General features: G+C 37.9%; 8 protein-coding genes and 4 non-coding genes across 14 annotated transcripts; 1 reads left to right on the top strand and 11 right to left on the bottom strand.

Annotated features, from left to right (window-relative positions):
• Positions 1–2,422: 2,422 nt before the first annotated feature.
• Positions 2,423–3,874, top strand: LOC132784950 (protein amalgam). The gene has a single exon (XM_060790880.1). It carries the CDS (start codon positions 2,529–2,531, stop codon positions 3,519–3,521), a length of 993 nt encoding a protein of 330 aa, XP_060646863.1. The 5' UTR covers positions 2,423–2,528; the 3' UTR covers positions 3,522–3,874.
• Positions 3,875–26,999: 23,125 nt separating this feature from the next.
• LOC132784948 (homeotic protein deformed) lies at positions 27,000–41,052 on the bottom strand. The gene is made up of 5 exons (XM_060790878.1): positions 39,863–41,052; positions 38,821–38,912; positions 38,582–38,753; positions 29,000–29,391; positions 27,000–28,171 (listed from the first exon to the last, which is right to left on the bottom strand). The coding sequence occupies exons 1-5, from the start codon at positions 40,641–40,643 to the stop codon at positions 27,824–27,826; spliced, it is 1,785 nt and encodes a 594-aa protein (XP_060646861.1). The 5' UTR covers positions 40,644–41,052; the 3' UTR covers positions 27,000–27,823.
• Positions 41,053–65,490: 24,438 nt separating this feature from the next.
• Positions 65,491–65,563, bottom strand: Trnak-uuu (transfer RNA lysine (anticodon UUU)). The gene has a single exon. It is a non-coding gene; the product is annotated as a tRNA-Lys (tRNA).
• Positions 65,564–66,817: 1,254 nt separating this feature from the next.
• On the bottom strand, positions 66,818–69,284 carry LOC132787272 (probable G-protein coupled receptor Mth-like 11). Of its 3 annotated transcripts, XM_060794209.1 has the most exons (8): positions 68,690–68,742; positions 68,313–68,622; positions 68,120–68,258; positions 67,853–68,056; positions 67,550–67,792; positions 67,321–67,489; positions 67,089–67,259; positions 66,818–67,029 (listed from the first exon to the last, which is right to left on the bottom strand). In XM_060794209.1, coding segments are annotated over exons 1-8 (1,305 nt in total). In that variant the 5' UTR covers positions 68,692–68,742; the 3' UTR covers positions 66,818–66,962. The 3 variants fall into 3 exon arrangements, with proteins under 3 accessions (XP_060650192.1, XP_060650191.1, XP_060650193.1); XM_060794208.1 differs by having other exon boundaries at positions 68,313–69,284; XM_060794210.1 differs by lacking the exons at positions 66,818–67,029; positions 67,089–67,259 and having other exon boundaries at positions 67,406–67,489; positions 67,550–67,633; positions 67,704–67,792; positions 68,313–69,284.
• Positions 69,285–69,628: 344 nt separating this feature from the next.
• Trnak-uuu (transfer RNA lysine (anticodon UUU)) lies at positions 69,629–69,701 on the bottom strand. Its single transcript has one exon. It is a non-coding gene; the product is annotated as a tRNA-Lys (tRNA).
• Positions 69,702–70,088: 387 nt separating this feature from the next.
• LOC132787273 (probable G-protein coupled receptor Mth-like 11) lies at positions 70,089–72,026 on the bottom strand. Its single transcript, XM_060794211.1, has 7 exons — positions 71,524–72,026; positions 71,329–71,464; positions 71,064–71,264; positions 70,761–71,003; positions 70,571–70,703; positions 70,301–70,504; positions 70,089–70,236 (listed from the first exon to the last, which is right to left on the bottom strand). Exons 1-7 carry the CDS (start codon positions 71,968–71,970, stop codon positions 70,158–70,160), a joined length of 1,443 nt encoding a protein of 480 aa, XP_060650194.1. The 5' UTR covers positions 71,971–72,026; the 3' UTR covers positions 70,089–70,157.
• Positions 72,027–74,298: 2,272 nt separating this feature from the next.
• Positions 74,299–76,451, bottom strand: LOC132787277 (probable G-protein coupled receptor Mth-like 11). Its single transcript, XM_060794215.1, has 7 exons — positions 76,060–76,451; positions 75,864–75,999; positions 75,596–75,802; positions 75,301–75,543; positions 75,075–75,243; positions 74,819–75,010; positions 74,299–74,459 (listed from the first exon to the last, which is right to left on the bottom strand). Exons 1-7 carry the CDS (start codon positions 76,222–76,224, stop codon positions 74,384–74,386), a joined length of 1,188 nt encoding a protein of 395 aa, XP_060650198.1. The 5' UTR covers positions 76,225–76,451; the 3' UTR covers positions 74,299–74,383.
• A 2,069-nt stretch (positions 76,452–78,520) lies between these two features.
• On the bottom strand, positions 78,521–80,371 carry LOC132787281 (probable G-protein coupled receptor Mth-like 11). The gene is made up of 7 exons (XM_060794222.1): positions 79,893–80,371; positions 79,692–79,830; positions 79,425–79,628; positions 79,121–79,364; positions 78,888–79,056; positions 78,655–78,826; positions 78,521–78,595 (listed from the first exon to the last, which is right to left on the bottom strand). The coding sequence occupies exons 1-4, from the start codon at positions 80,349–80,351 to the stop codon at positions 79,171–79,173; spliced, it is 996 nt and encodes a 331-aa protein (XP_060650205.1). The 5' UTR covers positions 80,352–80,371; the 3' UTR covers positions 78,521–78,595; positions 78,655–78,826; positions 78,888–79,056; positions 79,121–79,170.
• Positions 80,372–80,937: 566 nt separating this feature from the next.
• LOC132787280 (probable G-protein coupled receptor Mth-like 11) lies at positions 80,938–82,546 on the bottom strand. The gene is made up of 6 exons (XM_060794221.1): positions 82,278–82,546; positions 82,023–82,217; positions 81,721–81,963; positions 81,493–81,661; positions 81,267–81,431; positions 80,938–81,209 (listed from the first exon to the last, which is right to left on the bottom strand). The coding sequence occupies exons 1-6, from the start codon at positions 82,516–82,518 to the stop codon at positions 81,158–81,160; spliced, it is 1,065 nt and encodes a 354-aa protein (XP_060650204.1). The 5' UTR covers positions 82,519–82,546; the 3' UTR covers positions 80,938–81,157.
• An 856-nt stretch (positions 82,547–83,402) lies between these two features.
• Trnak-uuu (transfer RNA lysine (anticodon UUU)) lies at positions 83,403–83,475 on the bottom strand. Its single transcript has one exon. It is a non-coding gene; the product is annotated as a tRNA-Lys (tRNA).
• A 195-nt stretch (positions 83,476–83,670) lies between these two features.
• On the bottom strand, positions 83,671–114,949 carry LOC132787276 (homeotic protein Sex combs reduced). Its single transcript, XM_060794214.1, is given in 5 exon segments — positions 83,671–86,252; positions 105,212–105,618; positions 105,620–106,036; positions 106,038–106,201; positions 114,104–114,949. Coding segments are annotated over 4 exon segments (1,281 nt in total). The 5' UTR covers positions 106,187–106,201; positions 114,104–114,949; the 3' UTR covers positions 83,671–85,944.
• On the bottom strand, positions 95,857–95,928 carry Trnam-cau (transfer RNA methionine (anticodon CAU)). The gene has a single exon. It is a non-coding gene; the product is annotated as a tRNA-Met (tRNA).
• Positions 114,950–121,636: the final 6,687 nt, after the last annotated feature.

Here is a 121,636-nt window from a genome sequence, read left to right as displayed (position 1 = left end):
TTCTGTTTCAGATCCGCTTGAGCTCTCGTGAACGTGAACGGGAACGTGAACACAGTCTCAGCTCGCAGCTATTGGAAGGATATGGATGCATGCATGAATATATACACATATATAACTGGTATATATGCATGTGTGTGTGTGTGTGTGCAAAAGACCCGCATCCGAAAGGAGCATCGATGATGAGCCAAATGCTGAACTGCAACTGCAACTGCTGCTGGGATAAAAGCCACGAATACGACCACAAACTCTGACTGCATTTGGACTGTCTGCATCTGTTGTAGCCAAAGGATTCAAGAGGGGAACAGCGGGGCACACAGAAAGAGACAGTAGAGAGTGAGATAGAGAGAGAGAGAGAGAGCGAGCGAGGCAGGAATGCTAGAATAGAAGCGCCCTATGCGGTCCACAGATAGTTAACTTGAAATTTATTATTTTACACAATTTACAATTATCTGATTCAAATGTGCACTCCTCGTTCGCTCTTCTCTCCTTTACTCTGCTCTATAAAGGATGCACTTTCATCTGCTGACTGCCACAGCCTCCGACTGTGTCTCTTTCCCAGCTCCGACTCCTACTTCGACTCCCTCTTTGTTCCTCCCTCCGACTCCGACTCCGTGTTCATGTCCGATTCCGCCTTCGCATTTGGACAGAAGTCACAGTCACGTTTTAAGGTCTGATTTAATTTTCTGACTGTGGCATTAGACTCGCTTTTTGTTCTTGTAAAATATCTCACATCACCCATCGTTATTTCTATTTGAGTGCGTCGAGCAGGAAAAACCATTGGAAAGCCACAAGAAACCGAAGATTCTATCACTTAAAAGGTGGAAATTAAAAGAAGAATTGTTGTTAGCATATTTTTAGGTAAACACTTTTATTTAGTGTAGATTAGAACACAAATGCACAGTACAAATAACATCAGACGTGCGGAAATTAGAATTTGAATTCTAGTTTCTGAAAAAAGCAATTTTCTAGCAAATAAAAATACGTAAATGAAACTAAAAAATACACTGCAATGCATGACTATATGTTACAAGTCATTATGACTTAGTTCAAAAACTTAAATTCTTCTGGATTAAACGTATTTCAATTTATAAGCTTCTATTGCATTAGCAAGTGAATTTTCCTTTTTAATTACAAAATATAGAAAATAACAATTATGCCAATTTTGAAGAAGTCAATGGCTATATAAATAACATATATACTTTTATTATGTTATTTGTTGTTTTTAAATATTTCGATACTAATACTATAAATAATTAATTATTACATATCTGAAATTATTTTCAAATTAAATTATATCTTGATCGAGTTTGTATACTTTCTGAATATATTTTCCATTAAAATTATTGTGTTACTAATAATTCTAGATTTCTTTTCAGTTAATTAATTTAATCATTTAATTTAAATTAATTGCAGAAAGCAAAAATTCTTCAATTATTATAATTTAAAATGATCTGCAGTTAAATTTTTAAATTTAAATTACAGATTTATTTTCAAAACATTAAAGTTGCACCAAAGTTGCAAGTCCAAAGCACTGAGTAAGTGAAGTTTTCAACAGTTGCGAGATTTTCCACCCCCCGTTTTCTGGTTTCACGCACGCGCCTCTGCTTAATAACGATGGTTGCTGTCGCTGTGCGAAAGAGATGGCATAGAGCATACACACACACACATACTCATATTATGGTGGCCGTGCAGGATCGCGACCTGGCATTGGCATTTCCACAGGCGAAAGGTCTTTCCAGCAGACGGCATCATTATTGTTGTTGTCGTTGTAGTCGCGTCCTTTGTTCCCTGCGCCATGTCATAAATCATCTTGTATACGTGTGTATTCGCTTATGTATGCGTAAGCGTGTGTGTGTGTACGTGAGAGTGTATGCGTGCATTACCTTTCCACGAACTTCTAAACGTTTCAGGGGCAAATGGCGTCACAAATTTAAATTGTGGCGTCAGTTTTGTGCAGTTGCTCGCGAGTCGCGACTCTTCTTCGAGGCGTTTTGCCCGCGTTTTCTGTTTTTGTAACGGCCATTCGCCTTAGTCGCAGTTGCCGTCGACGTCGCAGTCGACGTATGTATGTGGGGGAAGTCGTCGAGCAAAACAAATCAATTGAAGGCGAAGAGTGCAGTCATTGATAAGTGAGCCGCGAGACAAGAACAACAATAACAACAACAACGACAACAAGGAGAACAAATCAACTAAGAAGAGCGACAAATACAAAGGAGAGATATGATCGAGAGCTCGCTATGTTTTCGGTGTTTGTCTGTCGCAGCAGATAAGCAAAGCAGAAAGCAGAAAACAAAAAACCGATCGGTCAAAGTCAACGTCGCAGCCGACGCAGTTGCCGATGCCGAATTCGTTGCCGAAGACGACGCGAAATGTCTTCGTTTTGAGCGCAGCTCAGAGTTCGCAGAGCCGATGCTCATCTCAGTCGTGTGGCGAACGTGAAACGCACACAAGCAAATTTTGTAGGCGCATTGAACTCGAACTCGAACTCGTGTTACTCGCAAAGTGAAAAAAAGTTATCAGCAGCAAGCATGACAAAGTGTCAGCATTATCTATTGTGGCTATTGTGGATCTCAATTCAAGTTGCAGCTACAACGGCCACTGCGCCCGTTATCAGTCACATCAGCCAGGATGTGGTGGCCAGCGTGGGCGACAGTGTTGAGTTCAACTGCACCGTGGAGCACGTGGGACAACTCAGTGTTAGTTGGGTGAAAACCGAACCCAGCTCCGTGACTTTAACCATGCGCAATATTCTCAGTCTACGCGATCAGCGCTATAATGTCAGCGTGCAGGAGAATACCGAAAAGGACAGTGGAGTCTACGGGTTTCGCATTGCCAAGATCGAGGCCAGCGACATGGGCACCTATGAATGCCAGGTGATTGTTTCTGCCTCTGGAACGGTGAAGAAGAGTCTCAAGCTGCTGATCAAGACACCGCCATCGATCGCCGGCTCAACGCCACAAACGCAACTGGTGACCGAGGGTCAGACGCTGGAGGTGAGCTGTCACGCGGATGGTTTTCCCACACCCACCATCTCCTGGGCACGTGTAGACAATGCCATAATGCCGGCGGGTGGACATCTGTTGAATGAGCCGACGTTGCGCATCAAGACTGTGCATCGTCTGGATCGCGGTGGCTACTATTGCATTGCCCAGAATGGCGAGGGACAGCCCGATAAGCGTCTGGTGCGTGTGGAGGTCGAGTTCCGTCCCCAGATTGCCGTCAGTCGTCCCAAGGTGGCGCAGATGTTGTCGCACACTGCGGATCTGGAGTGCACCGTTCAAGGATTCCCGGCACCAACTGTTGTGTGGTTCAGGAATGGAGTGCAGTTGGAGTCGAATCGTCGGCACAGCATTTTGAACACGGCTTCGCCGCTGGAGGTGACGACGTCGGTATTGCGCATCGATAGCGTCTCGGAGGAGGACTTTGGTGACTACTATTGCAATGCGACCAACAAGTTGGGACACGCCGACGCACGGCTGCATCTCTTCCAGCCCGTCATCCCGGTGCCCTCGTCGTCGTAGTCGGACCTCAGATGTTCCCACACTTACACACACACAAAAACACACAAAGTAAACTAAAAAAGCAAAAGACTTGAATACTTTAATTTTTTCGGCAATTGTCTGGCCGGGGATTGTGTCCACTTTGGCTGCGGTCTCGGTCTGTAGTTCTTCTTATTATTAATGATTCATTCAATTCAATTAACCCACGATTCACGAGTTTATATCAATCTCCCTATCCCTCTTCCACTCCCATTCCCGCAATTCTTGTGCCTTAAGAACTCGCTATCCAACTGCCTTGCATGTATAGCAGTCGTGTTTCCTGCCCCCCTTCCCAACCATCCATCTATACATGAATAAACATACTATATACACAAGTCTTATACAGTCTTATAATTTGTCTTATATATCTGATAAGTTGCGAGTGTTGTCGGTGGTTTCTTCCAGAATATTTACACGGGAGATAAGGAAGAGCCCGAAAAAAAAGGGAAAAGGTAAGATAAGCCCTTCAATGCAGTTCAATGAATTCTTATGTTCTTAGATTGCTGTATATCTATAGTCAATATTTACTTTCAAATTATTTTGATATTTTTTAACAAACATAGTTTAGAGAAGAATTGAATTATTTGATCTATTTTGAAATGATTATAACAGATATTAATATTTGTTTAAAAATGGCTTTGATTTGAAACAATATTTTATAGAGAGGTCTAAAGTCCTAGAATACACTTTAACATATTAAAGTGACCATTGACTATTATATTTTAAAATCAATATGCAATATCAATATTAGTATCTTTATGAAGATATGAGAATTTGTACTTAACTCAAATTGTGTTTACAGAAACACTTTTAACGGATTTCATTTAAAGAGTCAAGAGTATATCGATTGTATTTATTTAATATCTACTCTAATATTTTTAGAATTTAACAGAATTAGTAAATATTTTTTAAATTTAACATTTTTAAATCGGTAAATTTTCGGTTAAAGTCTTTCCTCTTTTGATTTGATTCCTTAACTTATATTCATAAAATTGTTTATAAGTATCTCGATAGTTTGCAACTATTTATTGTAATTAAATACGTTTATATTTCTTTGCTAGTGCGCATAAATTGTCCAAACTTTAAGCCTCATAGTTTAATAGAACCCTCAACAACATTTAATATTCTAAAGTTTTCCCCTCAATTGCCCGCGTGTCAGCCACAGAGTGAGGCATGAACATATGAGTAGGTCGGGCAGTAGATTATTTAAGTGTCATTTATGTTAAGCTGAGTGAAGCTTCTAAAACTGCCACAACATTTAACTCTTCAATCATGGTTAAAAATGGACTACAGTTCACCTCTTGACACACACACACACACATACAGTCTCGCACACACATATAGAGATCAAGAGGCTGGCAAAACTAAGTTGTTCAATGTAATTGAGAAAAATGCGAGGCATTTGTAAAGGCAACCCAGCAAAGGAGAGTCTGTTGCTGGCAGTTTTGTAGGGTTCTTCTTAGTATATACTAAGTGTAGGCCCGAATGCGAGCAGTATATACTAAATGTGGCGAGTATATACCGCATTTATATAGTGTGTGTGTGTGTGTGTGTTGTGGGTGCCATGTGGCAAGCAGTTAACCGCATGAGCGATGTCTGCTGCTTTTGTCCCCATGCGTATGCCGAGTCCATTATGTCCTGCCACATTAGTTCCTGCCTTTCTCTCCCACACACTCACACACTCATGCACACACACACGCTTGGCAGTCATGACTATCAACACTTGCTAATGACTTAATTGTTTCCATTAGAAACTCGTTGCTAAATACATTTCGACAATTTTTCATAGTCAATTTTTTTGCTAGCTTTGGTTGCGTTTATCTCTTTCTCTCTCTCTATCTCTTGCGATGTCTCCTTCTGTATTTCTGTGGCAGGACATTGAGCACATCCTTGGGGTCTGGGTGCGAGTGCGAGTAAATGCAATCCAGCTCTAAATGTCTGTCTATATTGTAATTGGTGTTGTTGCCGCTAAGCGCACACACGCACCACACATTGTCCAAGCAGCTTCTGGAGTTCTGGAGTGAGTGAGCAATGGAGCTGTGGGAGATTGGGACGCGGACAGGGACGCGGACAGGGAGAGGGACAGGACAACACGTGCGCCCTTACGATGCGTTGACGTCGGCATCATCATTTCATTGTCTGCCTTCAACATGGACGTCGGCGTTATTGATTTTATTTTTGGGTTGCTCCATGGCAACAACCACCCGACGGAAAAGTCGATTGGAACTCTCTTCTGCTCTCTGTTCTCCAGTCGTAAGCTTAAGGGTGGATGCTGCTTTCAACCCTGTTAAAGAAAATGGCAAAAGGTGATTGCTGAATACACTACAGCGTAAAACTTCTTTGGCAACAAATTCTTTTGCAAAGCACAGAGTTGCTTGTGTAGCTCAACAGCCTGACATCCTAGCATCCTGGCATCTCCTGTTTGCCCTTTTCCAGTCTGTGAACGAGCGCATGCGCTTCTCACATCGTTGTTTACCTTTTTGCCGTTTACGGTTGCATTCACTGTGTGGATGCTGTCTGTGGTCCTCTCCGAGTGGCTTCCATTGGAAGCACTTCCAGGCGGCCAGAGCAACGTGTGTCTGCTGCTGTCCTTTGGTCCTGCTGCTTTTCGAACGCCTCCACATGCAGACACGCGCCTCGCTGGCGCTCATTCGACTTTTGGATGTGGCGGCGTTGATGCAGCTGGCTGCTGGCTGCTGCTTCACACAACTTCTGCTGCGTGTTTTGTTTTTATTGTGCTCTCGACGTTTACGATGTGCCTGCTGCTTGCCTCTTGGATAATGGCCACTCGCTGCCACTGTTGTCCATCGTTCTGCCTCCTGCCTCCTGGCTGCTCGCCTTCTCGCACATTTTCTAGTTGTAAACAAAAAAGGCTTGGCTCGCAGTTTTACGATCCTTGCTGGCTGCCGGATTCATTCAGATGTCATCACAATAAAGCCCGAAAGCAACGATAACGCAGCATCATCGTCAACTCAGTGACGCAGTTTGATTAGGTGAGTGGCTCTTTTAAGGATATCCTAATATATATTCCCCGCCAGTTGAGTGCAATGAAACCGAGTGAAAAAAAATATATATTCAAGTTAAGGATCATAGACACTAACCTGATTTTATTAAAGTGTTTCAACGACAACGAACTGTTTATTTGAATCCTTTTTTAATGAAGGTATTTTTTCAAATTAATTGTTTTATGTATAAAACAATTTGATTATAACAAAATTATCAGTCAAAAAAGTTGGAATTGCTGTGGCGGAATATCAGTCAAGATCATTTGCGCCCTTTTTTAAACATTCTTTTCATTGATTTATTTTCATTTAACTTGTAATTAAGATTAAGTTAAATTGTATGTTCAAGATTATTTTCTTATTACTCTTCATGAAACTGAAGTTTAAATTAGTATTCATATTACAATAATATCATTTCTGAAATGCATTATTTAGTTCATAACAAGTTTCTCAAAAAGTTTGAATAATTACAAGTTTAGTAGAAGGTTTATAAGATATTGCAATTATTACAAACAATCTTGTACATTATAAAATACTAAGTAAGACGTTAAAAATAGTTGAACAAATATTAACAATAATAAATTTGATGATACAAATAATTGTTCATCAAAAACAACATAATATAATATGAACTATTATAATAACGAATTATTAATAGAAATTAAAGTTTGTAAAGTAAATTTCGATCTTGAAATTTCGATAAACACCATAATAAGTTTATAAATTACATTTTAACATTTTAAATATAAAAATGTATATATCCATTATCAAAACATATTATTAATTTACACAACATATTCTTTTCTCGCTTCTTAAATTATTTCGTAGAGTGTTTTATTTGTAGATAGTCGTTAAGTCAGCTGTCTGCTATCAGCTTGTTAATAGCTCTTTGGCTCTTATGATTTGCTCTGATAAGTAACACATGTGAACGTTAATTGCCACGCCTACCTCCCCCTATCCAAACAAACACACACACACACATATATAGGCGCACACACATGGACAGAGATCCATAAAGTGGGCAAGCTAATTATGGCCATATACTATACATAAAGGCAATGGGTGTATAAGTAATTGCATTGTAATTAATGCAGGCTTTCCCTCTCTCTCTCACTCTCTATATACATACATATATATACTTTATGTACATATGTATGTGTGTGCTGGTTAAGATAAATTAGTAATGAATTATCGATGGGACTAGTGGAACATTAATTGAAGTCTTGCCATTGATTTATGATGCGCAATTTATAGTCAAATGCAATCAAAAGGCAAAAAGCAAAAGATCCAACCAACAAAAAAAAGAAAATGAAAACGTATTAACAGCAACAAAAACAACAATGCAATTTGCCTGCTGCCAATAAATAATAATTTAAAAATGGTGTTTAATACGCCAGGCATAAAAACGAATAAGCCTCGTGCGTATGCTTTAAACCAAATATTTGCCAGACACAAGGCGGGAGGCGGTTGACAAGAGAGAGAGAGAGAGGGGAAGGGAGGGAGCTTGTGGCAGGGGCAATGACAATTTTCATGCATGCCCCGGCAAGTTTGGGACTGTCTCGGGGGGGGGTCGCTTGGCTGCTGTTGTTGCTGCTTGTCATTAATCCCTTCGCGAGGAGACAAATGGAAACTGCTTTGCCGCTGACACATTGCTTCTGGTTTGAGTTTGAGTTTGAGTTTCAGTTTCAGTTTCGGGTTCTGTTTCGGCTTTGGCCAAACAGATTTGCCATCCTCTTCATCGTGGTCGTCGTCGCAGTCGCAGTCGCTTCTGATGCTGATGCGGTTGCGGTGCGTGCTCAAATAATAAATTTAACTAATTGCCCTGGCGATTGGCAAACAAAAGGCAACCACAGCTACATCCGCAACAGCAGCACCAAAACTGATTTGCATTCAAATCCTGTCTGTGTCTCTCCTCTATTCCCTCATATTCTTCTTTTCACCCGAAAACTTTATCCAGCACAAAAGTGCTTAAGCATCTTAAAGGGGCGTTGCAATGCCACTTGCAGCTTGCCGCAAGCATTCTTTTTTTTCTTTTGGCACTCCACCAAAAAAATGTATGCAACGAATTTGGCTTATGAAACCATTCTATTGTCTCATTTTTAAATTATGCAGAGCAGGCTTACGAAAACTGTTTAATTATTCTGCGTAAAACTGAATTTGTAAAGGGTAACATTAAGATTTTTTATCTTTTAAATAACCATTTAATTTTAATGCCAGGTTAAAGCAACATTAAAGTCTACATTTATCTTTAATCATCCAATTTTAACTACTTATCTTATTAATTTCCCCATTAAAATTTTGGTTTGTATCATATGAAATTTAGCTGCAAAAAACAAGCAATTTATTTATTAAAATTGTAATATAATTTTAAAAAAACTGTAATATAATTTTACCATTTAACTTTAGTCAGTTCAACTTAATGCCTTAGAATTTCGTTAATATTTTATTCCTTAATTAAAATTGAATTTAAAGTTTCATTTTCATATTACTTTTATTGGTTACCAAAACTTATTGAAATCATTTTTAAAATAAGATAAGCACATCTTAATATTTTAGTTTTAATAATATCAAGTGTCGGCAACCTTTAGATATCCATAAATAAATAATGAAAATTAATTATTGTATAATTTCAAGATTTATCTTTGCCAGATCTGCTTTCATTTATATTTAATTTTTAATTTAGGATGTCATTTATAGTTTTAGCTTTCATATTCCTTTTAATGGTTAACAAATATTATAAAAATCATATTTAATATTAGTTAAGCTAATTCAGTTTGAATAATATCAAGTGACAGTTACCTTTTGATATCCATAAATAAATAATGTTAGTATTATGCCAACTACACATAGTTAAGATTATATGAATACTCAGCTTGAATGGAAATAGTTCAGCTGAATTATAAATTTTCTTTGAAAGTGAGCATAGAAAATAAAGATTCATTAAGAAACTTTTTCACTAAAATAATTAGTAAAGTTATTCTGTTCTACAGGGTATCGCTTAGTCGACTCTTTTGCCAACTTAAGCGCCCTTTTCATAGCAGATATAAATGTATTTTTTGGGCTCTGTCGCAGCTGGTGCGAACAACTTGGCTAAAGCCATAGAGCTATAGCCAAAAAAGCCACAGCAATTTCCCATTACAGATTGTGGCCGAGTGTTCAACAAAAAAAAAAAAAGAAAAAAGAAGAAGCATCATGCATCGTACGAGTATCGTTTTAATATTTTAACCAATTTAGATAACTGTTTCCATTTGCAATTAAAATGCAGATGCATGCAGCGTTGTTGCACACAAATGGGAATGGGAAAAGGGGGAAGGGGGAAGGGGGAAGGGAGAGTCGTAAAAATTGTGCACGAACTGAAATTAAAACTTTTCCTTGGCGGCCAAATGGGCGTGGCTATCTGCACAACTGGGCGCACTTATCTGCAGTGCATGCCTCAATATCACGTTCTCTTCTCTTTTTTTTTTTTTTTTGGAGGGAGAGATTTTTTTGTGCCAAATTAAAAAAGAAATAAAAATTTGTTGCGGGCGTCGCATGAAGTTTTTTTTTGTACTTTTTTTTGGGAGGGGGAGAACGCATTTGCATGTTAAGAGTTTCGCACTGTGCGCATTTTATTTTCCACATCCTTCCCCCGCAAACTGACACCTCCTCCCCGACTTTGCTTCTCCCCGCAGCAACGACACGCCTTTTGTTGACGTGCAACGGAAGTTGCTTCGGTTTGAGTTTCAGTCCTGCGGTGTTGCCCATTTCTTTATTATTTTTATTTTCATCTTCTTCTACGGCTTCTTCTTCTTCTTGTTGTTGTTGTGGCGGAAGTTTTGTGTGCAACCGCCACCATTTTTGTGCACAGTGTAATGCGTTCTGCCAAAGGACCAAAAGGATGCCTGGCATGCTGTGCGGCAAAAGGAATTCCAAGCGATAGAGCCAAGAAAATGGAGCGCAAGTGACACAACTGCAATTCTCACCAAACATTTAACAAATAAACACAAATATGAATGAGGTCCTTGCAGCACAAATGTGTCGAGCGCAATTTAACAACGACTTTGTCACTTCAGAGTCCTTGTCACACACACAGGGCAAACAGTATTCTCGAAATGAGCTTCTAATGAGCTGTGATTGCTCTTCAAATGCTGTGAAAGATAAGTTTTACATTTGTGTTGTGATTTCAGTTTTGTAACATACTTAGTTTATTTAAGGCTTTTTATTTTGTTTATACATTATTTAAAAGATAGCTTACATTTATGCGGTGATTTCAGTTTTGTAATATTCATAGTTTATTTAAGGCTCTTTTATTTTGTGTGTGAATTATTTGAAATATATTTTTGGCTTTTTCTTGTTGTTATTTAAGACTTCAAATGTACTTTGATTTAGGTAATTAAAGCTTTAATGTCAGTAACATATTTTATTATAAGAAATCAAATTACAAAGAAAGCTTTGGAAAGAGTACTTCACAACTAAATTGTTTGATACCAGCAGATATTTAGATTCAACTTTAAATATGAATTATATCACATAAATATGTTTTAAATGCTTCAAACTTGTTTTGCTTTTTCAACTTTATTTAAGAGACTCTTTTTTTTTTATATTTATTTAGAATTTATGTGGTTTGAAATGTACGATTCGAATTTATTTAATATTTATGTGCCTTTTAATTGTAACACAAATTGTATTATATGTGTTTTGTGCAATCCATTTCATGCGCAAATATTTCATCATTTAGTTCATGAAATATTGGCTTTAAATCGGCCTTCGGGCTAAACTTAAATCAGTTTTGCACTTAGGAAAATTAATTTTCTTTATGGTGGACAAATTTCGGTTGAGCAACATAAATCAAAAATAATTTCCATTATGGACCAAAAGACGCTGTCGGAGTTTGGGTCTTAAGCATAGATTGTGTGTGATGTGGCGCCGCGTGGCAGAAAATGAAAAAAGATTGAAGCCAAAAAGGCGAAGCTGTCGACGGCGACGACGAAGGCGATGGTGATGGTGAATGGTGAATCCGATGCCAAATGATATGCAATTTATCTAGCGAAAATCTAAGAAAATCTGCTGTGTAATGAATGCCCCTGATATCCTTGTACTTGTACTTGTATTAGAAGCGCGCATGTAGCAAAGGACTTGATAGTGAATGAGAGCAACTCAGCTCAGTTGGGTCCAAGTTTGTATAAGTGTGTGTGAGTGTGTGTGTGTGTGTACGATTACGTTGGGGACATTATTCGCTTTAGGAGTTTCATTATAACATGCATCGCACGCTTTGCTTTATCGCCGAGCACATCCTGGCTGGCTGTTGTAGCAGCAGTATCTATCAACATCAAAATGCGATGTTCTTGTGTCCTTGTGTCCGCTGAACGCGGACGCAACGCTGCCAGGACTGCCCGCATCATGCCGTGAGATTCATGACCGTGTGCTGGGCTACATTAAAATGTTGCCATTGCTGTCAGATAGTTGCGTGCTAAGCAAGGATGCGGGGGCGCGCACACTGGCGAGTCAATCCCAAAACCCAATCCCAACACACACACAGAGAGAGTACACACGACTGTACACCGTATATAAATAAACTGGCGCAATCGCCGGCATCATCGTCGTCGTCGCATCTGCAATTGCGTATTTCTGCTCAGTAGAAGGAGGAGGAATAAGAGTGAATGTGGCAGCATTATGTGAGTAAGAGGCGTACCAACCGGAGTATAGTAGGTGGAGCTGTGTCTGTGTCTGTTTTTATGTTTGTGTATTTATGTTTGTGTCTGATGCTAATGCCAATGTGGCTGCCTTTTGCTTTTGCCTTGGAGAAGAGGAGGGAGAAACTGCCACTTGGACATGGGGTTAGAGGTGTGTCTGGACTTTCCATTTTTGCTTCTTGTCGTCCTAGTCGTCCTCGTCGTCCTCGTCGTCCTCGTCGTTCGACTAACCCCGCCACAAGCTCTATAGCATACAATTTGCATATTTATTCCAACATTCCCCCATTCCTTCATCTTTGCTCTTCTTTATGCGTTTTGCTCTAGCATTTACGATGGGCGTGGCAGCGCCTACCAGCAGCCAGCAGTTTATTGATAGCTCAATATCCAGCGCAGACTTGCAACGGTTATTTAAGTCCGCACAAGTCGTTGTCGGTTTAACGCCCCCAATTATGTTATTGCCTCAAGATAGGATATTGGGACAGTTGTATTCCAACAACTTGTGCTTCATATAAGTTATTTATAATATGATTACCACATAAAGTAGTTGAGAGTGTTGTTAAAACTATTTTTATTAACGATAGCTTGAAAAACTGTAGTATACCTGAAAGTATGCAACACTTTTTGTTCTGTTTGGCATAGTCAATGGATTACCTGAAAGTATGCAACACTTTTTGTTCAATTTGATATGGGCAACAACTTGCTTAACTATCTTTTATCTGTTCAGTTTCAACGGCAAATTTTAGCATTATTATATAAATTTCAAAATGTTCTTTGAATGTTGAATGCCTTCGTAAAACTCGTTGTTAAACAACACAAGTATTCCAAACTAAATATTATAAATATGCCTTAAAGTATGTTTCGAAGCGAACTCTTTATATATTTTTTAATCGTTTCATATCAGCCTCTTCTTAACAGCATACCAATTTTTAAAGCCACTTTTTGTGGCATTTCGAAATTTATTCTGAAGCACTGATAAAATGCATATAAAACTGAATTTCCTATGAATGAATTAAAGCGCACCAAAAACAACGCATACAAAAGAGGTAAATGAGATACATATACATATAACATAGCATATATTTTGTATCTGTAATTTGTAGTACGCACTTTGGAGACTCGACAGCAGCTGCATTAAGTACACGAACTAATTAAATCTTTAATGCACTTCGAATGTGCCGCTTTGCATTAATGTTCGCCACGGAAATACACAAACATATATATGCACTTGTACTATGTTATATGGTAGAGTATAGTACTCGCAATGGCCATTTGCATAAATGCAGCGAATAGCGCTGACCATGGTCGGGGAGTACTTAAATAGAGATATGGCTAATGGGTCGTGGCCATGGCAATTTGGGGGAAATTGAACGAGGATTCGCGTTGTTGTTTGCCTGTTAGATGGAGATTTTAATTACTCTTTGAATGAATGCTAATTCATAATTGAGTATGTGAGTGTAACTGACGCAGCTGCATCTGCAGCTGTATCTGTATCTCTGTCGCTGTTCATTTGTATCCGTATCTGTTTCGGTTTCTGTTCTGTTCTGCAGTCTCAAACAGCGATGCAATTATGCTTGTTTAATTTAAACCAAATTTATGTGCAGAGTTTGCTCGACAACAGCTACAACGACAACTACAACTACAACGACAGCGACAGCGGAAAAAGTATATAGTTTTGGCCATGGCCGCTCTGAATTTATGTTGAAGTTAACACACTGTGAGCGACGAGTGTGTGGGAGCAAGAGTGAGTTGGACTTCTGTACAACACATAAAAATGGCTGCAAAATTGTGTTGCACAGTGAGCAGCTAGCTGGCAGCTGAAAATTACTTGTGCATCCGGTGGTGCATCCTCGAGCATTTGAATCGCTCCGCGTGGTCCTCTTAGAAACCTCAAGGCGTGAGTTTTACAGTCGTCTTCCGCATCCCGATGAAGCCATTTCGCTCGACGTTGGCTAAGTGAAAATACGAGCAGGCGGAAGCCAACTAGATGCCCCAGATTCCTCCCACCCCATCACACAGTTCCATTCTTGCATTTACTGCGAATGAGTTGTGGGCGTGGCAGTGGCAAACATCAAATGCGCTGCGCACAAATTGAAAACAAATGACGCGCAGGCCTTTTTCTTTTCCTCGGTGTTTTTTTCCTCCTTGCTTTTTGGCCAAAAAAACGAGAATAATTTTAACAATTTTTGCTCGTTGGCTTTTCATTTAGATTTTTGGCGTTGGTCCGACTTCGCTGGCCATGCCACATGCCAGGCTTTTTATGCAGCCCATTAGAGTACGTGGCAGCAACAGTAACAGTAACAGCAGCAGTAGCAAATGGGTAGAGGATGTGCAAGTGGAAGTGGAAGTGGCAGTGCCTTTTGGCCCATAACTCACAGCGAATGACCTTCTGGCGCAGCGAGCAGAAAAACTGTGCTGGCGCTGCTGGCCAGACCTTTTAATTCCTTCATAAGGCAGCAACAAGGCCAGGACATGGAGAGCACACGGCCAGCAGCCAACAGCCAACAGCCAGGAGCCACGATGCCAGGAGGATGCCAGGCAGAGAACATGCCTTTTAAGCATTTCTCCAATTCCCCCAAAAAGCATTTTTGCGACTGTGCTCGGCGTTTTTAAGCGATTGCCAAGCCATGATAAATTGTTGGACTAATTTAATTAAAGTTTACGGGGCAGACTCGCTGCATTCCTGCAACTGCAACGGCAACAGCAACTGCTGCTCTGTCTCTTCCATTTTCCATTTTCTTATCCTTGTCCACATGACTTGCCCAATTTATGTGTGTGCAAGTCAACTCGTATTGCAGTTGGCCAAAAAGCGACAGCGAATGCTCCCGTTGGCTACTGTCAAATGACAGTCACAAGCTGCACAGATAAAAGTTCCAATTAAGTTTGCACAAATTATTAACAGGTGCAAAAAGGTTGAATGATAAAGCAACATGAGTTGAAGTTAAGATACAAGTTATGATTTTCCATTTAAAGTTGACTTGCTTTCAAATAAACAACTAACAAAGCTAGAGTTTAGAATGCTGGACTGTGAGATACTCGTTTCCCATGTTGAATAAAAGTTAAGCAGTGCGTTGTTATTCTCAAAATATGCCAAATTAATATACCCCAAAAAGTCAAAGTATGCCAATATCTATTTTTGGTAAATTGAATATAGTATTACAATTAAAGTATATCATAGAGCACAACATATACCAGATATACCAAAGCAACAAAGACCCGTAGTAAGTAGGTTTTTTTCCCATACAAAACTATCTCTTAAGTAACTTCTACCATTTTTATCTTACAGTAATCAAAAATTCTGTAATTGTACTAAAAATCGGTCTAGTTTTAAATTTAAGCTTGCTATCAAATTTTTTTATGATTTTGGGCCCATCCAAGTATTCTATAAATATTTAATAGTTTATATTTTCAGATTATTAATTTCATAAAGCATTCGGTCTTCCAAGTATTCAAATAGTATTTAATAATTACTATTGTGAGTTTAGTAATTTTATGAGGCATTTATTTAACTCTTAATGTATTTACAAATTTAGCTAAATTTGTTTAAACCAACATCAATTATTAATTTAAATGGTTGTAAAAGTGTAAAGCGTAAGGTATATGAAAAATAAACCAAACTAGTATTGCACCGTTTACAATAGTAATTAAAATAGATTTCATAAATCAAAAATATCTGTGCTATGCAAAACTGTCCACAATAATAAATAATGGAATTATCTCTGCTGCAATTTTCGCATAAGCATTTAAATGTGACGTTCAAATTTGTCAGTTAGTTAAATATGTGTTTAAATTAAATTTAATATTTTGAATGCTGAAAACTTTTACAAATTAAACACAATGGCAAATATGTTAATTTGTAATGAGGACAAGGCTTGAAGTTTGAGTTCTGGGCCATTCACAATGTGGTTTTGCCTTTTTGTTGTTGTTGTTGTTGTTAGTGGAGAGCAAAATCTCATTACGCACATTTTGCGAGTGCCATAAATAAACAGAATTTTGTGCTGTAATTTACAGATTATAATGCAAAACTAAAATGCATCTCTGGTCACAGCTGCATGTGGCAAGGACACACACACACACACGGATGCGGATGTGAATGCATATGCGGATACGGATGTGGATGCCGATCCCAAAGCTGTTGCCGTTGTCGTTGCAGATGCGGATGCGGATAGATGTGTGGCAAGTAGATGCCAATAGCTTGGCCGTGGCATGGAGAGCCGACAATAAATAACAAGTTCATTCTCGTTTAATTGCACATTTGTGAATGCAATTTGTTTGCCTCTCACGAGCATGCTACAGTAGAGTTTAATACTATATAGTGTATATATATATATATTATATTGTGTGTGGATTATGTATTTTCCAATTATGATTTCAGTTTATAAACCTTCACTGAGCGGCAGCAGAGTTGAGCAACCATTTCCTGAACTCAGTTAAGAATGCATACAATTTTAATATTAAATGCGCACTCGACGGACACCAGAGCAAAAGGTGTGGAGGAGAGGAGGACGAGGAGGAGAAGGAGCTGGAAAAAAGGGAAAAGGATGTGGCACAGCAGGACATCTGCTAGCTTGTCGCAATTTCGCCCACGACAATGGACAAAGTTTTGTGCCAAGTATTCGATGCGTTTTTGTTTTCAAAACCTGCTACCCACAGCGTCAACCACACTCTCCCTCCCACTTTCCCCCCCTCCGCTTACCCATCGCTTCATTGAAAGTTTGCCTTGTTTTTCAAATTGTTATTTTACTTTCGAAATTTCTAGCGCTTCAGGCAGATACTGCTTACTGGATACTGCAAGCAAAAAAAGAAAAAAAACGAACTCAAACTTTACTGCATATTTATGGGAGTTGTTATTGTTGTGCCGGTTGTCTTGTTTTTTGCTGTTGCTACGGCTGCTGCCCCCCGCAAGGTGCGTGGCATTTATCTACTTACCAAAATTCAGAAGCAGCCACAAAAAAGCAGACACAAAGCGAAACCGAAATCGGAATCCGCAGCCAAAACCGAATCGAACCAGTTTGAGGTAATAATTTCAGCTGAGACATTTGCCAGATAAATTTGTTTTATGTGAAGCAGAGAAGTGAAGTGAAGTGCATATCAGAAACGCTCCCGTGACCTACCCTGTAGTTCCGGGCTTTTGTTTAAGTGCAGCTCAAATGCCATTGTCAATTATCAGAAGCTCGTCTCTACAGGTATCTCACAGGGTAGAAAGAAACAACAATTAATAATAACAAAAATATATTTAAATTTCGCTTAGAAATCTAAAATTTAAATTTAAAGTTGTCGAGACAGCGTTAAAGCTTGGCAACGTTACGTATACGTAATTTATTGGTCACTTGAATTTATGACTATCCTCTTTAAATAAACACAGCTTAAATTTCAGTCGAACGAAAGCTGCGTTGGAGTGAAAAATATGTTTTCATCCAAACTTGTCGCAGGTGACTTACCAACTACTTAGCACATAAAACATCAACTCAACTATGATGCAGACGCCACGACGAAGTAAGCAAGCAATAAGGACAAAGAAGGAGGAGAGAAGAAGAAGAGTGAGAGAGAAGAGAACAATGAAGATGGTGTCCAGGCGCCAACAATTGGCGGTGCCTTTTAACGTGTATTAATAATTCAGGCTCACGTAAAAGTTGGCGTCACTTAACGTACATCGTTGGCAGGCGAGCTGAAGTGCAAGAAAAGAGCAACAACAACAACAACGAGGAGGGGGATGGCAACGAAAGAAAAACAAACAACAATAGCTTAGGGGAAATCTGGAGAAAATCACAACAGGCAACAGCAAAAGCGACAACAGCACAGCACAGCAGTGAGAAGCTACTCGGCATCTAGAGCTCACATAAAGTGTGCGAATCCCGGGGAAAAGAAGCCAATGGCTGTTGCCGTTGCCGTTGCCTGCAGACGCGAAACAAACTACGAAGGAACACAGCTGAAGCTGAAGCTGAAGCAGCGAGCGATGGAAAGATGGTTCATATCCTGTGCTGAGCTGCAAAAACCTGGCCTGGCACGTTTCCATATATAAATAACGATTTGGAAGGCCGTTTGGCTGTTTGTGCCAGGCCTGTTATGATGACGTTTATGTTAGTGTGTGTATGTGTGTGTGTGTCCCTCCCTCCATTTTCTCTCTTTCCACTGTTCGTTGTATTTGTGCCTGACATTAAGTATACGCCGCATGCTGCAGCACTGCGAGGTTTTTATGCCAACTTGTGTCTGCACACCGTTAGCAAGCACAGAGAAAGAGAGAAAGAAAATAAAATAACTCAAATTTTCTGATTTCTGAGATATGCCAGATATTTGGTATTGGCATTTATCTCCACTCAATGCATTAATATTCAACACATTCAACACCCGCTGCTGGCCAAACCACATTATTATCCATTCCGTTTGCCACGTTTGGGAATACTTTTGAGGTTGCTTTGATTTTTGTCCGAGTATGCTAATCTCTAATAATAAAACACACACAAATCTCAATAGAGTATCTAGCGTGGGTTGCACATAAAAAAATACATATATATATTTAAAATAATAAAGCATATACAGCTGCAGCGGGGTTTATAAAAGTTTTCTATTCTACCAAATTGTTTTCCCAAACTAAATAAAGAAAGTTTTTGTTTAGAGTGCAAAATATATTTAAAGTTTTTAATAAAGTTAAATTAATTTATTTTAATATCTATCAAATGAAATATTGAATAAAATATTTATTTATATGCAACTTTTAGCATTTTAATATCACAAATAGTATTTGGAATAATGGATCTGCATCGATTTGTTGGTATTGCAAAGTGTAAATTGAGTTTGAGCTGCTGTCGATTTGACTTGAGTTGAGTTGACTTGACTTGACTTGATTTAAGTTACGTGAAGTCCTTTAGACTGTGCCGAGTATAAAAAAATTGGCGCACGTTTTATCAACGATGCTGAACTAAAGTTTTTATGGCAGCTGTCGTCCTTGGGGCATAAAAGTGGCAGGGTAAATGGTGCGGTGAGGAGGAGAGGGGGAGAAGGAAGAGGGGGTTGCTCTGCTAAAATGAAGGAATGCGATTTATTTTCGCATTGACAATCGTTTGATTTTGGTCGTGCGCGTTTTTCAACTGCTGATTTAACGTTTGGGGCACCAGGGTGGTGGAGCTCAATGGCTCAATGGCACTGAGCTGCAATAAGAGGATGAAGAATGTGGCAAAGAGAGGTGGATGTGTATACATATATATATTACTTTTTTTTGTTCTGAGGGGGTCTTTGGTTCTTGTCGCTTTCATTGAGTTGGCAATTTCTTTGCCATTTGAATTGTTGTTGCCATGTCGTCGCTTGTTTGGCTGTTGACTGGCTGCTGCTGCAATGGCCATGGCCTTTGTTTTTACTTCCATTCGCAGCATTTTCTATTCTCTCGTTGTTGCTCCTTTTTTTATTTGGCAGATTTCAGCACATGAATGGGAGGATTCTCCCTTTTTGGAAAAAGGATGCCAACCTAGCAGTAGAAACAGCAGCAGCGCAGTTCCTGTTGTCTGTTTTCTTTTTCAGCTCGCTCGTAAAATGATTCGCACATATAATTGCTTTTGTTGTACGTTGGCACGCCCCCTCCACCCACCTCTCACCACCCACTCCCACTCCTTGGGCCGCGCGTTGAAATCATTCGTCAGGATTTATGCGAATGAGCGACAGTTTTTGCCATTTGTTTGCAACGACGCCGCCAACAAGGACAGCAAGGACAGAACAGCGAGAAGGAGGTGGCACCCAAGAAGCAATAGAAACTGTGCTGTGCAACAAACAGGACGAACGGATGTGGTAAAACATAAGCGATGAATGATGGTGTATCCGTATCTTGCCACTAAAGTATCTTTGTATCTGCAGCAGCAGCAGCAGAAGCAGAAGCAGCAGCAACAATCGCTGAATATATTTTACGCGTTTAGTTGCGCCACTCTCTTCACTCCACTCCTTCAAACTTGCTGCTGCTCCACATCCTTTCGTTGCCAGAGTCCTTGTAGTTCCCTCCTCCACCGCCTCCAGTACATTTTATTAATTCGTTTTATTTTACTTCGCGTGACAAGTTGACATAAATGGACAAATTGAGCTTTTAAATTTGTTGCACGCTGCCGTGGCAGCAGCATGCCAGCCATCCAACCAGGCAGCCAGAGCAACCAGCAACCAGCAGCCAGCAGAGTAGAGAGAAGGACCTTCAAACTGGACTCATTCCACTGTCAATACGATAACGATATCCAGCAACAACAAATACAAATTGTTTTCCAAACAAAATTGATTGCCAACTGCGCAGCAGCCGAATAATATTTATTGGATTAACATAAACTGAATGCCATTTTTATTGCCTGATGCCCCCATTGGACTCTGTCTCTGCTTCTTGCCCGTCGTCCGTTGACCGACGTCCGTCGTTGACTGATCCCCTTTGACTTTGCTAATTAGTCGAGGTCAGTTTCAGCTGCCCCTTAGGGCAAAAATTGGTCAGAAATCAAAATGAAATAACTCAATCATTTTTTTGTGTAACAAATTGAATTTTTGCCATTGAATGAATGCATTTAATGAATGATGCGGAATGTAGAAAACTGAGTGGGTAATATGCAATTAAAAGCAATTTATCACATTAATAATTTATCAGTTTTATTTGTGGGTTTATATATGAACAAATCAATTATTTTCTTATTTATTTTTATACAATGATTTTAAAAATTCTTATAACATTAAAAACATAGCACAAATTTATTTTGGTAATAAATGAGTTTCCATAACCAAAATACTTTCGATATTAATAAAATTATATTAATAAAATTATAGAAATATTACTAATATTGAGATGTTAAGTATTCAAATATAATTGTTTACAAAAAAACTATGTTGTTAAATTAAATGCAAAGAAGCCGTGTGCTATTGAACGGCTTGATTCAAATCTCACGCGATAAATTCAAAATTTGTAAATACCGATAAATTTAGTAGGGACACAAACCAGCTGGTGAATTTCACAGCTGTTGACTACTATCGTTGTCCCGCTTTATCAGACAGAGAGAGCGAATGCTCATATTCACAACCCAAACTTGGAACGTGTGGAAGCAGAGTTTAATTCACTACTTAGCGATAGATGGCGCTCGTGCAGTATAATGTGGAACTTGTTCGTACTAACTGTGGATTTAAAGTCAAGTAATGGTTTTACATATTTGTATGTATATATTTTATTGTGAATTGGAAAAATAATTCCTTAAAGGATTGCTTTATTTACCGGGTTTAACAAAAATGATTTTATACTTACACCAATAAAAGATTTAATTCTTACGTCATATTGAATACTTGAAAAGTATTCTTAATAATGAAATAGTATATACATAAACGCATTAAACATGCATTACCGAAAATATTGATATTGATATATAGTATAATATTTGGAAAAATGTGAATGATTTTAACGATGATATAAAAGAGAAAGAAAAAAAAATCAAAAAATATTTTCATCACAATTCAAACAAAGTACAAATAAATAAGATGCAAGAAAATACGCTATTTTATACTTCATATGGAATTGTTTAACTATATTACAGGTATGTATTTCCTACTTTCTAGATTCTTGTACTTGATGCTTAGTAAAAAATTTAAGGCGAATTTAACATGAACCCACATTTGCTCTACACTTCTTTCTTTCCTTTTCAATGTGAGCGAATGCTTGTTTCTTTTATTTTCGTTCGTTCTTTTTTTTGAGGCACGTCAACGAAATAATCAAGAAAAGGACATGGCATAAAAAACGAAGGACTAAGCGAGCGGCAGAGATGACATTGACGGGTATGTGAACAGAATAAAATTTCATCAAAATGCGACTGTCAAAGACAGAGATACACACCAACGCAAACACACACGCACGCACACACGCACTCTGTTTCCACGAAGCGAATGAAACTTGGGGTAAAAATTGCAAATGGACGAAATTGCTACTTTCATCTTGGTCCTTTGCACGCATGGAGAACTTTCACTGCTGTTGACTAGTCAGCCAGCGGATGAGGGAGAATGGAAAGGCAAAGGGAGCGGGAGAGGCAGAGAGGAAAAGTGGCATGGCTGTCAGGGGAGGGTGTGCAGAAAAAAAAACGCTCACATCATATATATGAGGATTTGTGGACTCTTCAGACCGAGGGGGGACTGTCGAGCTGTCAGCCAAAAGAACAAAAGCACTCAGTAGCGCCGGGCGGCCATGATGGTGGCCTTAGATGTAACACACATATAAAATGCTGGCAGCCAGGAGCCATGAGCCAAGAGCTCCTGAAGGGTGCTTCCAAGTGGCAGCAGTTGAAACTAACTGCGGCACTCTCACCTTGCCACAACACGAAGGTGTTGAAGGCCGTTTCACTTGCCTCGCAATTGTGAATTTGTAAACTGCCGGACAGCATTTGGCTTGGAATCAGTGTGCTATATCGTGTATATATTCGGGACGCAGCGGGCAATTCTTTGCCAAAATCGGAGATGAACAGCCAGAACAACAACTTCAACTGAGAGAACCAGCACGAATACAAAACTAAATAAAATTCGAAACGAAATGTCTGCATTGTGCACTTTGATTAATGATCGAATGTCAATTACCGCATATACTGCTCTGTACGCCACATACCAACACACACACATACTTATACATATATACACACATACACTGACAATTCCCGCAGTGAACTCGAAGCAAATGTGGATGCGACTGAGAAAGATTGAAAATTCTTCAATAGTGTCGCCGAATATGAACTGCAATTGCAATTTGGACTTGTCAATGGATTCGCAAGTGAACAATCTGAGCTTATAAAATTGTAAATTTATTTAGGAATTTATCGAGCGATTCTCAATCTCACAACTGCAGACAATGCGTGACTAAAACATTTCCTGCATTCTTTTCGTTACAATTGCAATATGTTCAATTTTGCTGTCGCTGAGATAAAGGTGCAATATATATTTTGAATATTCTGTCTTATGAAATTGTGTAAATAAAAGCAAAATATTTGTCAAATATTGATAAACGTGACATTTAAATATTTTATATATTTTGGGGTCTTGCTAGTTTCTCTTTTAGCCATTCATTTTTCATGCTTTTAGCCTTTAATTTATGTGTATAATATTTTCTTTAATTTTGCTATCACGATTTTTAGTTTAAATTCTTTCTTTTCATTTATTTTTATGTATAGAAATTTATCAGATTTAAAAGAAAAGTGAAGTAAAAAAGTAAAAAGATAGAAGTACTTAGATATTGTATTACAAAAAACAAAAACAGCTCAAGATTGATTTATAAATTAAATTTGGTAAACCACACTTATTTTGAACATTTTGAAAAATATTTATTCGTTTTTCATTTGAAATCAAAGTTGTGACTGGATCCAAATGGCCTGCGACTTTTCACACCTCCGGCAGTTTTGGGGTTCTTTTGTAGCACAAAAGGAATCAAGAGCACAAATGGTTTGTCCATTATTTTAAATGGTTTTTAATAGACAAAAATCACCGCAGACATTCATCTATCTATCCAGTCAAGCAACCATTTCAACCAGCCAAAAGCAGCCAACGAAGCATCTATCCATCGAGCCTTCGAGGCAAACATAAAACGAGTCTCCTTGGCTCTCGTAACATGGGTAAACAGCATGCATTCGCTTGGCCAAACATAATACGTTGGTTAATGGTTACAAATTAGGCTGATCGGCCGCACGCATGCACAACAAATACGCAGAGAGACAGAGAGAGAGATAGAGACGGAGAGAGAGAGGGAGCAGGAGCTGGAGTAAGCCAAGTGCATAAATGGCCAACCGCAGTCGAGTTTCTCCATCTCCATCTACATCTCGTTCTCGTTCTCCTTCTCTCTGACGCCAAGACTAAACTGCCAATTTAATAAATGGACACACATTAATTAAAGCAATACACACACACACGTGCACATACACTAATATAAAGCGAGTCTAAGGGCTTGTTGATGCTTTTCGAGTGGCTGCGTGTGATGTGAGTGATGAGCCTTGATTGATTCCTGAGGCCACCACTCGAGAGCTGCCCATTGTTGCCACAATTGTTTGTAAGTGGGCAAATGCAACGTCAGTTGTGGCCTTGGCATCGGTGCAACTTTGATTTATGCCGGACGCCGAGATATTTGTTTCCAATTCAAGCCTAATGAGAATTGATGTTTATTTTGACAAAAAGTCTCATGTCTTCTCGTCGTTTACCTCTCAAAAATATCACCTAACTAATTGGCAGGTATGCGCACTTCTCAGAATACCAGAATCCTGGCCAATCCCTTTGGAAAAACGGTAGCCAATGGCAAAAATGCCGAAATTGCCCGACAATAGCATCAAAAGGACACGCATTAGCAGAAGTCAACCGTTAGAATGCCGTCGATGGCGTGCGGCGCTCAGCTGGATTCTCTGCACAAAAATATCCTTGCTCATGTGCTGCTCATGTAAATCGGTCTGTCGCGTGGGCGTGCGAGGGGGCGTACCGCTGTGTCTGTGTCCACAGACTGTATGCAAAATGCCGCCGCCGCATGCAACCTGAAGATCCTATGAAATTAGCAACAGTAGACGGGTTAATTGTTTTTCTTCTTAGTCGCAAAAAGGGTTGACTTTTCCTTTGACTTTGACTTCGACTCTGACTGCGACTCGGCTGGAGTGGGCTGTGCCATGTCCGGTGACTTCTGTGGGGATTAGCAGGGATGAAAGAGGATGAGACGGGATTAAAGCATGCCGAACAACTAGCGACATCTTCAAAGCAGCGTCGAACAGAATCTATATACGCACTTGACTAAGAACACTAAAGTCAAAAGTCAATTCAGTAATTTTTGTTGAAAAGACAAAGAGTTGGAAAAACACACGAGAACTGAATTACCATGAAATCAAAATATTTATGTGGAAGTTTTTATACCCAGTCACCATTTGTAATAATAGTAAAACCTAGCGGTATTATTCTTAAAATATACTGAATTTATATATTGCAATAATTAAAAAATATACTGAAGTCTATATTTGGTATATTGATATAGTACTACATTCAAAATATACCATAGCATAATAAGCATACCAGACTGTCAGCTAAAACAGCTAAAAACCCGATTGCATTAGGAGTTTTTTTGCTATACTAAAGTATTTCGTAAATAACTTCTAAAATTTTGATCAAATTTGCAGGATTCATAAAAACTGTAGTTATTATTATATGAACCGAATTGCGATTCTAGCTTTTAATGTTGTTAAAATTATATAGTCTAAGAATATGTCAACAAGTATTAAAGAAGATGTATAAAAAGTAATTTTAAACTGTAGTAAACGCATTAACAAAATATTTTATAATAGAGAAATATGATTAAAGTTATTCATAGAAAACGTTTCGGTATTTAAGTTTTCTGCACATTATTTTCTCAATGACGTCCGCTAATTTACATGATGAATTCCAATCTAATCAAAATGCATATCTAATACAAATTATAGTAGTAACATACTCAACACTTTTGCGGTAGGTCCTCAAAGAAACGAAAGCCACTGACAAGCGAAGGCTACCGTTGCTGGTAATTAGGGTCAGGGGATGTTGTCCCCGTTGTCGCATTCTCAATGGCATAACACGTGCTCCTTGGTCTCCCGGCTCCTGGCTGTAATCATTTCGAGCTGCCAATTTCGAGCCCTTGCGGCACTCTTCGTTCCGCTGCACGACGCTTCGGGTTCGATTGCAGCTCTTAATCCTTTTTATCGCATTGCGCGAGTGCGCGTAATTTCCAGTTGCTCGAGCAGGAATGGACTGAAGACGGAGACGGAGTTGGATGGAGTTGAAGTTGGAGTTGGTGCTGGAGCTGGCCAGGGTCTTGAGCTGAAGGCGCGTAGATCATTTCGCAATGATAAATTAAGCGCTAAGAGTGTTTTCGTGTTCCTGCAAGACAATCCACTGTCAAGTCCGAGTAGATTGATTGTGCCCAGCTTGTGGCAGCTCCCTCCTATTCTTCCCCTCCTTGCTGCTCTTGTCACACATGTGCTGTTTACCTTTGGCTTTATGGCCACACTGTCAACGCAATGTCCGCCTGAATAAGCAACGACAATTTGCAATAGGACTTCGGTTTTTTTTTTTTTTGCATTTTCAGGGAAGTTTGTCTGACGCAAACAATTCAAGTCTTGGCTAAGACCAGTTTATGACACTCTCTCACTTACTTCGCTCTTCACTCCTCGTTCTCCTTCTCTCTAGCACTCTCTTGACTGGAAATCGAGTAGGTAGGCTGCCAATTTGAAAGATGATGCCTTGTTTAACATATTTCCAGAAGCCAACAGGTGCCAATGGGCTGTGATCAATCATTGCGAATCGATGTTTAATTAAGAACTCTTGTTAGCATTTGCCAACTATCGCTGCCTGTTCATCTCTCGCCTCATTTTCATTCCGAACTCCAACTTCAGCTACAGCTCCTGCTCCCCAGACCCAGCTACCCTTTTTTTTATTTGCGGCTCCCCGCCATTCCACATCAGCAACGCTGATTGCCAACAAAGGCTTGTTGAGTTCTGAATTCTTTTGAGCCCACTCACAGGATGAAACGCAGACTCGGACTCAATGCACAGCAGCTCGCTTTCATGATGTTTAAATTTGTCCTAATTAGATGACTATGAACGATGAATCAGCGTAAATTGCAAACATTCAGGCTTATGGGAGAAACACAGTTCGATTGGTATACACGATTCTGATATCGTTATAGAACGAAAATCTATAATAATTTTCTTAACAAAAATAATTGAAATTTATTTTAAATCTGGCAAAAAAATAAAATTTATATACAGAGAATTTTTCATTTTAATAAAATAAAGATAGCCACATTAATTCCAAGTAAAATTGTTCTGTTTATTTGGTTTTTATATTGTCTAGGTATATTTATATACTTATATACGCATGTTTGTTTGTTGTTTAGTTTTGTTTTTTTTCCATTTGTTGTTGTTCCATAAAATATACGTTTGAACTTACATAAATATCTACGCACAACAGATGCAACTATTCAGATACAATAATAATAGTAATAATAATTATAATTATAATAACTCATAGATTAATACACTATATACTTCCACTTAGGACTATGACAAATTGGGGTTTGTGTTTACATTTAATTTGCTATGCTTTATACAAAGACTTATGTACCACTAATTAAGTACTGCTAATTTACAAGATTTTCGTTATATAAATTTTATTTTGTTTTATTTTTGGATGGGGCTGAAACATTGCATATAAGCCTGTGAACGAGACTGCAAATCATAAAGTTTCAGTTAATTTTTAATATAACAAACTCTTAAAATCAAATTCATTTTTTAACTAAAAGTTTCTATAAAAGAAAAGAATAGAAGAGTTTAGATATTCTTCAGATTTGCAGCCTTGTTGCTTATTATAAATTCAGCCCGTGGTCGAGGATTTCTTTCTTGTTTTTGGTGCTTAACTAACTACAAGTAAGTTTTTGTTCACTGTATATTCCGAATTGCCCGAGTCAACTGAATCGCTGTTCATCGGGTGTATAAAAAGTGGTGTCATTATGATTACAATAAAGTATGTTACAATACATGCTGACTAAAGAGTGTGTGTATACCAGAAAGTATTGCGGTGCTAACTAAAGGATTCAATGTACAAGGCTCAACGAGGACAACAACAGTTTGCTGTTGCCCTAAAGTGCTGTTAGATCGTAGTCCTGCTTAATATGCTGCTGCAGATTGGTCATGAGATCGGATTGCTGTTGCTGCTGCTGCTGTTGATGATGATGCAGACCCGTATGCATTTGATTGTTATTGTTGTTGAGGTTGCTACTGTTGTTGTTGTTGTTATTATTGTTGTTATTATTATTGTTATTGCTGTGGTGCACTTGATGCTGTTGAGATCCTGGATATCCATTGCCATTATTGCCGTTGCCACAGCCCGTTAAGTTGGGCGCCTCCGAAACCGCAGGAATATACGGTGGATTGCCCAACGATGAGCTAACATCGCCAATGCTCTCCAGACTATCAGAACGTATGCACTGAAAGGGGGAAAATATTATATAATTTGTTAATAAAAGTCATAAACTTACATATGAAGTTCCGCTAAATCTAAGATGTGTAATTATATGGACTTTGTAAGAGTCAATTTACTAACTTTTGTCACCTTAACTCTTATAGTTTCTGAGTTCTAGGAATTTTAACTAGCGGACAGACAGCCAGACGAAAATAGCAAAAGTGAGGGGAACTTATATAATCTTATAAGTTTTTATGATAACCTTAACAACAAACTTAAGGCAACCTTAATGTTATCCTTCTATTTTCTACGTCTAGGTATTTAATATATACCAACGGACAGACAGACAGATCATAGAAATCGTTGCATTTACTTTATAAAAGTGTTGTCATTAAATTTGGTAACCTTAGCTGGAATTGTTCCCGAGTTTTATGTGGATTCACCAACGGACAGACAGACACACGGACAAAGTAAAGCTACAAGTTACACTTCAATTTTTTTTTCACCTCTTAAATGGAGCTTTGGTAACCTTTACTGCAATTGTTCCTCACCTCTAGTTGGGTTTACCAATGGACAGACAGACAGACGGACTAAGTAAAGCTACACGTTACACATCATCTCTTTTTCATCTTTTAAATGGAGCTTAAAGCGCATTTGGCAGATAGATAATTTCTCTCAAGCGAATTGAATGAGTCATAAAACGCTTTTTTGCTCAGCCCGGCTGTCAAAGTAATACGCTTTTATGGCTCAGCTTTTCTATCGTCGTAATCTCGTGTGCAAGTGCCACTTTCAGCTAATGTCATTGGTGCTCTAAGTGCTTCGCCGCTGTTGACTTTCAGCGCATGCAACCTACCTCATTCATCACCGGTGTCTGTTGCTGCTGTTGTTGCTGTTGTTGTTGCTGCTGCTGTTGCTGTTGTTGTTGCTGGGCCTGCTTCTTGGCACTGGCACGCTTAGTGGGCTTCTTGGCTACCGGTGTTGGATTGCCATTGGCATCGACGGTTTTCTTGCGCACATTCTTCGTGTTGGGCAGCTTGTTGTCCTTCTTCCACTTCATGCGCCGATTCTGGAACCAGATCTTGATCTGGCGCTCCGACAGCACCAGCGTATGGGCAATTTCGATGCGACGGCGTCGGGTCAGGTAGCGATTGTAGTGGAACTCCTTCTCCAGTTCGAGTATCTGGTGGCGTGTGTAGGCGGTGCGTTGGCGTTTCGGCTCCATGCCCGGTTGATAGGAGCCATTCGCTGCAAGAAAGAAGAGAGTGTGTGTGTTAAACAAGATGCATAATTAATGATTGGCAATATTTGCGAAAGGGTTGGGAGACTGAATGGGGAGAAGCGACGCGGCGATTAAGTCGCATCGCGGCACAATTAATACACTTCAAATGGAGTTTCATAATAAGCAGGAGGCGCAATAAATCTCCCATGATAAGTTGACAACCCCAAAAAGCGCGCCAAAAACTTTTCGACAAGCACCTTGAACCTCCCCCCAAAACAGCATTGCAGCCATCGAAGGGTAGCGAATATGATGAAGAACAAGCAACTATAAGAAGCTAAAGAAGAAGAAGAAGAAGTAAAAGGACGACGGGCGGATAGATGAAAGAGCTGCACTTACACAGCGCCAGTCCGCGGCAGTTGGACAGGATAATTAATCAAAATCAAATAATACAACTGCCTGTCTGTTTGCCTATCGGACGCGGAACGTTGACGCAGACTACTTGGAAAAAAGAGCACAACAACAACAACAGCATTTCACGTTTGTATTTAGTTTTTCCTTGAAATTAAACATTTCCCGCCTGCAGCTACCCTCAGAAAAAAAAGCCAACGCTTTACAGCCGCTGTATCCTTTTCCTGTTCCGTTTTTTATGCGCCACACCTGCTGCCCCGATTCAGGGCATTATCGTAACCCCGTTGCCTGCGGGTCCATCAAATGGAACAGACAGACGGCGGACAGACAGCCCATAAAATTTATATTCGCACCATCAATTTCAATTTTTTGGGGCCAGCTTCCAATGGCATCGAGATGGGATTGGGATTGCGACTGGAGTTGATATTTCTATTTTCGCCAGTGCTCTCTCCGTGCTTGACCAATCATATCCGGCGCACATCAAATTGTAATTTATAAAAATTTCATTGCACTGTGACAGACAGCTTTCGATTTGATATAAATATTTCAATCCCGGCTGCGTTTGCCGTTTGCCCAGACACCACGCAGATTAATGATGTTGTCCACTAGCCGCTGACAGCCAAGTGGGAACACACAAGGGGCACGGGGGAGGAGGCAGCAAGGGTAAGCTTTCTCCCTTTGGACTGTGCTTAAATGTTTCAAATCAATTGACGTAGGCCTTAAAGAGTTGTTGACAAGTTACAATGAAGAAGCAAGATGTATATAAAGTTCAACTTGACATTTTCTCTATATCAAAATATCAACATATTATGTTGAACTAGCTTTTTGGAATGAGGAAAGTACATACTCAGCATTTCTTCTGCAAATATTTTTAAAAAGTTGTTCTAATTCAATAAAAAATTTAATTTAATTTATCCACAATTCATTTAATTTAGGCAGATCTCATACATACTATACTACAATAATATATAATATTATCTCATTGTTGTTCTACGTATTGATAACAACAATAAGCACATTCAAATTTAATGCGATTTCAATTCTAAAATCAACAAAAGACGTTCTCAAGTTCAATTTGTGCACGCAAGGATATTCAATATAACTTTTTCTCTACAAATAAAAACATTGAAATGTATTTCTCAGAAATTCCTTGAAGAACAACTCATCGCATCAATTCGTCACGCTTTTTGTACGCAAATTCTTCAATGAGTTATTGATTTGATAACACAAAAAAAGAAAAACAAAACAAAAATAAAACATGGCCACAATGAAGTAAAAAAAAAAATGTGTAAAAAAAAACAAATCAAATAAACAATATCAATTACAAAGCCCCAGAGGCACAAGCAACACGAGCGAAGCACAAGGAACCAGAACAATGAAAATGAAACCATTCAAGGGTCCAACAAACCAACGATAACAACAACTACAACAACAACACCAGCTGCTGCGTCGGTGTCTTCAGAGTTCGACGCGAGTTGGCAGCGCTGGCGTTGGCGTTGGCAGCATGCTGCGTTAATTCGTTTTTAATAAGTGCGTATCATTTCATTTCAACATTTCAACGAAACGAAATGAAACGAGAAGGCGGAGAGGTGCCATGTCCATGTCCAGGAAGAGGCCTTCAAGTTGCCCAGTGTGGACTTGAGTCCAAGTCAAAGTCTCTGGTCCAAAGTGCAGCGTCATTGTTGCGGAGCGCGAAGCCAAAAGAGTGCCAATTGCAATTGCTTGGCAGCCAATTTATGAAACTGCCGAATCATACAAGGCCAAGGAAATCAAGATTGCACAAGCACAACAGAGGGGCAAACATAGCGTGAAACTGCTAAAGAGCGAGCTGCATGTTTTCTTTTCTTTTTTTTCTTTTTTTTTGGGAAAATTGGCGCTCTCTGGGGAATTGGCGGCGATTCTTAAACATATTAGTGCGTAGGACGATGACTTCCCCTCTCTCTTGCATGCTCTCTCTCTCTCTTTTTCCCTGTTTCTGTCGCTTGTTGTATGTATATGATGTGTCGAGTTATTATAATTGGCCCTGCCTCATGCACGGCTGTCGGCATGTTTGTCCCATCATATGATTTATCATGCATTTGTGACTCTACAGTTTCATTCATAGCCCGAGAGCGGGGGGAAACGAGTCAGTTTCAAAAAACAAAAAGAACGTTGAAAAACAAACTATGTCAGACGTTACTTAATAAGCATAATCTTTTTGTGTCGGCGGCTCAATTCAATTGTGGGTTAACTTCACTGCCAGAACAATATCTGACTCGATATCTCTTTAATCCACAAAACTGATCGTTAGCCCATTTAACTTGGGGTATTGTCTGAGGTGTGGTCCAACTTCCGGGCTTTACATTACGCTGCGATCGATTCATTCATTCGCAATCGCCGTGCAATTGAGTATTAACTGGGCAACTGGGCCACTTGATTAATTGACGCGATAGTGCGAGAGTGTGTAAATATTTTTGTGTAACGTCGCCAGGGCACGACCTGTGTTCGAAAGATATTTGACTCGTGCCAAGTTGAAAATATTGTACGTCTGTCAACTTTGATTTACCTGCTCATTCATCAAAATTCCCAACCCAAAACCAAAACCAAAATCCAGAGACCCAGACCTAAGACCTAAGACCAAACCCGTTTACGAAACTCTCTATGAAAAATGCTGGCGCTTGAAAACGTAAAAACAATGCGGCAAAAAGCGCAGTTTTTCGTGTGCAGCATTCAACATTAAATTAAACAAATGACAACAAATTAATTTCCAAGCAAAACACAACAACTCAAGTCAAGTCTCTCGCTTTGGCCCTAATGAATCTGGCGGTGCAAGGCGCGCATATTGCGCATACGCCGCATCGGCCAGTGTCAGCTTCACTTGAGTTCTAAATTGAATTCCATTTCAGGTTTCGCTAGGTTTTGTTACGTTTTTTCTTAACTTAATGTTTAGTATTGATGTTGCCAACTGTGAATTGTCGGCAACAATGTGTGGGTAAGGTTTAATGTGTGTGTGTATGTGTGTGTGTGTGTGTGTGTGCGCTCGTTTCATGAGCTCATGGAAAAAGGCAAGTCAACATCAGCATTTCAACAACAGCGGGAGCTGCATCAGCAGCTTGTCAAGTGACTTGCAATTTGTGGCAGGCAAATAAAAATAAACATGAGCTCATGCTACTTACAAGCACACACACATAACATATGCTATAGTACCACAAATCTCGTGTACTTAGAAACAATTGTCTTTATACATGTATATATCCCCGACTTATTTATTTAGCTACAAACTGAAGCTAAAGCTCAAGCACCCGCAGCAATTGAAGCTCAAAAAGTGCACACAACTCAAATTCTAAATTCGCCAAACAACACTTTAATAATAACTTTTACTGCATAAGGGAAAGACAGAGACGGAGACAAAAGACACAAAAGGCAAGACTGCAAAAAACACATGTTAATTTTAAGTTAATAAATAAAAAAAAAAATGGCACAATAAACGTGCCAAGTACTCGATCAATTTTTCAACAAAAATTTTAGCAAACGTCGTTTTGTTTTGCCGCACAAAAAATGTCTGAGAAGACATCAGAATGATTGATGTCACCTCACGTAGAATTTGTTCATTAATAAAACAATGATATGATTATAAAGCTTTTATATAATTTAGTGAATTATGTGCAAGTTTTTGGTTGATGAATCCGTTGTTCCTTATATGGAATTTGAAATTCGAAATAACAAACACTTTAATTTTATAATTTTAGCATTTAAAATTCGTAATGATTTTTTATATGCATATAATTTTATGATGATAGCAGAATTTACAACCGATTTTATAGTTTAAGTTTAAAATAAATTTGATAATATGCGAATCACAGCTATGATGACCAACTCTTGAGCTCAATGCTCAATAATGATGCAAATCTCAATTGCTATAATTAAAATATAAACGTAAGATAATAATGAAAACATATTTTAAAGATATTTTTGTAATTTGCATTTTAAAATGATTTCAGAAAGTATGTTGAAACCAGTTTTAAGCTGCAATACAGCATATAAATGCAATATATACCATTGATTGATTGAATGTGTAATTGGTTTTGAGGTAATAAAGCGTAGCAAAGTTCAAAAAACTTTTGTCAACAACTCTAAATTGATCATTTACAAACTATATTTAGAAAACTGAAGCTTCTGTTATATATTCTAATCAAAAAAAATCAGTATTCTACTTAACTCAACAACTTTACTATAGAAGTCTTTAAAAAGTCACTTTTAGTTTCTTTAATAATGATCTCATAGCAAAATATATAAACCCGCATAATTGTGTTTGCAGTTTTCTATAGTGTCTATATCGCCATTCATTCCTTAAGCCATAGTAGCAACAATGCTGACAATACCCCAAACATTTTCACTTTCCACAACGAACCTAATGACCAAAACTTGTTGTTGCTTGGCGAAACTGAAACTGCCACTTGTCCTAAAGCCGATACTGAAGCCATTTTCAAAAAGTTAGCTCTCAGCTGTGTATAGATTGTAAATAGTCTAAAAAATACAACAAAAAAAAAGAGTGTTATGACCAAAAGCAGAAAGACAAACAGCATCAAGTTAAGAAGCTCACGACTTTTTAAAGTCCGCAGCAACAATAGACGCGACCTTGAAGATTCGTTTCGTTTGGTTTCGTTTCGCTACGTTTCGAGACTTGCCACAAAAAGCACTCAAAGTTTTGTTGTTTGAGTGCTTGTTCGCTCGTCTTGGTGGTATTATTATGATACGCTGGAATTATTCTCGGACCAATAAAAGCGTCGCCAATTAATGCCAATTTCAATAATTCGCACAAGTTGAGAGGGCTTCCAGAACTTTATTGGCGCAAATTGGGCGAACTCGCAGCGCAGACTTTGAAGCGTCTCTTTTTCTGAATTCTGAGCTCCATTCACACTCGCACTCACAGTCACACTCACATTCACATGCATGTGATTTTTATATTCCATTGGGACGCTAATTACGCTTTGTTCGCCATAAGATACTCGAGTTGTATTTACAAATACAGCTACAGCTACAGCTACAGAGTTCCAGATGGCGGGGCGCATTCACAGTCACATTCACAGTCACATTCACAATCGCAGCCACAGCCAGAGTCACAGTCTCTCAGCTGTTCGTGCCTCATCTGTCATAAAAGGCGAACTTCTTAATTTTTACTGCGTCATTTTCATCATTGTCATGCCCTGGGCTTGGGCCAGTGCTGAGGTCTGGTCTCTGAGCTCAGTCTCTCGACAGCGTTTTTGCAAAAAGGCAATAGGAGATAACCTGAGTTGGGCTTACGTTTTACAGCATCTCGGTCGCATCTGGGTCTCGGTCTGGGTCTGGGTCTGAGTCTGAGTCTGAGTTTCAGTCTCAGTCTGGGTATGGGCTTGCACATTTTGTATTTGCCGCTTGCTGATGAGGTTTTTCGCAAGTCATCGGGTAACTGTGAGCCTGGCCTCTGTGGCACACTGGAAACTTAATCGTGGACTTGCCATTGAAATTCAGTTACAAGGCTGGCCACGTTTTTCAGTGACTATGACTATGACTATGACTACGAGTATGACTATCAATATATGAGGCTAAAACATGAATACAACAACAACAACAACAACTACAATGAGAATGTGCGAATCCAGTTGTTGTTATTGAATGTTATGTGGAACGCGTTCTCGCCGATCATCTGCATAAATTCTTGAATAAACTGAGGCTATCGTGCATGAAATCAATATTCTGCCTTAATTCGCATGCATCCATTTGAGTGTGTTATGACTATACAAGTATTATTCATGGCGGTATTTTGGATTGAGGTTGCAAGTATTTCTTGAGGTATTTTGATATTATTGCCAATAAAAATGTATGTTAATATAGCAGAAATCTATTACTATTATTATTATCTTATTAAAATAACAAATACAACTCCTTATTGAAATGAGACGAGCTGGAGAGAATATGTAAGTAAGTTTAAAAGTACAAACTTTTTAATAGATCAACTATCAAAATACATATGATTGAAAATAAAACGAGAACACATTTTACAGCTTTTAAACTAAAAGATTATTCAAAAATAATTTCGAATTGCAACTAAACAAATAATTTGTATTAAACTTATTTAAAGTGGGAATCTGCAAAATGGTTTCGCTTAACAAAAAGTGCAATGCAATCGAATGACGTATTATTATTTCCCGACTTCCCATATATATTTCAAATTGATGAATATATCTAGTACTCATGTTCCGCAATCAATAATGCTTTGTTTTGTCCTCAACTGAATTAAACTAAATTTTAATTTGGTTGTGCCGTCAGTTAAGAGCGTTGTCAACACCTTAAATTATTTGCACGAAAGCCAAATTGTTCTCTAAATACTCACACTTTGGCAAATTATAGCTGTGACTGTCGTTATTTGTCGTTGTCGTTGTCGTTGTTATTGTGCTCGCCCGAAGGCGAATTATACAAATTGGTTGGGCCAGTTGAGACCACACGCCACCTGATACGCACGCCAAGTCTGATTTGGAGCCTAGGTAAGCGCTTGCTAACCGAGTGTAAGTCATTTGTAACAAAAACAAAAAAAAAAGAGCTGAGAACGACAACGAGCAGGCAAACAGATGCACAGGCTGAGAAAGTCGGGAGCCGGGAGTCTGGAGAGTCTGGGAGGTGGGGAACTCTGAGAAACTGGGAAGAGCCGCATTCCGTATAACGAGAGAGATGATGCACTGGCGATAATCAAGTTTCGTCTTGTTTTCGTAGTCGTGCGCTCATGATAAATGTCACAACATTAACATCAAATGACACGGACCATCCGTCACTCAGTCGGAGTTTTGTTTTGCCCCTGAGCGATCTCTGCTCTCTGTCTGTCTCTGTCCATCTGTCTGTGCGTCTCTGCGCTGTGTGTTCGACCATCGAACTACTTCGATTTGATGCTCATCAGCATAGCTAATCCCCCCAGTGTCAGTGTCGCACGTCGAGATTGTGTCTATGTCTTTGCAACTGTATCTGAATCTGAATCTGTATCTTTGTCTCTGCGACTGAAACTGAAATTGAAGACTGAACGCGTGGCGAAACCTAATGATATAATTGGCCATTCGGGTCAAGGTTATGCTTAATTGGAGTGCATCAATGGGAGTTGCATAGTCGCATCAACTAAGCAAGTAGCTCGCTAATTAAAAAGCCATTTATCAGTCGAGCCTAGAACCTCCCTCGCCTCCCTTTCGTAATGCACTCGCCAACACCTGAACCTGTCGACCCATTGTCAGCTGTCATTGCCTGGAGCCAGTCCAGTTGTGTGTGGTGTGTGGTGTGTGGTGTGCGGTGTGTGTTGTGACCATGCGCGGTAGCCAATTTTGAGTAGAATTAAAACAATAAGCGCTGACAAACGTCGCTTTTTGATAATGGAACTCAACACATGGCTGCTCAATGAATTTGGTTTTAGGCCAGTTAATGTTCCGCCGCGCCGCGACAATTAATGGTAATTATCTATCGAAGCTGACATTCAAATGCGTGTATAACCACATACTCATACTCCGAGTCGCTGAGCCACCTGGGTATTGGGCATATTCAGAATTGAGCATTTGTGGCATTTGGGTATTCGCTTTGCTGTCCACCAAGTTCATTCGCTCATCGAGTCGCTCTCGAGTCATAGTGAATGGAAACCTGTTTCAGCAGCCCACATTCAAAATGTTCGGTGTGAAAATTTAATAAAAAGATAACAGACACATTGTCGGAAACTTAAAATTGATGCTAAATTAAATGTGGTCTTAGTAAAATAATAAAGTTGTATAAATTTGAGAGAAGCTAGATTTTAAATTGAGGAATTGCGCTGTTTTCAATTAACTGACTTCCATATTCGAAAAGATATAAATCTTGTTGAACACAACAATAAATGAGCTAACGAATATTTTTTGTTAAAACAAAAAAAAAACATTTCAATTCACAATGTTATTTAATGCATTTAATACGAATTTGTTTTTTATTTAATGAAAAATGTTATGCAAAAAAATGTTTGTTTTAGATTGATGATATCAATAAAGGCCGATAAGAATATTATCAAACTTTCAATCGACATTTACGATCAAAAATGTTTAAAATAAATGTCATTTTTAAATTCTATTGTTTTCAAATATATAAATATTTAAAATCAAGACACATATTTTAATATAAATGAGGGAAGTTTAATACAATAAATAATTGTATATAAAATTAATTTATAATCCTTTTGAACAATTAGTAAACCAAAACATTACAGATTAAACGCTTCTTTGTTTTTATGTTTTTAATAAATTGTCATAATTGAAATCAATAAATGAATCGCTTTTCTTTTGATTTTCAATAATTGGGTTACTCGACTATTTTTGTATAGACAAAATGTATTTTAAGAAACAGAATGAGCTATAGAATGACTATAGAATGACAAGCGAATCCACTTGAAGGAAGTCGCAAGTGTTGAAAGAGCACGCAGAGCCATTTGTATAGTCGAGTGGCAGTTGCATAAAGATACAAATAATGTATGTAGCATATAGGGAGATGTGTGTAATGCTCATATATGAATATGTCACTCGCCAAACTCTGCCCTCAGCAGAAGGCGTGCCATTCTTGATTTTGATTAATGAGCGCGAAGCGTAGTTTTTTCTCTTTTTTTTCGTTGGTCTTTTAGTAATTTTTTCTTCTGCCTGCGTTTCTTTTTTTTGCCAAAGTCGAGCATTACAAAGTCTGTCAGTGGATCACGTGGGTGTTGGCAGCTAAGTAATTTAATTAGCATACCAAAATGGGGCACAGTCTGTTTTGTGGGTGCATCAACAAGATATGAAAGTGAGAGACGTGTCTACTTACCAACACCCGCTACATGAATCTTCTTCATCCAAGGGTAAATGATGCGCTCCCCGTCTGTTGTCTCTGCCATCAGATCGTCATCACTATCGGAGTCCAGATCATCGTCGTTGTCATTGGACGCCAACTCGTCTGGCGAACGATCGAGCATGAGACGATCCTCTTCAGACATATCCTACATAAGAATCAACAATATTCATGAGCTTTCTTGAGAATAATTGAACTAATTGAAATGTTTTTACATTTTCAGATCCCATATCATCACAGTGTAGAACTTCTTGCAATTGTTGACCAGTTGGCGCGGCTTCTTCAAGACGCTTCTCCAATTTTAAGCCTATTGTGTAAAAGTAAAAGTTAATTGTTTTCAAATATTAATACTACAACATGTTTAATTACAAATAAGTTAATGAATATCAATTGAATTAATTAAAAGTTTCATGTAATGTTTGAGGACTAAAGGGATGTGTATACTAATTATTTAAACTGTATAATATATAGTATACATGTATTTAGATTAAAGTACATACCAAAGTACCTTAAATCGAATTATTATCATAAAACTTATTAAACGTTGGCATTTTTCAACATTTATTTCTAATAATGAACTGAATTTATGAATCTTAAATATTGTTTTATTTAAATTCATAAATGGCAATATAACATTTTTGTATGATAACATATGTTTGTATTTTATACTTTTCAAATTTAAATATATATATTTAAAATGAACAAAGGAAGAACATACTTTAAATTCTTTGTACTCAATCAAATTTAGCTACACATGTTAGTAGTTATCTTGAATTAAAAGTTGCTTTTTATACGAAATCTTAAATAGAAATACTAAATAAAACCTACATGAATGTTGATGCTACAAAATGTGTTGAAAATTTAATTATTTAATCTAGACATATTAAGGTTAATTTTATTAAATAAATGAACATTTTTTTTAGTTCATTTTAACATTTTGCATAGTTGACTGCATTCAAATGTTGAAAGGAATGTTATGAATTTAATGGATTATTATTACGGTTAATTTTATTAAATAAATTATTATTTTTTTTTAGTTCATATTAACATTTTGCATAGTTGACTGCATTCAAATGTTGAAAATAATGTTATGCATTTAATGACCTAATCCATATATAAAATATATACTTTTTGAAAGTAATTCTTATTTTAAAGTTCCTATTAATATTTAAGCATATTTGATTCCCCATTCGAGTTATTAAAACTATGTTTTACTTGGTTTTAAGTATCTTATTTTGTTTTCTATATGTCACCCACCTAATTCCTGCAGACCCAGTGAGGTGTTCGTTGGCGGTTCGGTTGATGAGCACTGCAGTGGCAGGTCCATCATCTGAGAGGAGAGTGGCGAATGGCCCTGAGAGTGCGAACTGCCCACGCTGCCGTTGGTGGTGCCGTAGTAGCCACCATAGTATCCATTGGAGGCATTGGAGGTGTTGCTGTTTGGCACATTCACCGACGGCGGCGGCCCATAGCCACCCTCGGAGTGCACCACGCCGGCGGAGATGTACTCGGGGGCATGGTGCACGGCAGCAGCGGCTGCGGCCGCCGCATGATGGCCATAGTAGCCAAGGCTCTGGTGCGGATGCGTGTGCGGATGATGGGAGGGCGGCGTGGTCACATAGTTCGATGTGTAGCCGGCATTCTGGTGATGGTGGCCCGAGAGTGCGCTGTTGCTGTGATGATGCGAGTGCGGGAGCTGTTGGTTGTGGTGATGCGCTGCGGCGGCCATATAATCATTGACCATTTCCGCCGGATGTGTGGCGTGCGGGTGGCCCGACATGCCAGGGCCGCCGCTGCCAGCCAGTGCACCGCCCCCGCCGCCACCACCGCCGACCCCAACGCCAACGCCAACACCGACACCAACACCGACGCCAACGCCACCCATGTGACCCGTCGAGGCGGTCATGGAGTAGTGACCATTGTAGTGATGATAGTCATCGGCAACCGGCGGGAACTTTGGATCCAGGCCATTGCCCATGGACATGGGGCTCTGGACGTGATGCGGTGCATGTGGATAACCCATGAGGAATGAGCTCATTGTGTTTAATTAATTTCTTGGGTGCTATGCTAAAACTTTCGCTAGGCTCTTGCTTTTCGTCGATTCCAACGCGATGAGCACATATTTTATTTGAATCTTCACTTATTGGCACTCACTTTCTGCTCTCTCTGCACATTCAATATGATCACTTTATTTGCAGTGTGGCAGCATTGATATTGTAATATATATATTTATTAATATTATATTGAGCACTACGCGGCGAATGTCGCACAACCGGCGCGTTCAAAATGTTGCAAACAAGCGGCGTAAACAACACAAAATAATGCCAAACAATTCAGATGAAACATTCAAAAAACACCAAAAAATCGACGCGTCTGATCACGAATCACGAGTGCGAGTGCGAATGCGAACCGTTCAATTCGAGCCGTTCTTTTGTTATGAATACGAGTGAACGCTCAGAGCGCAAGCGAACCTGTTTTTCTTACTTCTGTTGCCCTCCTTCTACTGTTCATATTGCTGCTGCCGTCGCTGTTGCTGTTGCTGTTGCTGCTGTCCTCTCACTCTCTCGCTCTCGCTCTCTCTCTGCGCTCCGAAACGCACCGTGCAAATCGCCATTGCCATTGACAGCCAGCGATGACGTCGACCGTTGAGTTTCGAAACTCGATTTACTGGTTTTGTTTTTGTTTTGCTCAAAGCACAACAACAACAACACTACTCAAAGGCCAGCCCACACGCAGTGAGAACTCTGTGGCCATGGCAGCACGCCATTTTCAACCACCAAACTGCCAGCAAGTTGGCAGAGTGCCGCATGCTGTTGTGTGAGCGAGATAACATGACGTTTGGTCACACCCCTTCAAAGTTGTTGCTCAGCTCAATGTGGAGACAGTCGAGGCCAAAATAATGGGCAGAGCTGAGTAGTTTGAAAGAGCCTTTAATACGGTGAAGTAATTGATAATGAAAATAAATATAATAAAATTAACAATAAATTAACAATATTTAATAAAAAACTAACTTTAAATGAATTTATTATTAAAAAATACTACTAATGAACATAACCAATACCAAAGGTACGCCTTTACTAGAGTATGTAGAATTTTATATTTTTAATATTGTTTTATTTATTTATTGTTTATTATTTTTATTTATTACTATAATAGTTATTCAAAATTATAGCCGTTGTAATAAGAATAAAAATTTATTATTATTTAGCGTATGTTTAATTTCATTATATATTATTTTTAAGTATATTTGATACTGTAAATAATAAAAAAAATTAAAGCGAATATGCTAAAATTGTAAATTAAACTATAATATTTATTTGGCTATTGTGCGTTAAAAACACTGTCAGCACTAACATGTCATAGAAGCTACTGTAAGTCAAGGCACACACCTTTTCGTGGCTGTGACTGTATCTTTCGATGGGCACCACAACTGCTGCTAGCTGAGTGAGAGTTGCCTTATGTGTGTGTGTGTGCGTGTGTGTTTGAGCGAGAGTATGAGTGTTGCTTTTGTAGTCTTCGGCCATGGCGCACGCTCAAAATTCGAGACGAAAAAAGAATAAAAACTGCCCTCATCGACTCGCATCGCGTCGTGCGTGGCCAACAAGCACCGCCCACTTTTCACTATGCCTTTCATCGATCCCACAAGCGAATATGGCAGACCCAGACCATTTATTTTCCAGAACTTAAAAACGGATGCAGTCTCAGTGACTACTGCCAACTACAGTCATATTCGCATTCGTATCGATCGCTGTTGAGACTGTGCAAAGTGTTGATATGAATTGCTCTGCTCAGTCTCTATGACTACCGAGTTGAGAGTCTCTACATACATACATACCATACATATATGTAGGTTGTATGTATATAGCGCAAAAAGCAGCGACTGACTTGCAATAATTTCCCATTGCCATTGAATGTTGAATGAATATCACCGCACTTGGCGCAATGTTTCATTTTTATTGTGGTTTCACGATGGTGTGAAGAGAGACAAAGTGAAAGGGTCAGGTGGAGATGCTGCTGTTGTTTACTTTTTTGTTGTTATTTCTGTTGCTGTTGGCGTGGTTGTTGTTATCATTACTACCGTGATTTGTATTGTTGCTGAAATGTTGATGAAATGATGAGCATGACTGGGCAAATATTCAAATGAGTCAGACACACATGGAAAATCGATAGAATGATTGTTGTATAATGCACATAAAGAAGGTCGCACATTAAACGCTTTAATATTTTTACACAACAATATTTAGACTCTTTTTTTTCTCCCCAGCACAGCATCAATATTGCTACTGCTCTACTCTAAATGAAATTCTCCTTTCAAATTTCACGACTGCGTCATGCCGTCGATGGTGGACAATGAGTGGATGGCTGGGAAGGTGGGCTGCATGGGGCGAGTGTTTGCGACTGTCTAATTGCCGAATAATTGAACTCACTCCACAAAAGAACACACGTGCTATACTCGACTAAATATGTAGACAGTCCACTCTGCGTATACTCGATGTTAGTATTTGAGTGTGTATGTGAGTGAGAGACTACTAATTAATCGACTTCCAACTGATTCGATTTTGATGGGGACTATCAAAAGTTCATTAAGTCCATTAAGTGTATAAAACTTAAATTTATTTGCCTGCCTGACTGTTGTTGTGCTCGACAACTGTCCAGTCCAGAGTAGTTAACAGTTAACTTATTTGACTTGTAAATGTAAATGAATAATTCAATAAATAAGTTCAAAAACCTGTGCATAGTGCACATTATTCATGTTCATACCAGCACTATAAGTGACATGTTCATTTGAATTCAAATATAATTGTTCAAATCGGTTCAAATTTGACAATTGATGTTGATATATCTATTTACTACTTTTTAATTTGAAATTTAACCTTTTATATAATATAAAGCAGAATATAAATTTAATAAATTAGACTCCTTAATATTCAAATATACTGAAATAGACGTTTTAAAAATCGCTTTACTCAATTTATAAAGTGTTCAACTTAATAATATTACAATTATGTAGGAAAAAGACTATTATACTTTTTATTTGCGCATAGCACCTCTATCAACATTTTCGATATATAATTTATTAAACTTTTCTAGTCAAAATAATAATTTGATACCTTAAGATTCATAATTCATTCAAATATTAAAACTCCTTTAAATTTTCATTTTACAGATTCAAAAAAAAGTAATTAAAATTGTAAGATCTGCATTTAGTAAGACATTAAAGTAAATTAAAGATGCAATATTTAAGAGTCTTGGCTTTTCAAGTTTCTCCTCATAAGGATCCCTTGAATTTATTCTGCTCGCATTCTGAGCTCAGCTAAACCTCCAGTCATAGAGTGTTGAGAGACAGACGGGTGGTTTTGGGTGAGAGCTTCTCTTGTCTCTGAGATGTTTGCTGAGATGTTTGGTTAGGGTGACTGTTTGTGCAGCATTTGAGTTTCAAATCCCAATTCAGAGCCAGCAATCAGTTGCGACTGTCAGGCGGCAAAGGAAGTTCACTTGCTGCACAAGGCAAATGTGATTAATGGTTTCATATGCGAGCCACATTACGAGTATGTGTGTGTGTGTGTGTGTGCCCTGTCGTGAGGCACTGTTGGGTCTTCTTGTTCCTCTATTCGTATTCGTGTGGCTATTCTTTGTTCTTACTCCCTCTCTATCTCGCTCTCGCTCTCTCTCTCTCTCTCTCTCTGTCTCACGATGTGTAGCTATCTCTTTTGCTCCGTCCAAGCATCAAATATGAGTTTGATATAAAATTAAGAAACCTGAGAACTTTTATGCGTAATTTATGCGTATGGGTGTTAACCAAATATCTAATTACCTGCCTAATAAACACGATTTTCAAAATATTAAATTCTATAAGTATTAATCAAACACCCAAACTAGTTATTATCTTTCGGAGAAAGTGTTATGATTTATTATGAAACTGTATAATAATATTTGTAGTGGTATTTTCCATCAAGTTTCGCTATCTTCAGTTTTATATTAAGGAATTAAATTATATATTTATTGCTTGATTAGTTTCATGGCTTAAAGCTATGGAATTTTGCTAAAAGTTCTATAGCTATGAGTTAACTGAAGACCCGTTCAATGTGGATTTTAAGTTCAATATAAAAATGCCCATTTCTTGCGAAAATATTTGTTTATATGTAAACATAAAACTTTGTAAATATTTCGCAAAGCATTCTTTAATCCAATAAACAGCTTCGCATTCCCCTAAGAGATCAACTTGGTATGCAAATTGTGCTAACGACATGTTGACATGAGAAATTGAGTGTGGGAACAGAATGCTGATTAGCAGGTTCATTCTTATCGCCATCATTTCCAATTTTAAAAGCGAAACTCGAGAAGTAGCTGCTAGGAGTTTGCGACAGGACAATAAAAGGAGGCTGTTAAATGATTGATTGAATGATTAATGATTGACTGCGCGGTTGCGTCAATCACTTGCGCCGATGTAATTAAAGCTGCAAACATTCTCAACTTGTGACTTTTATTGACATTAAATTCAAATTTTCTTTTGTAGGAATAGGGAAAGTCCTCGGTTAACAGGTCGTATACTTAACCATAGTTGGTTGATTCGAAGAAGCGCAGAGCAATTAAATGTGGTTCATTTGGTTGCCATTGGGAGAAACGTTTTCTGTCAATTTATCAATTGACTCAACTGTTAGCTGTCATATTATACCCAAATCGGCGACCCAGAGTTGTCCGACATGTGGACGAGCAGTTTGTAAGCCCAGTTTGGGAGCGAGACGAGTGTTTAACCACAAAAAATTTACACTGCGGCTGTTTAAAATAATTACACGAATGTCTTAAATGAGCCAAGCCGAACGCTCGAGGGGGAAAACGATGCGAAGCTGTCCAGCTAAGCTGCGACTGAAACAGAGACAGAGACAGAGATTGGGACAAGACAAGGCACAGGTACCCATTATCCATGACAGATTATCTCTGATTGATTTCATTTTACCCCATGCACAACAACCATAACATAATGAAGGCTGTGCGGCTGCATATGGACCAACAAACAGCTTCGGGCCAAAATGCTTTGATTTTGAGTTGAACTTCGGTCGCCTTTTGCCGCCAATTGGTTAAGTGTTCAATTTTGAAAGATGGCTCCGTAATTGCCTCACATTAGCTGAAATTTGAGAAAACTGTTAAAATTATGCTTAATGATCGGACATATGTAGCTTACCTTTTTCCTTCCACAAGAACTTTACGAAATTCGCATGATATTTTCGTTGAAATTTTGTTATTTTTGCACTTTGACCTGACGTCAGCAATATTTGCGTAGAGTTTAACATTAAGGCGGTACTAAAAATACTTTAAAAATTTAACACATTGTGATTATTATCATTAATAATAGACTATGCTCTACAAAAGAAGACTAAAAATATATTTTTTCGGCAGCAAAATCGCTTTTTTAAATTATAAATAATATATTCACCAACTTCATTTGATGTAGAATTAAGTACATGTTAAATATAAATGTTAAAGTGAATTGTCTGCCATTTCTTTTGTCCTAAACTTTATGATAGATAAGACACCAATAATCTTAGGTATGCAATGAAATTTTGAATACCTTGTAATATAATATTTGCGCCTAAGATATGCGTATCTGGATAGGAATTTAAAGCATCTGCTTATTCAGCGCTAAATGTGCTGCCGATTTACAAAACTTTCTATAAAATTTTCACACCATTGTCGGACCCCCATCAGCTCCTGATGTTGGGACTTATGAAAATGGTTTTGGTTTTGGGAACCGCACGCCTCTTGCGCTTATCCATCAAAGAAAGTTGGGTAAGGTATTTAAGCTAACCCTTTAATTTAGTGAAACTTTTGAAGACTGCCGATGCCGCTGTCGATGTGGATGTCGATGTTGCTGGTAGTTTGCTGCTGGCTGCGTCAATGTTTTGATGGCAATCGGCCCAAAGCTCTGCTCAAATTTCCAATTACGTCTATGTCAATCATAATTAGTAACAACGTCGATTTTTCATTGAAGGGCCTCTAAAAAATATTGAACCTAAACGTAACATAAACGACAAACAACAACAAGAACAACAACAATAAAAACAACTGCAGAGAGCACAGCATCCAAGTGCCCACAGAACCAACTTTCTCACACATGTGCGTGGCTCGGGAGCCTCACTTGGAGCTACAACAAACAACAAGCAACAACAAGGTTTTCTTTCGAAACTATACTAAAAAAAAAGAAGAGAAATATAGAAGAGCAATAGTCTAAATTTGAATACTCTAACCAAGCAAAAGTTGTTACAGCAATGCGGGATCAGAATAATGAAAATAAAATTCAACGTTTAAACTTACTTTCAATTCACTTTTCTGATCTCAAAGAATCTAATTAAAATTTTGTAATTAAACTGCAATTTCTTCTTACAATAAAGAAAAGACTTTCAACAAAGAATAATGGATTAAGAATGTAAATTGTTTGGAAAAATCTCTATAATTTCCAAATTTGTAACTAGTTCACAATGTCCAGCTCAATATAAGAGTATATGGCTTAGAGTCTTGTAACAAGCTAGATTTAGAGCTGAAGCCACAGTTAAGATAGCCAAGCGTAAGAGCGAGCGAAAGAAAGAGATGCTACACATGGAGCTGAAGAAGAAGGAGGAGCATGGCCAAGAGCGAGGCACAGTTTGTTGTAACATGTAATTTGGGATGGCATCGGATGCGCTGCGTTCCCTTCAGCTCCCTCCATCCCGCGCTCCCTCGCTCCCAATGGCAACCAGCACCGAGCAGATGAAGCACCCATGTAGCTTGCTGGCGGTCTGTTATGAATGTGACTAATTAAATTTAAAGATATCCAAGAGATTATCAATCTTTGAAGCGCATCGCCATCGCAATCGCCAGCAGAGTTTCAGCTTGCGAAGAGGCGTTGAGGGTGACCAGGGGAGAGAGAGAGAGAGAGAGAGAGAGAGAGAGAGGGAGGGAGGCGGGGCAAGAGTATCGATACGCTTCGACACAACATTTCACAAGACACAGAAAAACACAAAACAAAGCCAGAGAACGAACAGCAAGCAGCAAGCAGCAACAACAAGCATCAGCACCAAGAGCACATTTGTTTCATGATCATGATTGAAATAATGATTAATGAACGCAGCGCCAAAATTCAATTCGAATTTACTACGAGTCTCCGTACGTATGTATGTAAGGAGGGACTCGGGAGTGGAACTGGGATTGGGATTGGGATTGGGACTCGGTCTCTCTGGCAGACTGGCCGCCGACTGAGTTCCATGCGTGAAATCAACAACAGAACCTAAAAGAGATACAGCAACAGAGTTGCATGTGGGCTCCATGCTGTCCAGCAAGCTGCACTCTCTCTCTCTTTCTCAAGTTTGTGTGTGTGAGTATCTGTATGTGTGTGTCCTGGTACTACCATCAATTATAGCTTTACTCAACTGAACTGAACTGAGCCTAGACACCTTTCGAGCACGAGAACGCAAACGAAAAACGTTTCCATTTTGGCCAAATGGCTTTGTTAACAGCTTTGTGCAGTGGCTCGGTTAATAAATGTTCTTTTAATTGACTGCATGTGCTGCCCACCATACACACACACACATTCAAACACTCACAGTTACACTCACATTGAATGGGTACTCGAACCTAGCACCAAGTTCAGACTTTCTGCAGTTTGCGTAAGCCGCTTAGTTTAGCACCACTTCCCTGTAATTATCATTAAGCTGTTTGCTATTTTCCTCGCCAATTGAGCAATTAGTTTGCTCTGTGCTTTCGCTCTTTTGTCATAATGATAAGTTCGTCGTGTAGATCGCCGCGAATCCCGCAAACTTGCGACTTGCCACTTAATTAATGAATACATTTTGCCCGCTGCATAGTACAAAATAAAAACCTAATCGCTTTAAGCCCAAGTTGCACATTTTGCGCTTCCACAAGTCACGAACTTGAGCAGTTTTCATGATTTTCAGTTTTTGCAACGCGTTTTGAGTCATCAGTTGAATCAATTAAATCAATTCAAGTGCCGCCAAAACGAAATACAAATAGAAGTCGACAAGTAATCGACATTTTATGTAATCCAAACAACGACAAAACAAAAAAAAAGAAAACATTTAAATCACAAAAGAATCTAACTAATGATGTTTGCTAATTGCCGGACTACAACAGCAATATATTGTTCTTCTCTTGAAGTGATCAGCAATTTGTCTGAAATAGTATTGTGGAATTTTAGAAAAATATTTATAGTAAATTATCTTTAAAATCATTATTTTAATTTAAACCCCCTTTTGATGTCAAATTTATTAGGAAACATGATGTCGAAAATAAATATTGTCATTTATCTACGAGAACTGTAAATAATAATGTTTTTGCTTGATAATAAAAAAAAAAGTGTTTTATGTTTTTTGCAGTACTATTTTTATTACTAAAAAATTTACAATTCAATAAAGTATTATGGTAATAATAATACATTTTTTACATTACATCTTTAAGTAATTCTTATCATTACTGTATTGTATATCCTTTAACAATATAAATAGTACTATAAATATATATATTTTGATATCGAATCAATTTTTGAAAACATCAAAAACAATATTATTATAAAAGAGATTGTTTTGTCATAGTACTTTACAACTTTCAATCGCCAGTCCAGTCTGAATAAAGTCATCTTCGGTGGCTGCAACAACTCAATTACCAAAGATCGTTACAATTACAAGACAAAGTCGTAATGGCAAATCGAATTGTTGCTCTTCTCGTAATGGGAGGTGTTGAACATGTCGCCAGCATATGAAATCAGGGTACTGAACTGGACTGCAGCGTGGAAAACAAATGATCAATTCGAGGGAATCGAAAACGAAAAGAAAGAAATGAGGGAAATGAGACTAGCGGGCATTTCTTTCACTTTTCAAGAAATCCACAGGAAGAGCAAAAAATACTATACGAGAAAAAAAAGAGAAAAACTTTTCAATACAAACTGTCAGATAAATCGGTTCGCCCTCGGTTTCGGTTCAACTTTCTTGGCCTGGACAGACGAGACGAGACGAGTCGAGACGAGACGATACCAGGCCAGGCTGTTTTGGGCTGTCTTCTCGTCTTGCGCATAATTAATGATCTGCTCCATATTCACGCATTGGTGTAGGTCTTCGTTTCTGTCGCAGTTGTCTCTCACTCTCTGTCTTCCTCTCTCTCTGATTGTGAGTCCGGCAGCAGTTGCAATGTTCCTACGCCTGCATGTCTGCATATCCGTGGGCTGCCAGAGTTTAGATTTCAGATTTACCATTTCTTATGTTCCGGCAACTGTCACTTTTCTATCTCTTCGGCCACGTGATGTGCGTGCAACGCAACTGAATGATAGAAAGCAAGCGTCAAAGAATGCAGCAAATAAAGAAAGACTTTTTCAACAGAGTTGCTTTTACGGATATGTGAGATGTGAGCTGTGAGCTGTGAGTTCAGGAAAAACAGTTGCATCTGCCTTTGGCCTTGCTGCATCTGGTTAGCTGCTTAGCTGCTTAGCTGGAATAACGTGGCACGACAAACTCCATAACTCATCCCTTGCCCCACTCATCTGGCGCATCTTGGGCACCACCTTAAGCCACCAAGTTGACAGACAGCAAGTTGACAGCCCACGTTTTGCCCCCAGCTTCCATCTTGCTCGCCATCAGCCAGCGACATAATACCATTTCTTATCGACCGCCCGCGCTGTCACTGCTGCGTGTGGCGTTGTCCGCTGAGATGCTGCGGCTGCGGCTTGGGGCATGTTGGCAAATGGGAGTGGAAATAGGCTGGAAACAGATAGACTGAGGCTGGTTGCTCTCTCCCCCATCGCACTCAGCTAATCAACACGGCCTCAAAATGTAAATAGGCGCATCCTTCAGCAAATATTGTCGCCATTTTCTACTTGCCACACGTTCTCATCCCCGTGCCACACACTTCATCCCCCTCCCATCCTGCCTGCGTATCTGTCGCGTTGTCTGTCAAACTCATGCAAAAAGCAGGAGAAAATAAAAGATACTTTTCTTTCTTTTCTTCGCTGGCATTTTATTTTATTCTACTTTTTTTTGTTTCTTTTTGTTTTTCTGTTGCTTTTCGCTTTCTTCGCGTTTGCGAGTGAACTGAAAGTGTGAGTGCGAATGCGAGTTGCGAGCGTGTTTTCGTTTTCCCCACGTTCTTTTTTTTTTTCTTTCTGTTGTTTTTCTCGGGGTTTTTCTTTTTTGACACATAAAAGGACACGCACCGCGTCACATCATGAAAGGATTGATTAATGATTCGTTGATTTTCGCCCTTATTCTCTTTAGTTACACTTGGGCACATAATCCGCCTCGTCTCCAAATGCTCTTCCATTCTCTTCTCTTCTCCTGCCCTGCTCTGTCATCTTCCCCATAGACCCAACAACGACTTTGCCTCATTCGAATTTTTGCGTAAAGTTAACCAAGTTTTCAAGTGACAGAACAATGCCACACCGTTTCATGGAAAGTTTTGACCAAAAAATTGTTTCTTTCCTTCTTTTTTGATGTGCACATTCCATTAAGTAATTCGTAAGATTTCCCTAAGCCCCAAGACTTTCTAGAATACAAAGTATATATTATATATTAGGAGGTATCAGCATAATAATCTGTGAGTAAAAGTTTTATCGATTTATATAAAGTGCGCAAATTTGACAAATATCAAAAGATACGTTAACTTTTATTTCAGTAATCGCTATAGAAGTCTGAATATAATTATTATTAATACCATTATTAGTATAAACTGCACAAAAAATTGATAAAAATTTTACTAACAATTTTCTTTTTTCAATTAAGTTTTATAAGAATTTCAGTCTTATAAATTTACAATGAGTGAACTTAAAATCTTTTCAATATAATAATTCTATATACCAGTGAAAGAAGTGCAGTGAGATTAGCGATCAAACTATTTTTAACATAAAATTGTGTTCATATATTAAGAACATTTTTTTCACAGATGTCAAAATATCCTTAACTCGTTCTTTTTATGTTATTAATTTATGAAAACATTAAAATTCAAAGACAAATTTCATCACATAAAACATTTAACTATATAAGCATATTAAGTTAAGTGTGTTTTATATAAATAGAAACTAATTAATATGTATGAAATTCATTGTATGTCTTCCAAGAAAAGCCCTGGATAATTAGAAGAGCTATGTTTAATATGAGACTACTTGAACAAATGCACTTTGACTTATCAAACGGAATCCATTAAACGCAAACAAATGCTTAGTGAAGAGTACAACTCATGAATAAAAGAACAGCATAAAAGTAATTATCATTGACCATTTCACACGAGGCATTCATTGAGCCCATAGCTCAGCACACCTCTCTGCCTCCCCCACAAATCTCCCCTCCTCTCCCCCACATGTCCTGGGCCATGACAATTAAAAGAAGAATGTGAACGAAGTGGGCGCGACACGCACTGGGACGGCAAACAAAGAGGTTTTCCCCTTACTACGGACACCTTGATGAAACGAGCACTTTGACAAAGTGTTGATGTTGCGAAGTAATTAAACTGGATACAGAACTGACTAATTTCGACACAAGTTGAGTTTTGACCAATGTCCATTCGTTATTAGCGCTTAAGCAGTTGCTGAGAGCACGCAAACCCCAAAAGCATTTTCTACGGCGGGGGGACTTAAGACGTGACATGTGTTTGTCAACAGTGGAGCTGGGCACTGGACAAAGCGCAAATCACATTCGCATTCCACAAGCCAGAAGTGACCAGTACCCCACTCATAGTCTCCCTCTCTCTCTCTCACTCTCTCTCAGGCTCATCAAACTCACACCACAGGATACACACGATGAGGGTGGAACCTGGTGTTTAAAGTGTCGAGTTTTGCGTCTTAGAACTAGAAAAATGATTGCGCTCTATCAACTCTACCTACTGCCGCGTTTCGCTGGTTGCCCATTTTAAAATGCGTTTAAGCCCGTGAAACGTAGGATGGCCCGAAATGGACAACGAGGGCAACATCGACTGTGGCAACGAAAACAACAACATGCAATGAGCCAAAAACATTTAAAAGGCGAAATGCGTAAGAAACCTTCATCAAATTTGACTGACAGGTTTTCAAGATGTTCGCACTACCAACCAAATGTTTTTTCTTCCTACTCCATTTCTTTTCGGCTGTTACGTGTTAAAATGGCTAACGTCACGAGCAACATCTTCCAGCACAACACAATATTATGGTTTATATTAACCTGTATTTGGAATTCATTAAAAGTTATGTAAACTACAATTATATTCTCAATGAACTATGAAATCGGAGCATGTTGAATTAATGCAGACAATTTACTGTAATAATTTATTTAATTCGATAATAATAAACATTTATTTATTTCATTACTATACAATTTTGTTATAAATGCACAACATATTTATGTACCACATATGAAGTAAACATATGCTGGCGCCATCTATTGTCAGGTTGCCATGAAATCCACACTACGAACAACACTTAGCTTGGACAAGAACCACTAGCTCAGCTAGCTGCACTGTTTTAGCTCATATATGCATCTCTTTCTTACATCGATAGAAAACAGTGCGTTGTTATCGATAAACTGATTATACAAACTGGTGCCATGCAAAATATTTGTATTGTGATATCAAAATAAAATAAACAAATGCTGCTTATCTATTTACTTGATTTTAAAGGGGAATAACGAACAGAGACAGGAGAACAATGTCCGTCAAACACATATTTGTCTCAACACTTTTATTTCTGTTTATCTGAGAAGTATATTATAAGATACTTTTGGTATCTCTTAGTGAAGTGTTCTCAAACGTTGCGTTCTTAGTAAATTTATGATAATATTATTGTACAACGCTTGTGGAATATTTAATTAAGTTCTGTGAGTATTTCAAATGGCAATATCAGAGAGCTGTCAGGACTGTAACTGTTCTGATTCTTGCGAGACCGAAGAGCATTCATATTAGTTAAAAATGCTATTACAGATCAAAACACAATGAACTGACTTTGGAGAAATGCAATTCATTTATTTAGTTATAGTATTTATTTATTTTATGTAGTTAAATTAAATGTATTCAATACTATATTTTAACAGAATTTATTAAACCTAAGAATACAATGATGCAAGTCAAACAAAATTGATTATTGCTTAGAATATTTTTTTAAAATACAAACAAAAATTTAATATTATTTTACAAATAAATAAATTAATAGCTTATTAAAGAAGATGCATCCATATTATTTGAGTGCGGATCTGCGAATAAATAAAAATGTAAATTTGCAGTTAATAATAATAAATATATTCCTAATATACATGTACATATGTATGCATTGTTATGAAAACATCAGAAGCTGATATAAAACTAATTTCGATTTGCGATGCGAAGCAAGCTAATTATCTTGCAGGAAATTGAAATTAGCACTTGACTACTAATTAATATAGTTTTATTTATTTGATAATATACATGAGACAAGGCTTCTCAAATATTTGCCAAATTAGAAATCACAAAATATTTGTACATTTAATTAGTGATGAAAAATCTATATCAATTAGTTAACTTAAAAATGAGTCACAATTTCACAAAGCTAAAAGTAAAGTAAGTACAAAAGTTAATAACAATTTAAACCTTGGACAAGCTGTTCCTAATTCAGCAACTTGATATCAGTTGCTATGTGTTTTTATTATACGAATTTCAACAATTAATTTATCATGTTGAACTTTATCAGGTTTTTAACTGGGCAAATAGAGGAATATTTTATCAATTCCATATCAGATAATTATAAACCATTTGTGTGTCACCAGCACAGAATGGAGGCCCATCATTTAAGTTGCGCTATCTGCAAATAAGACAACAACTAGTACTTTTAATATCGAAAGCTAAGTACTTGACAAGCAAATGGCCAGATAGAAGAATAAGAAGGTACAGTCACTGGAGCCCACACATGTGGCCATTTAACCATCCACCCACCCACACAATATGACAGTTGCAGTTGTCATTCCAGATGTTGCACGTTGCTCTCCGGATGTGCTTCGAGGTTGCATATGCAAATTGCAAATTGCGATGAGTGCATGAAGCTCGGCAAGAATCCAAAAAAAAAACGTACAAGAAATCGGCAGACGATTGACCCAAATGCTGAGCATGCACATTCCTTACTCCTTCGCCTCCTCCTCCTCCATCTTCACCTCGCAACGTTCTAACTGAATTCTAATGGCAATTTGTATGCTAAATTATATTTATGGAAATTCAAGTGGAACGGCGAATAAATTGAAGTCAGGCAGAAACAAAAAGTTGCAACATTTCAACATTTCAAATGTGTTTTCAATGCAACACTGAAGGACGCTCGTTTCCTTCGAAATTCTTCGCTTTGCATGTGTGGAAAATCCGGTGAATAATGCCATATCTGTAGCTAACTACAGATTGCAGAAGTACTTTAAAATCAATCACACTTGAAGAGAACAAAATCAACTTTTTGTTGTCTCTGTTTGAAATAGTTCTAGAATCTAGATATTACCAAAGACATTTACTTATGACAAAGAAATGCAATCAGTGTATGGAAAATTAAAAAAGAGTTATCTTAATTCGTTTATAACATCATTAAAAGATAGTTGTAAAAAAGTCGTCATACATTTTGTGAGTGTTGATAAGATATCGTACAAAATTTATAAACATTGTGACGAAATTAAAATCTACATTTTTTTACAGAGTATCATCTACATTTATCAAAACTTATGTTTAGTTGGTTTTCACTTTTGAGTATTCACTTTTTCTATATCGCTGGACAATGAGCCACACAAACCTCTCTAGAACCGAATTTGTCCTTAAGGCTAGTGTACAACAAATTCGGATCTACAGGGTAGACGTGGAACAGAGTGAAATTGAATAAAGTACTTGGGAAATCACTGCTGTAAAACAAAAACTGTGCTGAAGTAAGTTGTAATTTTCCCTCGCTGTGGTTCCTGTTCCTGTCGTCGACGTCGTCGTCGTTGTCGTTGTTTGGGGCCACTAAAATTACAGGCACATAGTCAAATAATTTGTGTCGTGCCACACGTGATGCGAAATTATGAAATGACCCATAAAAATGATTACAATGCTCACGATGTGTGTGTTTTTGTACACGTATATATGTAATTGTATTGTTACACGTTCCACCGTCAACGCCATCGTCACAGTCACGATATCCTTGAGTCCTTGCAACAGCGATTCCTTCAGCATGGTGGCAGCATGTTGTCTTCGGTGCCATATCGAAACACCAACTGAAGACCGCTTGTGGACGCTGTCGTCCAGGTCGAGGCACAAGATTAGGCAGTTGGCACCAAAAAATCTATTTCTTATCGACTAGATAAGATAAGACAGCGAATCGATAGAACGCTTCCCATGTCTTCAGCCTGTCTGTCGACTCCACTCGATCGTCCGGTGTCTTGTGCATGTTCTTAACGTTTACCCATGTATCTAATTGATTGCACACGGATTAGAGGCACTTTCTTCACATCGATATCGGAGTCGTCTTTGCCTGCGATAAAATACAAAACAAAAATGAAATCACATTTAATGAATGATAGATAGTTCGATGGATTTTTGTTTTTTGTTGATTTTTGCCTGTTGTTTTGTTTGTTATTAAGGCCACGAATCAATCAGTTCATTTCTCACCCAGTGTCGTTTACATAGGCTTAATGAGGAGGTGGTTTTAGGTTTTGATGTCCATTGCAGCCAAATTTGTTTGCATTGCGTTTAAGACGCCTGGCTCGATTAGGCAAGGCAGCAAATATTGTTGGCGCCATGTGGCTAAAGCCTTCCATAAGCCCCCTCACACACAGCGCCACTTGGCTTGGCTTCTTGGCTCTCCCCCTCTTACGTTCTTAACTGGCCCATCTTCTGCTGACTGTCAGTGATGATTCAGCATAAGCATTCGCAATACTTGCTGAATAATGTACTGAGCGCACACATGACTAGGGCAGCAGCAGCATGAAAAGCAGCAGCAGGGAGGATGCCAGATGCCAGACGCCAGAGAGTCAGTCAGCAGGATGAGTTTGAAATATGGCACAAATCATTGCCATTGTGCAAGGTCGTTGCGAATTGTAATACAAAGATCCTATCTGTCGCTCTTTTGTCTCTCTGCGTGTGTGCGGTGTGGTGTGCGTGTGCGTGTGTGTGTGTGTGTGTGTGTGTTTGCGTTGGTGTCCTGCAAGCAAAGTGAATTCAAGTCAATTAATTAATGACTTTTTAGCGTTATTCATTAGCACTAATCGCCTAGGACTAAACTTAAATAAGCCGCCCCTAAGCTGCCTAAAGGGGCGCGCCCCGCGTTGCCCCGGTAAAGTCAAGCCAGCAAAGTCAAAAACCTTTTTCAGGCCAGGCTGCAGCTCGACAGCTCGACGGTAGGCAGGAACAGAAACCGAAACAGAGCAATAGAAACAGAAACTGAGACCCCGGATTAAGGTTCTATAATGGCAACAAATCTTGCGTAAACAAAGGCAAGTCAAACGCTGCTGACTCTTCGCACCCCTACGAGCTCAAGCGCTCTCTCACTCTCACACACACGCACACACTCTCTCTCTTTCTGGCTGCCTTCACTTTTTGTTGATGTGATTCTGCTTTGGTGGTTGTATTTGGTATTTGTCCTTTTTTGCAGCCTCAATGGCTGCGCTCGCTTGCTCTCTCCCTCACTCTCGTTCTCTCTTTCTGTCGCTCTCTGACTCTCCAAATGTATACACACAATCCACAAAAGCAGGCCAAAGAGACACGGAGAGAGAGAGAGAGAGAGAGAGCAGTGTGAGAGGCAGCTGCCACAGAGTGTTAACAGGGGCTGCCATCATTGCCCTGCTCTGATCTGCTTCTGCTTCTGCTTCGTCTTTTGCTCCACTCTGTGCTATTCTCGTCTGGTGGTGGATGTGAGGACTGGGGAATGAGTCAAATTGCTGGCCAGTGGCTATTTGCAAACTGCTCTAAATACTAATAATTAACTAACCTTGGGAAATTAACGCATCCTCGCCAAAAAATGGATGAAATTTGCGAAATAAAAAAATGCATTACATCATTCCAAATAGCTAAAACCGCACAGACTTCATATATGCTAATTGATTTCACGTGGAACTGAAACTAGTTGTCTATACAGTTAGCACCATTTGACTCCGGCTAATACCAAACAATTGCGATTCCCACTTCTCATCATTCGCCTCGCTTAGCGAGTGAGACATAGATTGAAAGGGAGGGGTGAAGGTAGATAAATCTGCTGACAGCAACTAACAAACTGAATTTCAATTCAACAACAACTTTGTGAGTAATTTGTAATAAATTGTAGATAAACAATTAGTTGATCTGCTGATGGATAATTCATTTCTATTTTACACTTCAATCTAATCGCTTTAGTATTTTTAGCTGCCGTGTTCCGCATTGCAAAATCTCACTTTATTAAAGTGAGAAATTAGACAAATTTTAATAATAGAAAAGTTTTGATACTAGGTGTCAAAATGTTGCTCACATTCATTTGAAAGTGGCTTAGTTTACTTGCAATTGATATTTTCTGATCAAATTAGGCTAATGAATGTTGACAACTAGTGATTGAGTGCGAATCGGAATTGTATATAGAATAAATGATTTCAACTTGCAATCGAATCGTATACCTCGTAAAAGTCTCCACTCAGATATGAGTTATATTCACAATCGTTTGATAAACATGATGAATAGTTGTGGAATTATTTTCTTTTTGAAGAGTCATTAAAGCGAATGTGTGTTGCCTCAACGATAATTGTTGTCATTCACTTTGTGGGCGGGGCTACTGCAATCACATGTACAACAACAAAGCTATCCCAGTGTTTTTGAGTGTATTCTAATTGAATGATAACGAGTGTTTATCATGCTTCGCATTGTGGAGTCACAGCTACTCAATGCATTCACGCTAAAACCCTGAAATCGCTTTGAACGAAACGCGGAGCGGAAGTTCCGCCGAGTACACAAAAGGTAAGTCAAAAATGCGCGCGACCCCTTGCAATAAAAAAAAAACGGGGCAATGACTGGCGAATTTTACGAGACCGAGAAGACAACTTCGCACATAAATCACATAAAACTGGAATGGGCAAAAGGGGGAAGCAAGGGAAACGGGGATTGAGAAGTGCTGACTGACTGTGAGAGAGCGATACAGTGTAATATCTAATGCACATTTTCAATGGGTTTTGCCACACTGTGCTTAGCAGCGAGTGCGGCCTTTCTACCACATTTGTTTGTTTGCATCTGTGTGCGGTTGGATCGAAGCGGAGAACTTGAGGCCAAGGTTGTTGCTTTTACGACATCACAATCGACATCGACATCGACATCGATTTGAGAACAGTTTCGGTTTTCAGAATGTGAAATTTATACAGCATATATCGTCTTTATATCGTTCGCGAGTTTGCTGTTTGTTCGCGGGAACTCGAGAACTCGGGAGTGCAGGTAGAAGAGAGACTAAAGAGAAATACTATGAAAGAAAGAATTTCTGAAACAGTTCGGCCTCACCTTTAGCGTGTCTTTATTAAGAACCTGCAAGTTGCGGCATTTTGTATCTGTATCGGTATCCGCGTACTCCATACACAAACACACACACACTGTATCTGTATCTATGTATGTAGTGTTTTTTTTTCTGTTCGTTTAGTATCTGTATCCGTTGCCTCATACCGGTTGCTGCTCTTCACTCTTTCTTTTATCGCTCTTGGTCTAAATGAAAATGATCGCGAGTAATTGCTAAGACCGCTACTGGAGGGCTGAAGTCCCGCTTTATTCCGGCAGCTGCAATTGCACGGCAACAAACTATGCAATTTGCATGAAATTCAAATAAATATGTCACTGCAGTCAGCTCTAGATACTTTATCTCAAAGTGCATCTGCAGAGAAGTTTGTTTTTGTGCTTGGCCCACCCTGATTTATTTACTGATTCACAAATTTAACGCTCTTTGCTGATTAAAGAAATCTTTTATAATATTTAATAGTATTGTTGCAAATAGTTTTTACTTAATGAACAAAATATAATTATTAAATCAGAGCATACATAAGTAACTTGTTTTTATAAACCGCAAAATTAAAATAAAACTCATTCACTATATGAGTGATGACTCGACATTATTCTCATTTAGAGCTTTCCCATACTGATAACAAATAAAATGCTGAAACTATAAAGAAGAAAAAAAAAAAACAACAACTAATGGGATGCTATACAAACGTTGTTAACCTTAAGTCATACCATAAAAAATATAAGAAAATATTCGCGAACGAAATTTCTTTTTGCAAAGCTTGCCAAAATTGTATAACTTGTTTTGTCCTAAGATGATTTCTCTTATATTTGCTAATTGAAATTCTAATGTGTTAATTATCATATATTATTTGATTACCCTTTCCAAAAAAAAAAATTAATATAATGCCATAGCAATAAATTAGTAGTCATCGAAAATAAAAAAAACAAATCAATTGAAAAGTATGTTCCCTTGATTAAGTCGTTGTAGTAGTTGTAGTTTTTTGTTGTACTTATCGTATGAGTCACGAGCATTTTAGAAATTTCTCATAAGTGCTTTGCATGTGGCTCTTCAATAAAAAAAATGTATAAAAGGGGCACAAAATATTGTACATAGCATACATGTTGTGTCGTATGTTTGCCGATACGAGAGTACGAGTATTTATAATAAGCAGAAGGAATTCAGAGCAACTCAACATACATAGGAATTGCATGCACTCTGTTGTGGTCTGTGTTAATATTTGAAAAACCAGACAAAGATAACAAAAAAAAACACAATTTCAAACTAAGTCAAATTCAGGTCAGAGAGCGACGACAAGAGCCGGCAACTGTTCAGCCTCGATACCACAAAAAAAAAAAAATTGTCATAAAATACAAGAGAAGACATAAAGTTCGAGTTTAATAATTCGATGAGCAAATGCATAAAATAACCATAAAAAATAAAGCAAGATTGGGCCAGTTCACTTTTGGCGAATTCACTTTTGTTAGGGCTTTCTTTTTTGAAGGCTCCAAAATTAGGTTGGCATGCCGCGACAACGGAGTGGACAGCGCTCTAAATGGAATCATTTTCCACACATAAAATTGATAGCTGGGAAATTGTGAGTCGCAGTTTAACCAAGTGTCGTGTAATTGGTATAGATGCTTTCTTTTTTGAAGGCTCCAAAAATTAGGTTGGCATGCCGCGTCAACGGAGTGGACAGCGCTCTAAATGGAATCATTTTCCACACATAAAATTGATAGCTGGGAAATTGTGAGTCGCAGTTTAACCAAGTGTAGCGTAATTGGTATAGATGCACACACCACACACACACAGACGCACACTCATAGCATAGACTAGCACACTCTCAGATTTAGGTAGAGTTGGAGAGTTTAGAGTCCTTGGCTTGGCTTGGCAGCTGCATTAACGGTGACTCTTCTAGGCGTTGTGGCCCGCTTTGACCTTAGCCAAATGTGGGTTTCAGGCGTTCGTCGCGCCATATTGTGCACACACACACATACACATACATGTGCACCTTACGCACACACACATATACACATAGACAGCATTCATACACTTACATTAACTGCAGCCGTTGCCATCGCCAGGGTTGCAATTTCGGGTTGGGTCATTGTCATCTCCGCTCTGACTACGAAGCTTAGCACTTGGTGGTGCTGCTGCTGTGTGTGTGTGTGTGTGAGTGTGTGTGGTGTTGGCAGCTGCCGCCGCTTTGGCTATTGCCAGCAATATTTCGGTATACTACTTAACCCATGCATTAAATGGCGGGACAAGTGTTTTATAGCGCGAACGCGAAGTACCAAAAAAAACGCTGGAAGATTTTGGGGTTAGAGGTGGGGATTGCTGCTCAAGTGTTTGCTGCCTCTAGCTGCTGTTATCGTTGTTGTTGTTGCTGTTGATAATAGCGCGACAATGCTGCGTGGTTGGGTGCTGAGAGCTGTGAGCTGGACTGCGTGGGGTGGCAAAGTGGGTGAAATTGCTGCTGCTTCTGCTCTTTCTGCGCAAATGAAAAGTGGATGAAAGGCGCTGCCATTGCCATTGCCGTTGGCGCTAGCTTTGGCGTTGGCGTTGGCGTTGCCTGCCTGCACATTTCCGGGCGCGCACACCACACACACACACACACACACTAGCACACACCATCGACGAGTCAAAACGAGGACGGGATACTAGCAAAAGTTGTGAATTGCGAAGGGAAAAAACGTGGTATTTATTCTGGCACATGCGTACAAACCAAAAAGCCAGCATTCAATTTTTGGGGGGCCCAAAAAACCGAACAAATTTGCGGCTCCCATTTAGTTGTTTAGCTGCTGCAGTTGAGCAATTTATGAAAGTGCGTACTAAGAACTCACCTGCGGCAATAAATCGCTTTACCTTCTACCTGATCGTACACGCAAAATTCCAAAAACGAAACGCAATGCCAGCTGATGACCATCGTGTTGCGTATCTTTTGCTGCTCATTGAAATTGCTGCTCAATAACTTAATGTTAACACTTTGTACACTTTTCAAGTTGTTGTTGTTTTCTCGCTCTCGCTCTTTCTCTCTCTATCTCTCTCTCTCTCGTTCTTTAATAAAACAGCGAGGGGGGAACTTTAACTGGGAGTCAGCATCCAGGGCAGCCGCAGGCTGCAGGATATCAATGGACGGCGACGCCAACGCTGACGTTGACTGTGACTGTGACGGTGACGGCAACAGCGACGTTCAAGTTGACTTTGTCTCTGGGCAATGGCCGCGCTCTCGTTTGTCGACGAACTGCTGCGCTCGGCGTCAAATTTCAAACTAAAGTCAGTTAGCCCGGCATGGCCGCAGCTAAAACCCAGTTCGAGTGCGACCCTCCAAGCCAGCGTTACCCAGCTGCACATTGTGTTGTGTTGTTATGTGAACAGAGAGCAGCAGAGCAGCGTGTGTGCTTTAGAGAGTAGAGTAGAGTAGAGTAGAGACCATGGGTAGAGTACGAAATAGAAATCATTCCAAAGCCACTCGAATTCTAGTATTTCGAATAATTTTTAATTCTTCATCCATTTGTTGTATTTCTAATCTGTTGATAAATGTAGAATTTAATTTTAAAATACGTATTCCATTTAACGTTGCGCTTGGAATCGAAATAATTTAAAGTTGTGCCACAATATTCTAAATATTTGTAATTACTTATCTTTATATTTTTATTTATTTTTTTGTTTCTTTACATATATATTATGATTTATAATTAAGATTTATATTTATATTGTTTTGAGAATAATATAATACTATGATTTTTTTTATTGCATTTAGAATTAAAATTATACTTCGATTTTATAAAAACATGGCAATCTTTAAAAAAAATATGCTCTGTTTCCATATTACCATATAAAATTTCTTTTAAAATAGTGTGATTTATTATTATTATTTAATTTTTGAAAATAATTCTCAAATTTAGTCATATGCATTAAATATTTTTGAAGAGCGTCAAGAATACAATTAAAACATAAGTTTTACACAAGGCTTATTTTCAGAATATATGTACATATATCATATATATATGATATCTACATGCTTAGGGAAAAAAATACCAAAAAATGTATTACTCTTTATTTAAAATTTAAAAAAAGAAGTCTGATATTATTATTAAGAAAATGTAGTTTAATTTCATGCTGGATTTTCCCACTGGGTCATGCAAGATTCGGCCGCAGCAGCAACAGCAACAACAACAGCGATAGTCGCGCAGGCAAACGGTGCTTTTTGCTAAATTTGATAACAGCCATGTTGCTGTCGATGTGTGTGTGCGAGCTGGTGAGGTGATATGTGTGTGTGTGCGTGTATGCGTGTGTGTTGGTACTACAACCACCTAGCACCTAGCGCCAAAGAGCGAGCACAAGAGAGCGAGAGCGAAAATGTTAATACACTGAGAAAACACATTTGCAAGAAATACATCAAAATAAAATGTTCGAAAAAGTTTTATTTTAAAGAATCTAAGAAAAACATGAAACAATTAATATTTTCATTAATAAATACATAATTTAAACAAGAAAAAATAAAAAAAAAAAGTTTAAATGACAATAAATAAACATTATACAATTACAATCTATTTTATTCCTTTAATTTAATAAAACTTCCGATTTTTGGAGTAAGAAATATAATAATAAATATCAAATTGTATACTACAAGCAAACTATCATTAGGTCTTATAAGGCATCTATCATTAGGTCTTTGCCATACATTTTTCTTATCACTTTTTACATTTTTACTTTTAAAACATTTGATAAAGTTATATTTCCAATATTTATGTTTTTGATCTCATACTTTTTATGGTATATGTATTAGTTATATTCCCCCATAAGTTATTCCCACATTTTGATCAGTGTATTTGAAATTCATTCATTTTCCAGGACATACCTCTTTCAACATGTACACATGCACACATATTCTAGTGCAGATGTGTGTCTATGCACATGTATGTATCTGTATATCTGTACAGAGTGTGTACCAGGGAGAGCAGCACCCAGAACAGAGAATTGGAGAGGTGTAGACTTTGTGGATTGTGTTTCCACAAATTGAATTGTCCAATGCTCGTACATTTCGGTATTGCGTGCTCAGCAAGGATTCGCGTTCCGCACAAAGCCAACAGGAGCGAGCTATTTACGAGACTGCGTATCCTTGCTGCTGCGTATCCTTTGCTGCACGCTCGCCAAGCTGGAGTCAATGAAACTTCTTTGTTGCACGCTCCGCGACTCTCAAAGTAAAATCAAAGTGGTATATTTAAAGCCTCATTAATCAGCCTGACTCCCTCATGGATGGCTTGCCATCCTTCCCCTTACATCCTTGATCCTGCGGCTCCCTTAAGGTGTTGAGTGCCCCACGACACGAGAGGCTCTTAACGTGAGAGCGTTAATGCGCTCATTAAGTTCAAATTTGTTTCATTGATAATTAGTCGATGTTCAAGGAAGCACAGAACGTTAACTTTCAAATAAATTGCATTCCTAATACAGCTCTAACATTTTATAAATACAAATAAAACAAAATATAAAGTAACCTTAGTATGATGTCTAACCTTGACAAATATGCCATGTAGTCTGTTATTCTAGGTAGATATTCTAGGTAGACAGAGCTAAACAAAAAAAAATCACAATCAATATGTATTGTTTAAAGCATGTTTTTAATTTATGACCCATATTTCCTGCAGTTTAATTTTATTTCGTAATTCTACCTGTAGTTTCGCAATTTTCTGAAGTCCTGCTGAGAAGTTATTGCCGTCAAAGGAATTTTCTTGAACTTCAGTTATTACAAGAAAATGCAACGGGGCGATTTCTCTTTTTCATGTTTGTGGCAACGTCATGGAACTGTTTCGAAAATCTTGATCAGATAAATATTTGCGTTTATTTTGTAGATTAACACAAGCTTATTGTAGCCGTTTCTTAGCTCGCTCGCAGTGGCAATTTGATGATTTGTCGTAATGAATGCTAATTAAACGCATTCGTTTTCTAGTTCACTTGGCAGCCAACAGCCAGCAACTCGTTGTTCATAGCATCAATCTCATCCTGCTATCTCTTAGTTCGTGTGTTTGTATGTATTCGTTCAACTTTAACGTCTAGCTATATGGCAGGGTAACAAAGTGTGTCAAAATTCTTAGGCGTATCCATGAATAAAACCTTGTGCTCACATGGTATGCACACACTCACACTTAGCTAGCTGAGTATATACAAAACACATTTACAACTGCAGCCACAGCCACAGATAGCGTCGTCGTGTTCACCCAGATACAGATAGCAATGTATCAGTATGTTTCACACAATTTGGGTATATCCACAAAGTTAGCGTAAATGGAAAGGCAAATAAAAGGTGCTAATTTCATGAGGGTTCAATTAGACGTTTAGCTGCTGTACGATTTCTTTTCAGCTTTTATTATGTTAGCCGGCCGGTTGCACATCGAGTTAAAACGAAAACACAATTTTCAAACAAAAATAAATGAAGAAAATTAAATAAAAAATTAAAATAAAAATTCGCCCGAGCAGGGACTTGAACCCTGGACCCTTGGATTAAAAGTCCAATGCTCTACCGACTGAGCTACCCGGGCACTTGCCTCTATGTGGTCAAAATGCCTATACGACAATATGGTGAAACGGCAAGCTTTAAAAGTTTATTTATTATATAAAGCTTTGAACGAAGTTCTATAAAAAGCTCTGTTGTTATAATTATACATTTTGTGGGCACACGAGTTTTTTCACTGAATTTAAATTGTCTCTTTGCGAATGCGGATTTGTTATTATAATATATTTGTTATATAAAAATGTTAATTACCGTGATAATGGAATAGGTTCATTAAATTAAACTGTCAAATGAATTTAATAAATTAATTTATTTTAAAAGTTAATATTGGAAAAATAAAATTGTCAACTAAATTTAAGAAATTGAATTAAAAACAAGTAGATAGCTACAGGCGAGTTTGCTCGACTGTGAGATACCCGCTACCCATAATATTCTCAAACCACAAAATATTAAAAAATAGAAAAAATATGAACCGCATAAATATTTATATAAAGTCAGTCCCGACCCTGACTCGAACCGACGCACCCACTATGTGTTGAGCTTTCGCACTACCAGCACAGCCATCATAGTCTTTACACAGCCGCTATTTATCTCTAAACATCTAAGACACGAGCAATTGTTGTAGTGTTCATCTTCGTTGCTAAACTACACATGCATCATACCCACACTAATATAGGCGAACATGTAGATACATACAAACGAAAGCATAGCAGGCGATTTTGCCATACAAAAATATTTCTTTAATAACTTCCACAATTTTTATCTGATCGCAACCAAATTTTCAGGAATCACAATTACTATAGTTGTTAGTATAACTGTAAAATTGTTATTCCTTTTTTTATTGATTTGCACGGGCGGGAGAGGGCGTGGCAATAATTTGAAACAAACTTGATCTGCGTACAAACATAACAAATTCATAACATAACATATAGTCTCTGACAGATAGACAGACGGACAGACGGACATGACAGATCGTCTCGGCTGTTGGCGCTGATCAAGAATATATATACTTTATAGGGTCGGAGATGCCTGTTACATACATTTCCTGCCGGCATAAAGTTATAATACCCTTCTACCCTATGGGTACCGGGTATTATTATAATAGTGAACATATTTATTTAGAGATACGAGTACATATTTATTATATTATTATTTATTATATTATTATTTAGAGATACGAGTACAGTTTTATTATATTATTTGTGCATAGTGAATAGTGAGAGTTGCTTTCCTCGAAGTATTTATTGTTACTGCGGTAAGTGTACTAATGGACTTGTTAACTGTAATTATGATTTTATTTTTTATGACTACAACTATCGTTATCGGATAACTTGCTTTTCGAATATACAATTTATTGTCGTTGTTTTAGTTCGGACAATGACCTCACGTATGATGTACAATATATGTATGTAAATATTTTATTTCTATTAATGTTCTATTAATGTTTCCATGGTTGTCACCGGTTCGTAATCTTTCTTTCTATTTGGGTTCAACCTAAAAACAAATAAAACCTTAAATTAAATAATTTAATTTTACGCTATTAACGATATTACCTTTTATTTAAGTCACGAATAACTTTTTTGTTACAGATAGTTACGAAAGGCAGTATTAATCCTTGTCCAGCTACAATAAAGGCAAACCATTCTATGTTAAATAAATATGCAAATATTTCCATTATCCAAAACACTCCTGATATGAGAAATATCCGGAAAAAGTGGATGAAACTGAAATAAATTTAATTCGACTTATTATAGTTTTCTATTTGTATGTTATTCAGCTATATACTCAGATTTATTCTTTAAATTCTTTATACTCTCCGAATTGTTCCAGACTTGATTGGTTTTCATATGGTGCACATACAAATGCTTTGCGGTTACAATGGCGAGTGTTGAGTTGATAAGGATTGAAAGCAATATAGGACCATACAAATAAATCATAGCTGACCAATTTTTTGCTATATAAAATATTATTAATAGTTGCTTGCTCATATATTTTATTGAATTCTTTAACGTACTTTCGATCCAGCATCCGTTGATAGTCACACCAGGCTGCCATATATCCCTGTCAGAGTCGGACATCTCTTGCATTTCCATATATGCTGTGATCGCGGTCAAAATCGCAGCAGTTCCCCACACGAAAATATTGTATCTCAGCATGTGTACACTTACCTTATATCGGGTAATTGTATTCCACAAATTAAAATTAATTACCAGAAGCCAAAGGAATGTCGACATGATGGTAAAATATCCAGAATATCCTGCATTTTGATTAATTTTTGTCGCTGTTAATGTGTCATCTATTGTCAATTTAAAATTACCTAACACATAGCAGTCTTTCGTAGCGGCTCCGACCCTTACTTCCAAGTCTACCCACAGCAGTATATAGCTATTAGCGAGGCAAACAAAGTAATATATATAACATCGGTTACTTCCTGCATTTAACTTGGGCGAATAACAATACGCAGCAATGATTATAGCTATGCAAAAAACCGTTATTACTCTTATAATATTTATTTCGTTAACTGAAAACGCAATATAATACAATATTATTATTTTATTCTTGGAATTCATACGTTGCAACTTACTTTTGGTATGATTTTCGCTATCCGGATTAATGGTTGTAGGTACTAGATAATAATTTTCTTCTGAAACTTTATGTGGTATGAGACAATACTTATTCTTTTCTAGTACATTATCATCAGACAGATTTTTAAGTTTTCCATCCTAATTTATACAAATTTATTATTAATAATAGAGTTATTAAGTTAAGCTACAAACTTGAAAAAGTTTCCAGTTGGGTTGGGCCTGTTCATCATAATTTGGATTCTCCAATAAATCGCACGACATTTCGTATTTAACTTGCACTTCGAATTCATTTATCACGTTTACTTGCGTCTCCGTACCATTGTCAAGAGTCATATTGACAACAAAATTTCTCATTGACTTTTCTGGTTCACAACACAGCAGCACGCACGATTTGATCTGACAGAGACAACCTCTCATATAGGGTTCGACTGTCTTATTATGCTGGAAAACTGTTTCACGATATGTGTATTGATGAACTTTTTCGCTTGGAATTAAAATACCCCTGTATAAATAAGATCCATTTTCATATTTCTGACTATTCTCGAGATCGACAGAATCAAAATATTCACATTTCTGATTATCCTCTGCTTCTGCAGCCAGGATAATACTCAGTATAAACAAAAAGGCACTTCTTATTATAAACATATTATTTAACCGTGCGCTTAGTTCTGTTTCTCAGGAAATTGCAATGTTAACTGACGAAATCCGCGACAGCGCATTGTAGATGTGAAGTTATGTGTCGGAAACATTTTATAAAAATATATTGTGGTTTGTTTGTGGTAAAATCAAAATTTCTTATTTTTGTTCTCATTTCTTTGTATAAATAAAAATAAATGATTAATCCGAAATTAAAATAGAAATTTTCTGTTACAAAAAGATTGCGGTCCAACAATTGGCAAGGCTGATAATGGCAGTCCACTCCGGTACGCTATCCCACTACTGCCTACCACGGGAACTCTTGGCTGCTGGTTTTCACCCCTGGCCCGGTTCATCCCTCCTTAGCCAACCTGAATGCCGTGGACTCCTCCTCGGCACCCATATTGATGGCAAGCTTAGTGCGGACGTTCCGTCAACATGGCTGGTCCACTACACAGTGATCCCCAGCCTCAGGTCATCCCACAATCAGACCTCACAGAAGCGTGATTACAGAAGCTGCCAACCTTCCAGTCGAAAACATTGATTCTAAAAGTCGGCCTTAAGTGTCATTTTGTAAGCAGTTTGCAGCAACTGCTTGCAGCGTACTTCTTTGTTGGAATATGTTGCTCCTCATACTGCTTACTTTGTGGACTGCTTGCTTATACGCTTCTTGCTTCGAAGAAGCACTGCTTAGTTTGTGAGCTACTTGTGGAACTGCTTTCCACAACACCTGCATTATTTGTTTTATGAAATTACGAAATAAATTAAATATAATATAATATATTATATAATATATTACGCTTAAATTAAAAATAAAAATCACATTTATGGTTTCAAAATTTATTTATTTGTTAAAAATAAAAAGCAATAGCCGCCCGAGCAGGGACTTGAACCCTGGACCCTTGGATTAAAAGTCCAATGCTCTACCGACTGAGCTACCCGGGCATGTACATATTTTCTGCCAAAACGCAGTCAAAAGCCTTTCCAAATTCCTTTCAAAAATGGAATATATTAGAATTAAAATTCACATTTAAAAATCAAAAAAAATATGTATATTATTAATATGCGATTTTTAATGCCAAGAGTATGCGAAAAGAATAAGAATATTTGTTTATATAAACGCATTTGTTTATTTTAAATTGTACATCTATAGAATATTATATAGAATTGTTATTTTCTGTAAGCATATATTTATTAACGGAATTGTGGTGAAGAAATCTTACTGAGGATGGGGAATAGTAGAAATGCCGATTACGTTATAGAAATAAATAAAACAAGACCAATAATAACAGATTTCATATGTATTTTATAAGTTCATCATATAACAAGCAATTTTTAAATATGTATCTACAACTTTGATAAATTAGGAATGTAAAAAAAAGTTTAAAGAAAATGTGAATATCAATTTAACACTGTAGTAGATGCTGTATGATTAGAAGATAGATTTGGTATTGAGATTTCGTTGTGTTTTCTTTCCAGGCTAATCAAATTATAAGATAAGAAATAGAATAAAAACTGTATTTTGTTTCCATTAAATATATTACCGTGAATTTAATTGGTATAGAACATCCTTCTTCCAGATGGTAACAAAAAGTAATATTAGTCCGAAATTATTTAGAATCAGATTTTTAGAATAGTCAACCCAAGTCTTAGCTTTGTCTATATGAAATAACGTTAAGATGAAGGAAGTTATTTCAAGTAACCAAATCACTCCAGTTATGATAATCATTTGGAAAAACGTCTTAAAACTGAAAGGAATTTAAACAATTTATCATAGATATAATAAATATATAGATATTTATCCAGCAATATACTCAGATTTAGTGATTGCATCCTCTGGCTTCTCCACATATATACATCTTAAGGTTATGATGGAAAATATTAGATTGACAACAATACCAACAAATATTGGTCCATAATAGTAAATCATTGCTGACCAACTTTGTTCTATTTAAAATTATATTAATGGTTACTCATATTTAAGTTTTGATCTGTGCATCTTACTATTTATCCAGCAGCCAACTGTATAAGGTTGCCATATTTCTTTTTTCATATCGTCCATATCTTGCAAGTTCATAGATCCAGCGATCGTAAGCAAAATCGCCGCAGAGCCCCAGACAATAATGTGATATTTTAGCATGTTATTTACTTGCTTATTCTGATCGTTTCGTATTAAATTCCACAAAATGTAATTAATAGCCAGGAGCCAAAGGAGTGAAGACATGACCATGTAATATCCACAGTAAGCTGAATTTTTAGAAATTCATCATGATATAAAGATGTATTATATGAATAACGTGAAGTTACCTGTCAAGTGACACAGTATAACTTTGTCAAGAAATAGAGATCTAGACCATAGCAATATCATGGTAATGGTTATGCAGATAATGTAACATAAAGAAGTTTGACTATAAACTCTGGTCCGCAAATCAGGCAAATACAAATGCACAACAGTGATTATACCTAAGCAGAACACGGAGATAACTTTCATAGCACTCATCACATCCACTGAAAATACAATACATTATCTTCAAACTTGCGATAATTTAAGTTAATATACATAAAAACATACGCTCTAGGAAGATTTGGATTTGCGGCATTATGATTTTGGGTACAAGATAATAATTTTTGTCCACTTTATGCGGCATCAGGCAATAGTTTTCTTTAAGTATTACACTGTCATCGGTCTGATTGTGAAGTGTTCCGTCCTTAATATTGTAAGAAATTTATTATTAATAGTTGAGGAAAGTTTCATGAACTATCAAACCTGAAATAATTTCCAGTTGGGATCATAATATTCAGGATCTTCAAATATATCGCAAGACATCTTATATCTTATTTGCATTACGAACTCTAAATCATTTATCACATCTATTTGCGACTCCTTACCGTTGAGAAGAGTCACATTCACGGACAAATTTCGAATGTACTTTTTTGGTTCACAACACAAGAGCACACACGGTTTTATGTGACAGAGACAACCTCTCATATAGGGTTCGACTAACTTCATACGATTTGTAATGGTTATTTGATCGTGGTATTCATGAACTTTGTCACTTGGAATTGAAATATGCTTGTACAAATAAGATCCATTGTCAAGTCTTTGGCTATCCCTGAGATCCACAGTGTCAAAATATCCACATTCTTGACTGTCCTCTGCTACTGCAACTAGAAGAACTCCCAGTATAAGCAGAGCATATCTTATTATCAACATATTTATTAAGAAATACACTTTATTTATATATTATACGTTTTCGCACAGTGAGCACTGTTTCAGTCGATGAAGTTAAAGAAACTGTGGTCATTTGTGCTGCGCACTTATAATATAAGAGTTAATATTTATTGCGACGATGACGAATAAAGAAATCATTTATAGAAACCATAGCTATATTATTTTTTTTCAGAATTCGTAAATGGTATGGGTGGTGACCTCACATACTATATGAAACACATGTGTCATCTTGAAAGTCATTTTAGAAACTATTTTGTATAACAAAAATATTTCAATTGGAAAATGAAATTTACTCTTGATGTCGCTTTGTTAATCATGAGATGTTGACGTTGTGCAGTCGTGTGTTCTCTCCAATCTACAGTATGAAATCGTTAAAATAAAAGATAGAAAATACTAAGGATATTACCTTTTGATTAGAGCCTTTATCACGTCTTTCTTCCAAACAGTGGCGAAAAATAATATGATCCCTTGGCCGCTCATAACTATTTGGAAAGACCACATATTGTATTCAAAAGATTGTTTCGCTAAATAGCTAAGAATTTCAAGAATCCAGCAAACACCAGATATTGCAAACATCCGGGTAAACATCAGGAAACTGAAAATAATTACATTTGATATATTATTACTTCATGCAATATTTATTCAGTTATATACTCAGACGAATTCTTTAAATTCTTTTTACTCTCTGAATTGTTCCAGGCTTGATTGGTTTTCCTATTGTGCACATACAAATGCCTTGCGGTTATAATTGAGAGTGTTAGGTTGATAACAATTATGAGCAGTATAGGACCATAATAATAAATCATTGCTGACCAAGCGTTTGCTAAATAAAATTCTATTTATCGTTTATCATATTACAATGTTCAATTGTTTAACGTACTTGTTATCCAACAGGCATACTTCCCTAAACCAGGATACCAGATATGTTTTATTTCCTCATCTATGTCTTGGGAGTCCATGTATCCGGTGATAGAAGTCAAAATTGCCGCTGAGCCCCATACAAAAATATGATATATCAGCATGTTTTTCACTGGTGTCTTCTGGTAGTTAGTGAGTGAATGCCACAAAGTATAATTGATAACAAGAAGCCAGAGGAATGTAGACATGACGGTGTAATATCCACAGTAAGCTGAATTGTAAATTGATTGGTAATAAGATGTATTCGATGATAAATTTATAATTACCTATGAAATAACATATTTCGTATATATTGTGAAAGTGTGACTCCACCCATAGCCATATAAATGTAAGGCCAAGGCAGATAAAGTAATACATGCAACATTGATTAAAGACTCCGTTGTGCAAATGAGGCAAATACAAATACACTACAATGATTATAACTATGCAGAACAAAGAGGGAATTCGTATAGCACAACTCATGTCCACTGAAAATACAAAACTATATTTTTATGGTATGAATTTAAGCCAAGATACATACGTCGAAACTTACACTCTCTCTGATATTGGATATTCGGCTTAATGGTTTGAGGCAACAGATAATAATTTCCGTCTGAAACTTTATAAGGTAGGAAACAATAATCCTTCTCGTCTAGCTCATCGTTATCGGCCGGATTATAAAGAGTTCCATTCTAATTAAAGGGAACTAGTTATTAATAATCCACTTTACTATAAACTCTGACAAACCTGAAAGAGTCTCCATTTGGGTCGAGCCTGAGCATCATAATGTGGATCGTCCAATACATCACAAGACATACTATATTTAACTTGCACTGCGAATTCATTTCTCACATTTACTTGAGCCCTCGTACCATTATTAAAAGTCATATTTACGATCAAATTTCGCATTGACTTTTCTGGTTCACAGCACAAAAGTACACACGATTTTATTTGACATAAACAACCTCTCATATAGGGTTCGACTATCTTCTTATTATGCTGGAAAACTGTTTCACGATATGTGTATTGATGAACTTTTTCCTTTGGAATTAAAATATCATTGTATAAATAAGATCCATTGTCAAATCTCTGACTATCCTCAAGATCCACAGAATCAAAATATTGACATTTATGGCTATCATCAGCAACTACGAATGAGAGAACTCGCAGTATGAAGATTGCACATTTTATTTTCAACATTTTATTAAGAAATACACTTTTATTATATTATGGTATAATTGAACACTAAGTACTGTTTTACTCGAAGTAGGTAAAGAAACTGTGTATTTTGTAATATAGGTATTAGTGTTCATTAAATTATTGACTATAAAAAAAAAAAACTATGACGAATAAAGCATTTATAGAAACTTCAGCGATATGGTTTTAGAAACTCATAATTCGTATGGGCGGTGACCTCATACACATTTTAATATATGAATCTACAAGTGCAAAAATAATTTCAGAAACATTTTTGTAAAATTAAATAATAGTTTCCAAACTATGTGGAAGTTGATGTGGCGTTGTTTTCACTGATGTTGCTTTTACTTTTAGTATGACTTGTTTTTGACTCCAATCTAAAAAATTAAATCATAGTAATGATGAATTTAAAACAAAGACAAAAAGCTACAGTCGAGTGAGCTCGACTGTGGGATACCCGCTACTTGTTAGAAATAATTTCGAACCATTGCTGAATTATCTTCTAAATATACTAAATTAATAATGAATTATACCGAAACTTATGTTTGGTATATTGATATAACAAGTGCTGTTTATATCCACAGACACACGGATTTGGGACATAGCTACTCGGTCAATGCTGTTGGCGCAGATCGATCAAATATATACGTATACTTTATATGGTCGAAGAAGTCTTCTCCAAAGTTATAATATCCTTTTATTTTATAGGTAGCGGGTATAAGAATAAGAATATTACCTCTTATATAGAGCCTTTATAATGTCTTTCTTCCAGATGGTAACGAAAAACAGTATTAATCCTTGTCCAGTTGATACTATATCAAAGACATAACGTATAACGAGTTCAGAATTTAAATCAAATAAATAGGAAAGAACTTCAAGTCCCCAGACTACTCCCGCGATGACAAACATTCGGAGAAACATGACAAAACTGAAAGAATATAATTTTGTTATTGTATTTTTTTTTTTAGATAGGATTTTCTTTAGTAATATACTCAGATTTATTCCTTAAAGTCGTTTTACTCTCCGAATTGTTCCACTCTTTGGCATTCTTTCTGGTTTCTACATATATATGCCTTACCGTAACGGTGGAGAGTGTTAGGTTGATAACAATTATGAGCAATATAGGTCCAAAATAGTAAATCAGGGCTGACCAATCGTTAGCTGTAAAAAAATATATTAATAGTTGTTCATATTCCTATTTCGAATTGCGCAAAATACTATTGATCCAGCAGTAGTACACAGCTATACCAGGTTGCCACCAAATGTCTTCCATGCCTTGACTCAAGCAATCAGCGCATACAGTGATCGTAAGTAATATCCACGCAGTCCCCCAAACAAAAATATGATATCTCTTCTTCATCTTTGTTTCCTGCTGGTATTTGGTGAGTAATTTCCAAACATTATAGTTAATAACCAGAAGCCAAAGGAATGCAGACATGACGATGTAATACCCACAGCATGCTGAATTTTAATTAATTTAATAAGTTGACTTTCGCAATCATGTTATAATTACCCATGAAATAGCATGCCAGCCGCTGTTTGTTGCTCCTTGTTAGTGATTCTACCCACAGTAATATAAAACTTATGACGATGCAAATAAAGTAATATAAACAACATTGACTGTAGGCTCTGGATCGCAAATGAGGCAAATACAAATACACTGCAATAATTATAACTATGCAGAACACAGAGATAACTCTTATGGCACTAATAAAGTCCACTGTAAATACAAAAGTATATTATTGTCCTTAAAATTTAAGGTAAGATTCATATGAACTTACGCTCTATAACAGTTTCGCTATCCTTCTTTATGATCTGAGGTAAAAGATAATAATTTTCATCTAATTTATGTGGCAGCAGGCAATAGTCTTGCTTTTCTAGAGCGCTATTACTGGTCAGATTATAAAGCGTTCCATCCTTAAGATGGATTTATATAATTAAGAATATTAGTACAAAATGATTCGATTATTGGCAAACCTGAAATAGTTTCCAGTCAGGTTGGGACTGCTCATTATAATTTGGATCATCCAACATATCGCATGGTATTTCATATTTTACTTGCACTACGAATTCATTTCTTACATCAACTTGGGACTCAGCTCCGTTTATAAGCGTCATATTTAAGGACATTTTGTTTTCCATTAGCTTTGTTGGTTCACAACACAAAAGCACACACGATTTGATGTGACAGAGACAACCTCTCAAATAAGGATCGACTGTCTTATTAGAATTGAACACTGTTATACGATAACTGTATTCTTGAACTTTCTCACTTGGGATTAAAATATCCTTGTAAAAATATGATCCATTGTCAAGTCTTTGGCTATCCCTGAGATCCACAGTGTCAAAATATCCACATTCTTGACGGTCCTCTGCTACGGCAACAAGGATAACCCTCAGTATGAAAAGAGCGTTGATTATTGTAAACATATTTATTTAGAGATACACTTTTATTATATTATTTCTGCACTGAATAGTGCGAGTTGCTTTCCTCGAAGTATTTATTGTTACTGCGGTAAGTGTACTAGTGTACTTGTTATTTAAATATAATTATACATTTTTTTTTTATGACTATACAATTTATCGTCATTACTTTACTTCGTGTTACGTATAATGTACAATATATGTAAATATTTCATTTCTAATAAGAAACATCACGAAAGTAGAGATATCGGATTCCATGGTTGTCACCGGTTCGTAATCTCCCTTTCTATTTGGGTTCAAACTAAAAAAAAATAAAACCTTAAATTAAATAATTTAGTTTTGCGTTATTAACGATATTACCTTTTATTTAAGTCACAAACAACTTTGTTGTCAAATATAGTAACGAAAGGCAGTTTTAATCCTTGTCCAGCTATAATTAAGGTAAACAATTCTATATTAAATAAAAATGCAATATTTCCATTATCCAAAACACTCCTGATATGAGAAATATCCGAAAAAAGTTGATGAAACTGAAATAAATGTAATCTGATTTATTATAGTTTTCTGTTTGTATATTATTCAGCTTTATATTCTCAGATTTATTCATTAAATTCTTTTTACTCTCCGAATTGTTCCAGGCTTGATTGGTTTTCATATGGTGCACATACAAATGCCTTGCGGTTACAATGGCGAGAGTTGAGTTGATAAGGATTGAAAGCAATATAGGACCATACAAGTAAATCATAGCTGACCAATTTTTTGCTATATAAAATATTATTAATAGTTGCTTGCTCATATTTTTTATTGAATTCTGTAACGTACTATCGATCCAGCATCCGTTGATAGTCACACCAGGCTGCCATATATCCCTGTCAGAGTCGGACATCTCTTGCATATTCATATATGCTGTGATCGCGGTCAAAATCGCAGCAGTCCCCACACAAAAATATGGTATCTCAGCATGTGTATTGTAATATATATAACATCGCTTATATCCTGCATGTAACTTGAGCGAATAACAATACACAGCAATGATTAGCTAAGCAAAACACCGTTATTACTCTTATAATGTGCACAGCAGCACGTTTATTATTGTGAACATTTTTATTTAGATATACACTTTTATTATATTATTTGAGCATAGTGAATAGTGGGAGTTGCTTTCCTAGAAGTATTTATTGTTACTACGGTAAGTGTTCTACTGTACTTGTTATTTAAATGTAATAATGATTTTATTATTAAACCCATAGGGTAGAAGGGTATTATAACTTTGTGCCGGAATGAAATGTATGTAACAGCTAGAAGGAGGCACCTCCGACCCTATAAAGTATATATATTATTGATCTGCGTCAACAGCCGAGACGATCTAGCTATGTCCATCTGTCCGTCTGTCCGTCCGTATGAACACCTAGATCTCAGAGACTATAAGAGATAGAGCTATATTTTTTTTCGACAGCATTTGTTATGTTTGCACGCAGATCAAGTTTGTTTCAAATTTTTGCCACGCCCACTTCCGCCCCCGCAAATCAAAAAAATCGAATAACAAGTGTAATTTTAAAGCTAGAGCTAATTTTGGTATATACAATAATTACTGTAGTAGTTATGATTCCTGAGAATTTGGTTGCAATCGGATAAAAATTGTGGAAGTTATTAAAGAAATACTTTTGTATGGGCAAAACCGCCTACTTACTAGGGGTCTGAGTTGCTTTGGCCGACAATCTGGCACATTGTGCCGTTTATGGTATATTTTGAATGGTGTACTATATCGATATACCAAACATACCATTTGGTATATTTTTAGTATTTTTTTAGTATTTTCGGTATATTTTGAAAATGATACCGCAATATTTTGCCTTTATTAAAAATGGGTAGCGGGTATCTCACAGTCGAGCACACTCGAGTGTAACTTTCTTACTTGTTGTCGTTGTTTTGGTTCGGACAGTGACCTCACGTATGATGTACAATATATGTATGTAAATATTTTATTTCTATTAATATATATAATGAAAGTTAATGTAGATATAGTTATGTAGTTGATGTTTCCACGCTTGTCACAGGTTCGTAATCTTTCTTTCTCTTTGGGTTCAATCTAAAACCAAATAAAACCCTAAATTAAATTATTTAATTTTGAGTTATTGACGATTTTACCTTTGATTTAAGTCACGAATAACATTTTTGTTACAGATAGTAACGAAAGGCAGTATTAATCCTTGTCCAGCTATAATTAAGGTAAACAATTCTATGTTCAATAAATATGCAAATATTTCCAATATCCAAAAAAACTCCTGATATGAGAAATATCCGGAAAAAGTAGATGAAACTGAAATAAATTTAATTCGACTTATTATTGTTTTCTATTTGTATGTTATTCAGCAATATACTCAGATTTATTCTTTAAATTCTTTTTACTCTCCGAATTGTTCCAGACTTGATTGGTTTTCATATGGTGCACATACAAATGCCTTGCGGTTACAATGGCGAGTATTGAGTTGATAAGGATTGAAAGCAATATAGGACCATACAAGTAAATCATAGCTGACCAATTTTTTACTATATAAAATGGTATTAATATGGTAGTTGCTTGCTCATATTTTTTATTGAATTCTTTACGTACTATCGATCCAGCATCCGTAACGAGTCACACCAGGCTGCCATATATCCCTGTCAGAGTCGGACATCTCTTGCATATCCATATATGCTGTGATCGCGGTCAAAATCGCAGCAGTCCCCCCACACGAAAATATGGTATCTCAGCATGTGAACACTTACCTTATATCGAGTAATTGTATTCCACAAATTAAAATTAATTACCAGAAGCCAAAGGAATGTCGACATGATGGTAAAATATCCAGAATATCCTGCAATTTAATTAATTTTTGTCGCTGTTAAGGTGTCATCTATTTTCAATTTAAAATTACCTAACAAATAGCAGTCATTCTTAACGGCCTCGACCCTTACTTCCAAGTCTACCCACAGCAGTATATAGCTATTAGCGAGGCAAACAAAGTAATATATATAACATCGGTTACATCCTGCATTTAACTTGGGCGAATAACAATACGCAGCAATGATTATAGCTATGCAAAAAACCGTTATTACTCTTATAATATTTGTTTCGTTAACTGAAAACGCAATATAATACAATATTATTATTTTATTCTTGGAATTCATTCGTTGCAACTTACTTTCGATATGAATTTCGCTATCCGGCTTAATGGTTGTAGGTACTAGATAATACTTTTCTTCTGAAACTTTATGTGGTATGAGACAATACTCATTCTTTTCTAGTACATTATCATCAGACAGATTTTTAAGTTTTCCATCCTTATTTATTCAAATTTATTATTAATAATTGAGTTATTATGTATATTATATAAGCTACAAACTTGAAAAAGTTTCCAGTTGGGTTGGGCCTGTTCATCATAATTTGGATTCTCCAATAAATCGCACGACATTTCGTATTTAACTTGCACTTCGAATTCATTTATCACGTTTACTTGCGTCTCCGTACCATTGTCAAGAGTCATATTGACAACAAAATTTCTCATTGACTTTTCTGGTTCACAACACAGCAGCACGCACGATTTGATCTGACAGAGACAACCTCTCATATAGGGTTCGACTGTCTTATTATGCTGGAAAACTGTTTCACGATATGTGTATTGATGAACTTTTTCGCTTGGAATTAAAATACCCCTGTACAAATAGGATCCATTGTCATATTTCTGACTATCCTCGAGATCGACAGAATCAAAATATTCACATTTCTGATTATCCTCTGCTTCTGCAGCCAGGATAATACTCAGTATAAACAAAAAGGCACTATATCTTCTTATTATAAACATAATATTTAACCGTGCGCTTAGTTCTGTTTCTCAGGAAATTGCAATGTTAACTGACGAAATCCGCGACAGCGCATTGTAGATGTGAGTAATATATTATAAATTATTAAGAATGAGAAAATGAGGGTTGTCGGAAAAATTATATAAAAATATACAAATGTATTCAGAATTGTGGTTTGTTTGTGGTTTGACCTCACTTACTGAAGTATCCATGCAAAACCGTAAGCGGTAAAATCACAATTTCATATTTTTATTCTCTTTTCTTTGTAGATTTGAGAATGAAAAAATGGGGGTTGTCGGAAACATTATATAAAAATATACAAATGTATGCAGAATTGTGGTTCGACCTATTTACATAAATAATTATTAATATAAAAAATTCATCAGTGAATTAAACTTATTATTTTTCGAAATTAAAATAGAAATTTTCGGTAGCAAAAAAATTGCGGTTCAACAATTGGCAAGGCATCTCTGCTACCACAACAAGGATAAACCTCAGTATGAAAAGAGCGTTTATTATTGTGAACATATTTATTTATAGATACACTTTTATTATATTATTTGAACATAGTGAATAGTGAGAGTTGCTTTCCTCGAGGTATTTATTGTTACTGCCGTAAGTGCACTAGTGTACTTGTTATTTAAATGTAATTATGATTTTATTTTTTATGACTACAACTATCGATATCGGAGAACTTGCTTTTCGTATCTAAATTTTGTCATTGTTGTTTTAGTTATTTCTATTAAGATATATAATGAAAGTTAATGTAGATATATGTAGTTGATGTTCTTATAAGATATCTTGCTCGCTATTCCATGGTTGTGACCGGTTCGCAATCTTTCTTTCTTTTTGGGTTCAACCTATGCAAATAAAACCTTAAATTGAATAATTCAATTTTGAGTTATTAACGATATTACCTTTTATTTAAGTCACGAATAACTTTTTTGTTACAGATAGTTACGAAAGGCAGTATTAATCCTTGTCCAGCTTTAATTAAGGCAAACAATTCTATGTTAAATAAATATGCAAATATTTCCATTAGCCAAAACACTCCTGATATGAGAAATAGCCGGCAAATGGTACTGAAATAAATTTAATTCGATTTATTATAGTTTTCTATTTGTATGTTATTCAGCAATATACTCAGAAATATTCTTTGAATTGTTTTTACGCTCCGAATTGTTCCAGGCTTGATTGGTTTTCATATGGTGCACATACAAATGCCTTGCGGTTACAATGGCGAGTGTTGAGTTGATAAGGATTGAAAGCAATATAGGACCATACAAGTAAATCATAGCTGACCAATTTTTTGCTATATAAAATATTATTAATAGTTACTTTCTCATATGTTTTATTGAATTCTTTACGTACTATCGATCCAGCATCCGTAACGAGTCACACCAGGCTGCCATATATCCCTGTCAGAGTCGGACATCTCTTGCATATCCATATATGCTGTGATCGCGGTCAAAATCGCAGCAGATCCCCACACGAAAATATGGTATCTCAGCATGTGAACACTTACCTTATATCGGGTAATTGCATTCCACAAATTATAATTAATTACCAGAAGCCAAAGGAATGTCGACATGATGATGAAATATCGAGAATATCCTGCATTTTGAATAATTTATGTCGTTGTTAAGGTGTCATCATTATCAATTTAAAATTACCTAACAAATAGCACACATTCTTAGCGGCTCCGACCAAGTCTACACACTGCAGTATATAGCAACTAGCGAGGCAAACAAAGTGATATATATAACATCGGTTACTTCCTGCATTTAACTTGGGCGAATAACAATACGCAGCAATGATTATAGCTATGCAAAAAACCGTTATTACTCTTATAATATTGGTTCCGTGAACTGAAAACGCAATATAATACGATAATAGTTTATTCTTGGAATTCATACGTTGCAACTTACGTTCGATATGAATTTTGCTATCCGGCTTATGTGGTATGAGGCATTCTTTTCTTTCATTCTTTTCTTTTTCGTTTGGAATTAAAATACTCCTGTATAAATAAGATCCATAGTCACATTTCTGACTATTCTCGAGATCGACAGATTCAAAATATTCACATTTCTGATTATCCTCTGCTTCTGCAGCCAGGATAATACTCAGAATAATAAACAAAAAAGCACTATATCTTCTTATTATAAACATATTATTTAACCGTGCGCTTCGTTCTGTTTCTCAGGAAATTGCAATGTTAACTGACGAAATCCGCGACAGCGCGTTGTAGATGTGAGTTATGTGTCGGAAACATTTTATAAAAATATATTGTGGTTTGTTTGTGGTAAAATCAAAATATCATAATTTTATTCTCATTTCTTTGTATAAATAAAAATAAATAAATATAATTATTTATATAAATGATTAATCCGAAATTAAATAGAAATTTTCTGTTACAAAAAGATTGCGGTCCAACAATTGGCAAGGCTGATAATGGCAGTCCACTCCGGTACGCTATCCCACTACTGCCTACCACGGGAACTCTTGGCTGCTGGTTTTCACCCCTGGCCCGGTTCATCCCTCCTTAGCCAACCTGAATGCCGTGGACTCCTCCTCGGCACCCATATTGATGGCAAGCTTAGTGCGGACGTTCCGTCAACATGGCTGGTCCACTACACAGTGATCCCCAGCCTCAGGTCATCCCACAATCAGACCTCACAGAAGCGTGATTACAGAAGCTGCCAACCTTCCAGTCGAAAACATTGATTCTAAAAAGTCGGCCTTAAGTGTCATTTTGTAAGCAGTTTGCAGCAACTGCTTGCAGCGTACTTCTTTGTTGGAATATGTTGCTCCTCATACTGCTTACTTTGTGGACTGCTTGCTTATACGCTTCTTGCTTCGAAGAAGCACTGCTTAGTTTGTGAGCTACTTGTGGAACTGCTTTCCACAACACCTGCATTATTTGTTTTATGAAATTACGAAATAAATTAAATATAATATAATATATTATATAATATATTACGCTTAAATTAAAAATAAAAATCACATTTATGGTTTCAAAATTTATTTATTTGTTAAAAATAAAAAGCAATAGCCGCCCGAGCAGGGACTTGAACCCTGGACCCTTGGATTAAAAGTCCAATGCTCTACCGACTGAGCTACCCGGGCATATAAATTTGAAGCGTTCTGGAACTATTCTGATAATGAAAAAATACAGGATCCTCGGTGAGGGCATTTGAATGTTCTGCAATTATTTTTTTCCCAAGCTATAATATTCCTTCATGCTTTTGTTGTTAGTAGTATATAGGAATAAATTCTTAAAATATTGAAAATACTTTGTGATACATTTTAAAATAGTTTTTATTTTATTCCATATTCATACAAGTTTACATATGCTTTGTTTGTTTTTGATTTATTCATATTTGTATTGTTTTGTGGTTGAATAGATGAAAGATTCATTTCATAAACATTACGTATGCAATTGAACCCATATTATTACATATTATTAAAAAATTAGTTATGTAATTTCTTTTTACATGGAATGCAGTTAAACATTTTGCGCTCTCTGTGCACTGATACTAAGTCCAAAGGAATACTTTCTGTATTGCATTTATATTAACAAAATCATGTATTTTGGACAATTTGCCAGAAACATAAACTAATAATTAAAAGAAAAAAAACAATTAATTAATTTGTGCTAAATGTTTGTTTTTCAAGTTTTCTTAATGTTCTTCCCTTTCTTAATATTGCAATGCGCGGTTGTTTATTATAATTTTCTTCATACATATTATATTTTTATTTTACCTTTCACTAAAATTTGTCTTGCTAATTCGATACATATAATTTAGGCTTACTTGCTAGGTTCACATAGACTACCGATAGGTTCTAGAATGCACTAACCTTAGCTTAGCGAAAAGTACAGCATAAATAATTACATTACATTTAGGTATAATTTGTATAGCATTAGAGTTTAACAATTTGCGCATTATTCAATAATTCCACTTACACTAAGAGACAATATTTATAGGATTTGTATATCGTTGTACAGAGATGAAAGCTTTTAATTCAACTCGAAATAATAATTAATCGAGATGGAAATTTGAAGGTGCGATAGAAGTAGAGAACTAGAGTCTGATGTGGAGGAAGATAGCTTTGCATTTTGTTGCTATTGAAATTATGCTAAAAAATTCGCAATTTCGAAACAGTTCGATCGTCTTGCCAAATTTCCCTGTTTGTCTTCCGAATTTGTTTGTTCATCATTGGTTTGCAAATAAAACAAATTACAGATTAAATAGTATTAAGTTAATTTTTGATACAAATTATTAAAGCATCTCCAAAAGCTGTTCAAGCACTTTCAACAACACAAATTAAATTTTCAATCAATAGACAAAAATGAGAAACACAAACATAATAAGGCGCCATCTGAGTGATGGACGCTCTGCTATTTACAAACTAAACAAAGCCTTATATGGATAGTTATATGGAGAAATATGATAGATCGATTTTTAAGTACACATTTCAGAGGATACAGTTGTGTGTGTCAGGGAGGGATTAGAATTAGAATTATGTATAAAACGAGAACTAAGTTTAATAGAAATCACTTTGAAATTATTGCAAATATATTATATTACGGGTTTGTTCATCGTGTGTGTGCTGCTTAGGACTAAAATTTATGCTAGACTTAGGATCTAATAGCTTTTCGAATACTGCTTAGAGAAAGAGGTTTATCATACTGGACGTCCAACGGCAACAACTCCGATAGTGCTGAAGTATATATTGATTATATGCGAAGTAATCTCTTCAGATCCATGCCCAAGTGTTTGTTTGTATGTGTGTGGTTGTCTGTGTGTGTGTGTGTCTAGGTGGGGTGGTGTGCAGGATGGCTCTGGGAGAACTTTGATATGACAGTTCCACCTCCAGTATCATAAACCCAAACGAGCCGAGCTCCAGCAACGGCTCGTTTCTCAGCTTAACACGAATCAGTTGCAAACAAGAAGCATCATCTTTGATGTTGGTTGATCGACGGCGGCGGCGGATGCGAATGCGAGTGCAGATGCAGATATGGAACAGTGGCAGTGGCAATGTGTCACCGGCTCAGCAGCAGAACAAATTGCAGCCAACAATATCCGCTTTATATTCCAGCTCCAGCTGCAGCCCTAGCTCCAATTCTAGTTCCGCCTCCGGCTCTGGTTCTGGCTGTGGTTCTGGCTTTAGCTTTGGTTCTGCCTCTGGCTCTGACTCCAGCCCAAGCTCGGGCTCACAGTCCGAGTCAGGCTGCCGCTGCTGCTGTTGCTGCTGCTGCTGTGGCCTGAGGATAACCTGAGATCAGAACTCTTGCGGATATTTAATGCACTCGGCATTGGCATTGCCGGCATTGGCCACCGCCGCGGCGGAGCTGAACAACGAGTTGGGACCGTTGCCGGCACCGACATTGCCCCCAACAGCCCCAATCCCAACTCCAACTCCACCGCCGCCACCGCTGCCGCTGCCACTGCCGAGCACCGAGGCCACCGATGTGGCATCCTGAGAGCCCTGTGACTGATAGCCGCCGGCCACGCTTGCCGCTGCCGCCGCCTGATATGGTTCCTGATACAACTGATTGAGTCTCTAACCAGTACCCGAAAAGTGCCACGCGTCCTATGCGCTCAGATGCGCAAACTGTGACGGATGGATATCGAACTGGTGATATGGATGGCCATATGGACCCATATGATAGGGCACAATGTTCATTGACGCCATCTTGTGCTCCTTCTTCCACTTCATGCGACGATTCTGGAACCAGATCTTGATCTGTCGCTCCGTCAAACAGAGCGCGTGTGCGATCTCGATGCGTCGCCGGCGTGTCAGGTAGCGATTGAAGTGGAATTCCTTCTCCAGCTCGAGTGTCTGATAGCGGGTGTATGAGGTCCGTTGTCGTTTCGTCTCGCCATTGGCATTCACAGTACCTGCAATGAGTGATTAACATGAGTATTTTATTAGTTGAGAATTCATCAAATGATTTCAGATCAAGTAAGAAAACTACAGACGGGTGTGCTCGAATGTGAGATAAGCAAAACAGTACGGTATTATTCCAAAAATAGCCCAAATGAATATACCGCATAAATACTAAAACATGCAAAAGGCCATGTTTTTGGCACATTGATATAGTGCCATTCAAAATATACCATGGAGTGTAAAATATACCAGATTGTCAGCCAAAGCAACTTAGACTTGTGTAGTAAGTAGGCCTTTTTGGCCCATAGAAAAGTCTTTTTAAATTACTTCTAAAAATCCTAATCGCAACCAAATGTTCAGGAATCATATTGAATAAAGTTTTAATCGACTCTAGTTTTACATTATATAGACGAGTGTATTTATGCACTCATTTTTAAATTCGAAATTATTGAAAATTTCAAATCGAATTCTAAGTTAATAACTTAACACAATATGCTTTAAGCATATTGAACTATTATGAACTAGAGACATTTATTCATGTTTCTAGAAGGCGTTTCTAGGCAATCGACAAACACTGAAGTGGCCAAGGCACCGTTAAGTTGATTTCCTCTATACAAAGTTAATTTTCTTGTTTATTTTGTGATTTTCTGCAACGTTGCGCATTTCATAAATATGACGTGTCAAACTGCAATTTGCTTTTTTGGCCAAAATGCTTTATTTTTGTTGTTAGCCGAAAACAAAAAAATGAAAGAACAAAGAAATATAGAAAGAAAATCAACAAGATATGGTTGGAGAGATGTGGTTGTGGTGTTTGTATTTGTCTCGTACTAGCTGAAGTATCATTGTAGACAGCTGGCTGTCTTGCTTGAATATTTCTCCCACAAAAGATAATGACAATTTCCCCATTCCACGTGCCAAGCTGTCCGCTCTCCGCTCTCCACTCGCTGCTGTCTCTTCGATTCCCACCGAAACTTTTGTCATCTTTTGGACTGGCGCGAGGGCGCTCGAAACGCGTCGTTCGTAATGAGGGGGCGGTCTGTGGCAAAGTAGACTTTTAAAAGCCATTTACCGTGGCGTGTTATTATGGCCAAGTCAATTGGCCCGCCCGGTTTTCAGCTACAAAGAGGTTGAGACAATGCCACAGACACACACGCACACACACTTGCATACACAAAATGTGTGGCAGTCAGTCAATGTGATAGACGGGCCGAGCTGCGACTGAGACAGAGGCAGAGGCAGAGACTGAGGCAGCGCCGCTTTCGGCACTTTTGGGAAATTCGACAAATGTTCTTCGCTCGCCACATTTCTCAGCGCACCATTGAGCTTATATGGGTCATGGCCCATTGCTAAATGGCAATTGGCTCTACAAAACTTGATGCCGCATAAGTTGGAATTCTATCTGCATTTGTATCTGTATTAATGCTACAAATGCCCCAAAATAAGTAGCATGAAATAAGCAATGGTTTTAATTAAAATTGTGGTTCTTAATTTTAATTGCAAGTAGGAAGAATTTACTTAATTTTTTGCAATTTTAAAAACTGTGAACTTGTAATTTGCAGCTACATTTTTTGAATCGTGGGAGTTTTTCTTTAGTTAAATGAAAGTTTTTAGTTTCAATTACAAGTATATACATACATATTAAGAAGTGATTATAAGTGTAATTAATTTACCAAATTTATTACGACTTTAAACACATTGAATTAGTAAATTTAGGCAAAATTTTTCACTGGCTAAATTTTCACGTTTTCAAGTGAACTTTTCTCCAGCAAAATTCAAATAGTTTTGTATCTATTTTAAATTTTGAATAACACAAATTTCCCTCCCACTCTGTGGTTGTCACTGTTGAGGATGCGCGACACAAAACTTTTATTTTGTTTAGTTTTTTTTTTTATTTAGTTTTTTGGCTGTCGGAAGATGTCGGGTCACATCAATCAGAAGGAAATCTAAATGGAATTTCTGATTAAAGTTGAAATTAATTACCACTCATTTAATTAAAGTGAATTTGGCTGTGGCAAATGCCAAAGCGCCGCTTGCAAAAGCACACCCACACACACTCACACATATGTGTATGTGCGACATCAAAAGCACTCTTGCCGCTGGGTGCCATTGGCCATTGCCATCCTGAAGGGGTTTAAACTAATGACCACGTAAACAGCGAGCAGACAGTAACCAGACAACGACATCAGCTCCATCACTCATGTGGCAGCGACAGAGCGAGAAAGAGATAGAGAGAGGGGAAGAGTGATAGTAAGATAGCAAGCAGATAGTCTTTGTTGTTATCCTTTTTCGAGCTCAAGTTCTGACCCATTTCGGTCAGTTAGCAGCGCTGTCAGTCAGCTTTTCAACTATCAAATTTGATACCGAATCCAATAACTCTCGCCTGCCATTAGACTGCCGTCTAAAGCAAGTCCAAACTGTCGGTCAAAACTTTGTTGCAGACTAGCTGCCACATTCAGTTGATGCATGAAGTGCAGACGCAGACGCAGACAGAGAAAGAGTGAGCAGAGAAAGAGAGACAGGTGTCAGATTGCACTTATTGTTAATATCGCTGACCTTGCCCGGTTCTTTGCCAAATCAATATGAGAGCACAGAGAATTCTTTGCCTGACCAGTTGGCGAACATTGTCATTGTGCATGCCACAGACAGCGTCTTGGGTTGTGCCAGCACTTGTCTGCCCCAAAGCAAACCATTTACAATTGTCAAATGCTGCTGTCATATGATGTTGCAATTTGTTTACACATGCGACACACAACACACAACACAACACAAGCAACAGCAGCGCGGCAAGCTAAAGTATCTCAGGGGATTGGCGGCAGGTTGAGTTGCTTATGGGAATTAGTGGGAAAATGTTGCACAATTACACTGAAACCAATGAAGCATTAGAGTTGTGAATAGTAAATTTCATTATATGAATTAGAAATGTTTATTTAGCACAACTTTTTATCTCAACTTGTAAGAAAATGTGAGAACAAAAAAGGTATTATATGAGATCGAATTTCGTTGTCTCGGGATTTTAGCTACTTTGGCTGTAAATCTGGTGTATTTTGCACTCTATGGTATATTTTGAATACTGTAGAATTATAAAAAATTAGACTTTGGTTTATTTGTGGTACTTGCGATATTGGATTCCACTTTCGCTTCGCCCTAGTTCTAATAATTTTATTTGAATCTTTCTTCTCAACTGCTTTTATTCATAATAGGCAAGGGGTATCACGAAGTCAAGCAAACTCAACTGTAGTTTTGTTACTTCTTACTTCAATATCTAAAATAGTTATGCTGCAGCCCTGACTCATTTATGTATATCTTCATAATTCTAGCTAAAGATGAGAACATGCTGCTTAATCCATAAGTGAACGAAACGGAACTGAACTCAACTGATTGGATGCCTCAGCAACCCGTTGAGGGCTCAAGCAAATGTCAACACTGCGGCTGTGTTTCTTCGAGTACTCGGAATGGGATCCGAACTGGGAACTGGGAATGGGAATGGGAATGGAATTGGTACTAACTATATAACTACATAAGTAGCGCATCGTTGTCGCCTGTCGTCGTCATGGCCAGGCGCAAAGCCCCCATAAGTTGACAGGGCTGAGGAACTGGCGACTGGCGACTGCGACTGCGGCGACGACGACGACGACTGCCAAGTGGCACCTGGCATGTCATATCACTTATCGTCGGGGCATGGTATGGCATAGAGAATGGGGCATGTCGACTCTTGACAGCGCCAATGAGCGAACATTCGAAGCGTTTTACAACTTTGTGCCCATTTCGTTTGTCTAGGCAGCGAAATACTATATAGACATATTGGATTTTGCGGATACACAAAGAGAGAGCGAGATACAGCATAAGTATATTTGAAATACTTTTTGAGAATTGCGGAATGTGTGTGTTGGTTGTTGTTGTTGTTGTTGTTGCTGAGTTGCGTTTGTCGTCTTTTGTTTTGATCTTTTGCATTTCATTTTCATGTAAGATGACGTCAAAGTCAAACACTGACAGTCGCTTAACATATCAGTTGCTACAGAAATTTGAAATTTGGTGCATGCAAAAATCCAACTGCAAAACAGAATTTATTAAGTGCAGTGATCCTGCTGTGTTCAGTGTCACCAGGCAATGTTTTTCTTGTTCTTTTCTTCTTGTTGTATCAACAACAACATTTCTGCAATTCAAATTGCCATTGTTTGCCGCACTTTGCATACTCCACAGAGGCGAAAGAGGGAGTTGCATGTCCGATCATGTTGTGATTGACGCAAGATTAGCATACAGCGAACATACAGGTTCAAAGTTAAGTTGAAAACCCTTGGGCTAGGTCAGTCTATAAGTCTGTAATCGGAAATTGTTGTTGCCGCATTGCAATGCGGTTCAAAGTTTAATTGTTTTCTCGCCGCGCTCGCAAATAGAAATAAAAATAAAATACAAAAAACGCTTGCGGCTTGTCACAAACACTTGTAGTGGTCATTTGTCAACAGCCGGCACGGCGTCTGCCTCCTCAACTGGAGGAGGTAGTTCAAGTAAGAAAAAACAACAGACAACAAAAAGAAAAAAAAAAGTAAAAATAAAACTGAACATCGTCATCGTAATCAGCCCGCTCTCTACGTGTGCGGCATGAAACTCACCGGGACACAGTGAGCATCAGCAGTGTTCAGACGCTTCGTCTTGCAACACAGCCTGGTACGCAGTTGATCTTATCGCCACAGAAAGAGGCAAAAGAAACAACTCGTACTTGTTGCCCTTGTTGTTGCTGTTGTTGTTGTAGCATTTCGCCGTAACAACCTGAAAGAGCATCAGCAACAGCATCAGCAACAGCAAGAGCAACAGCATCAGCAAATTGCGCTCGAGATCGCAGCGAAAAGTTCATAAATCAACGCACTTCCGATTGCGCAAGATCACAAAGTGGCAAGTGGTCAGTGGCCACAACTGTGCCTGCTACTTAGTGGCCAGCTAATGAGTCGTTTACCAAAAACCATTATCAGTGTCAAAATGCAGCCAAATGATCATTACTCATAAGAGACAACAACAACAACAAGCGACCGAAGTGTGGCATCCCAACAGTGGAAGATGAGCAAAGGGAAAAATGTGTTCGGTGGTGTTAGAAATATTGTCAAAATATGTGAAATTTATTATTACAGAGGAATAATTTGAATTGGAATGTTAAATTAATTTATTAGAGTGAAAAATTCGCATTATGAAAAAGTTTTATCTGATACATAAAGTAAACTTTTTAAAACAATCAAAAATATAATAGTATCAACTTGAATATAATTAAATTAAATCATTGCAAAAATCTATCAAAGTTAAACATTAAAGTAAATATATAATTATATATATTTAAGTTATAAAACAGTTGTTTTTATTTGTTTGCTAGAATCAAAGTGCAATCGAAATTAAATTTTAGTTTTAAATCAAAATTGAATTTAATAGCAATGATTTTCATTAAGCAATTTACTTAGCTATATTTGAGTTCACTAATTATTATTAAAGGCCAACTCTATTATTTATCTTTGCTCTAAAAATGACTCATGGCTTTTTAATAATTTTCAAGTTGTTTATCATAGTTTGTGTATGATAATTCTTCAAACGTATTCAAGTAGCTGACAGATCACTTTATCATTTTACGAGGCTTTCATAATTAATTACAGCTTTTCGTAATTTGTCTTAAATTGTTTTTTATCAGCTTGCAAAATTATTTATTGAGCAGCATTTTATTTTTATATGAATCCGATGTGAAAAACAAATTTAAAAAAATTGTGATTTAAGCAATGCTCTATAAATAAATCAACTGGCAACGTGCGAGACGGCGACAAAGATAGCGGACAATAAAAACCAAATAAGAGGGGCAAAAGGAATTGTTAAAGACAGAGAGAGAGAAACGGGAGCAGGAGCAGACGCAATCGAGGCATCTTGGCCATGCTCGAGCAATACTGGAAGAGATAAATCTTCAGGCAGCGATCGAGGGCGAGGGCGAGTCAAAGGGGCCGCTGGGGTCGACATGTGCAGCGGGTTAATTTCTTTCGGAAAAGGAAAATTAATCAAATATGCCCGCTATTATGGAGCACATGAGTGTGCGTGTGTGAGTGTGTGCAAGTGTGTGTGTAAGGGAGTCATCGCATTCCTTTAGTGATAAATGATGAGCGGGCAGTTTTGTGCAATGCGACAAATGATGTGACATTTGTGATAATGAAAGTGTTGCAGCAGCACGAGCTACAAATAGATGAAGAGCATGATATATGAACAGAGAAAGAGAGAGCGCAGCGCAGAGAAAAAGAGAGAGGGAGATAACTACAACAGGTGTTTGGGTTTATCGCTTTTTGTGGCGTTTGTTGTTCACACACCATTAAAGTGCTATTAAATCGTAGTTACAACCTCCAATTGTCAAAACGAACGACACGCTCAAGCAATTGTATCTGTATTTGTGTTTTTGTATTTTTGTATCTGTATCTTCAGCGCAAGCTGAAGTTGAAGCTGTATCTATGCGAGGAGTATCTGTGGCTCTGTGTGCCAATCATTAATCACAGCCCCAAATAAAGAGAGAGACGGTCAAATGCAGTGGCATAAAAAATGGTCAAACGGTAGCAATTGCCGGTGCAGCTGCCCCCGCGCTGTTGCCACACAGCCTACATTTGCCTACTTGCCACAACATGTATTGTTCTCTTTGGCCATGTTTTTGAGTGTGCGAATTGTGCGTGGTTGTTTTTTTTTTTTTTTTTTTGTCGTTGGCTGTTCGACTGCGTCTTTTTGGCATTTTTCTCTAGTTCGCGTGGCTGCCTTTGGTTTCGTGAAAAATGGAAATTATGTCAAGAAGTAAATTGATTATTTCGCTTTAAAGCATTTCTCAATTTATATTCCGTGTTCGTTGTCAACACGAACACATTCAGTTTCGTCAGCTCCACAACACACACAGCTACAAAAACATTAACAATAGTTGCCTTAGCTTTTGCATGTATTTCGTTTTCGTTTTTTTTTTTGTTATTATGTTTTTGAATTGTGTTTTTTTTGTGTTGTTTTGAAAATCCATTCAACTGAAATGACATCATGTGCTCCAAACTTCTGAACAGCTGATGCCACAACAACAACAACAACAAATTAAACGATCTGAACCCTCAAAAGAGAAAAAGCAGTCAGCCAATCGGCAGCATATGGTTTCCGGTTCACAAGCACTTGCCCCCAAAAAGATGCCAGCAGGAGCATACGAAGAGATGTTTTCTGCCTTCTGCTCAGCTTGGGATACATTTTAAAGTTGGCGAAAGCAAAAGGCAATTATTTGTGGTTTCCTTAAGGCTTAAAGCTGTGGAGGTCAGTAGCATAAGTCAAACTTATTATTATTATTATTGTTTTTTTGTTTGTAGTGTGATTAAATCTATTTATATAAACAGAATTGTTGAGTTAGATTGTTAAATAGCTAAGGTAGAAGTTAAAAGTCTGCCAATAAAAATGTATAAAATTATAAGCAAACTATTTCATTATTTGGAAAACAATTTCAGCATTTAATGTAGTTCAGTGGCTAAGCTACAAGTTGAAAGTCTGCCAATAAAAAATGCAGAAAAATGCTTCAAGAAAATTCTAACACAATTTTCCCTAACTTATTTGCATAATATTCTCGGCATTTAATAAACTCAAACACTCAGTGAGCATTCACACCACTCTTGCCACAATTATAAATCAATTCGCAACATTTTGAAATCAACAGGTTGATTTGCCACTTGAAAGTTAAGTGCTTTTTGGGGGATTAAACCAAAGGCAGCCCCCCAGGAGACACGTGTCGGAGTTGGCTCAAACCCTGCCACACAAAAAAAACATGGCAAGAGGGTTGTGCCCAAAAAAGAAAGAGAAGCAAGTGTAAAGTGAAACCAACCCCGAAATGAAATGGAATTCTGTGGGAGCAGACGCAATAATTGTTTTCGATTGGAAACAGTTGCCACCTCACAGTCAGCTGCAACAATCCTGGTCACATAATGAGCTGGATAACAAATTACGGGAGAGGCTCCTTTTCGTTTGTGTTGGCACTGTGTTGAAAATATAATAAATGAATTATCTGCTTAATTAATGAGCTTTTAATTTTTAATGGCGCAACGCAGGCTTCGCAACGCAAATGCCGCCGAAAGTTTGTTTAACTCTTGTAATCGTTATTCTTGGCCGAACTGGAGTTGAAGTTGAAGACGAAGTCGAAGTTGATGTGGATGTTGGGAAACTGGGAATGAGGATGGGGATGTGTTGGACATGGTCATCATGGTTGCTTATCAAGCGATGCGTATCTTTTAGATACAATTTTAATGTGGCTTCTTGCAAATTATTTATGCGCGCATTTTCGCGCAGATAATTATCGTTTATCTTTGATTTAAGGAGAGGACCTCTCAGAAGCGCGTTCGCAGATTGTTTCTCTTGTTGTCCGCTGCTGCTGCTGATGCTGTCTCTGTCTTTGTTCGTATACATAGGTGTGTGTGCGTGTAGTTGTGTGCATGTTCGAATTCAAAATGACTACCTCAGTTAATTATGGGGCTCCCGAGTAGGGAGCGAAGAGCGGCGCGCATGCGCACATAAATTAGCTGACGCGCCAGCTAAAAAATAAACCTGTTCTTGCCTGCCCCCTTCTTCTTCTTCTTGGTGGTTGTGTCTGCTTCGGCAGTGCCATGTAAAGAGCGGTTAAAGAGTCGTCTGCTCTGTTCTGGTCAACTTCGATCTGGTCCGCACTCGATAGTACCTGTGTGCACCCATTTTTAATGAGTGTCCTGTCGTCTGCAGTTGAATGAACGAAGCACCGCGTCTCAGCTCCGTTTCTGGCTTCTGGACTTATTTTCGCCATGCCCATGATTAAGTGCTGAGGTCTTTGACTGGCGCTGCATCAGGACAAAATGCGCGCCATGCAAAAAAATAAAAGTAAAACAGAAACGAAGAAAAACGCAAAGCAGCCAGCGTGTAATCAATCAAAGGCACGAAACAGAATTTTTAAAAAGAATTCATTGACTTTCCATTAATAATTTCCTTTGTAAATTGCATCCTGTGGCAATTGTTGTAATTGTGATGAATTCTTTATTAATGCACAAACACACACAGACAGAGAGAGAGAGGCAGAGAGAGAGAGAGAGATAACTACTGGTGGCTACTGTGCCACAATGGCGTTAGCTTCAATTATGTATCTCGCAGATACTCCCAGCGACAATCAATTCATTTGCGATCAATCAAAAACAGTTTCAGCCACAGCTCTCGCTCAATTTGCTGCATTGAACGATGGACTTTAATTTGCCATTTGATATGATTCTGATGATGCACTTAAGTGCAATTATCTCGCCTGCCAATAAGGCAAATATATTGCATAATCTTGGCCAATTAAACTTGTCCTAGCACAACACAAACTCATTTCTCTTACGTAATTGCGTTGACAGCAATCAATGTGAATCAAAGATTAATGAGTATACATTAAAAAACAGTTATTATTGGCCTGTCGATTGCTTTATAATCGAAGCTTAATTAAAAGGTAGAAAACTAATTTTATTTAAAACTAATTTTTTTGCTTATTAAATATCTCATTCAGCAAAAATGTTTATATGAAAAAAATCTATGTGAATGAATGTAATAAAATTTAAAAAAGCAGTAAAAAAGATATTCCTGAATATCAATAGTCAATAGCAGAGCAAGGTTTCGATCCTCGGACCTCTGGGTTATGGGCCCAGCACGCTTCCACTGCGCCACTCTGCTCTTGACACACCCTGTGTCTAAAACTGCTTTTCAAGTTGGCCTAACAAAGTGTGGTAGCAATTTAGAGATTAAGGGATTGTTTTGCACGCTTGATTTCCCATAATATTTTAGCTAGATAAAAGATACTATTTACTATAAGCTGATTGATTTGCATTTAAAGTATGCAAAATATTGTCAAGTATTTAATATGTTAATCTTGCCTTTGAGGTAAAGTCTGCTGAATGTCTACCGGTTTATTTTGTATGGTTTATTTGGTGATTGTTAGGCGTGCTCTCAACCCACTCGCATTTAAATATAGATATTTGTGCTGAGCTGTGGATACATTTGGAGAATTGCTTGGGAGCCAAACAACAGCGCAATCGAAATTAACTTGAATTTTAACTTAAAAAACTTTGCAGCGACTGTTTTTTTTTGTTGTTGAAAAAAGAAACAAAAAAGTATTCAACATGGCGGACAAGCAACAACAACAACCAAACTTGGTGAAATAACAGCAACTGAGGTTGGGGACTGAGACTGAGAAGCTGAAGCTGTAGATGATGAAGATGAAGATGGTGAAGTCAAGCGCGGAACAAGTTTTAAACTTGCTACAAAGGTGTCTTTAAAAATCTTTTAATTTCGACTTTTTGCTCGCATCGCTTCGTTTTGTTGTCGAGCTGCAAATTTGCTGTCGTCAGGCAAGGGCAACTAAACTGTTTGGCGAGAGAGGGGGAAAGGGGGAAGGTGGTTGGTAGGTAGCTGGTTGCCTTTTGCTCATTTTATTTCTTTCTTTTTTTTGCTGGTTGCATCCGCCCGCCTTTTAATGAAGCGCGAAGTGCAGCGAATGAGCGAAAGAGCGCAAAAATTGAAAGTAAAGTAAGCCAAATGCGTCCCACTGTACACGACGACGCGACGCAACGCGACTCGACTCCAGTTGGAGCCATGCTGCCTGCTCTGGCCCCGGGGGCAGGCTGCGAACAAATTGCAATTGTTGCCATTGCATTGGCGCTGTCATTTTGCGGCCAGACACGGACTCGCAACACAGTCCAGGATCCAGGCAAAAGTCAAAAGTTCCACACAAATATAGCATTTGCATTTGTGTGTGTGTGTTTGGCGGCTTAGTTTTTATTTGCGGCATATCTTCATTGCAGTGTTTTTTAGCTGTTGACCCCCTGAACTGTGGCTCGTTTAACACACCATAAACAGACAACTAGCGCATAACAATCCTAGGATTTCATAGGCAAAACCAACACAGGAAAATATGGCCCGGAAAAGCGAAGTGGAAATGCCAGACATTTAAATCGAATTGGCTGGAGGTGTTCACCTTCTTCTTCGCTTTGCCTCGCAGTGTGCACTTTTAATCTACAAATTGTGAGCCCGTGCTGCACGTAATACAAATACCTGCAAAAGTATCTGTCAGATACATTCGAGCGGGGGCAGACACCAACACACACTTACACACACACTCACACAACGACTGGAGGCCACGCGTGTAACTCAATTTTCAATGGTGGACAGCAGCAGTGTTCGAGAGCAAGTTTTCTTCTTTTTTTTGTTATTTTTTTTTTGAGGTGGGCTGCAAAGGCAGCTCACGTACTGCTGCCAAAGGGTAGAATCAGAAGGGGGAACGGACTGTGGGTTTGTCTACTCAGTCAAATAGTTTTGCCGCCTGCATTAATAATTCACAATTTCATCTGGAATTGTATGCGATTTGTGATGCTTTTCGCTTAGCTTGCCACACTTGCCTCAGACTCGACTCCCCGAGAGTTGAAGCTGCCTGCTGCCTGCCGCCTGTTGCTGCTTTCGGTTTTTCCTTTTAAGCTTGCTTTCTACTTGCAACTTTTTTAGAAGCAACTTGCGTTACAGTGGAATATGTAGTTGTTATAATCTAACATAAATATCTAAAAGTATTAGCTGCAGAATTCTTCCATAAAAGGCAGAATTTTATAAAAATAAATGCATTTATATTAGGATTTCTGTAGTTAGCAGAAAGGTTCTTCAAAAAAAGAATAATTTAATAGACGATATAGATTTCTTTGGTATATGATAAAGTCTTCAGTAATAAAATGTATTTTATAATTGAAATTTATAATCCCTTTTTATACCCGCTACCCATAGGGTAGAAGGGTATTATTTTATGAATAAAATGTGTCCTCCATGATCCATGAAATAAATTATATTATCTGTGATGATTTTGCTTAAAATATATTTACAAACATTCCTCTTTACTGTTTTACTTTCTCATCCAAAAAATTGCACACAATTTCTTTATTTATTTATTTTCCAGCTAAAGCATCACTTTTTGTTTATTTATGCATTCATTTTTATGTTATTTCTAATGTTGGTTGCCCACTGTGCGACTAGCGTTTATCTCCAGTGCGCATTGCGTCATTTCGTTTTAGTTAATGCGCCTGCAGATTAATATTCTATGCGTATCTCGACGATATCAGTTTGGAGCAAGGGAATATGGCCAGGGAATCAGGAGCCAATTTGCAGATGTGCGCCAATTTGCGCCTGAATTTGATAAATTCGCATGCAGCGCTGGCGTGACACTCAGTTGAATTTATGGCTCGCACTTTTTCACCATTCAAATCGCAATTACTTTGCTTTATTCGCAATTTAATTTCCCCCGCCAACTAGTCGCAATCGTAGCTGCGGTTGCTGCTGCAATCGAAATGTATCTACAAGATATTGCACCGCTTGAGCTGTTTGCTCTCTAAACAAAAGCGATACAAACAGCAAACAGAAAAAGCAACAGAAATTCAAATTTAAATTCAAAATTCGTATATGGACAACCCGTCGATTCTCGGCTAGACGATTAGTGTATCATCTAATGAACTAATGAACTATACTGTGCACACAATGTAGAATAGAGTTTTGCGTATTTGTCTATCTACAGGCGGCATCTGCAATTGTATCTACAAATATACATACATATATAGTATATATATTCTACTATATACCTGTGCCTGTGCTGTACTGTGTATTTGCATCTATCAGCGCTGGCACATCATCAGTCATTAGTGGCGCCATTGTTGCTGTCTTTGTTTCTTTATTTCATGAATTTGCTTTTGCTCCTTCACTTCTTTCTTCGTCCGTTCGTTCGTTCTTTGTATCTTTCGGGACAGCCCCCATTGTTAGTGTCTCGCACTTTTTATGCACTTTTATTAACTTTGGCCAAAATGTGGTCAGCCACTTGAAGGCATCATCATCAGCCTCCGCCTGCCTTTATTTTTTTTGTTTTCTTGCTGTAAACAATTCTGTTGCTGCGCTTCGGGTAATCATTCATCTTTTTTTTCTTCAGTTGTGTAGAAAGCTTTGCATTCTGTATAATAAGTATGGGTGCAAGTGAATGTCGATGCCAAGTTGATTTGGGCAATATGATGAGTGATATTTCTCAAAGTGAAATTAAATGAATCGAGCTCTGACCTATAAACAAACAAAGGGCCAGATAATCTAGAAGACTAAAATAGTGCAGTGCATAGAAATGAATCATGAAGGTAGTAAAGCAACGTGTATGTATAATAAATGATTAATTAAATTATGTATTATACGTCTTACATATTTATAAAAAGAAAATGAAACGAAGCACGCATATTGTATAAGCAGAATGAACAGCAATGAGTATGAGTACTCGTATGTGCCTCATGAATACCCCTAATGTGCTGCATTCGTAGCAAATGAATTTTAATTCAAGCAAAGTGATGAGTTTCACATCCGACACAATTTACTTCATGCTCTGCGAGCCGCAGGAATGAATGAGACCAGAATTCATTAAGAACAATCAGATGCGACCACAACTCAACTTAACTCAACCCAACCCAGAAGACTGAATCTGTATCTACACAAGTGATAGATACAAACATACATATTTGTATCTGCGCGTATCTGAGTATCTTCTACTCATTGTCTGCTGCCAAAAGTGTTACGCTTTGTTAGTAATAATTCGACATTTTAATGAAGTGGCAACTTGAGTTGCGATCCCATTAGCCAGCCTCAGAAGAATAATGCGACTCTATGGCGACGGCAGCCATAAAAAAAAAATGTCTTATAATCGAGTCTGTATTCGTTTCGTAATAACAGTTAAGAGACGGCTGCATGCAACTATCTAGAATTAATTTATAGACTCATACCAGATTTTCAGCACCTTGCATTGCCCGGGTGGGGCGTCTATTAAAAAAAACCCCAAGTGGGAGAGAGAGAGGGAGGCGAGACTTGTCTTAGAAAGTAGTAGTTGTTGTTGTTATTGTGGAAGGGGCACCGAAATAATAACAATCATTTTGATTAAACGTAGCTATTTGAAAAGTCGTGTCCCAAGTTAATGAAAATGTAATTGACCAGCGAATGCAACTGGGTCTCTTGGATAACTTCGAGTCTGGTGTTGCTGCATGTGGCTAGAGCAAAAGTTACATGCCGCATGCCGCATGCAGCACGCTGCACGAGAGCAGAAGCTGCAATTGTAGAGTGGGGAGAATGCAGTAAAGAAACAGCAGCAAAACACTCAGACTCAACTTTATAACCAGAACCAGACAGAGACCCAGAGCCAGAAGAGACTATTGTTGTTGCTGTTGCTGATGCTGTGGCCGCCTCGCAGCCATGGCTGCCATATCTTGTACATATCTGGCATTCAACTCGTTTGCGAACTATTAATTTTGTATAACATCCTGCATCTCAATGTGGCCTTCGGCTTGTAGCAGCCCAACAAACAACACAGACAACTGAAACTTCAAATAGCTTTTCAGAGCTCTGCTTTGTAATAACTAAAGAACAAAATAAAAGCAAACTTCTTGCTGAGCATACAACAGAAGGTGCCTTCAAAACAGAGCTGAGCAAAGTAAAGTTTTTCCGTTACTAAAGCTCTGACGCCATTTAGTCTAGTTCTAGAATGCTCATGTCTTTCTTTTTAGGTTGTAACTTCGAGTGTCCTTTGTTTAAATATTGAATGTATTGCATGTTCTTATTAACTTAAAATGTAATTATAAATATGCACTTTGATAAAATAACCAACTGTTAATCAAACGCTTCATGACTTATTTTATTTTTTGTTATTTAATAGTTTCTTGACTATACAAACTTCTGCAATTGGTAAACTTTAGCATCTTTTTTTTGTTCTGTGCTTCAAATAACAAATTTGAAATCGATAGAAACAGCAACTACTATTTTAAAATATTTGCAATTTATGTAATGTACTTTCAACACTGAAAGACAAAAAACTAGATTGAAGAGTAGATTGCAAATTTTAATTGAAGATTTTTCGATCATAAAACAGATCTAGAAATAAGATTTTTCGGTTGACGAAATCTTAAATCAAAAATTGTATGCTAAATTTGCAAATCTTAACAAGCGAAAGAGTTGTTGAAATATATTTAAATACAAATCTGTATTTTCTTTTTAAAAATGTCTCGGCATTTTACAAATTTATTTACTTTATACATTTTGTAATTAAAAGACTGATTGCCATAATAATTGTGCAATTTACAACATAAGTCAGCTACTGAAGGGAAGCAGACAATGCGTCTTTGCTTTGTGCTGGCTAAGAATTTGTGTTATTTGCATATTTAAAAATAAAATCCCACTAATTGGGCTGCAGTCGGGTATTTGGGCAGTCGGGATGCCGCTGCCAGTGCGATTGTTCCGTGACTATTCACAAATTTATTAAATTGACAATTTGTAGCGAGTATGCGGCAAACGAACGGGAGGCAAGACAGTGGCTTCTAATGAGCATTTGACAATCTCATAAGCTCACAAAGAGTATATTTCTCTCTCTTTCTGTCTTTCTCTCTTTCTCTCTGACAGTTGTCAGTCCGTTTAGCTTTCAATTTGTGGGCGAATGATGAAGCGCAAAAAGATCTTTTGATGATCTGCTGCGAAATTGCTTGGAACGTCGCCAGCTTTGGTCTTGTCAATTAGAGAAATGCAGTCAACTTCACAAGGTTGCATGCTACCAAGTATACTAAGATGCATATATATTTAAAATGTATCTACAGCTCTATTTGTCATGTATCTGCATCGCGATAGTTGTATCAACTGCCACTGTTGGCATGAGCTCATTTAAGACAAAAGATCTTTTAACGAGATGCAAAATGCAAATGTGCAGAGAGAAAGAGAGAGAGAGAGAGGGAAGGAGGAGAAGAGAGAGAGAGAGAACACTCTTCGGGGAGGTGTTTCGCAGAATTCTCTCGTTCTCGCCTGACGATCTTATTCTCTCGTGCGGCGCAACTCGTAATTGCGAAGATGGCGTTTAAGTTTATTTTAATATGCTGGCCACAAAATATTAGTAAGAAAGAAAAAACTTGACGTGATTATATGCAATCAACGTTGTTGTAGCTGCAGTTGTAGTTGTTATTCTTGTTGCTGTTGTTGCACCTTCCAGTCGACGCAGCAACATGCACTCAAATTTGCATAATTGTTAACATGCTGTTGTTGTAATTGTCGTGTTGTTGTTGTTTCTGTTGTTTGCTGTTACCTGCCCCGAACCCATTTCATCTTCCGCTTCTCCGCTCGCTTCATTGTTATTATTATTATTATTATTTGAGCTGCTTGGCACCTAAAGCCATTTTGATAGCAAGCATTTTCTTTCAAATACTTCTCATTCTCTCTCGAGTTTGGAGGCCACTCCAAATTGTAATCGTACATTGCGGTTTAATTAAGACATTTGCCGCTGCGAAAATTAAGTTGTGCACGTTAAGCGATAAGAAACAACTATAGAAAATCGCCTTATAATTGGTCAACAATTTCGACATGTGGTGCAAAGAAAAAAAGAGGTTATTGACTCCACAATCGCATTTTGATTTGCATCCAAAGTTAAGGATCTCTCGTTAAACATGCAACAGCATGTCATCTTTATCGCTGAGTTTGTTTTTTGTAATTCCCTTGCAAATCATCGCACTTAATTCAACCCGACTATGATTATGTTATGCCAACTAACAATTTACTGACTGCGATGTTCAGTTTCAACGTATAATTTAACATTGGTCATCAATGGCACCCTATTCAAATGGGCAAACATTGCTGATGGCCTCAAATTGGCGGTGGTCATTCATGAATCCGAATGAATGCGTATGCGAATGTGAATGTGAATGCGAATGTAATTAAATCTCATCGATGCAGAAAAGTATCTACACATGCTCGCACATTAGATACAAGCACAATCTTTCGGGGTCTGCAAAATATGCAAATGCGAAACGCGCTGCTAAAAATGGCTGAAAGCATGTGTGTGTGAATCATTGGGTTCCATTCATGTTCTTCAATTACCCAGAAGAGACGCGCACATGTAATACGCATCTTGGCCATTCTCCCCCCTCTCTCTCTCTCTCTCTCTTTCGCTTTGTTTCTCTTTCAAGTTCTCTATAATTATTTTCTCCACTTGCTTGGCTTGTTTTGTTGTTGCTATATTGGCTGCCATGAGTTACAGATACATAAATAATAATAACAAATACGCTCCATTGATTGCCATTCGAAACAAGTTTTTCCACAATTGGAAAATGCTTTTTTTATCCAGTTTGTTCTTGTTTACAATGCAAATGCGAATGCAGTTCATGGCACTTTTCAACGACTCTTTAATTGACTGACATGTTGTGATTTTGGGTTGTCAAGTGCTTTTGTGAGCTGCAATTATTGCGAATTCCAATACGAATAAGTAAAGGCTGCCAACTTGCTGCTGCAATTGAACAGGCCTGCCAACTGTCAACTGAGCGCTGCCAACTGCAAAGCTGAAATGCTAAAAACTGAATGCTAAATCGCCTGTGAACCATTCCCGCTAATGAGTCAGTCAGGCGTTTGATCGATGACAGCCAGGCGTTCGATTGAAATTAATAAAAATAACTATAAATTGTTTTTATGAACAGTTTTTTTTTTCCGAAAAAAATGCCAACTGCTGCAGTCAAGCTGAAGACTTATGCAAGACCTATGCACCTGATAACTAGGGTCAAACTTTTTTCTTCGTCGTGAGTTTCTCTGTCAATAGGTCTCCAATACGAGGCGAGAGAGAGAGAGAGACACAGTGGATAGAGAGCTGGGGGCGGGAGGTTGCTAAAGAAAAATCACTGACATGATGAAAAATCGCTCAACAATTTTTCGTTCACAAATTTTTTCAGTTTTTTTTGTTTCTTAGTATCTATAGAATTCTAGCGTCAGGCACAACAATTTTTCATCAATTTTGGAAAATTTAAATATAAACGGAGCGAGAGGTGCGAGATTCATATCAAGACGAAACGCATAGAGCAGCAGCAGCCGCATCACAAAATGTATCTGTATCTGTGGCTAAAATTGTATCTGTATCTATATAGGTATTATGAGTTATTGTGGGAGTCTGTCGGCATTAGCCGCGGGTGCCGGTTGCCAGTTGCCGGATTGCTGGGATTGGGATACCCGGGGCATGCCCCCGTACTTGAGGGGGAACACGTTTGTTTACAATTTCACGCGCTGCGATTTTCGCGGTCGAGTTTTCACGCAGCGCCGCAAGAAAAATGGGAAAGTCGAAGTGTGAGGGAAATTTTGTTATTGTTTATGTATTTTGACAAGATGCCCCGCGCGCTCAGTTTGCCAGACAATTTGGTGCTGGAACACGCTCCCCTCCCCGCACGCTCTTCTCACATTCCCGTATTGCTACCGAATGGTAGCAAGCAAGTGCTCGCAATTGAATGAATGACTGATTAACTTAAATATCTCATAAAGTTCTCTGCCAGATTTCGATTTCTAGCACTCGAGAGCGTTCTTTCTAAATCGGTTCACAGATTATCGAGTCACTTGAATAAGTTTTTTTTTGAACAATTATCAGCTGGCAACTGAAGAGTAGCAAACGCATACTTCAAACTTGATTGTAAGAGTGTGTTTGGACAACTCTGGAGTAATCTTAAGTATTAACACATACTTTTGTTTGAATTCAAAGAGTTAGCAATGTTTGTAAGGAAAAAAAGATGATTATAGTACTTGAGTAACTAATCGAAATTAACATTAAAAACATTTGCCACCTCTTTGTGACATTTAAGAGGTGAGTATGAAATATTCCGAATATTTGAAGAATTGTTTTTGACTATTTTTTTTTCCATATCTATTTATTTGTTATGTCGGATTGTTTCCTTAAAATAGTTTGGCAGTAATTATTTCTTTAATATTTACCAAATTTTCGGGAAGAAAATCTTTGAATTTTATATAACTTCTAACTTCGGAGGTTTAATTCTGTTCTAATTTGTGCATTCTAAACATCTTAGTCTTGTTTTCTTGGAACGTTGACACAGTTTCACAGTTATTGTTCCCTAATTTATCAACAATTTTCAAATATGATATTAAATAAAAGTCAACTTACTCTGTCCGAGATGTACTCGCTTCATCCAGGGATAGATCTGTGGTGGATTCTTCTTGCCATTGCCGCTGTTCTGACTGCTGCCCGCCTCGTTGCCGCTGTCGCTCTCGGAGTCAGAGTCGCCGCCACCCGGACTGTGCATGGGCACATTGACGTTGACATTGCCGGGTCCTGGCACCCCGCTGCCTGCCCCGCCGCTGTGGTTGTTGTTCAGGCTGACGGCGGCGGCAGCGGCGGCTAAGCTGCCACCGAGGACGCCTTTGTTGAGGGAACGGGCGACGCTCTCCACGACGGAGCTGGGCGAGAGTTTGGGCGAGATGTCGCGGGTGGAGAGATCCTGTGGACTGGCTAACGATTGGTTGTTGTTGTTGTTGCTGTTGGCGCTGTTGTTGTTGTTATTGTTGTTGTTGTTGTTGCCCCCCGGGCGTTGACGGATCGTTGGCATATTTACAGCTGATGCTCGACTGTTGTTGCTGCTGCTGCTGCTGTTGCTGTTGCTGCGGGTGTTGTTGCTGCTGCTGTGGCAACTGTTGCTGCTGCTGTTGCTGCTGAGCCACAACTGCAGCCGTCGCATGTGCGTGCTGCTGTTGTTGCTGCTGCTGCAGCAGCAATCGCTGTGGCTGCAACTGTGTATAGTCGACCATATCGGGATTAGCCTGACCACCGCCAGGCGCACCTCCTCCACCGCCACCCAATCCATAGGCAGCCTGGTTGGCATAGTGTGCCTGCGGTGTGTTCGGATACAAATTGGGCGTGTACGCGGCCGCTGCTGGGAAGTAATCATTGCTGCCCGGCGTCGCTGCCCCCGAGTTGCCCTGCCCCCCCGTTAGCACCGCCCGCACCGCCGCCGTTGCTGTTGCCCGCATTGCTGGCATTGGCGCCCGGATGGCTCTGCTGTGGATTCATCTGCTGTGGATAGCAGGAGGCCAGCGAGTTGACAAACTGGTACGAGGACATGGCAAAGCAGTCGGGATCCATTTTCGCGATCGATATCTGCAAATGAAACAGAGCACAACAGAGTTTGCTTACTATATATTTGTTGTTGTAGTATTGAGTGGTTTGCTTTAAGCATGATCTGCACCACAGATTGCACTTTGGCTCTAGGTGTAGTCTGCTAATCCCCGCCCAGCTGCAGATCCCATTACCCGATCTACAGCTCTCTACAGCTCACTTCCGAAGGAGGCTGAGTTGCTGTTCTTCCACGCAAAGAGCCATTGAACTTAGCATATAAATGCAGGCTCAAGTTTTGCATAATCTGAGAGTCTAATATTTAAATTAGAAAAGCTCAAGGCGAATCGGTGTGATATGTAAATTTGTGAGCAACATTTGATATAGTTCGCGGCTTTAACGGATTGTTATCGAAAATTTTAAATAAGAATTTCAACTTTTCATTTAAATGTTAAGCAACTTGCTTTATATATTTTGCTAGAATTATTTGTAAGTATCTTAGAACTATTTATTGAACATCTTCAATTTAAATTCTTGGTGTCTTTGAACTTATCAAATTGAAGTTGTACAAAGTCTAATATTTAAAATAAGACATATCCGATAGTTGTGTATTATTAAAAATGTAATATACAACTATGAACTTTAAAATAGCAGTGTGAAAGAAACAAAACTACATAACGCATATTCCTTTTTGCATTATATATTTGATAATAATTATTTTGAATTCGTTTTAGAATAATTTAATAAAGGTGTTCAATTATAATTGATGAAATGTTTGCTATAATTTTAACTTTCTTCTTAAGCTTACTTTAGATAATATTTTCCATCACCTAAACCATTTCATACTTCAAGAATAACACAGACTTTTCAAAACTGCTATTTCATTGTTCCATTAAGCTTCCCAAAAAAACAAATGTAATAACTATTGTTAGGCAGCATCTTGACCCAAAGCTGCTTTAGTATTAAGCACATTATATTGTGAAATGATTGCACATTTTTGGGCAACATTTAATACCAAGTTTTGAGTGAGCTTTGCAGCCATTGTTATAGATGATTATTGTGTGGCCAGAATTCCTATGCAATATTGGCCAATCACCTGAAGTGATTTTTCGGGTTCAGTATTATTACAATTATTTTTTGGGCGAAGCGGCTAAGAACCCAATTTGCCAGCCAGCCATACTTGTTCTACAGGCTGTCGCTGGTCGCTGCTGAGCTGCTGATGTTGTTGGCAGTTTCCGGGAGCAGGAACCGTGTGCTCACTGGACACTTGAGGGTGAAAGAGTGGATTTCACTTGAGCCGATGGGCAGGCGCGGATATGCCTAAGCATTGGCATTACGTGCATGCAATTTTGGTGTGGCACGGCAACACAGCAACAGCAAAAGCAACAGCAAACGCGTTGCAACAACAGCACGACACTCGCCTGGCCTGGCATTGGGCACTCGCTGTCTGGATGGAATGCCTGACCCGCCCACTCTCGACTCTCGACTTGCGACTCTCGCGGCTTTCGACTCTTAACTCGTGACTCTCGTTGCCTGGACACTTGTGCTGCACTTGTGGCCATGCCACACCACACCAAACAAAAAGCCGGACAGTGTTTGTTGTTTAAGAAAAACTTGAATTTCTTTTCCTCTTCTTTTCTTACGTTGCAGCGGAGATAGCCACACAAAAGAAGCCACGATTGCAAAACAGCAAGCCATCGACTGACTGGCTTCGTTGCCTCAAAGCCGAAAAAAATGTGTAAAACGCAATGGCAAATAGCAGGCCAAGTCCAACCAGTAGGAAGCCAATTTCCACCACGATGAAATACCAAAACAAAAAACAGCACTGGCCCGAAAAAACAATGCAACGACCTCTGGAAGTGAGTCCCTTAAAGTAGATACTATATAGTATCTATAGTATATAGTTTTTTGTTGTTGCTCTGTTATTGCGGCTTCTCTGCTTTGGCTTCGTTTGAAACCAATAATTTTGATTCAGTGGGCAATTTAACCCTTTAGCATGTTGTCCAAATGAAAGGAGTTGAAGCTTTAAATTAAATCGGCTCTCTTAGTCTCTGAGTCTGACTTTGGATGTGGCCCTGGCCTGCCTTGGGTTTAGCTTGGCCAACAAGTATTGAGGCGCGAGGCATTGGCATGCAGCATGCTACATGGTGCATGGTGCACGGTGCACGGTGCATTTGGGGCATGGGGCATGGGGCAGGCAAAGCTCGTCGCTCGACAGAGATTTATTTGATGAGCAACGTTCCTGTAAATTCGAATTCGGCCCTGGGTATTGGCGATTATGCAGTTTAAAGCAATTGTAACGGTTTCTTTTTCTTTTTCTTATTTTTTTTTCGGCTAAATCTTTTCGATTTTTGAATTAGCCCATTGGCAATATATGAGTGTAGTCAAACTGTGTGCCAACTTGACATACAAACTGTTCGATTATCGAAATTATACGCTTAGCGAAATAGACAAGACAACAACAGCAACATTGACCTTCCTGACTCTTTGTGGATATTGGCGAATGTTTTCTGTACACAAGAATTAAGTCGAAAGATCAAACTTAAATTGCCTGTCGATGGCCAAGAACTATGATGAGAGTGATGAAAACCAATAATTGAGAGTAAAATAAATAATTCGATAGTGTAATTTTCTATGTTCTCCTCTGAAGCAGTTGCATCTGCAATTAATTCGGTCTGTTGTTTATTTATTTCGATCACTTAACGGTAAATTAAAAATTCAAAAACTAAATAGAGGCAATATATAATTTCGTATTTGAAAATTGTTTTCCAAAGAGTCGAGTCGACGCGACAAGCGGTTCAATTGGTGTTAATTAAATCCATGAATAATGAAAACGCAAACCGAATTTGCGGGCTCGTTCTCAACAACAACAACAGCAACAAAAATATCAACAGTGAGGGAGAATACAAAATATATGTACAAAATGCTTATATATATAAATATTGCCATAGATTGGTCGGCTGCTGATTGTCGCCCCATAAGAAAGCCATAAATTATGGCAATTCTTTTTGGGCAGCGACACATCTCACGGAGACGAGACGAGAAATGAGACGAGGGAGCGAACACAGCTCTAAAATCGAGCGAGTTTCCTTTGTCTCTCGGCGTCTGCGTGGCGGTTGCGCATTTTCATTTTTATTTTCTCTTCCTTTTTTTCACTTCACTTCTTTTCTTTTCCTTTCTTTCTCTGGTCTCTGATCGCTTTGCCTTGGGCATCTTTGTATAAACAGTTTTAATATGCCCATCGAACGGGAGTGAAACTTAAACCGCATAACGAATTTCGTTTCCCAATTGTTGTTGATGCACAGGTAAATAAACAGCAATTGAGTTGCACATGCGCAGCTCTCTAGTATAGTATATAGTTCTATAAGTATATGTATCCCTCTTTAGCAGCAGGGTAATGTCATCATAAATCAATTGGGACCAATGCGACAGCTGAAAAGGGTTTCTTCTTTTCCCCCTTTTCGACTTTCGTTGACTTTTCACGAAGACTCACAAGACAATGGCAGACTTTCTAGACGCACCGACCTCGACCTCATATATTGTATAGGGTTCAGCGTATTGTAATTAAGATGATTAACTTTTGCATAATCGATATTTAACTCAGGCTAAATGCAGTCGTGAACTGTGGAATGTTTATATTTTGAATGCTGTCTTAATGCATTACTTATTAAAGATTATTAAGAGACAATAACCGGTTGCTTATTATATATACTTTCTAGTGCTAATTCCGATTCTAATTGCAGTTATTAGCTACAAAAGCCTGAAACAGTAAATCAATTTTTAAAGATGCAATTTAAACACAAAGAGAAGAAATTACGTTGTAATAACAGGAATCAAAATATTGAGTTTGAGAATTTATGATCTTAAAACAAATCTAAAAAGATGAATTTCATGTTGAAATATAGAAATATATTTATATATATAAATATATATATATATATATGTATATTTGTGAATTAATTAAATTAAGAATTCCAAATTGAGATATAAAAATACATTTTCGAAAAGAATAGGAATTAGCTAAATAAATATATTGAAGAGTATCAAATCTGTTTACACTTTATATGTAATAAAATTATTATTATCATTCATAAGGTCGATAATTCAGATCTTCATAACTTAAATGAAATTATAGAATTAATATTCACTTAAAAATATATTTAGAAATACATATTTCTTTGAGAATCGCATGCTGTTACTTATGTTTGTTATTATTTTTCCCGTTTGCCCCGTTTCTATATCAATTCCATTCTCATTTAAATCCCAAATCTAGCAGCAACTTGAAACAGTCATCCATTTCTAAGCACTTCATCATCATGCGGCAACCATCTCTTAATTATGAAACCCTAAGCAGTTATTTCTTTAACAAATGTCGCCCTCTTGTTGTCGCCCATCGTCGCTGAGTCGCTGACTCGCTCCGACATTACAGATTTCCAGCTCTCGCCTTCGTTGTTATTGTCGGGGCCCGGCTATAAATCATAATTTTTAATATTTGTTGTCAACATGGGCGTAGCTCGTGTATATGTAAACACGCCGCTTCTAAAAACTGCCACAGGCCCAAAGACAAGCCACGACAAAGAGCGAGGTACAATTCTAAAAGGTATTTGCGCACGCGCAGTCACACTCATCTCCCCATCTCACTCACGCTCTTTCGCTCTCTGTCTGACTTGTGTGCGATATACTGTATAACAACGAGCCAAAAGGAACGACAAACACACACGATTGCAAGTGGGCCCCATTAAAAACTCATAAAAATTTGTAAGCACCTCATAAAAGTAGTCATAAATATTATTATTTGGTTTCTCTTTTTTTTTGCTTTGTCTTTCTCAATCACACTGTCTCTCTCTATCCCATTGGTTATTGTTACAGTTTCTCGCTTTAACCCTCGTCTGTCGCCTGTCATCTCTCTTGTGGTTGCGGCTCTCTCATAATTTTTATGAGTTTTTGATTTGGTTTTTGAGTTTTGCGTCCATTGAACACAGCTCAGCTCGATCCTCCTCCTCCTTCTTGTTCTCTCTCACTGCAAGCGGCCATTGTTGACCTTTTGACACGTACTCGAAATACATGTAGTACGAGTTTTTGCGGTTTTGTCTGCGGTGCTCTCTTTAACACATAATTTATGATCTGTTATGTAATAGTTGTGGCTGTCACAAGCAATAATAATGATATTTACCAAGGGTCAAGGACAACGCAACACAACAACACATTGTGCAACATGTTTTGCGCTAGGCTACCGTGAGGACTAATTGATGCATGTGGCTACGAGCAGCAGATACTCTGAGAGATTGCTACCATAAATTGTTGCGGCTTTTTCAATGTCATTTAAAAATACATCGACAGAATGAGAGAGGATGGTAAGGCAACACAGCTGAAACTCCCTTCGATGTTTTATTTTAATTTTAACAGCTTGTAGATATTTCTATTGTAGTTTCCTATACTTTTTCAAAGAAAGTTTAATAATTAACTAAACAATTTGTGAATTTATTATACTCAATTTTATGTGGGGTTATAAATAGAATCCTACATTTTATTTAAAAATAATTGTAAGCAGCTTGTATAAACCAATTTACACAACTAAACTTCATAAGATTTAGTATACTCCTTATATTAATGTTTGGTTTAAAATGATGAGCATAAAGAAGTTAAAAGTATCGTCAATTTTATAATTATATTTTGTTGAGATCATATTTCTAATGGTGCTTGTAATACATATACGAATTTTTGTAATGCCTAACAGAATATAATTCAATTTACATTTAAACCATTTTTTTTTCGCAAGAATTTTTATGAGGCTCTAATTTTTGTTTAGCAAATATATATAGCAAATGTAGTAATGTAATGAGACTTAGAACCTAATATTATTTAGAACTGAAAATATAAATCAGAATTTATCAGCGTGTGGAGCAAACAAATCGTCAACTGGCAAAACGCTAGAAAGTAATGTAAGCGCCTCCTTTCGTCGAAAATAAATGTGTCCCGGCACTTATTGTACCTACACATCAAAAAATACAAAAAAAAACAAGTTAAGCAAATGGCTGCCGTCGCCTCAATAGATCAACGACTCCCCAGCAACAAAAGCAACAACAACAAGAAGAACAGCAACTACAACAAGTTATTTGCAGTTGTTGTTATGGCTGTTGTCGCGGCAAACTTTGCGTGTTTCATACATTTTTTTTTTTTATTTGGGCACTCTGGTATTTTGATTTATAAATATAAATAAGTAAAGCTAAAATATCATCATGACATTTGCAGCCCCTTATGGAGAGAGAAGGCTCGCCTGGCGGCTCTCTAACCACTCGAAATGCCAATGATGAATGTGTGCTCGAGGCGCAGGCCAAATGCGAATGATGATGGCATAAATAAAAGCGCTGACAGCGCCAAACAATAACTGCAGTGGCCGAAGAATCCACACACAGAGGACTTTCGTCTTGGAACCTAAGTAAATAGTACTAAACGTCTGTGTGTCTGAGGCGCTTTCTCTGCGTGTTTTGTTTGAGACCAATTAACTCGCCGGGCAGCAGCCTTTGTGTCCACACATTATGCAACAGCGCTTTGATCTGCCTTCGACCACCCTGCGAGAGAGCGAAGGAAATGCAAATGCAAATGAAAGTGACCTACATCAAGTGGCAATATTCTTCACTCCCTACGACCATGTGGAGTACTCGAAGTTGGACCCTTTGAGGTTGTGTGACTGTTCCATATCAATGCCTCTTGAGTTTCGTTGCGCCCACTGCGAGCGGGTCAGCATGACTTCCATGTGGACGGATCAGGGGCAAGTCAAGACAGCGAAAGGAGAGGAGAGTAGAGGAGAGGAGAGGAAAGGGCACGGCAAAGCAGACCACGCAATTTCTATGTACCACGCCGTGGTTTTCCACACGGATACATATGTATTAGATATTATACAATGTATTGTATATATAATATATCGAGTAAATGTATAGTAGGTAGATTATACCACTGCGTATGTGTGTGTGTGTTTGGCTGCTTGTTAGGCATTTTTCATTCGCGGTGACATTTCGCCTTTGTGGCTCTTAATTATTTCAAAAACGGCTGCATTCGTTTTAATGAAGTGAAAATTCTTTGCGTTGATATCGCGCACGCAACCCAAAAAAAAAACAAAAATGGAACACAACAATAGCAAATTGGAAGCGCCCAAGAAGACTGCTGAGCACAAAACAAACACTGAAGAGAAGTTTAACTTTACCCCAGCATAATTTAATTGAAGCCTCGAAACTGGACTCAATTTAATATATCAATTTGATCGGAGTATGCGATAATGCAACGGCAATTTCTTTAAGAACCGTTCAAATTCATTTTTCACGTCTTTAAGTCGAGAACTCTGTTTGATGGTTAATTTTGCTAAGCAAGTTAGAAGGCAAACTAAGTTCGGCCGAAGTGAAAAGTTGAACTTCTAAGAGCTGCTATTATTATTTGTTCTTTCTTAGAGCCTCGAAGAAATTTTTGTTTGGTCTGAGTAATTATTGTTTTCTCAGCAAACTGGTAAACTTTCTGTATAAATAAATGTTCTCATTTGTTTCAGTTATACTTGTATAAATATATTTAAATACATTAGTTTGCGTTTAAAATACTTTTTATTTTTGGTTTTTGTTTGTTATGACTCAATTTTGTGTCTCTCAGATTTTAAGGCAACTTTTTTTCTATTTCAAAAATTTTGAAATATTTTGTGTTTCTTCGATTTTAAGGAAACTTTTTTTATATTTTCAAATAATTTTAGAGATTTTTGATTTGTAGTAAATATTAAAATCCTATGAAAATATTACATTGTTCTATTCTTTGATTAATTTTAAAAACTAGTAAAATAAATAATAATTTTTCTTTAAAAATTCTACAGAAAATTTTCTGCAAGGTCTCCCCGCACTTTGAACTCCTCTATGTTCAATTATTTATGTTTTTTCGATAAAAAAAAAAAAATGGTTTCCATTTTACCTTTGCTCTCTGTTTAAAATTGCTTTGAAGTTTCGCAGTTTAGCTGCATTCACTTGAACAAAATTTTAGCCGTCGGTAATTGTTATTTGTTGTTAAACAAGTGCAACCGATTTGAATGTGCTTCACTTCACAATTTATTAATGTTGTTGTAAATTCACAATGTTTTTGTTATGCGGCGGAAACGATTTTCGAGCACTTTGAGTTGACCTTTAGCTAATTACCGAGTCGAGCCCGCATATTTTCAAGTTAATCCGTTTTGCATATCCTGAGGTTTAACGGGGAGTTCGCAGTTGCATTCGCTGTTTTACCTGTCGTTTCACTGAATTTTTGGCGAATTTATAGCCGCAATTAGCCGCAGCGGGCAGGCACACGATTTGTCACAGTTCTGGTTAGGATCGATTATAAACGATCAATTGATTGTATCTAATTTTGGGAGACGGTTGAGCATTTACGACGAATTTATTTTTTTTGTAGTATCCATCAGCGCGAATGTTGGAGTGTAGTTTAAAACGTCATCGATGAAAACACTGGCAGTGAAAACACTTAGCTGCCCATCCATCTTTCGTTATTATCGTTCAAAGTCAGCAGCACTGAGCATGTTGAGATGTTGCAATTGTATCTGTTGTATCTATTGTTGTTGTTGTATCTGTATCCGACGGATGCGCGATGCTTTTGTTATTATTATTGTATCTTCATAGATATGGTGAGAGCCGCGCGAGATTCGCGAACGAAGCGAGCGCGTCTGCTATGACGGATTGATGGATTGCTTTTGGCTTGGCTCGGTTTCTGCTGTTCTCGTATATTGTTGTATAGTATGAATGTATCCGCGAATACGTGCTCGAAGCGCCAATGTCTCACTTTGACTGCTCGGGCATAATTCAAATATCTGAGCATCAATAAAAAACTCATGCTACGCGCAGCGCCAGCGCCGCCAATTGTAGCAGCGAGTACGAGCAAGTAGACGCACACACACACACATACACACACTGTAATATTCACTCACACACACACACACACACACACACTTAGAGCTGTGCTATGGCAGTGGCAAACACACATTCATTCGAGTGCATTCATTAAACACTCGCTACGGAAAAAAAACACCAAACAAAAAAGAAATTCGAACTGGCCATGCGAGTTAGAGCAGTCAGACAGCATTTAATGCGGTTGCCTGCTATCTCGCTCGCACACGTTGCCATTGCTCCGCTGCTCTGTTTTTACCTTTGCGGACGCCGAAATGTGTAGCCGCAAATATGTGTGAGCATGAGTGCGCGCGTGTGTGTGTGTGTAAGTTCGAAAGAGAGCGAGTTCGAATACGTGCTTACGCTCTTCGAGTGCGAACACATTCTATTTCGAAACATTCTTATTGATCACACGTACACTATGCGTGTGTCTCACCTACACGATGAACTGGGATCGCTCGATACGAGCACAACACGAATTCGAATTTCGAATACGGGACCAAAACTTACATGCCTTCGCACATCAGTGTGTTCCTCTGTGTTTATGTGTGTGTGTGTGTGTAGTCGAAAAAAGTTTGATAACAGCGAGAAAGTTTACTTTAGTTTTAAAGTTTAAACAGTCAAAACAAAAACAAAATAATTTCCCAAGGTGTTAAGACTTTAGTTTTAATCTACATATTTAAAGACCAATCTGCTAATATGTATTCTAAATTTCTGAAGATTTATGGAGCGATTCAGCGAATATTTATTTGTGTAAGATATTTAAAAAGAGATTAGCTAGAAACTCGTTTGCTAATTGCCTTTATAAATTGCAGTAACTTTTCAAGTCCCCATTTAGTGGTTGCTCTAAGAAATACTTTGACGAACTTACCTATAGTTTTACTACTCGTATTGAAATCCAATCCAAAATGTTGTTGCTAATGCGATTTTAGTATTTGTTTTTTTGCAGCACACACAAGAAATATATATTTGTAAGCACTTTGTAACACTTGTTTTGATTTGATTAGTTTTACTCAATTGTCGTAACTTTTACCAATTGCATTGGCATTATTAAAGCTTCACAGCTTCATGACGAGATGAAGCCAAATCGAATTTTAAGATATTCTTTTATTGCATATATCCTCAGGCCTGTTTGTGAAATATATATAATTTCAATTACACTTCCATAACACTATAAGCTTTGTTTTGCGTATTGCCGTCGCCTAAGAGGGACCAAGTGGGGCTGTCTGATTGATGGAACCCACCCAATATATCCAGTACCCAGTTGGATATTAGACGTTACACCTCGCGCTATATACGAACTACACGAATATTTCCAGTGGGAAAGTCAGCAGTCAGTTAGTTTAATAATCAACCGGTTACCGAGCGCGCAGCTGGCGTACTTGAGTGCGCCACGTTCGATTCACGTTTGACAGCGTCGAGCCTTTCGTTGTGGAGTCCGAGCCGCAGTGAGTGTGTGTCGCGAGTGTGTCTGTGTGTGTGCGTGTCTTCGAAAACTGTAAATCATTCGGGTTGCTCGCTGTGCGCACAAGCGAGACGCACGCTGTGTGCGCATGTTCGAAAAGCATTCGCGCTCGCTCACACTTCAGATAGGCCACGCCTCCAGCTTTGATTTATGCTTCAGGGGGTGCCGCATGGCCTGGACCAACGGCCTATGGCGGCGACGACGACGACGACCACGACAACGGCGGTGGCTCCACACGGAGTTGCCTCAGCTGGCAAAGAGAAACAACAGCAGAGAAACAGGTAGTTGGACGCTGGACGAGGCAGATGATTGCCTGCCACTCAACGTCAACGTCAACTTCAACGTGAGCGTGAGCGTCAACAGCAGAAGCAGACGCAGAAGCAGCGCCAGCAGCGGGTGCTCCCGCTCCCTTTGGACCCAGATGCTGTGTTGTTTTTTGCTCCAGATTAGGCTGAAATCATCCTAGATTAGTGCGTCCCCCAAGTCCCCGACACGCAATCTCCCTCCCCAAGCAGCCCTATTTCCACCACCCCGCTCCGCTCCGCTCCACCCAATTTTGCAGGCACTTTATTTGTATTCAATCGTGGCGCTGTTCCGCTAAATCACCGTCACATTATTATTTCGCATTATTATTTTATAAACGTTTCGTTCTGTGTGCGCCATCATTTCCATTTTTATTGGCTGCGTTCGAAACTTTACAGCATGCACTGTAGTAAACAGAAAGTCAGCCCAGCCCAGCCAGCGACAAATGGGTTTTGTATTTCTGTATTTCTGTATTCTGGATTTTACCTTGCCCCAAAGTTTCACGATTCGGTTTTTGTTTGCATCTCTTTAAAATGAGCTCGTTTGCACTCCGGCTTTGAATCGGCATCGATTCAACGCCATTGGGGTATCATCGCTATCAACATCGGAATCTCAATCTGAATCTCAAAGTGAATTTAAATTTATTGATCACATTGCCTGGTGACATCGCCGGCATCTTATGATTCATTCGGTTTCAGGTTACGGCTTTTGGGTTTGGTCTCCAACTTCGACTCTCTCGGTTTCCACTTGTTTGGCTAAATGCCTTAATTAAAAATCAATTTTGCTTTTGCTACCAAATTCCAATCGAGCGAGAGACAAGGCGCTCAAATATAAATAATCATCTTTTGAGACATTCACATTTGCGTTTAAATAGATTCATTTTTTTATAACACGTAGCAAATAAGTGTGTTGCAAGTGTTGCTTTAAGATACTTTAACGAAATAATTAAAGTTTAACAAAATTAATTGCAATACAAGTTAAATAATTTACTATTATTATTGTAGGCTTCAAAGTGTAAATAGAACACAGTATTTATATATTATAATAAATTTAACAAATAAAATGATAAAAAAATCATGTTTTCTAATACATACAATCTATTTTATTAACTTACAACTGCGCCTGTAAAAATAGTGAATAGTGAATATATTGCATAAGATTTTGATTTGCATACATACATGATTCATAGAATCCAATGCTATTTTTTTACACTTATATTGAATGAGTAATTATATTAAGTGAAATGAATACTTTTCAGAAAAATTGCTTTGTACATTGTAATTATTTGTCTATGTCAAATATTGATGTAAAACAAATAAATACAACTATTTTTGTGTCTCACATCGTTACTCATAAATTTGAATAACAATTTATATAAATAAAATTTCCTTATATAAATGCAATCATAAATTTGTATATTTACATTTTTTATTAAACATTCTTTAGTTAAATTGTCGCTGAATTTTCTTATTTTCCAAGATGATGCCAAACACTCAAGCATTGATTTAGTTTTTTTTTGTAAGTTTTTTATGCAGCCCGCACGATATGAGGGAGCCCATATTAAAAATGTAAAAAATAGAGAAAATTAAAAGAAAAACTAGGAATCATAAGAGAGACGCCTGCGTGTACTTCTGTAATTGGAGTTGATGTCGGAGCTGCCAGCGGGCAGTCGGAGCCGGAGCCAAAGCCGTAGTCATAGTAGGCGATGTGTATATGGATGGCATTGGGAATGGGAATGGGAACGGGAATGGGGATGAGGCTGGAAGGAGGGAGAGAAGAGAACAGAAATGCAGCCTCTGCCCAGCAGCATCCAACATGTTGCAGGCGATTTTTCATCATCGCTCGCATGTTGTTAATATTGATGCTGTTGCTGTTGCAGTTGTTTTTGATGTTGTTGCTGTTGCTGCTGCTGTTCTTGTTGTTGTTGCACACACGCTTTTAATATGAAACAATCAGCAGCGTTTGTAGTTTTGTTTTCGCTGCTGTATGGGCAACAAAAAACTAGAGGAATTTTCAAATTAAATGTGGGCATAGAACTGTGTGCAACGCGCAACGTGCATCATGCAACTTTACAACTGTGCAACGGAACTGTAGCAGTTTTCAATTAAACCCAGTGCCAGTGAGTGCCATCGACCCAAGAAAAATGGTCAATTCCAATGCCACATCCTCGGCAGCTCACGACAATTCGTTAATACCTTGCCATTTGAGTTCTTCACGCACTCGTTGGACCAGCTAAGACAGGCTGCAAGACAAGACACTGTCAGAAGAGGGAGGAGTAAGAGCAGTAGATGGGGAGTAGGAAGGGGAGCGGTAGCTACTAGTGGCATTTGATAAATGTACGCCATTTAGGACAAACACACAACGTTGAAGTTGCAGCTACTTAGAGCAAACGATAACTGAAAGACAAATCTGGAGCACATACTCCCCAGTCCTCTGCAATACACTTAACGAAACCCAAAGAATCGATAGCAAATAGTCAAGGATTCTAGGGAGTAGAGAATGGCAATTTCATCTAAAATATAAATTAAATATAACTACAGTCATATATTAGATGGCTCTATTTAGATGAGAAACCTCTCCATAAAAGACTTTTTGTTATTGCAAAGTCTTTCAATACAAATTTTGAGTATCTTTTTGTAAAGTTTATTTTCATATATAAATTAAATAAAACAACTGCAATCCTATATTTTATACTTACATATTCAGTAGAAGAGTTTTCTCCTCAGTCCTCTGCAATGCACTTAACGAAACTCAAGAAATCGATAGAAAATAGTCAAGGAGCCTAGGGAGTAGAGAATGGCAATTTAATCTAAAATATAATATAGTTCTATTTAGATCAGAAGATTCTCCATAAAAGTCGTTTTATTATTACAAAGTCCTTCAATATAAATTTTGTGAATATATTTTTAAAGTTTCATATAAAATATATATCTAAAAAAAAGACTGCATTCCTATATGTTGTAGTATGTTCAATGCAAATTACCTGATTGTTTGTTAGTCTGTTGCTGATATAATATATAATGTTTAATTGCAAATATAATTAAAATGCAACAGCTTCATTCATAACATTGAAATAATATATATAAAATATATGTTTACAACAGCTGTCTTTATAACATTGAAAACGAAAAGCTTTTCATGAAAACATATTTGAATTTTAACATATTTCCACTTAACTTTACAATTTATTTTATTCTGTTATCCAGTAGCAAAATCATTTCATTGTGTCTGTTATAAATCTAAATGTAAATGGAATTGCATTCTTAAAATGATTTAACTAAGAATGCTTTTACTTTTGCCAAGTGTAGTTGCTGCTGGTTGCAGTCGGCGATGCATTGAAAGATGCATTTACATCAAAAGGCAATTTAAATTAATTTTCTGATTTTTTTCCTCGTTGCTTTATTATTTGCTGCAAGTGCCCCAGTGTCAGTGTCAGCATCAGCGTGAGCGTCGCTGTCTGTGGCAGCAGCCAAGAGTCCATCCACATTTGATTATGATAAACGCGTCTCAGCTGTCAGCCGATGAGCTACTTAGCCGTCAAGATGGCGACCAAAAGCAGAGCTGGAGGAAGAGAAACGGAGACAGTTGGAGCGCGGTTTGGTTGAGGTGTCATTAGGCGCAGTTGTTGTTGTTGTTCTTGTTCTTGTTGCAAGGACAACAGCTGAGCTAAAGCGACACGCGACACACTGCCTGATTCCATCATTAGAGTCTGAACAGAGTCTGAGTCAAAGTCAGAATCGGAATTGGAGTTGGAGTCAAAGTACTTTGAAAACGCCATTTTGATTTGCTTGTGGCATCACATACAATTCCTTATGTTATATACACACACTCTATGTGTGCAGCATGTGGCCAGCCAGATAACAAAGCTTTTGCTGTGAAAGCTCTCCGGCTATATCCTTCTCACTTTGGCTGCTGCTACGATGCGAAGCAGGACTGTTGCGCATGTCCTGGCCCACAGGCTGGCTGTGTGCTTATGCTGTTGATTAATTTGCAAGAGCAAAAAGGAAAGTGGCTCCACCTCCAGATGCTGGCAAAAGGGACACTTTAAAGTATTAAATTCTACAGCAAAAATAAAGATTAAATGAGGAAATTTAAAATGGCGTCGTTGAGTGCAGTGTAAGGAAGCCATTTGGCAGCTGTTTTGCAGCCCCTAAATTTCTCTCATACATACTCTTATCCCCTAAGAACCCTGGCATCCGCATGACAGCAATCAATCAGATTGCAACAAAAGATATACAGCCAAATTCTATAAATGCCTGGCTGACTGACTGACTGGCTGGCTTTGCTCTTGAAACCATTGCGCCAAGGTCGTGTCCTTCTGCTGCAAGATGAGTCGAAGCAAAACAGGACCAACAGGTCCGCCGGCAAATTCTGGCATTGTTCTACTCCCTATATAGTATGGAATAGTATGTTTGGTTTTTGGCAAATGTTTGCCATTTCGTGAGAGTTGGCAAAAACTCCTTTCGCTCAGCTCATTTGTGTTCATTATCGTCCTGCGGCGCGCCGCCAAATCCTTTTGCCCACATTATGCGTGTGAACAATGTGGCATTCACTTGTACATGGTTTAACTCTGCATGTGCCTCGCTCTGGACAGTTCCCGACTGCCTTTGCAGCTAGTGTTTGTCGTAGCTCTGCCGCTCTGCCGCTGCTAATCAGCGCCGCTTTAATTAGTTCACCTCATCAAGGCCGCATTAAACGCATGTGAATGTGACTTTTGCCTTTAAATTCGCATCTGAATAAGGACATTTGCAGCAAAATACTTTTGTCACGGTCACCAGGACTATTTCGGGGACAGGTTCAGTT

Source organism: Drosophila nasuta, chromosome 2R, assembly GCF_023558535.2.
Source record: "Drosophila nasuta strain 15112-1781.00 chromosome 2R, ASM2355853v1, whole genome shotgun sequence".
Lineage (NCBI taxonomy): Eukaryota > Metazoa > Arthropoda > Insecta > Diptera > Drosophilidae > Drosophila > Drosophila nasuta.
The sequence above is the reverse complement of the archived record's forward strand: the minus strand, read 5'-3'. Positions and strand labels throughout refer to the sequence as shown.

Bases quoted from the DNA above. Each gene is read 5' to 3' on its own strand.
- LOC132784950 (XM_060790880.1), top strand. From the start codon at position 2,529: ATGACAAAGTGTCAGCATTATCTATTGTGGCTATTGTGGATCTCAATT.
- LOC132787280 (XM_060794221.1), bottom strand. From the start codon at position 82,518: ATGTTTATAATAAGAAGATATAGTGCTTTTTTGTTTATTATTCTGAGT. The intron at 81,964-82,022 runs GTAATTTTAAAT...TTCAAAATGCAG, and splicing joins GAATGTGTGCTATTTGTTAG to GATATTCTCGATATTTCATC. The intron at 81,662-81,720 runs GTACGTAAAGAA...TATTTTATATAG, and splicing joins TTACGGATGCTGGATCGATA to CAAAAAATTGGTCAGCTATG.
- LOC132787277 (XM_060794215.1), bottom strand. From the start codon at position 76,224: ATGGAAAACAAAATGTCCTTAAATATGACGCTTATAAACGGAGCTGAG. The intron at 76,000-76,059 runs GTTTGCCAATAA...ATCCATCTTAAG, and splicing joins CTGACTGGAAACTATTTCAG to GATGGAACGCTTTATAATCT. The intron at 74,460-74,818 runs GTAATATTCTTA...TTAATTTTTTAG, and splicing joins ATAAAGGCTCTATATAAGAG to ATTGGAGTCAAAAACAAGTC.
- LOC132787281 (XM_060794222.1), bottom strand. From the start codon at position 80,351: ATGTTTATAATAAGAAGATATAGTGCCTTTTTGTTTATACTGAGTATT. The intron at 79,831-79,892 runs GTTTGTAGCTTA...TGAATAAATAAG, and splicing joins CCAACTGGAAACTTTTTCAA to GATGGAAAACTTAAAAATCT. The intron at 79,365-79,424 runs GTAATTTTAAAT...ATTAAATTGCAG, and splicing joins GAATGACTGCTATTTGTTAG to GATATTCTGGATATTTTACC.
- LOC132787272 (XM_060794208.1), bottom strand. From the start codon at position 68,765: ATGTTTATAATAAGAAGTGCCTTTTTGTTTATACTGAGTATTATCCTG. The intron at 67,793-67,852 runs GTAATTTTAAAT...ATCAAAATGCAG, and splicing joins GAAAGACTGCTATGTGTTAG to GATATTCTGGATATTTTACC. The intron at 67,490-67,549 runs GTACGTTAAAGA...TATTTTATATAG, and splicing joins CAACGGATGCTGGATCGAAA to CAAAAAATTGGTCAGCTATG.
- LOC132784948 (XM_060790878.1), bottom strand. From the start codon at position 40,643: ATGAGCTCATTCCTCATGGGTTATCCACATGCACCGCATCACGTCCAG. The intron at 38,913-39,862 runs GTGGGTGACATA...TTTACACAATAG, and splicing joins ACTGGGTCTGCAGGAATTAG to GCTTAAAATTGGAGAAGCGT. The intron at 29,392-38,581 runs GTAAGTAGACAC...TCTTTCTTGCAG, and splicing joins GATTCATGTAGCGGGTGTTG to CGAATGGCTCCTATCAACCG.
- LOC132787273 (XM_060794211.1), bottom strand. From the start codon at position 71,970: ATGTTGATAATAAGATATGCTCTGCTTATACTGGGAGTTCTTCTAGTT. The intron at 71,265-71,328 runs GTATGTTTTTAT...TTGTATTTTCAG, and splicing joins AATCCAAATCTTCCTAGAGC to TGGATGTGATGAGTGCTATG. The intron at 70,704-70,760 runs GTAAGATGCACA...AATTTTAAATAG, and splicing joins AGTTGGCTGCTGGATAAATA to AACAAAGTTGGTCAGCAATG.